General features: G+C 40.2%; 6 protein-coding genes and 3 long non-coding RNA genes across 14 annotated transcripts; 6 read left to right on the top strand and 3 right to left on the bottom strand.

Moving 5' to 3' along the window:
* The first annotated feature begins 14319 nt into the window (after positions 1–14319).
* LOC141757162 (nuclear receptor subfamily 5 group A member 2-like) lies at positions 14320–18417 on the top strand. The gene is made up of 6 exons (XM_074617459.1): positions 14320–14421; positions 14528–14669; positions 15505–16118; positions 16701–16820; positions 17004–17151; positions 17592–18417. Exons 1-6 carry the CDS (start codon positions 14320–14322, stop codon positions 17843–17845), a joined length of 1380 nt encoding a protein of 459 aa, XP_074473560.1. The 3' UTR covers positions 17846–18417.
* Positions 18418–20190: 1773 nt separating this feature from the next.
* Positions 20191–24779, top strand: psmb7 (proteasome 20S subunit beta 7). Its single transcript, XM_074618868.1, has 8 exons — positions 20191–20350; positions 21751–21844; positions 22071–22168; positions 22362–22502; positions 22677–22792; positions 22993–23051; positions 23153–23304; positions 24564–24779. The coding sequence occupies exons 1-8, from the start codon at positions 20289–20291 to the stop codon at positions 24673–24675; spliced, it is 834 nt and encodes a 277-aa protein (XP_074474969.1). The 5' UTR covers positions 20191–20288; the 3' UTR covers positions 24676–24779.
* Positions 24780–25345: 566 nt separating this feature from the next.
* Positions 25346–27359, top strand: LOC141757925 (uncharacterized). The gene is made up of 2 exons (XR_012591779.1): positions 25346–26906; positions 27191–27359. It is a non-coding gene; the product is annotated as an uncharacterized LOC141757925 (long non-coding RNA).
* nek6 (NIMA-related kinase 6) lies at positions 26232–44658 on the bottom strand. 5 transcript variants are annotated; one of them, XM_074618863.1, is made up of 11 exons: positions 44375–44657; positions 36012–36119; positions 35382–35482; positions 33772–33912; positions 33556–33618; positions 32994–33104; positions 32265–32373; positions 31556–31663; positions 31033–31127; positions 29286–29399; positions 26232–28593 (listed from the first exon to the last, which is right to left on the bottom strand). In XM_074618863.1, the coding sequence occupies exons 3-11, from the start codon at positions 35457–35459 to the stop codon at positions 28483–28485; spliced, it is 930 nt and encodes a 309-aa protein (XP_074474964.1). In that variant the 5' UTR covers positions 35460–35482; positions 36012–36119; positions 44375–44657; the 3' UTR covers positions 26232–28482. The 5 variants fall into 5 exon arrangements, with proteins under 5 accessions (XP_074474964.1, XP_074474966.1, XP_074474965.1 ...); XM_074618865.1 differs by lacking the exon at positions 44375–44657 and adding an exon at positions 40274–40467; XM_074618864.1 differs by lacking the exon at positions 44375–44657 and adding an exon at positions 40270–40467.
* Positions 44659–47286: 2628 nt separating this feature from the next.
* dennd1a (DENN/MADD domain containing 1A) lies at positions 47287–67088 on the top strand. Of its 2 annotated transcripts, XM_074618246.1 has the most exons (23): positions 47287–47473; positions 50465–50529; positions 51582–51625; positions 51940–51989; positions 52496–52615; positions 52928–52997; positions 53478–53558; positions 53747–53800; positions 54962–55072; positions 55973–56073; positions 56556–56601; positions 56752–56853; positions 56955–57080; positions 57424–57525; positions 57605–57692; positions 59157–59197; positions 59469–59540; positions 59634–59690; positions 59930–60082; positions 60693–60757; positions 61704–61841; positions 62155–62401; positions 62661–67088. In XM_074618246.1, exons 1-23 carry the CDS (start codon positions 47457–47459, stop codon positions 63726–63728), a joined length of 3018 nt encoding a protein of 1005 aa, XP_074474347.1. In that variant the 5' UTR covers positions 47287–47456; the 3' UTR covers positions 63729–67088. The 2 variants fall into 2 exon arrangements, with proteins under 2 accessions (XP_074474347.1, XP_074474348.1); XM_074618247.1 differs by lacking the exon at positions 61704–61841 and having other exon boundaries at positions 47288–47473.
* A 721-nt stretch (positions 67089–67809) lies between these two features.
* On the top strand, positions 67810–77249 carry LOC141757409 (uncharacterized). Its single transcript, XR_012591640.1, has 3 exons — positions 67810–68074; positions 76619–76679; positions 76790–77249. It is a non-coding gene; the product is annotated as an uncharacterized LOC141757409 (long non-coding RNA).
* crb2a (crumbs cell polarity complex component 2a) lies at positions 68427–88168 on the bottom strand. Its single transcript, XM_074617875.1, has 13 exons — positions 87860–88168; positions 78338–79030; positions 76430–76625; positions 75422–75561; positions 74968–75138; positions 74771–74884; positions 73728–74681; positions 73051–73625; positions 72663–72828; positions 70814–71684; positions 70570–70686; positions 70333–70459; positions 68427–70024 (listed from the first exon to the last, which is right to left on the bottom strand). Exons 1-13 carry the CDS (start codon positions 87924–87926, stop codon positions 69803–69805), a joined length of 4413 nt encoding a protein of 1470 aa, XP_074473976.1. The 5' UTR covers positions 87927–88168; the 3' UTR covers positions 68427–69802.
* Positions 88169–94860: 6692 nt separating this feature from the next.
* fbxw2 (F-box and WD repeat domain containing 2) lies at positions 94861–102168 on the top strand. Its single transcript, XM_074617396.1, has 8 exons — positions 94861–95176; positions 97281–97573; positions 97728–97950; positions 98337–98531; positions 98865–98998; positions 99214–99300; positions 99421–99590; positions 100139–102168. The coding sequence occupies exons 2-8, from the start codon at positions 97307–97309 to the stop codon at positions 100425–100427; spliced, it is 1365 nt and encodes a 454-aa protein (XP_074473497.1). The 5' UTR covers positions 94861–95176; positions 97281–97306; the 3' UTR covers positions 100428–102168.
* On the bottom strand, positions 100267–105650 carry LOC141757120 (uncharacterized). Its single transcript, XR_012591591.1, has 3 exons — positions 105550–105650; positions 105307–105360; positions 100267–100406 (listed from the first exon to the last, which is right to left on the bottom strand). It is a non-coding gene; the product is annotated as an uncharacterized LOC141757120 (long non-coding RNA).
* Positions 105651–110578: the final 4928 nt, after the last annotated feature.

Consider the following 110578-nt stretch of genomic DNA (forward strand, 5'->3'; position numbering starts at 1 on the left):
ATAGTTTTGGTGATGTATTTTTAGCCGACTACCAAGCTTTCCTGGTGTTGGTCTGTGAGCCAACTGATGTATATAATGTTCTAAATGTAATTACTGTTCTTCAGAAACAGCCAGTTTTGCATGTTAGAATGGACAGCGATTTATTTATTTCTCAGCAACGTGCTGGTATACAGTAAATCAAACAAATCTATTTAAAAAGACAATATGATCCCATTGTAAAGTACAAAAAAAAAAACTAATTCATTGATTATTTGATTCTGCTATTTATCATGGTATTTGTGTTGTTTTAATGAGTGTGTAAATTACTATTGTTTTGTTATTTATTTTTCCATTGAGATCATCTGGACATTATCAAGAGGGCATTTTTAATTTGCTATCTTACCAAAAGTGTCAGAACTTCAAATAAAAAATGCATTCTCTTGAGTTCTTGTCTTTTGTCGAATAACATGCACAACAATGACAGGAAAATTCAACTGAAAAGATATCTGTACGTACAAGAAATTTGAATAAAAAATACTCTATATTCCATGCTACAATATATCCACATAAAAGAGTTCATATGATATCTTAGTTATTATCTAGTTATTTTTCATTCTCCTACAAATGTCCGGCAACACGAGCAATCAGTGCAGCTGTGCAGGCCCTACCGTGCATAACCTGCAGGTACGTTTGTTATGTAAAATAGTAAGTTACGTAGTGCGTTAGTTAAGTATGTAAGTTATGTAACAAAACTAAGGTAAAATAACTCAATAATAATCAAAATTTTGACCTGATGATTTGGGGTAAATTAAAAGTCAGAGGATCACCAAAGTTATAACAATTTATCCTGAAGGAAACATGATTGCCTGTACCAAATTTTGTGCCAATCCATCTAATAAATGTTGACCGGTGGTGCTATTTGGAAAGTCAGAGGATCAACAAAGTCCTTAAGATAAATCCTCTTGGGACTATAAATATCAGGATTAAATTTCATGGCAATCCATCCAATAATTGTCGAAACGTTTTACTCGTAACCAAAAACCTCGTGGCTCATGTCTGGGGACCGCGAATGTCAGAAAAAAACTATTCATGCAATCAGTCCACTATTTGGTCCAGACTTTTCAAAGTGGTGGAATGACTGACTGGATGACAGTAATTATAATGCATTATAAAATAATTATAATGTATTACAAATATGTAAAATAATAGTGGAACATTTTAAATTGAGTGTGAGGGGTAATTTTGATTTACATTTTTGTCAGCCGGATGCAGAGAAGATGTATTGCTTGAGTATACCTCAGTGTGAACAGTTTGCTGGTAATGGCATACTTAATTGTTAATTTAGTCCGCAGTATGAAGTCCATACTGATTATTGAGTAGCTTCACCACCCAGATGTTGTAATAGCTGCTTGGGGGCAGACCAACAACAGAATCCTAGAGTAAAAAAAATCCTGATGTCTCAAATGTAATTTGAGGGAAGCTTCCCACAAGCTGTGATGTAATGAAATAATAAGCAGAAAAAGTAGAGGAAAGGGTATGGGAGAATGGCAGAGATAAATGATAAGGAGAGGCAAGAGAGTGAGAGAGTCCAAGAGTGAGAAAAGAAGAGAAGAGGAATTCACAGGAATCAGTAGGTGAGTTTTGCCTGAGGTGTGTAACATTGTGAGGTGTTAGGCAACACCTGGCCAACTCCTCCATCATCCTGACAGCAGATCAGCTCGACATTTGTGCTGCACCTCGTTTTCTCACAAACCTACACCGAGATCTATCTTGATAAGCAGCTGCTTCTCTCAGAACTGGTTGCTCTTTTCTTAGTCTTCTCTCTCTCGTCTATTGCCCTTGAGTACCTTGAAGGAGAAGTGATATCCATTACTCATCAGTCCCTTCTCCTTTCTCTTGCTCTCCTTTTTCTCCCCTAAGGCAACAAATAGATTGTTATACTGACCCTAACTAAACCTACGTAGGCTATAACACTATAGTAATCTAAATTAGTCATATGGTTCCAGGAGAGGCTGACTAGAACCACAACTGAAAGTAAACAAACACACAAAAAGTGTTTATTACGCATACAAATCCTTAAAGGAAAGTTCCAAATGTATATTAATCCTAGTGTATTTCCCACAAATGTGTGTTACGGCTGTATGTGTTTTCTGTGCTGTTGTCCTTTTTCCCTCTCCAGTAGCTCTGCCCAGGTGTGCTGCATTGCTCAACGAGGTTGGGAAGGAAGTGCTTAAAAGCTCCTGTGCCAGCAGCGGAAGGGAGAGGCCTGTGGTGTGGGGACTGCTGGTCTTGTTGCCTCTCAGCTTATGATTCCATATTGTCTCGTTCGTATTTCTTTGTTAATAAATCCTTTGCATTTGAGTGTTTTAAATGTGTCTTCTGTGGTTGATTTGGGTCAGTGTTGGAGTGTTGTTTGCCCAAGGGTGGAGCGTAACAAATGGGGGCTCGTCCGGGATCGAACATCCATGTGTGTAGAGTTTGTCTTTTTTTGTAAGATCATTTGTGGTTATTGTTGCTTGTTTAGTTGTGCTTTTGACTGGGTAACTGATTGACCAGCTTGGGATTTTGGTTTAGAGCACCCTGACTAGTTAGTCATCAGGCAGGTTTGAAGAGCCTGCCACTTTGTTATTTTGCCTTTCTTATTTTTGGTGGTAATCCTGAGTGGGGGTACGCTTCAGTGTATTGCAGTTGGCTACACCTTTGGTCTTGATTTGAGTGTTTTAAAGGTGTCTTCTGTGGTTGATTTGGGTCAGCATCAGGGACATCTCTCACAGGCTTCTGAAGGGACATTTTGAAGCTTGGATTTGGTTTACTGCTCATTGCCATCATTGTCATCTTCTTGAGTCAGAAAATTTGTGTCAAAGTTGAGTGAGTTGAGGCGAAAGCAGAATATGATAGACTGAAACATCTGTGTTTCTCTGTGTTTCTCATCAAAACCCACTGGATGTATCCTTGCAGGTTGGAGCATATTGGACAATAATGTTTAAAGTTTCACAAATTATAAATACCCAAAGCCCAGAGCAGTGGCTGCAGCATGAATTAGTTGCTGAAATTGTAACTAAAAATGTGGATAAACTAGCACAAGTGAGATTGACACATTGTTTTAGAGAATGCAGTCAGGCTCTTTTTGAAGTCTACCATTTTTTTGTACAGTTCAAAACAGAGAAGTAAAAGGAGTCTAACAAGAAAAGTCAATAGTGGCAGCCCTGGTTTTAAAGAGGGGATTGAAAATCATCAAACACGGAGAAAGTGCACAACTAGCAGCTAGTCATCTATCTCAGACACACACTCAATTAGTGTTTTTCTCCGAGGTAAAGAAAAGTATGATAGTAATGTGACTGAGGGCAACAGGTGACAGAGTTGAGCAGAAAGTGAGTTTGTTTCAAGATCTGTGGAGACCAAGGTGTCAGCCACTGATTCAGGGTCAGCCAATAGCATTGCCGCTTTAGACAGCCCAGTTTTCCTCAGGGTAGAGGGCCGTATCGTACCTGAGTGGCGGCTCGGCCAGATTGACTGCTCTGTTCGTTCACACCTGTTATGTCAGATTACCGCTGTGATAAGATGTAGAGAAACAGCACATTGTCAGAAGCTGACTCACAGCTCAGCGCAGCGGGCCTAGAGCGGAGCCCCGGGGGCCACGAGCGTCAGACGCTCACCATTTATCTCATATTTACATGAGAGCGCCAAGAATGTGGCATGTGTGAGGATTAGCATTCCTGTAAGTGAGATCAAATCTACAGATGTGTGAAGAGGCAAAGCCGCCTTCACTCATGTTTAACAATCAAATCTCACCTGCTCTTCACTTTAACTCACAGCCCTGTATGTTTGTTTAAAAACTCTTCAACATACACTTGATCTATTTCTAAGTTTCACATCCAACTACGATTTCATGTGCTCTAACAACTGAAAATGATATTTCGACACGTTGACACTTAGGACAGAATGAAGTACCGTACACTGAAAGAAACTATCAATCAAAAAAGTCTAAAATGTTACATCAAGGTAATGAAGGTTTGCTTTAAAATGATCCAGGGTTTTTTTAGTCAACTATAGAACCATTTCTATAATTTCTATTATAATTAAAGCTGCAAGCAGCGATTAACGAACGCACCTTCCCACACATCGGAGGTACTGGCGGGACGGCGGTGGACTTGACTCTGCTGAGTTCAATGACACCTCCCACAGGAGTCTACGACAAACGGTACATGAGTTATGAAAGGGGGCGGGGCTAATGTGTAGGGGGCGGGGAACACCGTCACTAGAAAAAGAGAATCTCCTTGCTGGGCGAAAATGGCACATTGAATTCAAAATGGCTAACTTCCTGTTGGGTTTTGGGTATACCTCCAAGAGGCGTTTTTGTGCGTCTCCACATGTTACATCTGCCTACCAAATTTCATACATGTAGGTAAAACCTGAACGAGGAGCTCAATTTTTCCAACACCCAAGCCCGAGACCCTTAAAATAATAACTTTTACACCACGTCTGATGGGTGTGCAAAGTTCAACAATTTTTCAAGCACCTTAAGGCCCTCAAAAATGCGATTCATTTTCATAAATAACACAACAATTTTGCTGTTGGTGCTCGGGCCCTAATGAAATGAAATGGCCATTATGAAAGGAGAACTCTATGTAGAAAGAAAGGGCTGGCAGTAGCAGCACTGTAGCAGCAACTCTGTCGGTGTGGACACCACACGCGTCCGAGACACAGCAGTAAGTGTTTCTTATTGGTTAAGTTGTGCTTAAACTCTTTTTTTATGTTATACAGGGTTGTTATAGATATCTTAAAACATTTTGAGAAATATCTAAAATACATGGTACTACTTCTTCTTATCAGGTATCTGATGAAAGCCCAGTGAAGAGTGCCGTGAGCATGTTTTGTCACCTTGGCCTTTGAATCACCTGAGAAATGCTTGCCGGTAACATCGAGGCCAAACGTTGTTGGGCGGCAGGTTTCATCGTGCAGAAAGCCACTGACATCTGTCTCACACTGTATCTTCCACCTGACTGAACGCAAACCATGAGCTGTCTTTGTGTGCTGCCGTATATACGCATCACTTTTTTATGATCAATTGTTTGGCAAGGAGGCGGCTGTTTGTCTTTCACCCAGCAGCTTGACGGGGCGGAACAAATTGAGTTATTCCACTCATGCTCACTCACAGCTCATACAGAGGAGGAAGGGATTTGTTGCATGTTGGGTAAATATTGTTGCCGTCTGTCAGTCATGAAACCAAGTTGAAGAGGTGGATGAACTACATGTACTGTTCAGTGACCCAGATACAGGATGTGCATCTGCCAGGTATAAGGTGTAAACTCCGAAACGGAAATCACACTGCAGGGATTACTGGATTCAAACCTGAGGTGTGAGGGTTTGCAGAAACTGTGTGGGCTGTGTAACCACTAACGTTAGCCACACCATGGCTGGCTTGTATTGATTGTGGCCACTCGTCTTTCATAGTTTTATTATTGGATAGTTTACATTACCTCTCCTGGGAAGTTCGACTCTCCCGCTCTTGACTTTCAGCTTTCTCTTGGCCTTTTACAAAGATGCGAGGAGACAAAGATGCGAGTAGAGGAGGCAAAGAGAGCAAGCAAGGATGTACAAACTGGGAAATGAGAAAGGCCTAGTTTCTCTATAGGTTCCATGTTGGAGAGGCGGTCGTGTTGCTCTGACTCTATCTGTTTGGCATGGAGAGGAGGTCGTGTTGCTCTGGCTCTATCTATTTGGCATGGAGAGGAGGTCGTGTTGCTCTGGCTCTATCTATTTGGCATGGAGAGGAGGTTGTGTTGCTCTGGCTCTATCTATTTGGCGTGGAGAGGAGATCGTGTTGCTCTGGCTCAATCTGTTTGGCGTGGAGAGGAGGTCGTGTTGCTCTGGCTCTATCTGTTTGGCGTGGAGAGGAGGTCGTATTGCTCTTGCTCTATCTATTTGGCGTGGAGAGGAGGTCGTGTTGCTCTGGCTCTATCTGTTTGGCGATGCCTGGAAGCTGGTTGACATCCTCCTGGATCCACCTTCTCACGTGTTCACATTATATGTATTATTTTTGTCATATAGAATGTCTATGTTGTATTTTCATCATGTTGTTACTCTGTACACACGACATCTATTGCACATCTGTCCATCCTGGAAGAGGGATCCCTCCTCTGTTGCTCTTCCTGAGGTTTCTTCCATTTTTCCTTATCCGATAAGAGGGTCGCACTGTAAAGGACAGAGGGTGTCGTATCCTGTACAGACTGTAAAGCCCCCTGAGGCAAATTTGTGATTTTGGGCTATACAAATAAAATTGACTTGACTTTCTTTCAGCCTGTGCCTCCACCTCTGGAGGCCAGCATTAGAGGCTGCGACTTCTCAAACTATAAAAACTCAGATATCTGCAGAAATCAGGAAGAAAACTCTCTTTTCATTTTAAATGACTTATATTGTGGCTGTGTATAGGAATGTTATTTTATAAAGCATACACTTCCGAAGCAAATAAATCTGTACTATATGAACCTAATATTATAAAGTATAAAGCTCATGGCCAGCCAGTAGGCTACAGGCCCCATTCTACAGTCTGTCATTGCATGAGGCCCCTGTGGCTCTGTTCGAGCCTGTAATATGAGTTGTTTCACCCGACTTATGACGCTGATTTGTTTATTGTTTTATAAAAAGGCTCCTTCTCTGCTGAGATCATTTGAAACTACGGAATCATTTTCGGTCTGAACTTGCACTGAAACCTAAGCTCCCACTGCCAGACATTATTCATTAATAACAGCAGCTCATGATGACATCAGCAGCACACAGGAAAAAGAACTCATAAACATTAAAGATGGCTGACACCTGTCTGCAGCTTCATTAGCAGCTTGCTGGAGTGCCAGGAGTGTATATGAGAGGCTTGTCCTTCTGTGACCTGCTGCATTCAGGTGAGTCTGAAAGACGTTTGTCACCAGCTGGCACTGACGCGCAGACTGGTGGTTTATACCATGTGAGCTGAAATTATGTTTCCACGCATTCCTTAGCAACCAGGTAAACATTTAGAGCACTAACTAATGCTGAAATATGAGAGCATCCATAATGAAAAACGGGGGTAGTTGAAAAAGATATGTAAGTTTGTATTACAGTAGACAATGGCAGGCTATTTTGTCCTGACTTGTTACGAATTTACATTTGCTTTTTTTTTTTATATGTTTATATTTAAGCCCTATATTTTCACTGTACTATTTTATGCCTTAGATTATCATTTTGCTTTTACTTTTACTGTGTGATTTACCCTTTTATATATATCTTGATACACCACCATAAACTGTAGAAGTGGACGTGACGTCTACCATTGGTTTGTGGACTATGGTTTTGAAGCCTCGAGTTCGGCATTTGGCCGTCTCCATCTTGGTTTCTTTTTGCAACCAGAAGTGACACGAGAAGGTGGAGCTAAAGCTGCATTACAGACAACTCGGAACTTGAATATTTTCAACATCCTAACTAGAAAAAGTACAACGGAACGCCACTCAAAGTCGGAGTTCCTACTTGTGAACTCGGGACAAATACATCTACCGACTTCACGAAGAAGTAGTTGTCTCACGTCACACATTGTAAAAGGAAGTGCGTTTTCCCATCATTCCGCATTCTGCATAAATAATTGTAATCCCAACACTGCCATAATATACATGTCCCAATATAACAACCAAAACTATAGTTTGGTTTCCAAGCATGGTATTAACAGAATATCCAGTGGCAGAACATTGGTAGTGAACATGTTTTAGAAATGTTCAATATTCTCTCTAATATGTGGAAGGACAATCCAATCTGCCTCATGTTGTTCATAATCAATCTTACTTTCTTGCAGTCATGAGAAAGTACAGATGTGTCGACAGATCAGTCAGGTACAGCACGTACTGTAAATTCTCCCTTCAATCACTGTTCAGGTGCGGCGGTAATGACAGCTTTTTAATGACATACAGTATTTACGTGCCGTGCTGCCTCATGAAGCTTTCCCAAAGACCTCAAAGGTGAACAAATAACCAAAGTAATTTCTCAATTGAGGCACTTGTGTCTCTTCTCGGTTGAATCCCAGGACGGTCACACGGTTCCAGAATGAAAATTGCTCCATGTATTGATTGGTTTATTATTAGGTGGGGAATAATACAGACCTCTAGAGAAATAAGGGTTTTCCAATAAACATAAAAGCTTGAAAAACTGAAACATGTGCACTGCAAAAAGACGGAACTTGTAACTGATAAAGTCCGCTTTGATATACCTACGAAACATATAAAACATACCTACTGTAATGTAGGTATGATGTAAATTTCAACAATGACTTTTTTTTTATCATCAGTACATCATTATGTTAGTAAAAACAAGAAGATTAAAGCCTAAATCGCTTTGGACTTCCTATATGGTTTGACCCCCAGGGAGCCGTGTTTGTCCTTTGGTTCAAAGTGGGTGTTTATTCATTACCATGAAATATTGTATGGATATTCATGGCCTCTGGAGAATGGCAACTAATGATTATTGTGACCCCGCGACCATTATTCTAGCACCACCATTACCCCAAAATGCCCCAAGTGTTTGGAATACACATTGAAAACAGATTGTTGCATCCAACGTGCTTCCTTCTTCAAGAAAAAATCAACCACTACAGTTTCTAGTACACAAGTTCTTCATGTCGCAAGCACAACTCAGAAAATGCTTCAACTGTGTATCGCCCTGTCGGGGGTTTCTTTCACAACAATGACCGGCTCGCTGTACATTATCCTTTACTTCAACAATTCAATCAAATAACTTAATTTACCCTGCCCTTATAAAGCCTATTTTTTCAACCCTATCACCAACCAAGTACCATGATATTGGACAGTTCTCCAAAATGCAATCACCGTTTCTAAAATCCTTTCCTTCTGCAATATAGATATTGTAATTTCCTATTAAAGGTTTTTAAATGTGCGATACGAGATTAGATCTCTACATTCAGCTAAATGTGCTTTTGGTACTGATTAAAGGCGAAGGTGAAAACATATTTGATTAAAAAAAATTTCATTGTGATCGATTCATCTTCTTTACTGTTTCATTCAGTGAAACAGTAAAGGGGGATTAGGAGGTTACTGTCATGGCTGCCACCTCTCTTCTACTCAATCCTGTACCCATGTGGTTTGTTGGATTCATGACAGAAAATTAACTTGTTTTTAACCATCAGCTTCGGCTTTCACACTGACTTGACACTTCATAAGGCCTGAACTATCACAGATCATCCGAGGTACTCTGACTCCAGACCAAAAAACACAACCCAGAGGCTACATAAACATAAGAACAAATGGTGAAAGTTGGATTGCACGGTGCTCTCTTCCATCTAAATACACATGGTTCATGTTTTCTCCGCTAAATCCCACTTAGGTGCTTCTCAAACAGAGTGCTGCAGTGTGGAAATCCCAAGTTAGATTCACAGGGAGATAGATGGGACCTTGTCCCCCAGACAAACTCAGCTTCTTATTAAAGCATTAAGGACATGTTCGCAGTGGATGCATATGCAGGCAAACCTGTGTGTGAAAAAGGAAATGCGTTTTCCAATCATTCCGTTATAGAAAAAAAACAGCTGCATATATAATTGTAATCCCAACACTGCCGTGATATACACGTCCCTATATAAACTTTGGACCCCGACTTTCCTGTGATAACAAACCAGGCCTCATCCTTCATACGTCTTTTATACGTACAGTGACTGTGCATGGGCTGAAGCAACAAGCTGAGATTCCTCCTGTCTTTACACGTGGATTACACACAAACCGAGGGATCTGGTGAGTAAGACAGGAATACAGATGAAAAGATGTGCTCATTCCAAACAGGTGGAAATACTTTATTTTTAATGAAAAGATGATTGGTTTGGGTTGTCTGTTCTGTATTTCTCTTACCCTAAGTCATATGTGACAGAATCCTAAAGTAAAAATGAAAAGTACTGAGTGGACTGAGTCACCTTTAGGAAACCAGTCCATAACTTCAAATATGGCCGTAAATGTGGCTAAACAATTGATAGACATTAAAAAGCTGTAATTTAATATTACATTAGTACCATGCAACCTACAAACGTAATTTGTCCCGGATTACTGTCGCAGTTTTCAACAGTTTTAAACACGTTGTTAATGTTGTAAATTGAAACAAAACTAGAATGGCACTCGGAGAGCGCAGACCTCCGCCAAGCTGCCCGAGTATGATGGCCCTCCCACTCCGTTCAGCTTGCGCCATCATCCACGTGTATTTTTGTTTAGGTTGAGATCAGCTGTACGTAGCGGAGCATCGTAAAACACTTCATTCAAACTGGACAGAAACAAAATAAAACTCACCTAAACCGTCGTCGTTACTCTTTCCAACAATCACCAAGTGTGCTTTGGTCGAACTCAACTGTAATTTCAGAGTTTAATGTGAAAGAACGCCGAATCTACAGTTGTTCCCAACCCCCCGCTCTCTCTCTGTCTCTCTCTCTCTGAAGGAAAGAGGCGGGGTCACTACGAAAATTGGCATCAACGACCGTCGCTCTTCCTGGGGGCTTGATTATACCACGTAACATAGAATCACGGTTGCTTGATATACTATGTCACCTGCACTATGCGTCGCTCATTGTACTACGCCCCTTGCTGCAACCTTCTGCGGACTATTTGTGATACGTCAAAGACAAACGTAATCCGCGACAAAATATGCTTCTCTCCAAACGTAATCGAGAATGCAGTTTAGTTGTATGGCAACATCACTTCTATGAGACAGGGCTGTACCATGCTGGTTGCAACAGCATACTTTCTGCTTACACTCCATGGTCAAACAGATGGAGGAGAGCATTCACCTTTGTCTATAGCCAGTGCAAGTAAAGAAAGCTTGGGTATACTTTGTGCAGGAACCCTGAGCAGCCTGGCTACCTCGGCTCCTGCCAGAAGTGCCTGCAGTCACCCTGAGCTCCTGGATCAAGCAAAGCTGCCCCATATCCCAGCAGATGCTCTGACCGCCTGTGAACTGCATCCAGATGCTCAAGCTCTCTGCTTTCCGATCAGGATCCACACTGGAAGGACCAAAAGTTCAAACATCGAACTGCTGCCTGCCTGATCTTCTTTGTATCTTCACTATTCCTGCTTTTATGAACCTCTCAGAAGTCCGACTATATGGGGTTAACAACACAAAAGAGTTGTTTTGATGTCTTGGGAACTTGTTGGTATTCATTGTTGGTTCAATTGAGTCAACTTAGTGCTGCTATCTCGCATGTCTGTAAACCATGTTTGCTTGGCACGGTGTTTAAGGGAGTGTTTGGAAATTTAGTCTGCAAAGTAAAAGTATGTAAATAATTTGCAGTTGGAAAAGCATTTGGACATCGCAAAGGGGTGTACAGATGGACATGAAAATCCAGCAACTGTCCTCACCAGAAAAATGACAGATTTGTTCAAATGCTTAAAGCCACCTATATGGTTACCTTTTTCTGACAAGTGACCTCAAATAGTGACAGCTGTCTCTTGGAAGTGGAAGTAGCTTGACTTTGTTTTAGCACCACAAAACCTCTTAGAAGTTAATTTTGTTAATGAAAATTGTGGCAAAATATATTCATCAACTGATAAAAACAAAACTGACTTTGTTAAACAACAACTGGGACTGAATCTTAAAAAAAAAGAGGTGGCTTTTCATTGGATTGCTGCATAGTTCTCTTGCCGGCCAAGTAAATTGGATAATCACTTGCTTAAGTTTGTTTAATGTGGAGTGTTATTATTGGAAAACAATTAACAACACAAAACAATGACAAATATTGTCCAGAAACCCTCACCGGTACTGCATTTAGTATAGAAAAATATGCTAAAATCATAACATGGCAAACTGCAGCCCAACAGGCAACAACAGCTGTCAGTGTGTCAGTGTGCTGACTTGACTAGGACTTGCCTCAAACTGCATGTGATTATCATATCCTAGTTGTTAAATATGTAATCACAACGTCCCTGGTTTCATTCCCCCTCACTCTGTCCCCATGTTTCCTGTATGTCTATCTACTGTCATGTAACAAAATGAAGGCTTTAAAACTGTGTTTAAAACTACAAAACATACAAAGGCAGCTTGTCTGGGGAGGCGGGAGAGGTTGTGGAAATCTAACATTTATGTAAAGGGAGACACCCCAGGTGAATAGGGTAAAAATATTAATTAATACATATCACCATGAAACTTCCCCAGTTGATTACCTTCATTAAGACAATTCTTTTTTGAATTACAAGTTTGCTGAAATTGTATTTTTAAATATGCAAATGATGCATTATCTTATCAAATATGAGCTAATTTGCATACATATCCAGAACAGAAATGTGAACATTGGATAAAGCCAGGTTCAAAATTCTTGTTTCATTTTATTGAGATATTAGAGTCAAAGGTTTTAACTGAGGGAATTTTGGATATATCTTTGTATCACTCCATAAATCAGAAAATACTGTCAACTAACATTAAAAAAAGCAATTTTTGCCATGTTTTTAGGAATAAAATGTTCCATAAATCAGGCTATGAATGATATATGAACAGACCCCTGTGTATAAACCTTCAAAATATAGTTAGGAATGAAACTGGAAAATTTGGTAGGCCTACATGTAAGTGCTACTGAAGTGGAGATTTCTGGCTCAGAGTAAGAAAAACTTAATTTTGAGCAGCCTTTAAAGATATAGACTGTAAAATTCCATACATTACATTTTGTATTACAAGTTTACTGAAATGTTATGCTTAATATGCAGTTAATGCACTATCTAATGCTACTGAATTTAGAAGAAATCTACAAACACAAATAGACAAAGTAGTAAAATAAACACCTAAATGTGTATTTTGGATGTTTTCTTTCCACTAGTCTGACAGAAGACATGTTATGGGAGCTAAATAGAATTGAAAAATCTTGAAAAATAATGTTTTTGCCTGGTGTGTCTCCCCTCACATAATCCACCAGTGTCTCAAATTAAAACTACAGCTGGACTGTTGTGGGCGTGTTTTGTAGTTTAATACAACAGTTCCATCTACTGGTCATAAAGATACTGCACCAAAAGCTGACAGCTGATGTCACATGATGTCACACATAACTCCAGTCTTCCTCTCCTCCTGTCTTTATGGTGTACTAGCAGAGATCTTAAGGTGTTGAATAGTTGTGACTTGAAAACTCTGGTTCCAAGATTAAGAATAAACTTCAGAAATCAGAAATAAACATTAATTCATTCATTCATTCATTGTAGTGAGACTATTTTTTTTAAACTTGACCTCTCTGTATAAAATGACCTGTGGTGACCTCTATGATAATCACAGCCTCATGAAACTTTACAGCCACAAACTACAGACCTAGAGCATTCAGAGGATGGATGGCTTTCCTAGGTAGATTGACAATAAGGGGGTTTCTGAGCAGTTTATACAACAGAAGTGCTCGCCATCTAATCGCCGAAGAATGCAATTCTTGCAGAAATCTCCAAATGTCAAAAGTTTTTGATACCAAATCACAGCATGAATTTTTCTATGGTGTTCCTCAAGGTCTTGGTGTCTTAATTTGGTATTTTGGAGGGATTATTGATCATTTGTTATCAATTAGTGGGAAAAAATGGTTTAATTGAGCACCAATTCTGTGTAACAAATGGTATCAACCCAAAAATTGCTGCAACAACTTATGAGACATAATAGAGCATGAGAATGACCATCATATACCTCAATCATAATGTTCTAAACCCTTATACACTTTTAAAGTTAATTTTAAATAATGAATTAATTCATGTTTATTTCTGATTTATAACTAGAACAACTTGACACACATCTTTCAGATGATGTACACCACTTCTATGAGACATCTACTGTTGACCTGCTATCTCCCCCTAAAGATCCCCTGTACCCCCCTAAAAAAGACAAAAGCCAGGTCTCAGAGGGCTATGAAGGTGTATTTAAACACAGAAACAGGTGAGTCAGTGATTAGACAGCGTGCTCATTGGCTGGAGCTTCAGACCGGGTCAGGATCAGGACCATGGAGAGAGTCCCTCCTCTCTCGAATGCTCGAATCACAGCTGTCCACTTCACATCTGCAGGTACGCAGCTGGAAGAATACTCAGCATTTACTCCAACTTTGATTTCAGTTTATTGAACACTCAACAGGTAGGTCAGCATGGTCATATAGTTTTATCAATTGCTTGTACTACTAGATAACTCGCTATTTTATTTTCCTTTTGTTCCAGCTTGTTTCTTATGAGTGCATTTCTTTTCCTGGATCATTTCAAATGTATTTATTGATTTTGCCATTCTCAATCAAAAGTGATGCTCTAAACATTCTTCAGTTCATAATGTGCATTAACTTCTCCTTTGGTTGCGGGTGGAAAGAAACAAGTCTAATGTTATCTTTATTCCAGGATGGAGTACAGCTCTGATGTGTTTTTGGAGGAGCTGTGTCCAGTGTGTGGAGATAAAGTCTCTGGGTACCACTACGGTCTGCTCACCTGTGAGAGCTGCAAGGTAGATGGAGTTGTTGCACTAGTATAGTTTTTTTTTTTTATGCCTATCCAACAGTTATTGTTATATTATACAATATAACTTCCTTCCTCTTCTTTAAAACTTGCAGGGTTTTTTCAAAAGAACAGTTCAGAACAACAAGAAGTACACTTGTGCAGAGAACCAGGAGTGTACAATAGATATAAGCCAGAGGAAACGGTGTCCATTCTGCAGATTTCACAAATGTCTTCGAGTTGGCATGCGATTGGAAGGTAAGGAGGGATTTTCATCCATCTCTGCATGCTGTGAATGGGAAATAAATTACTTTTTTAGCGGAGGTCTGCATAACTTTTCTTACATGCATATTACAAATATAAATAAATCTGCTTCACGCGGCCTAGAATGGCGATTTTAAAGCCTGCAGGAAAAGTAGGAATTAGGTTATTTCTACAGACTTCTGTTGTTTCTGTTAGTGGAGAGAAAACATCCAAAATACACATTTAGCTGTTAATTGTCTCCTAAATTTCTCCTAAATTCACCAAAATGTTAGCATTGGATAATGCCTCATTTTCATATTTAATCATAACATTTCAGAAAACTTGTAATACAGATAAATAATTGTTTTAATGTAAGTTATCAACTGGGGAAGTTTAATATCTGTTAACATTTGTTCCCTCTGTAAAAACCTTTGACTTCAATACATCAACAAAATCTGATAACAATGGGGATAAATTAAGGGGTAACACATTCACATTTATAGAAATAAATTATACTGTAAATACTTTTTCAATAGCCCAGTATATATTTAATAATTACAGGGGAATTATTTTGCAAAAAACTTTTTTTTGGAGCACAATTTTGAAATGAGGGTGTGCAGGAATTAGCTCATAAGCTCTACCTTCTTTTACCTAAAGAGAGAAGAAAGACAATCATGTAAATGTACCTGAATAGGTAAAACTACAATATCAGCTTTCCAAGAACAGAAAAAATGCCCAAAAGGAACAATAATTATAATCTAAAAAGGGGGTTGGGGGTGACCAGTGTGTGCACATCTCAGTGAAAACCAGCTTGAAAAACTGCTCTAAACAAATCAACTGTTCTCATCAGCTGTTCGTGCAGATCGGATGCGAGGCGGCAGGAACAAGTTTGGCCCCATGTACAAGCGTGATCGTGCCCTCAAGCAGCAGAGAAAAGCTTTGATTCAAGCCGGTGGATTCAGATTAGACGACGGTCCACCTCTGGGCTCCTCAACCCACCAGAGAGACATGACCTTTACTGGTGGCCTCCACCCAGTTCCCATCCTTCACAGCACCTCTCTACCCACAGCACAGAGCGATCGTATCAGCTACCAGCCTCCCACACTGTGTTCACTCCTGCCATCACCTGGTGCCACCCAGTACCAGTCCTTCTCAAACTGGACCATCAAGTCAGAGCACGCCAACAACTGCGCAAGTCCACCGGGCTCTGCTGACGAGCTATACTTAGGACCTTTCTCTCCACAAGGTCCCAGGATGCCTCCGCTGGTGATGGAGTTCTTGCGCTGCGATCCAGATGAGCTCCAGCTGCAGAATAAGATCACCGCTCGTCTCCTGCAGGAGCACGCGGCCTGGGAGAAGCACGGCAACCCCAGAACCTTCAGCCTGATGTGTCTCATGGCCGACCAGACGCTGTTCTCCATCGTAGAGTGGGCTCGCGCATCCATCTTCTTCAAACAACTTAAGGTAAGTATTGACTTTGGTTTATACGCATGCAAAGCCAACACAGTGTCACTCACAACTCGTCAAATACCGACGCTTAGTAATTGGCCCTACGCTTCAAAATAGGACGCTAGGTATCCCTCTAGCGTCAGTTTTGGACATGTCAGGGACGACGTGTCAGATTCCACTCGTTAAACATCAACGTTGACTTGGTTTCACACGGGACACGAACTGCGGTGTCCTGGGTGAAAGTGCATGTTTATTTGACCATCTCATACAGACGCTAAAGGTGCATAGACGCTAAAGGGTGCTTCAATCAAACGGTCAAACTAGGCAGCGCTGATCAAATATGAATCAATATTCTGTTTCTGTAATGCCTATTTCTCTCCTCAAATGTTTTCAGAAACATCTTGTAGTGCACTGTTTAGCTGTAAAATGAGAAAGTTTACCCTCGCTTTAAATAAATCTCTAATAAACTCAGAAAAATGAATAGTATGTCAAGCAGTTTGTCCGTGTGTTGTCCTTATAGTCTCCACCATTGTTTGCTGTGCTGTTTGGGGATGCTCCAATCGCTGAATGGTTTTAACTCTTTCTCTCTGCTCCAAGGTGAATGACCAGATGAAGTTGCTGCACAGCTGCTGGAGTGAACTGTTGCTCCTGGACATCATCTCCAGACAGGTCCTGTATGGCAAAGAGGGCAGCCTGCTCCTGGTCACCGGGCAGGAGGTAATTCATCGCCTAAAATATGTAACAACAAACAAAGTACACACTTCATTGCTAGCCAACCCCCCAAAAATATATATATATATATTTTAGAAAGGAGGTATGACACATGAATATGAAAGTTGTGCAGTACAGAAGGACATCCGTGACTGTTCCTGATGTCAGTACGTGTGCTCTTTGCATCAGATGGAGCTGTCCGACATAGCCTCTCATGCTGGTCTTTCCTTGGCCAGCCTGGTCCAGAGAGGACAGGAGCTGGTTGAGAAGCTCCACATCCTCAAGGTGGATCGCCAAGAGTTTGCCTGCATCAAGTTCCTCATCCTCTTTAACCCAGGTTAGTGACAACTGATGCTTTTTTTTATCTGTACAGCTTCATAATGGCAATGAAATGTCCCACAGATTTGTTGGATTCTTAGTGAATATTTCACAAGTGTGTTTTTCGCCAAAGTATCTTTCAATATAATGCAAACATCTGTACAATCATAGCCTGTTTGCAATGCAAGAGCGTTTCCAGGGGCGCAGGACTAATTCAAAGGACTGTACCTGTACCTTGAACTAGAGGAACCAGGGTCTAAATGTTGTTCCTCAGCCATAGTTCAAGGGGTCAAAAAGGTCCCTCCTCTGGGGGTAGTACTTTCCGCAGCCCAGTCGCCAGGAACAAATGTTGGCATTGTACGTTTCTGCAAACCACAAGTTACATTGAATGCCAACATTTTTGCATTTTTCATGTACTCCGTTCATTGGTTATTGCTTTCCCTTTGCCCCACTGACCAGATGTGAAACAGCTGGAGGAGCGTCAGTTCATAGAGAGCGTGCAGGAGCAGGTGGAGGGAGCCCTGCTGGAGTACACGCTGTGCACCTCTTCTCACCTTCTCGGACGCTTTGCTCATCTGCTGCTTTGTTTGTCCGAGTTGCGCTCTCTCAGCACCCTCGCTGAAGACTACCTGTACTGCAAACACCTGAGTGGTGAGGTGCCCTGCAAAAACCTGCTCATTGAGATGCTCCATGCCAAGCGCAGCTGGGCATGAAGACTCAGAGGCTCTGTGATTGTCTGATTATATGGATGCATTATGCTGTGATGAATGTTTAATAGAAGGAAATTATCCTTTTTTCTGTGCTTTCAGGCTGAATTTTAACAATGATATACTGTATACGGTTAAATAATATTGTAAATGGGAAAAATTTACTTTTATCTACTGAAACTGCTAATGAGCTGTTTGCCATTAAATGCAAGATGAGATGATATCAGATTGATATAATTTTAATCTCATTTTAATCTTATTAAAACCTATGGGGTATAGAGTAGAATTTCAGGTCTGTGGGTTTAAGCAATGCCTGGCCACAAAACTTGAGTTCTGCAGAGATGAAGAGGTCACTCATGCTGAAGTTAATAGGTGCGACATGAACACAAACTTTTGGAAAACCCTCTCACAATACATAACACATCCCATGAAGGAAGTGTACGATGAGAAAACAGACACACTTCCGGCAGGTTAAAGTCAGAGCACATCAAACCTTTGTTATCGGTCACTGAGATCCCACCGATTACACCTTCAACCACCTGTTTTTCCCCACTCTGCTTTAATAAAAGGCTTAATCAACATAATGCACTCATGTGGTTTTGGAAGCACACTATCTGATCTTGTCCACCTCACTGGAGCCCATTTCCTAGTCGGCCTTGACATCCAGCTGGCATCAAGTTGGCATCGGTCCTGGTCAAGGACAAAACATGGTAGTGTGATTAAAAACACGCTGTTACAGGCACAAGCACAAGCACATTTACCAGTACAGTTAAACTTCTTACAGAAAGTGAAAAATAAATAGTATTACTTCACTGAAGTAAATTAAGGGACTATCGAAATATACTTTTCGCTTCTCGGTGATTCAATGTTTGTGTTACAAAGTAATTGTAGGAGTAAATAATACAGGTAAGTTTATTACATCAAAACAGCCAAATTCAAATTAATTCAATACTTTAGGAAAATGTCATTGATGGCTTGGTTCATTTAAATCATTAGTTTTTTTGCTTTTGCTTTGTGGCTACACTTTAACATCATCATTGTGCTATGCTGGTACATTTTTTTTATTTATTTTACATACATGTGAATAAAAAGAAAGTTGACCTATGTGCTTTACGAATAGAACAAGGCACTAGCTGTCTTTTAGAGGACCTTCAGTACTACTGAAGGGCTGGTTCACCCAGATTTGAATCAAATTACATTTTTCTCAGTTCCCGGTAGTGGTATCTCTCTATGTAGATGTTATTTGTTATTTATATATATTTTTCAAATAATTATATTTAATTCCAATGTCATTTAAAGTTTTAGCCTGAACTACATCCAAATCCAAATGTTTTGCGGCTCCAGACAGATTTTTTTGTTTATTATGATGATTATGATTTATTTTTTTTGCCTAAAATGGCTCTTTTGATAGTAAAGGTTGCTGACCCCTGCCCTAGACCAGGGGTCAGCTACCTTTACTATCAAAAGAGCCATTTTAGTCAAAATTAAAAAACAAAATCTGTCCTGATCCGCAAAACATTTAAGCATTGTGATGAAGGTAACACAGTTTATAATCTAAGTATATAGTATATAAGTCTAATGCAGTGAGGGCAAAAGTGCAAATGTACTACGGAGTATTGGGACCACATTGATGGGAAAAACATCTGAGATTTACAGAATAAAGTCATAATATTACGAGAATAAAGTCATAACTTTACTAGAAAAAAAGTCGTAATATTACGAGAATAAAGTCATAACTTTACGAGAAAAAAAGTCGTAATATTACGAGAATAAAGTCATAACTTTACGAGAAAAAAAGTCGTAATATTACGAGAATAAAGTCATAACTTTACGAGAAAAAAAGTCGTAATATTACGAGAATATAGTCATAACTTTACGAGAAAAAAAGTCGTAATATTACGAGAATATAGTCATAACTTTACAAGAAAAAAGGAAAATAACTCGTAAAATTACTACTTTATAATATTGACTTTATTCTCATAATACCACTGTTCTCTTAAACTTATGACGTTTTTCTCATAATATTACGACTTTTTTTCTCGTTAACCTATGACTTTATTCTCGTAATATTATGACTTTATTCTCTAAATCTCAGATTTATTTTTTTCCTCATTGTGGCCCTAATACTCTGTCGTCCCGTCGTACCATAGACCTACAACAATGATAAATATAAATAAAAATGAAAATGTAAACAATAAACAGTTATTCATTTACATTTTAAAAACTCCACAGGGAGCCACTGGAGAGGAGCTAAAGAGCCGCATGTGGCTCCAGAGCCGCAGGTTATAGACCCCTGGACTAGTCCATATACTGTAGATCTCAGAGAGGAAAAACTGTGACGTCGATTCTATAGGAGGCAGTGATGCATTAAATCTGCCGGAAATAAGCAGTAGAAGAAGAAGACCCTCTTCCTCTACTTCCGGGAAACAGAAGCTACACAAGCACCAAAATGGCGACATTGGTAGCAAGACAGGCGCCGCTCGGAGGTTTCAGTTTCGAAAACTGCAAGAGGTGAGCGCCTTTAAACGGATGGAAACCACAGCAGAATAACTACATAACTCAGTTTAATGAGATGTTGCTCTTTCTATTATAATGAGTGTAGAATAAACGTGTCTTGATGCTGTTTCTCAGTGATGCTAGCTCATGTGCTAACTTGGCTTCCATACAATGACTCAGGCTTTTCTCCACCACGCCGGTTATCAACACTAATCTACACTTATCTTCTAAATATAAGAAGATGGATACATGTTTATGAGTTGTTAATTATATAACTTGTGTTTTACTAGTAGATTAACGTTATTAAACGTTATAATGTTAGTTAATAAAGCAAACTGGAGAGTAAACCACCACACAGAGGAGGCTCACTGGAGCTCCTCTCTGTGTGTTATGATTTATTATTAGCAAGTTAACTGTTCATGTTAATACAAATCTGGTTTAAGAGGGGACATAGTGTTGTGCACTATCTTGTATTTTACCCCCAGATGTTTCTTTTTTTTATGATCCATCTGTTGATTGTATTTTATTCTTTGCTGATTTATTTTTATTTTTTTATTTTTTGTAACCTTGTTTAGAAAAGTGCTATATAAAGTTTATTATTATATATATTCTAGTATTATTATATTAGCATAATATATATATATTATAATGATAATATTTATTATATATAGTGCACCAAATGATAACTATAGTTTCAATAAAATATAACTGACTCATCGATTAATATAAATTAAAGTTAGACATGTCAGAAAATAACCTTGAAAGCTCATACAATTAACATATGAGTCTTTAAGGTTTGTATTTTTTTTCATTACAGTATGTACTGTTGCATTTCATTTATGAAAAATTCAAATAAATGTTTACTGTTATTTTATAGAATTTCATATGTGAAAATTAGCTAAATTTAATATTAATAATATTATAATACTTTTTGTTCTGAACTGCAGACATCATAAAAACAAAACAGCACATCCTTCTGTAAAAAAAAGTGAACAGAAATGTTAGTTAACACTTCATTTTACAGGTCCACAAATTTCATGGTAATTAGGTGATAAATAGCAAGTAACCTATTTGTGCCAAATTACCCCAATATTAATTTTATTTATTATTATTATTATTATTATTTATTATTATAGAAAAATGTGCTTAAGATGACGTAGAAAAATATCATAAAAAAGTATTAGCACAAAATATCATAGAAAAATATGATTGGTGTCCGAGTCTTGTGATTTGTTTCTTCTGTATCTTTAACTGACACTCCCTTTCATACCACAGTATACCTTTAAACCGTTACAACCCTACTCAGGTTATTTACAGAGCTTTCATTAGGCTTGATGGCGTTTGTTTTGACAGTGATGCAGATATACAGCTGCTTTTTTCTTCTTCTTTTTTTTAAAAAAACATTTTGTTTTCAGAAATGCCCTTTTGGAAGGTGAAGCCAACAAAGTGGGATGCAGCTTGCCTGCTGCTCGGAAAACAGGAACTACCATCTGTGGTGTTGTCTTCAAGGTGAGTGACAGAAACCAGGCTGAAAATATAAAGTAAAGATCTTCACTTGACTTTGCACTACACATGTTGGCTGACTTGGTTTTCGGTTTTATGTCTTTTGTCAAACCAGGGGGTGTCAGCACATGGGCTAATTGTTAGAACTGTTTACTTTGCTGAAAAGCACTGAAGTAAGCAGCATGTGGGTTTACTGAGTCTAAATGATGATTTGTGTGTTGTCCCTGTGAAGGATGGCGTCATCCTCGGAGCTGACACCAGAGCCACTGAGGGCATGATAGTGGCAGACAAGAACTGCTCCAAGATCCACTACATCTCCCCCAACATTTAGTAAGTGACAGGAGCTGCACCTTTAAAATCTTACAGTTGTTTTCTCATGACTCGCTCCATGAATGTTCTAATGATACACATAGTGGCTTTGAGAAATCTTATTTTTGTAGATTTCTTATTCTTTTTAAGCTTCGTGTGATGAAGCTGAGGTGTTGTAAATTGTATAACTAACTGTGTAATTGTGTTTGTCCAGTTGTTGTGGAGCAGGAACAGCTGCAGACACAGAGATGACCACTAATATCATCTCCTCCAACCTGGAGCTGCACTCCCTCTCCACAGGCAGGCTGCCACGCGTGGCCACCGCCAACCGCATGCTCAAACAAATGCTCTTCAGGTACACTCCTCAAAATACAGTATATCATCATCACATAGTAGGTGTTCTGAGAAATCAACTGTTGATAGATCAAATATCCAGATAGCCAGGTTTGGTTAATCCAGTTCTACTTGCTTTGAGTTAGTGCTATGCACAGACATGTGAGTCAGTGTGCTGCTGTGTGTGTTGGTGCAGGTATCAGGGCTACATCGGAGCAGCTCTGGTGCTGGGCGGAGTGGACTGTAACGGTCCTCACCTGTACAGCATCTACCCTCACGGCTCCACTGACAAGCTGCCTTACGTCACCATGGGTCAGTCTCAAACACTAAACATACACACCACTGTTTCTACACGAGTCTCCGAAGCAAAATTGTGATTGTGATTAATAGGTTTTTGAGGGGTTTTTTCATCTACAATCTGACTTCCATAAAGTCTTCCAGAATAGCAATGTATGGTGACTGTGCTGATCACGCAGAGAACGTCAGCTCACTGCTTTTCTTCTTTTCTAAAGGCTCCGGGTCCCTGGCCGCCATGGCAGTGTTTGAGGACCGCTACAAGCCTGACATGGAGGTGAGTACACCACTCGCATGTAATCACACAATCCTGTAAGGAAACTTCCTGTCCAGCATGCTGGTTTTCAATTTGAGCATCAATGTTGTGTTTCTTCACAGGAGGAGGACGCCAAGCGGCTGGTGCGAGACGGCATCGCTGCAGGTATCTTTAATGACCTGGGCTCTGGCAGCAACATTGACCTGTGTGTCATCACCAAGGGCAAGCTGGACTACATCCGGCCCCATGATGAGGCCAACAAGAAGGGGGTCAGGTGAGAACTAAACCAGTGACGCTTCTGAAACAGTTTAATTTTCATCCTGCATGAATTCACCCACATTATTTTCCTTGAACATGTTTAACAACCTGGGTGTTTTGGTCATTACTTTTGTCAGGTAAATTACTTTTTTTTAAGGTGCTGAATTCAAAATTCAGAGCATATCTATGATTGAGGGATTGCCTCCGCACGGCTCTCAACATGGCAACAGCTGAGCCGGCGGCTCACAGCTAACGGCGCTAACAGCGAAAACAATGTTCTGACAAAAATGAATATATTGAAACACAGTCATACATTCCAAAGTGAGCAGATGACACACAGCAGCTTTCCACGAAACAATGAAACTTCAGTGTTTAAATCTATTTTCATGTTGCACACGGAGAAAGTGTATCATTGGTTCAGTGTTAACAGAACGCATCAAGTCCTCTCACATCACTACAGAGCATGTTGTACTCATGATCTGAAATCATTAACTTGCCATCACTTGATGAACTGGTGGATGACTTGTTGTCTTATTGCTTGTTCTGCCTGAAGAGTAAATGAGCTTGAAGCCTTGCAGCAGTGAGTACAGACAGAGAGTGCTGTGGTAGAGTGAACACTTAACACTCATCTCAGTTTGCTACTAACCAACTTTTTTTTTTATCTATCCACCCGGCGTGCTCAGTTTGACCTTGCTTAACTAATACAGATGTTTCGATGCCATTTTTTTCCTTCCTGATACCGATTCTGATACCTGAACTTGCGGCACCTGCCGAGTACCGATTCCATACTAGCGAATTAAAAAGTTATATAGTTTTTATTATTATTATTATTATTATTATTATTATTATTATTTAATAGCAGAATTAATACAGTAGAACTTGGCAACACTAGTGCCACCCCTCGAAACGGAAGCCTTACATACTGTACATATCGCCGTTTTACTTGTGTGATTTAGTGTATTATAATACCTATAGTTATAATGCGATCATAAGTTACTCTAAGTGGTATCAGATCGGTGCGTAGACTGGCGTACTCGCCGATATCCGATCCCGAACTTTGGGCAGTATCGGACGCATTTCCGATACTGGTATCGGAACAACTAATGAACTAACTAACAATAACTAATGTGCATGGCTGTGTGTGTTGGATAGTAGTCTAAAGCGGCATGCTGTGCTGATGAAGTCTCATGTCAGATAAACATGGCGACGACATGTTTAATGAAACTGTTCAGCTTTAATTGAAACTTCCATGTATGTAATTTTCCCCCGATGTAGAACTGGTGACTACAAGTACAAGCGAGGAACCACCGGTGTGCTGACGAAGCTGGTGACCCCGCTGAACCTGCAGGTTGTGGAGGAAAGTGTACAGACTATGGATACCTCCTAAATATACTTACAATGTGTACTTCTTGATGTAACTTACTACCCCTCAGAATTCCCAGCACAAACGACATGTTTTTCCATAATTTACAATAAAAGTGTTTGAGTTGATTTGTGTTTTGTTCACTACTATCTTAAAAGTTGTTGAGCGGAGTCAGTTTTAAAGGGATATAAAATAATAAAAGTACCCATGTCAAGACAGCCAAACAAAGTCATTTTTGATACATTTTAAGGTAAATATTGTGGTAATTCCAAAGAAATTTCAAATAGGTTACTTTCTAATTATCACCTAATTACCATGAAATTTGCGGACCTGCAAAATCAAGTGTTACCGGCTATCCTGGAAAGTTTGTAGCAGAAAGGGGGGAAAAAAGGAAAAAACACAGAACAGCCCTTTTCCACCCTGACAGAAAGAGAAGGTGAGGAGATAAATGAGACACACCTGTGAGCTGTGGGGAAGCTCACAGGTGTGATCATCTAACAAAAGCAGCATGAAGGACGACAGTGAGAGGAGTTGAATGAGGAGAAAATTTAAGTTGAATTCAGTTTTTGGTCATCTTTATACAACTAAAAGAAGTCAGTAACATATAAAAGTAAACTGAGTAGCAAAGGAGCCAAGAACTGGCTTGGACAACCAGGCACTGCTGGAGGTGTGCAGATCCCTGGAGCAGGTGGATTTGTGTTCAGCTTGGACCTGTTGGGACGCTACTGTGGTCTTCTTGCCTTTGTTGGGCCAGCAAGATAAGTCTTTTTTTTTTCTGACACCAAATCACAGTCTTTTTCAATGGTGTTCCTCAAGGTCTTTGTGTCTTAATGTGGTAATCTGGAGGGATTATTGATCATTTTTATCAATTTTTGAGTGGTAAAAAATGTTAAATTTAGCACCAAATCTGTGTAACAAATGGTATCCACCCAAAAATTGCTGCAACAACTTATAAGACATAATAGAGCATGGAGATGTCCATCATATACTTTAATCATAATGTTCTAAACCCTTAAACACTTTCACAATTTATTTTAAATAATGTTTATTTCTGATTTATGACTAGAACAACTTGACACACAGTGCTGAGCAGCATCTCAAATTAATCTTCAGGTTCTCAGCTTTCAGATGATGTACACCACTTCTATGTGACATCTACTGTTGACCTGCTATCTCCCCCTAAAGACCCCCTGTACCCCCCTAAAAAAAGACAAAAAGCAGGTCTATTGTGGGTCTCAGAGGGTTAACTTGTCACCCATCTGTAGCTTATATCAGAAAAATGTGTTCAGTCATTAATACATTTTTGCCACCAGGGGGTGTAGCCTGTCCACAGGATGGATGCTGAAGTTATTCCCCAATATTCAAATTAAGAGGCCTTTAAGGGAATGGCGTCAACTTCTTAATAAAAGCCCTGTGGATATTTGTGTGGTGACTCTACAGAGCTTCTCTCTGCACAATTCTCATTCACAATTTGAATAACACGGGTACAAGAATAATTTGTTAAAGGAGTTTCTTCTGCATCTATAATTTTAGAAACACTTCTTACTCCAAATGCAAAAGAGGAAGCACTGACTTCACAGTATTTTCACAGAGCTAGATTTAATGTCATGTTGCACAGAAAAGTACAATTGGTAAAAACATAATGGCACAATACTTTGAGTGAAAAGTCACAACTCAGCAAGAACAGTAGATGGAAGATGAAGATATAAGTTGTCTAAACATGACACCACTAAACGTTCCCCACATCCTGGGTATGTGATATTATATTAGCAGAGAATACAAATTGTCATTAACAAATGGATAAAAAATAATGTTCAGTTACTCTGTATGACTGTTCATTAAATACGCTCCTTAAGGACGTCTTTAAACATGGTACTATCCATCCAAATGACTTTCACAGCATCTAATTTCTTTCTCAGTTTCACAGTAACAATGGTCTATATTTACACATAGAAACACTTTGTACAACTCTTTGTGTGTGATGAATACATCTTTTCACCACAAGGTTGTCCTTTACTCAAATTCAAAAAGATGGTTTATGAAGGTTTTTTTTCCTTCTTAAATCCACTTTCAACACTGAACATTATATGCCGGCCGATTAGAGTGTTGTTAGGCTATTAAATAGGCATTATCGGTCGCTATAAGCCCCATAGATGTGGCTCAGTAGTTGCCTACGACACCCACTATTAGAAGAAGAGTAAGTCAGGCGCTGTAGTATAGACAGTGTGAAACTCCTAGAAACCCAGGAGACCAAAGTTGCATCCTGTTTGAAACCAACAATGTGTAGTTGATTTTTTTTGCCTAAACCTAAAGACGTTGTAGTTTTGTTGCCTAAACCTAAAGAAGTTTTTTTGTTCGTGTTCAAAACGTTACATTTCATTCAGTTTTACAACATGTTAGAATGGTTGCTTTTAAGTTTCACTTTTACAACGCAGTAGGCGTAGTAGGCCTCTAATGACCCACATCTATGGTGCTTATAGCGACTGATAACGCCTATTTAATGGCCTGATAACAGTTGAATCGGGTGCAGATGCAAAAGTATTTAGGCAACATAACAATCATTACAAATTCAAAAAATATAGTGAGTTAACTAACGAGCTAAAAGGATAGTCAGAGTCAGGCACACTTTGTATTAAAGAGTATTACATCCATTACAACTGGAAGCCGAGAGTGGCCGTGGTGGCTGCTGCTGATTTTCTTCGGCACGTTATCTAAAGATCACATCATGTTTACAACATGGGAAATCGAGTACACGATATGCTTGACGTCCAAGTGGTTAAGTCGTGAAGAACTAAGCAACGGCAATATTAACGTTACTGTCGGCGTCTAGAAGCCACAGAGGCTAACAATTTAGTAAGAGAGCAAGTGGGTAACATAATGCAGTCAAAAGTCATGAACTCGGAGCTTTCAGAAACTTTCCACTTACGAGGTCGTGAAGACCACATGAGGTATGGACTCATCTCGTAAACACGGTAAACACGACCCCATTTGAAGGCACCAAAAGCTCCACCAGAGACACAGAAGACGTTTATACAACTGTCTCCACCGGCTGGTTTGTACCACAACGTGGTGGTCAGACTATTTTGGGAAAACAGGCCTTAAAACGAGAAAAAATAGTTTTACAACCTGAAGATAATGAAATCTAGAAAAGTTCTAAACCACCACAGTCACTCTGGCTTCCAAGACCTTCCTCTGACAGAATGAAATAGACGTATTACATGTCACGTTTGTTAGGCTGATCTCCATCACGATAGACTCCCTGCAAGCTAACAGTTAGGCAAAGCTGCATTCTTTCAGAAATCGTTCCTGGACTTGCTAATACGTATTTATTAATTGTCCATTTAGACCCCTAAATTATGTACTTAAATTGACAATATAAAAGAAGAAAAATGGATTACAACGATAGATGAAAAATATTAAAATTCCCAATATGTACTGCACATGCTTTACCTGACGCACAGGGTATGAACTTGGAATGCAACCCCTGTGGAGGCATACAAAAGAAGCTTAAGAGAAACCTGTGCTCATAGTGAGACACAGCTCTCAGCTAAAGAAAAGGGCATACAATGCAGTCACCTCTCACATGAACAAGTGCGCTTTCATAAACTCCACTTTCCACGAGCGCTGCGCTCCACTAATGCACCTCTTCACATCCTCCGTGACAAGAAGAGAAGTGGAAGTGCGAGTCTTTCCACGGTTTCCTCCTGCCGAGACGAGGATAAGGCAAACACTTTTCTGTGATACCAGGCAGAGCTTACGTCTAGTGGTTTGAGGTCCTCAGACAGAGCAGAGGGGTCGGGGTGGGGGAGAGCTTGGAGTAGAAATGGCTGCTCAGGTGCTGGAGGTCCACATGTGCATCTGTTTGGCGATCTGCAGCACAAAGACAATGTCCGGCCGCCGGTCCGGGTCTCGGTTGATGCACATGCTAACCAGGTCCCGCAGCTGTGGAAAGGGGGTTTTAGTTTGAAGAATAAGGTTATTCTAAGTTTTTCTTATTGTCAACAAATCCTAGGGCTGCACGATTATGGCCAAAATGCTAATCGCGATTAATTTGATCAATATTGAGATAATTTATCACGATTATTCCTAGATTTTAGGGACAAATTATTTTAATTGCAAATTGTTGTGCTAAATTCCAACCGTCGAAAATTCTCAATGTTATTCTTTTACTTTATTATTGTCATCTATAGTGGTTATTTGCATAACAACATAAAATTAAAATGATTAGGAAATAAATCATTTTATTTTTATTAATAAAAAAAAAATCTTGGAATTAGTTTTAATTATATACTGTATTATAATATATATATCAATTCTGTAAAAACATTGCCTTCAAACAACTGTAGTTATCCAACTTTCTCATGAAAAACAAAATTTTACAAGATTACATTACATTTGAACGCATCATGATAGGGTTATAATCTACCATCGCCCGATACTCATTTTACTGAGTAGAGCTTGAACGCACCATAACAGGGCTGCATAGCGTGTAGCTCCGTTCGGCAGACGATATCGGTCACTGTGATTATTTAAAGCTGTCCACTTTGTGATCGGATCACCCAGGATGCATGTTAATACCAGGTCTGAACAGGGCCTATGATAAGGGCCTAACAGTCAGGTTTGTGTTGCTCTACCTTGTCAGAGTAATGGTCAGATGGGAGGGGAGGGTAATCACACTGCTCAATCTTCTGGCAGAGGGAGAGGAGGTTCATCTTGTCCCCATAAAACGGACTCTGCAGTGCTGCCATCTGGAGAAAGAGGAAGACAGGCTGAATGAGAGAGAGGAAGAAGTGCTGGTGTGGGTGTAGGCAGGGAACACTGGAAACGAAAATGATGCACCAAAAATACCAATAAAATATTGCTCTTGACTAACATCCAAGACATTAATGACTCAAAGGAACAGTGTGTAACATTTCGGGGGATCTATTGGAAGAAATGGAATATAATATTCATAACTAGTGTATAATCACCTGAAACTAAGAAACGTTGTGTTGTCGTTAGCTTAGAATGAGTCTTTCATATCTCTATAGAGAGCCTTTCTCGTTTTTACGCTACCTGAAGGTCACCGCAGTAGTATGACTCGCTCGTGAAACTGCGGTATCGTGAGCTGCAGAGTGCAAAACCGTGATACCGCCAGTCGCCGTCTGACTTCCGTTGCTCCTAAGGTGGTGTTATTATGGTCGGGGGCGGCTGTGACTCAGAGAGAGAGAGCAGTCACATGTTGAAGTGATTGGTTCCGATTCCGATTGGTGGACGAACCGCTCTACCTCTGAGCCACAGCCGCTCCAGCACCATATTACACTCAATTTGCACTTGCCCCCACTGTATTGCACAATAATAATAAACACTGTGGTTTGATTTGAGTTATATTTGCTGAGCACATGTTCCCCTAAAGAGAAACACATTAGAAATTGTGAGACAGTGTGAATGCCAGATGTTGAAAAGCTGACGCTACACTGTATTGGCTTGGAAAGTTGAATAATACCAATAATGTATGAAAGATGTGGAATATTTTAATGTTTGTTGAAAAAGCTGACGCTAAAATGTCAACACTACATGACACATTTTTATAATCAAATGTACTTGTGCAGGGGCAGTAAGTTGTGCAATTTTAAAAGTGAGAAAGTAAAAAAAGGGAAACAATGTTTAAAAAAAGCTGAGGAAAGAAGAGAGGGAGAAATGAAGAGTGAAGGAAGTGTCTGGTATCTCATGTGGTGGATGTGGTGATGCAGCCAGAGAATAAATGAGACTAACACATAATGCTGCTCATTCAGTCTCTGGCCTGTCAAAACCTCTCACATGCACAGAGAATACCCAGCACACAGGAAGACTGTGAAACCATTGTCTGTGGAGATGGCTGACTCAACAGCGCTCAGCATTCCAATGAAATACGAGGAAATGTGACTAAGAATAGGGGTTATTATGTCCACAGTGGTGGCAAGCATCTAGATGGAGAGATGCTGGGAAAGTAGCTAATTGGCTATTTGGACACACCTCTTATCTGCATTGCTAGCAACAGGGCCTAAAGGACAACATACAGTGTGAACATATAACATCAAAACACCCGCCCATGTTGTTGTTTTTATTGTAGACAGACACACTGAGAGCGTAGACACGGCGTCATGGGTAGATGTGCGTCGACCTCTGAGGATACGCAGCTGTTGTATCTCCCACAGTTTGTCAACTCTCCAGGAAAGCAGTGTTTTTATATCATTCTCTCCCCTATCATCACATCCAGGCGATCTTAACTATTGTTTTTGTTATGTCTGTGGCACATCCACTGTGTACTTTAGTAGGTGTCAAATGCCATGCAGAGGGAGGAAGTAATCATTTATCTGAGTCATTCATTCTCAATAAAGGTCAAAGTGTGTGGAAGCCTACCTCATACAGAAGACATCCCAGGGACCAGATATCAGACTTAAAGTTGTATCCGTTCTCGTGGATCCTCTCCGGTGACATGTAGTAAGGTGTCCCCACTGAGACGGAGACAGCAACAAACAAATAATCATTGCCTGATCACACTGATCATAGTATTGATCAGATTTGACATTAAACTAGTTTCAATTAGTTACTAAAAGCCCTAAAATATCATACAACTGAGCTGTATCCTATTGTTTTTGCATGAACAATGGACAATATTTGTCATTGTTTTGTGTTGTAAATTGATTTCAAATAATAAATATACACCTACATTTGCATAAAGCAAGCAGATTTGCCCACTACCATGTTGATAAGTGTATTAAATACTTCTTACTTAAATAATGTGTGATTAATTTGCAATTAATCATGAATAACTATGGACAATCATACGATTAATTGCGATTAAATATTTTAATCGGTTGACAGCCCTAGTATGTATGTTCTGCATACATGTCGTGTATATACAGTACTGTATGTGCTTTACCTAAGGAGTGTGCTGCCGTGGTTTTAGAGCTGAAGAAGCGGCCTAATCCCAGGTCACCCAGCTTTACCTCCCCTGTGGCTGTTATGAACACGTTGGCTGGCTTGATATCTGGTTCACACACACACACACACACACACATAGACACAGAGCTTATCAGAACATTGGAGGCTGTAGAGAAAGATGAAGACAGCTGTGGTCACAGTATGTTACCACACATATTCCTGTGTTTGAATATTGACTGTAGAATAACAACTAGAATCACTGCCTTGAGCTTGTATGCCTCCGTCAACCAGTCAGGTCGCAGTTTACATCCATGTCTGTCCAAAATGTAATTGTTTTATCCCGTTAAACTGACGGCATCATGTGTAAAATTGTTATAATTAGCAAATGACTTCTTGAGTTATGGCCAAAAACATGTTTTGTGCGGTCAGTGTTCTTGACCACCAAAATCTAATCAGTTCATCCCGGAGTACAAGTAGACGTTTGTGCTAAATTTGAAGAAATTCCCTCCAGGCATTCCTGAGATATCGCGACTCACGAGAACGGGTCGGGCGGACGGACAACCATCACCGGCGCAGAGGCATAATAAAAGTAAGAAAGTAAAATGATAAAACAGAGGTGAGAGGATGGTTTGGGTAAAGCAGAGGGATGGATGACAGGATTAAAGAAACAAATATGGACATGATGAAGTGTGTGAGTAGCTGTTTACCACGGTGCATTACTCTGCGTGAGTGCATGTGCTCCAGGGCGCTGCAAAGCTGCACAAAATATTTCCATATAGTCCTCTCTGGGATGAGACGCCTCTTCTTCTTGAAGTACTAAACAGATAGAAGGCGGGATCGTTAGTCCATAAAAAGTTGCAGTGCTTATCTGAAAGATGCTATGGGTAGCAAAGGATTGCTCTTATCTCACATTAATTGGATTACTATCTAAGAGGAGAACATTTTGGAGAAAATTCCCAGGTAATAGTGGGATCTCATTTTCTGGTATTCAACCCTATTATTTACATTCCATTATTCTGTAATTTCTCTATAACAGACCGTTGCTATGTATAACAGACCGTTGCTATGGGTGCAGCTCTGATGTTGGACTCTGGCGGACCGTTTTTGTGTCAAAATATTGATTTCTTCAGTAAGTAGCTGTGTAATAAAAGGGATAATGTACAGCTAGCGGGTCATTGTTGTGAAAGAATCCCCTTCAGGGCGATGAGAGACCCCTTCGCTTCGCGTCGGGGTGCAGCATCGCCCTGTCGGGGATTCTTTCACAACAATGACCCGCTAGCTGTACATTATCCCTTACGTAATCAACTTATCTAACAAGTATTTGTTTTTCTGAATGCAACATCTGTTGAGTTTAAGTCACATTTCTGCATCTGTCTACTTGTTTTAATCTGAGGTAAGCCAGTGAGTTTCAGAGGGCTACATAGCAGTTTCCTGACCTTTATCATCTGCGACAGATCTCCAGCATCCGCCAGCTCCAGAACAATATTCAGCTCGTTGTCTTCAATGAAGGAGTCGAGGTATTTGATTATATTTGGGTGATTCAGCTGCTGCAGTGGACAAACAGAAGAAAAATGGTTAACGCAAAATGTTGGCAACTGGCATGGTGATTATCACAGGGGTCCCTTGACCTCTGACCTCAACATATGTGAATGAAAATGGGTTCTACGGGTACCCACGAGTCCCCCTTTACAGACACGCCCACTTTATGATAATCACATGCAGTTAGGGGCAAAAACCATGCCATACCATTTCTGGTGTGTTCTTTATACTAAAACAGTTTAGCTAAAATTAATTTTAAAATGTCGCAATATATCGCAATATATTGAATCTTAACACCTGTATCATGATGCGTATCGTATCGCCACAATTCTTGCCAATTCATAGCCCTAGGACGTATGTAATGGTTTTGTCCTCATATTTTCCTCTAAACGATGCTGGAAAACCATTCAATCATGTCTGTGTCACTGACCCACTGTGGTTATGGTTGATCAACTTTACCTTTAGTAGATCTATCTCTTTGATGCAGTCCTGACGAGCCTTCGCATCCATCATCTCAAAGATCTGCAGTGACAAAGATTTAAGTAAATATGAATTTATTCTTTAATTTAAAAAAACAAAAACAAAAGCCTTTATTATTTTAGTCTTACACTGTAAAATGTTGGGTAGAATCTAACGTTAACGCTAACTCTGTTGATCCAGTAGGTTTGCTCGTACCTGGACTTTCTTGAGTGCAACCAGCTGTCCCTCCAGCAGGTACGTGGCTTTGTAGACCTCACTGAACTGGCCCCGACCAATCTTCTTCTCGATCTGGAAGTTTGCCAGAGTGCAGCAGTACTTATAGCTCGACACGTTTTTCTGTACAAGAAAACACCACATCAAAAGGTTTAACAATGGAGTGCATCATTAAGCGTAGTTGCATCTAATAAATCTTATTCTAGAAAAGGACTACTTGCTCAACTGTGGCTTTTAATTCATAGTTTGCATGCACAGATTTGTGGCAGACAGTGGCTCAGATTGCACAAATGATAGGGCTGTGATGTTGGATGTTACAAGGACTGTGATAAATGCAAATGCAGATCCCACTGTTCTGATTGCACCTCTAAAACTCACTAATTAACGAGTTGTGGTCGTGGCTGTACGGGGTGTTTATGTGCCAGACTATTTCTTGGCTGGGAGCAGTGACTTCCTGGACTCTCTGCTGAATGATGAGGATATTATTCCAGGAAATAACTGCACCAGGCCAAGAAATAGTCCAACATCCCGTTAAAACTTGCCATTTTTTTGCTTTTACTTCAGTTTTTGTAAGGATTAAGATTAGATGTAATATGTTAATAGGTTTCCCCCTGTTCCCATTCTTTATGCTAAACTAAGCTAAGCTATTGTGCTGCTGGTGTAGCTTTATATTTAGTGTACAGACATGAGAGTGGTGTCAATCTGAACATCTATTCTATCCAATATCTGTAACCGCTTATACTAACCAGGCTGAACATCTAACGTAGCATATTTACCCAAAATGTTTTAAGTCTTTATTATGTTGATCAGTGTAAACATTTTTTTTTTAAATTAAAAAATTAAAAGAGGTGAAAATTTCTAAAGGCACCCCTTTCCGGGGACTGCCCATTGTTCCAACGACCCGTTATTTCAACAACACAATAGTCCAAAAAATGCACCACTGGACCGTAAGCTCATTAGACCGACAGCCCGTTATTCCGAAAACAAACATCCATTGTCCCAAAGTCCCGTTATTCCGAAAATACACACTCTCACTGCACCGCCGTCTTAAAGCACGGGCTCAAGCCCCTGGTAAGCCCGTCCATCTAAAAGGGCCCACGATGCTCCCTTTTTTTTCCCCGGAGCATCGTGGGCCCCTTTATGTGGTCGGGCCTGGGGGCTTGAGCCCAGAAACAACGGGACTTCAGGACAATGGGTGTTTGTTTTCGGACTACTGGGTTGTCAGAATAACGGGCTGACGGAACAAAGACATGGCACCCTATTTCCGACTGTTTATGTCCATATAGTATATGATTGTAGTACGTAAGTAAATGTAAGCAATGAGCGCACCACCATTCAGCACAGTATATGCTAGCTTGTTAGCTTGTTCTTTCAGCTTTTATCAAAGTTTTAGCCATACATTTGGATCGTCAGAGTTTCAAAGAGAGGGGAAAGCTAACTGCAAGTATCAATTGTGTTGACAGACACTTTATGGAACTTATGATAGACACCAGATATTTGTTGTTTGTTTTAGAACAAGTAACATTTTGCTTTGTTTCTCTATCATAAGTACTTTGAACATGTCTAATAATATACTGGTTGAAATGCCCTACCTGATCCTCCTGACCAGGTATTTTGTAGAGATTGTTGTGGTTGTCTAAGGTGGGCTGGTTGTTGTTCTGTGCCTCCATGGTAGCATCACACCCTCCTACTCCTGTAGAAGATACAGGTTCATTTATTCTGCACATTTACAGTCACAGAGCACTTTACATAAGAGCATAAAAAAACTACAACTCAAGTGATAAGAGGCCGGTGAGAGATAAAGCATGAAAGCAAGGTGACTTGCTTGCCGGCTGCATGTGACCCACGTGAGTTATATTGTTTGAATTACAACAGGAGACACCAGTGATACCTCATTTGTTCTGTTGCTTAATGTATCATCAATGCCCACACTTTTTCTTACATAATTAATATTGTTTGCTTCACATATCTGTAATTCTTCCCTATTTGGAGGTTGGTTCTCCTCAGTTGCTGAGACATAACAAACACCGGCACCAACTGAATAAAACCTGATAGAATTAAATGAAACAGGCTCATAGATGGCAATCATGTTATTACATCTGTTATTATGACAATACAGTACATGTGCACATACGATTGTGTGTGTGTGGGTGTGCATGTGCGTGACTGAGCAGGCCACATCCTGGAATGCAGGATATTGGCCCTAAAAAGGGGGTCGGTACCTTAAACTGTGCCAGTGTCCTTCGTGAGTCTTTGCAGGCCTTTGCAGTTTCCTGACTCCGAGATCACAGTTCTCTTTGAGATTGTAAAGTTGAAGTCACCGATATTCGCTAAATAGTAAACAGAAAATAAATAATACGTTTCAATAATATATCAATTAGGGTTGTCAAAGTTAACGCGATAATGACGTGTTAACGCAAATTCGTCTCAACGGCACTAATTTCTTTAACACATTAATGCAACGCAAGGTTGTAGCTCAGTTTTAAAGCTAAAGTTAAATTACGTTCCAAACTTCAGACACGCCCACTTTATGATAATCACATGCAGTTTAGGGCAAGTCATAGTCAAGTCAGCACACTGACACCCTGACAGCTGCTGTTGCCTGTTGGGCTGCAGTTTGCCATGTTATGATTTAAGCATATTTTATTATGCTAAATGCAGTACCTGTGAGGGTTTCTGGACAATATGTATCAATGTTTTGTGTTGTTAATTGATTTACAATAATAAATATATACATGCATTTGCATAAAGCAGCATATTTATCCACTTCCATGTTGATAAGAGTATTAAATACTCGACAAATCTCCCTTTAAGGTACATTTTACAGATAGAAATGTCATTAATTAACAGCTTAAAGCTACGCCTGAACTAACTGCTAAGTCACAGAAGCACGAGTAGTACTAATCGCTCTTTTCTTCTGGGTGCCTGTGGTGATGACTCATGATGATAGAGGCCTTGCACTAGTTTTAACTGGAAATGAGATGGCCATTTCCAAACAAGTGTTTCACTGAAAGCAAGTAACAGAGTGAGCTGCTGAGTAGCTTTTCATATGACTAGCTGAGTCATCTGAGCGTGACCTCGAGCCTCCTCTCTGCAACTTATTCAAATAAAGACACACTAACACTTTGAGATGGCTCTGTAGCATTTCTGAAGAAACATCCAAGCCAAGTACTGAAATATGAATAACTTATTTTTTACCACAAATAGCTAAAAATGTCTCAGATATATCATGTTGAAACTTGCTCCCTGGCCTAAAACATTAGAAGCATTATTAACCCCCCCTCCTCCAATCTATGATGAGTCAGCTTTAAGCATTTAGCTGTGCGTGCATGTGCTAACTTGCGCTCGCTTTAACCTACTCCGCTCCACTAACCATTAAAATGTTAGCAATGCGTCTGCCGTGACTTAGATTACACCACAGGGACAGATCTGTGCTACATACACATGTCAGGCTGCTGTTAATGAAGGCTGTGCTGTTGTTGGCATTCAGGGCTAGAAAACCTCTCAACGTAGGACCCGTCTGACTTGCGCCCCGAAAAATGAATCGACTATCCTGTGTACAAAATGCCTCAGATTTACGATTTCTTTCTAATCCAGTGATTCAGTGAGCTTCCCTGATCTTATACTCGGCCAGAAAACGGTCAAATATATTTTAGAACAGGCTTCAGTTTTCAATCACTCCCTGCTGTGAACATAGTTTTAAAACCAGCCTGAGCAAGAAAGAGAAAGATCAACATGCGGGAATCCAAGCAAATTACGGTGCTGAAAAATGCTAGCTCCAAAAGCGAGTCAATCTCCGTAGACCCCCCCACCCCCGTGATAAAATGACCAACTTTAAAGCAGAAATAGACATGTTTACAACCTGGTATAGCTATTTTCCCTGAGGTATGTCTACACTCGCACACACAATGTCAGGACAGACGCTTTTTCAAAAATCTGGCTCTTATCCAATGGCTGTGAAGAAAGCACGTGGATCAAGTGCAGGTTAACCTTTCGCCGTCTTTGTTACGCTATGTCCAACGGAGAAAATTGCGCGTCACCGCTAAGTCACAAGCTATGCAGATTTAGAAACTACCACAGAGAAAAGGAAGAGCAGCTACAGCAAAGACTGTAACACTACTTATAAGTATTTCTAAGCCGGTGGAAGGCGATTCTCAGAGTTATATGTGAAATTTGCCAGTTATTTTTTCAATTTCACACAGGGGGAATACGACGTGAAGCGACACAGTTCATGTGAGTCTAACAAGAGACGTGCGGCTCAAAAAGAGATGTGCCGATCTATGGATGCATTCTGGCAAAGTGTCGAGATGTGACAAGATATGGGGTAGAATAGAAATGTTTATTATTTAAAGGCACGGTTGACAATGTTATCCAGTCTACACTATTTGTTATATTGGTTGAAATGGTCTTTACACCCCGACAGCGATCCATTACTTATGAGCTCTGAAAAAGCGCCAGAAAAGAGCCGTCATCTGTAGCTGCTGAAATCCTTTAAAAACGTCTACCAATCACTGCCTCGCGGTCCGCTTGGAAAGAACCAATCAGATGCCTCCCTGCCTCCCTGCTCGTTCTCTACCCTTGGTGTGCAACAGCCTGAACTCGGAGCGTGTCCCTGCAGCAAGATTACTGGAGAATGGAAGAGAAAACTCAGCCAAAAGCAGCACTACTTGTTCTGCTTACTTGTCATGAGATAGCGTTGTTGAGTTGAGGTCCTCTCTCCGCTCTGTGTCTGTGAAGTAGTTACAATGCGGCGGTGCTCGTGCATTTGTGTGGGGGGCGTTGCCTTGGAAGAAGCCCCGAGGGGAGGGGGTGGATTTAGACGGAGCTCCTGAGGCCATGTTACTTTCAAATTATGCTAGCTTTCCAACATCATCGACCCTATCTTTAAGTTAGATAGACATTGAATCAAAATTGTAGACTACCTCTCAGCCTGGGTCCCACATTGTCCCACACAAACATACTCTTTGTCCCACATTTGGTTTGTTGGGATCTAGTCACCCTAGACATGAGTCTGTGCTGCCTACTAACCCAGAGATTAGATGCCATGTTGATGCTGGGTCTGAACACGGCCTGAGAGGTTTTTCGTACATGTCCCACATCTGTCTTTCCAAATTCAGAATAATACCAGGAAAAGATGTATTCATTTACATATTCATTTCTGTTCACCCTGTTCTATTGATCCTAATTTGAAACACAATGTCAATGTGAAACCACACAGCTGTTTCCTCTTCCTGTCACAACTGCTCTGAGCCTCTCAAGAATGCTACACAAATTTCCAAAGAAATAGTAGAAGGGAGATTCTTCACATCACAAAGAGCCAGATCGAAAACTAATATTCGAAACTCTTAGTGTGAGTGTGAATATGTTCGGGCATATTGGTGTTAACGCTGTGATAGACTTGTAGCCAGTGCAGGGTGTGCCTTGCCTCTTGCCCAAAGCATGCTGGGATAGACTTCAGCTCCCTGCAGCGGACAGTTAGTCACGAGTCCACTGCAGTTAGAGAGATAACAACAACCACAAACAACATTCCAGTGCGTCAAACGAGCTTTAAGCGTTTTACTCGGAATCTATCAGCTAATGCAAAGAGTTCCCAGGTGTTTCTGTGGAAGCAACACAGACAGGACTGCCAGCCAACACAACAATAAGCACACAGTACTTGCCGACCCCCTGATTTTCCCGGGAGGCTCCCGTTTTTCATCGCCCTCTCCCAGTTTCCTCTCGGGGTCACAATTCTCCCATATTTCTCCCGATTTATGACAAATGTTAACACTTTTTTCCCCCTTTTTGTTATCTAAGCCTGTTTCTGGAACTGAACAGTGTGTATAATCTCTACCGTTTCAACCCGGACGACAACAGAGCCACACCAACTGTCGTTTCCCGGCCAAAGAGAGCAGTCTATGCTCGCGACAAAGCGCAGATTGAGCTCATGTTTAAGCTGCGCTCGCCACAGCATGCAGTGCCCAAAGTTGCGCTTTGCTCGATGCAGTGAAAAGACGTAGTGGTGCGGCACAAGCCGTTAGAAATAACGGGTTTCAGAGCGCAGTGGTGCCGTTGTCGCGTTGTGTCTGAAAGGACCTTCAGTGAGTGAGAGAAGGAGAGAGAAATTGAGAGAACTAAGAGAAAGAAGTACTCAAGCAGGAGTAAAAATAAATAAAAATGGATGCTTATTAGTTTATGCCAGAGATTCACACGGCAAGTTCAAACCAGAGGGGCGAATTATTCAGTTTTCTTTTCTGAGAATTAAAGGTAAAATCAAAAGTTGAACATAAAAATGCTGTTGCAGAGTTTTGAAATCCTCCCTTTTTTTCAAGGTCTCTAGGTTGGCAAGTATGACAATAAGAAACATTAAGTTCAACTGGGGAATAAATCAACTGGACAGAAAGAAATCTATTAAAATAGAAATAACAAGAAAATATGTTTAATTTACAGTTAGGGGTTATGTCACCAAGGTAACTATTATTACACACACACATTACTCACCCACCAGACAAAAGAGAGTGGGTGTTTTACTTTAGCTTCTTGCCTTCTGAGTTCGGTATTTGCCTACAAAACAGAGTCATGTGTTGTCCTATGACTGAAAACACCAGAAAGTCTCCACAGTAGATCTGCTCAGAGTTTCGTCCCTTTTTCAACCAAAACGAAATATGAAACTAGACGAACTAATATCAGGAACTAAAGATGGAACTTAAAGGTCCCTTTCCGTTCCCCGTGTTTCCACCACATTTGAAGAAACAGGAAGATTAGGCAAATTAGGGCGATGGTGGATTAAAATACAACGGTGGTGTTTGAAACGCAGTTTTTACACATCAGAGACAACACAGTCATCCTGCACTTGGTATTTACTGTTGCGTGACTTTGATGTTTGATGTAATGAGTGAATGAATGAAAAGGAGACATGCAAAGGTGTAAAAGGAGACTCCAGAACGCCTGTCTCCGCCTGTGCTGAGTGTTTGATGGTTATTTATATCAGCTTCAGAACAAAACCGCTATGAAACAGTCAAATAATAAAGTTTCACTCTTTAACTTGCTCACCCGCAGCTCACTCTCTCTGCTCTCTTTATGTCACTCTTTTTTTACAGTAGTCGGGAAGCCGACAACAAAACCTAATATTGTCTTTAACTAGGGCTGTCAATCGATTAAAATGTTTAATCGCATAATTGCCCGTAGTTAATCACAATTTATCACAAATTAATCGTTTTATCTGTTCAAAATGTACCTTAATGGAAGTGGGCAAATATGCTTGCTTTATGCAAATGTATGTATTTATTATTGTAAATCAATTAACAACACAAAACAACGACAAATATTGTCCAGAAACCCTCACCGGTACTGCATTTAGCATAGCAAATATGATCAAATCATAACATGGCAAACTGCAGCCCAACAGGCAACAACAGCTGTCAGTGTGTCAGTGTGCTGACTTGACTATGACTTGCCCCAAACTGCATGTGATTATCATAAAGTGGACATGTCTGTAAAGGGGAGACTCGTGGGTACCCATAGAACACATTTTCATTCACATATCTGGAGGTCAGAGACGTACGGTATATTTAAACACAACTAAGTTCCTTGTTCTCTGCACCAAAATATCTCTTTTGTTAGTCATCTCTCGGTCGTACGACTTCCTTTCTGATGGTTTCAGATCAGTTTTATATTACAACTTTTCTTTACTTCACGGATAATGACATTTAGGTCACCCTGTCAGGGCTTTACTTTATTCATTCTTCTATTTATTGTGTAGTTAATAGTACATTATCCTCCTTCCTGCACGGGAAATTATCAGAACTATTGATCATCTGACACAAAATATACCAATTATAGATTATAATAATTAAATAAAACATTGCCGTACATAAAGAGTTTGGACTTGTTTTTGGCATAAAAAACGTACTACACATAAACTCGCACGGGCGAGTAGCATGCTTGCACAAGCGTGAGTAGTAAAGGTGCATGTGTTTGGGAAGCAGTGAGCATACAACTGAATAAATGAGACTGAGATTATACTACACTAGTTGTGTGAGAGTTTGTAAATGCATGTTTTGAAATAGTTTTGCTGTTGTTAAACACGGCCCCCATTTACTTCAATTCATCAAGACGAGGAATTGATACACAAATGCTCATTTTGTGGGTGAAGTATTCCTTTAAGCTGTGTAGCTTGGCGTGCCTTCAGTCTGACACACATTCTTCTTTTTAAAAATGTTGAAAACGGATCATGACCACACAAGGCTGACTGCCACCTATTTAGCAGAGTGAAACAAAAACATATTTTTATATTTTCCTTTTATTGAAGTTGAGACATTTTAGGTTTTGAATTTAAATAAAAAGAGTCTCTATTATTAAACAGCCAAATGGAAGCCAAAGCCACTCCTACTAGCAAGCATGGCTGACGTTTGAAACAATGACTTAAAACAAATATGTGTCAGATTAACAAAACCCCCATCCAAAATCTAATGTTCATAAGCTGCCAAATATAACTGCATTCAAACTTTGGAGAAACTTCTTCCAAACCTCAAATAGTCAAGACGACAGAGAATAACGGTAGAGCGGCCTTGAAAGATATTCAGTGAGGACGTGTGAAGACATGGCTTCCTGCTGGGTGGATACAATCCAGCCCTCCACCAGCCAGGACACTGGCTCCCTGTCACAGCTGACACGTGACTAATTTTAGCCCGTTATTTGACCTTGGATGCCCAGGCATCCTCATAACTTCAACACCGCCGCCCACCCCACACCCGGCCTCTCACACCCCCCACGCTGCAGCCAGTGCTCACCCCCTGGTGACACTATTTCATGTAATGTCATTTATACCCACAAACACCCACAAACCACACACCATAAACACAGACATGAGGCTGCTTTCACAATGCATATAAAACGTGTCATGTTAGCAGACTGTCATGGCTGGAGGTCTAGGAGTTTGTGTCTGTGTAACACTCTTGTAAGTATGGAGGACCACAAGCGTCACGTAAATAGTAATAAAAAATGAAATTGATTAATAATTGTTATTTACAAATGTATTTATTAATCTATTAATAAATTGACTAAATTACAAAGTAATTAATTATTTGACATTTCAATCTGCAATAAAAATTATTATAAAAAGAATTTACAAATGAAGTATTAATCCTTCAATAAATAGTTCAAATTAAAAAGGGATTTACAAAAACACCATAAAACAGTCAACGAGTACATAATTTAGAAATACATTAATTCATTCATAAATAAATAATGGAATAAAAAATTCAGTACAAATACAGTGTTTAATCAGACATTTAAAAGGGCAACTTCTTTTTGCATTTCCCTTAATAATTCCATTATTTATTTATAAATGCATTAATTTATTTTTGTACTTATGACTGTTTTTTTTGTAAATCCCATTTTAATTTGAATTATTTATTGATGGATTAATATTTCATTTGTAAATTATTTTTATAATTCTTCTTTTTATTGCCCATTAAAATGCCAAATAATTAATTACTTTGTAATTTAGTCCATTTATTCATAGATTAATAAATACATTTGTGAACAATGAAATGCAATTTTGAGAAAAAATAACCTGCAGTTTATGGAGGACCATAAGAGTCACGTAAATAGTAATGAATATTTTGTAAATCCCATTTTAATTTGAACTATTTATTGATGGATTCATATTTCATTTGTAAATTATTATTATTTTTACATCCCAAATATTGAGTTTTTATTGATGCATATGAATTAATTTATTAATGCCATTTTTATTGAACAGTTAGTTATTAATCAATTAAATGCTTTATTACTATTTACGTGAAGCTTGTGGTCCTCCACAGCTATAAGCCAGCACTAGCTAGACTTGTAAAACTAGAAATGTTGCATTACATTGTATATGATCACATTTTACGCCAGAAGCTATATTCAATACCATATTTACTAACTTAAAAGTAAGTTAAAGAGGACCAAGTTGCATTGTAATTAAATAATAGTTGGATTACATTTATTGAAAACTTTTAAATGTCATTTTGAGAAAAAGAAATAACCTGCAGTTAGCAATGGTTTGCAATGGTTTCATGTTATGAAAGAATAGAAGACAATACATGAATATCTGAATATAGTTTGGGGCACCATCATAACTTCATTTATAAAGACAGCACAAGCATTAAATTGACTTGGCAGTGGCCACATGTAAATGAAAAAAAAATGTGACATTAAATTTAAATTCAGTCTCAAAGTTATGCAATTTTTTTTTTATTATTATAAATGTTTATTATAGTTTTCTGTCCTGACCTAGCAGCTGGTAGCCCACATACACTAGAGCTCTTTGTTTCACCCAGATAACAGTTAGCAGGAATCAATGCAGCTTCGTTTCCGTGCAGGAGGAGAAGCAGTAAATATCATTTCCATATGGCAGCTCGCAGCTAACCAAGCTCAATTTTGCAACTTTGCAGCTTACCAAACAGAGAAAACAGACTGTAACGTTACCCTTGAGAAGTGAAGGCGTTTTTATGCGACACAAGTCAACAAAGTTAGTTCATGCATGTTAATAAACTCTGCAGGATATAGTTTATAAACGCGTCACAGATGTACTGTAGGGTTGTAATGAGTCTCTTACCTGCAGAGGAGTCAATATAAAGTCTTGCTTAACTTGTTGCAACAGTTGCTAGAGAGTTGCATTGGTCCGTGTTGTTGTGCAGCTCCCCCTCACACCGACAGACAGACCTCTCTCTCTCTCTCTCTCTCTCTCTCTCTCTGTGGTTAGTGCCTCTGCTGCCACGCAGGCTGCTTTAATGGTGACTGCTATAACAACTTTACTGAATGAGACACTTCAAAGTATATATAACCTCAGCTAAATGGTGGCGAGGTTGTTGTGTGACAAGTGTTTGTTGAAAAAGTAGGTCAGACGTCACAGCTCTCTCTCTCTCTCTCTCTCTCTCTCTCTCTCTCTTCACTCAGCCCCCTTGCTTGCTTGCACATGTGGGATGGGGCCACTGTTAGATGATAGGCTATGTGATATATATGAGTGTATTTACACACGTGACAGAAAGTATAATAGAATTATTCGACGTTTTTGGCTTTGTTTCAGAAGGTCAGTCCAATTTTTTTTTTTTTTGCATATCCAGATTGATATCTATCATCACATGAAAGTAGTAGTAGTCATAAGCCCTGTTCAGACCTGGTATTAAAGGTCCTATATTGTAAAAAAAAAAAAAGAGATTTTCATGTCTTTTATATTATAAAGCAGGTTTAAAGGGACTGTTTGTAACTTTTTAAGCGTATAAATGTAACGGGTTAGCACACATGCGCGTTCGCATATGAGAATATCTAGTGAATGTAGAGTGGACGTTTGTGCAGAAATAAATGCTGCAGCTCCACCAGACCAACAGAGGTTTTCCGTGTCTTGTGAAGTGACAGGGCTCCTCCACGTGTTACGTTGTCGTCTCGTTACCGACCGGGTGTCGGTGTCTTCGGCTGCCGGGTGCGGTCGGGAGGCGATAACGTAACTCGTTGAGGAGCCCCGCTGCTGAAGCCTGCGCTGAGCAGGAAAAGCCAACACTAGGATCAGCATTGATTCACGGAGAGACCTTCGTGTGGTCTGCTAACATTACTGCCAAGCAGCTGAAATATAGAGTGATATTGTGGTTTTAGCTGACGTCTGTCGCCTCACTGTTTTGAGTGATGCTCGTTCATGTCTATGTAGCGCGAGCTCGACACTGACTTTCGTTGATTTCAAGGCCACAGGTGTCGCTGTTAAGCAGCATTTCTGAATCTTACAAATAGTCCCTTTAAGTGCTATATAAATACTGTTAAAACGATCAAAACGCTCAATATACGGAGAAATAAACACAGAACGATATTCAGAAATTGTGCGTTCGAAACAAGCCGTTAGGATTTCTGTCCATTTATGATGTCACAAATACACAATAGGCTTGTTCGAGATGAACTGCGCCTCGCCTGTAAAGTAGATGAGATCAGGCGGCAGCAGCAGGGGGCGGAGACAAAAAGCTGCGGTCAAGTCGGACACCTTTCAGCCGTTTCCAGCAGCCCTCACGGAATTTACAGGAAGTCACAGAAAAAGTTACTTCCTGTTAGATCCGATCTGTAGGCCAATTGTAGTTTGCAGACCACGTTGGAATTTATTTATTTCAATTTGTTTGTAAATATATGTGGAAATGTGCGTGTATCTGGCATTAGATTCTATCCTTTATTGTTTTTATGTCCACCTTGTAAAGCACATGATGAGCACTCGTTTTGATAAGTGTTATATATAGATAACCTTCGTTATTATAATAATTATTATTATTAACCATACAAGATGTGTTTGTTAAAGGGACTGTTTGTAAGAAGCAGAAATGCTTGTTAACAGCAACACCTGTGGCCATTAAGTCAACGAAAGTCAGCGTCGGGCTCGCGCTTGTGCTCGCTCTACATAGACATGAACGAGCATCGCTCAAAACGGTGAGGCGACACACGTCCGCTAAAACCGCAATATCACTCTATATTTCAGCTGCTTGGCAGTAATGTTAGCTGACCAGACAAAGGTCTCTCCATGAATCAATGCTGATCCTAGTGTTGGCTTTTCCTGCTTCAGCCTCCCGACCGCGGCCGGAGGGAGACACCGGCACCCGGTCAGAGACGATAACGTTTCTCGCTGCAGAGCCCTGTCACTTCACAAGACACGGAAAACCTCTGTTGGTCTGGAGGAGCTGCAGCATTTATTTCTGCACAAACGTCCATTCACTAGATATTCTCAGAGCTACGAAGTCTTCTGCAGTGTGTAGTGTGCACGCATGCACGTGAGAGTGGAGCGAGCTGAGTGAAGGCAAGCAGGCAGAGGAGCAGAGGAGCAGAGTACAGCAGAGACTCTGGCCCTGCGGACCAAAGCTACGGTCTCCCCTGCATCCTCCGACCACCGCTAACACTGTTTAACCGACTGGCTTCACTAGATATAACTTTGCGGTTTTGGTGCTTCTGGGTAGTTTGTGTTGGAGTTTTGGGTGAACAGCGTAGCCACATGCAAGCGTGCATGGGACACCGACCCAGGTGATTTATACGTGTAAGAAGTTACAAACGGTCCCTTTAAAATAAGTATTTTTTTTTTAAGCCATATCATTTTATGTATATAATATTTTGCTAAGATATTTAAATAAAGATATCAAATTAATTATGTAAATCTCATCTGCCAAAAAAATCTGGGATTGTTAAAAGTGATTAATATCTCCATCTTTTTAAAAAATGTTTTTAGAAGTTCTTCTGTAAATCAAACCAAAAAGAATTTGCGTGAAAACAATCTACAAACCACTAGTTTCCCCCTCAAAGTGCATTTATTAACAATTAAAATAATGGCAACTATATCGATCAAATCGGCCGATATTATGTTTTTATCACGCGACCCAAACGTCCTCTACGACACGTATTGTGGAAGCTGTAGTTTCTATCACCAGCTCGCTCCTTCACATACTTAACAGCTCCTCTGCTCTACAACTACAACTCCCATAGTGCAGCGCGACGCAGAACGTGATCTACGCGTTGTGTGTAGCGTAGTAGCCAGACAGAACCATGGCGTTGTACCACAGCTCTGTGTGACAGGTTAGCATCTGATAAACACAACAACACCTCCTCCAGGGTAAGGGACGCGGCTGCGCACTGTTATCCGGTACAGACAACCAACAGCGGGGTCGAGAAGAATAGAAAAGATGGGGTCCCGAATCAAGTAAGAATGTTTATTTATCTGCTGTGTTTATAACGGTTAACTGATAGTTAGCATCATGCTAGCTGTGTTACAGTGAGTCATTGAGAGGAAGATACATACAGAGACAGAGAGAGAGAGAGGCCTGACTTGTTGCGACACAATCTAAAAACACTGGTGCTGCTCCACTGAAACAAAGCATTTTTAAGTGTCTCTTATGTGTTTTGAGCTTCTACTAATCATTCACAGTATAATGCATGTGTAGCTTTGTAAACAGAGGTGTGTAGCAGTGAGCTGCTCTGTTTATGCAGCTGCAGCTAATGTAAACATAACGTTACCTGTGTTCCTAAACCGGACGCTAGTTTTCAGGACTATAAACAAGGGTTTGGGTTGTCCTCTATAGGGCTAATGTCACCCCTCGTGTAAATATTGTAGGGCTATGTGACAACCAACAACCAAATTAGGACATTTTGGTGGTGTATTTATGGGGAAGGAGCTGATGAGTTATTATAGTTTAATTGTAGGAACATTATTGTCTGTACTATTGTCTGTAAGAATATATATATATATATATATATTTATCCCCATGGGGGCAATTCATTTGTAGCATTCCTAGTCCATCCATTCATCCATCCATTCATCCATACAACAGACAACCAATAATTAGTTAAGTCAAAGGAAACATATTAAAGGCATGGGGCAGTTGGAGGGACAAGTTACAATAAGAACCATATAAATATATAGTATTATAGCAATAAAAGCCAACAAATAAGAAACAATATATAAGAACAATATATGTTAAAATTCCTCTAAATAACAGTCATTTGAAAATGGGTATGGTCTGTTCAGCAGCTTAACAGCAGAAGGGATAAAGGACTACTGTATTGATTCTCAAAAACACTTTGTATCACAACTCCAGACTAACTTTCGATCTCGGTTGCACTGGTGCGCTTTACGTTTTTTATTTAAAGGTCCCATATTTTAAAAAAACATGTTTTTTTTTAATTATAAAGCAGGTTTAAGTGCTAAATAAATACTGTGAAAGTATCGAAACGCTCAATCCACAGGGAAATATACCTAGTCTGTAATCAGAAACTCTGCATTTGAAACAAGCCGTCACAAATATACAATATTTAAACCCTTTACACAGATTTAAACGTAAACATTCTAAATGTGTTTCAGTTTATTTCCTGGTTGCAGTGTATGTGAATGTCATCAGCTGACGGGAAGTACACATGGACCAAAGCTGTTGCCTAGCAACGCAATTCTGTAAATTCCGCAAAATGCGCTAAAACGGAGCGTTTCAGACAGAGGGTAAATACAGGCATATTCAGGCAGACAGTTTCTACTAGAACTTGTAAACATGTTCTAGTAGAAACACAAAATACAAGTATGAACCTGAAAATGAGTACGATATGGGACCTTTAATACTGCTTGCATACTGATTTTTGTTAGGAAGTTAATCAGGCCTCTCTATTATCTATTTTATAATGCTGTGAAAACATCTCCTTCAAACAACTGCATTTATTCAAGTTTCTTGGCAAAAACTACACTTCTCAAGATTACATTTGAATGAATCATAACGTTAGCTCATTTCTCATTTTTTACTGGACAGAGACTGCATGCACCATAACGCCCCGTTAACTAGCTCTCATCCCTGGTTTCATCTATTGTTGGTGGTCAAACAAGCCGGCGTCTTATTCTCAAAACACCAGCATGCAAATTATTGGATTAACGTGAGATGTCCTCAGACCAAACGTTTCCTTGTATGCAGCTGACCTGTGTTGACTTAGAATTGCTTCAGTCAAATGCAACCCTAACAGGGCGGAACGGTAGCTTAGCTATCATTGAGGTTACAGAGGTCATGTCTTCTGTATTGTTTCTGGGAACAGTTTCTATTCTGTAATTACACACAGTGGTTAGAAGGCTGATTATTGTTTTGACAAAAGATATTTAAATGTGACTGTGACTCAATCTTTCTCCACCATAATATTTTGGGTGTAAGTGTCTTGGAGAGTGAAATAATATAATAATATAATATATATTATTATTATTATAGAATATATTTTTCTAAAAGTCTGGCTACAGCAAGTTTTATTGTCCACAGCATATTCATTAGATAAGTAAATGTTTCTCAAATTGAACCTCCATTCCTTACTGTTGGTCACAGTTAGATTACCCCAATTTTATTAAAAGGCAGCTTGGCTCACAGCAGTATTGCTCTGAAAGCAGCAGCCTCCTCCAGTTCACTACACCTTCTTTCTGATAGCTGTCAGTCTGGTGTAGACAGCTGAGCACAGTCTGTGGTGCTGAAAGGACAGCGGCAGGCCAGTCGCATGCAATGCTGGTACAAATCTTTATAATTAATTATTACACGGCTGTGTTGAATACTCGATTCTGATTGCTCAATCTCTGCGTTCTGCGGTCTGTAATTTCTGTGTAAGAGACCGTTGCTATGGGCGCAGCTCTGATGTCTGACTCTGGCGGACGTTTTTTGTGTCAAAATATTGATTTCTTAAGTAAGTAGCTGTGTAATAAGCGGGATAATGTACAGCTAGCGGGTCATTGTTGTGAAAGGATCCCTTTCAGGGCGATGAGAGACCCCTCCGCTTCGCCTCGGGGTGCAGCACCGTCCTGTCGGGGATTCTTTCACAACAATGACCGGCTCGCTGTACATTATCCCTTACATAAATACAAAATGAATGCAGCTTGCGGGCTTCAGAAAAAAAAACCTCTGCTACTGTATATGGCCTTTTCCATACAGCAGATAATGTTAAATTTGTCTACACCAAAAACTCTCAAACTCTTGAGAGGCCAGGTATGCTTTACACGGGAGGACATTTTCCAAGGACCCCCTCATAATTGTAACAGCTTGTTTCCTGTTAGTAAAGTCTGAAATAAACAAATTTTTTTTAAAGTTGAAGGCTACACTACATGATAAATATGCTTACTTTGCCTGAATTTTGTCCGTAACATGCAAAGAGCACAATGATAAGTTTTCATTCTCTGTTCCAGGGAGAGCCCTGAGTCCACTTTTGAGGTGTATTTGGAGGTCGCCCATCCAGGCACAAACAGCTCTGGTAAGTATCTGAAGGCTGGAGGTACAGCTAAAACTGCACTACATATGCGTCTTTTCTTAAGCAACAGAACTACAGAACTCTGTACTTAAGGGTAATGACCGAATTTTGTAGGTACTACCGATGTAAAACAAGATGTAACAGATAAATACATACTGTAGATATAAATTTAGTGAAGTTATTTATTATTAAAATAATGAATTGTACACCAGCAACTTGGCAAAAAATTCTTCAAATACACGTTGTAAAATGGTCGTAAGTCAAAGCGGTTGGGAAAAGCTGTTGTAGAGCTAAATGATAAATGTTGGCGGCTTTTTGCATCTGCAACATGTGACTAATTTCCTAGGTACTGAGGAAAGGGTTGTCGGCTATATTTCTGAGAACGTCTTCCTGTTGGAGTTTTGCGCCTGTCATCATTTCCTGTTCAGTCTTTAAGATGCCATATCCATCTCTACTGTGACACGCAAATCTTCTGTCTGACTTCCTCTGCTGTTTTTAAATGTGGAACCATTTGGTCTTGATTGTGTTTTGTTTCGGTCTGCTTCACAGAACAGCTTCACACATTCACTTAGGTCTTTTTATATACAACCGAAGACTCGTTTATAGATCAGTATTAATGAAAAGTATGCACAGGAGTTTTATGGTATGGTATGCATGATTGGAATTAGCTTGTAAACTGGCTACTTTGTGAAAAAATCAGGTCGTAGACGTCGTCTCTTAACTTTATTCTCTCGTCTCAAGTTGCTAATTGGACTGTAAACAACGAGCAGCGCATGGAAAAGGAAGTATTGTCCTGCATATCCGCTGGCTACACCAGCACCTACATGATAAATTAAGAGATTAAATACAACCCCTGCGCCTTACTCTGCGCCCAGATTACGCGCCGCTTAACTCGCAAAAGTATAGTCGGACACGCCTTAAATGTGCCATGCACTTCAGACCATGCGCTATAGAATGTTTAAATGGGGCCCATTGTCTTAAGTCAAAAAGAAATGTGCTCCATTAGTTCCTGTTCACATCTCCACAGTCATTTCATGTCCGTCCGTTTTTAACAGGGCCGGAGGTGCGAAGACAGTACCCTGAAGACTACACAGAGCAGGTTTGACTCACCCTCCTCCTCACAGTTATTCATTGGTTTCTTTTCCACCTGTAGTTCTTTCTTTGTTTCTTGTACTCATATGTTGTACACAGGCTTCATTTGTACCAATGCATGTACCATTGTTGTGTGTTTATTTATGTCTGAGACAGGAAGCTTGGGTAACGTGGAAATACAAGTGATTTCCACGTTTTTCTTTGGTTCCTCCACATCCCATCAGCCCCTCAAACATTTTTTTCACTTTAATGCTATGGAACATTATTATTACAGATTGATGATACTACTGTGCTCTATTATCTGTCATCTGGGTCTCACAGGAAACTCTTCAGACTGTGCCCAAGTTCTGCTTCCCCTTCAGCATGGACAGGTACACACACACACACACACACCCACACACACACACATACACACACGATTGTTTGTGTTACTTAGTATTTTTATGCCTCCGTGCCTGCGAAAGCCACGGCCAGAGGCTTTATATTCACGGGTTGTACGTCCGTATTGGCACAAACCACCACTTGGACTCAAGGATGAACTGATCAGAATTTGGTGGTCAGAGGTCAAAGGTCACTTAGACCTCACAAAACACGTTTTTGGTAACTCAAGAATTCATATGCTTATTATGACAATTTCATACAAATGTCTAAAAGGATAAAAAGATGAAGTGGTGACATTTTGGAAAGACATGGATGTAAACTACTTTACATCCATGTTTTATTACTTTTAATCTGAAGTTTTCGATTGATTTAATAGATGTACACTGTGTTCTTTTGTAGTTGTTTATAAAAGGACTTTTTGAATTATAATTGTCTGCCCCTCTCTCTCTCTCTCTCTCATTCTCTCTCTGCCGTCTGAACCTCTCCCACCCTGCAGTCTCACAGTCAACCAGGTCGGCCAGAACTTCACATTTGTGTTGACTGACATTAAGAGCAAACAGAGATTTGGCTTCTGTCGCCTCTCCTCAGGTGCCCACACCTGCTACTGCATTCTCAGGTGAGTTTGCCCCTGGCTTCAGGAGGTATTTGGTAGGTAGTCGAATACCTTTCTGCTATAGTACCAAATAGAAAAAGAGTTTTGTTAAAGGAAAGCACCTACAGTATTTAGCCTGATTTTTGTGTGCAATCTGGCCATCAGCTCTATGAATTTATTGGTATATATTTTAAATATTAAAAACAAAAAATCTATTAAAACAATAATTTGAAAATCAGGATGTTGACTATAAAAAACCTTTTACAGTACCAACATTCTCACTCACAAACTATGTAAAGCTCATCTTTAAAACATATTTAAAACATTGTTTTTCAGCTACCTGCCCTGGTTTGAAGTCTTCTACAAGCTGCTTAATATCGTCGCAGATTACACCATCAAAGGCCAGGTAAGTCCTGACAGGTGACTTGTCTTGTTATGGGGACATTGTGTTGTATCAGATTTCTCTACTTCAGTCAGGGATTTGTAGACTAGTGTCTTCACTGAAAGTGTGGCTGTATTTCAGCTCTCATCAGTATTTTGCTTTTGAGCTAAATTTAGAGCTGCGTTTCTTTTTAGCTGCAGTGTTCACCCAGATTTGTCACGTTTGCTTCAGATAATGAAGAATTAGGAAAATGGCAACAATAACAGACACTAATAAATGAGTTTACATGCAAACAGTTTCCTGTTATAGACTATAGCAGCATGTTAATGTCTCTTCTTCTCAAAAAGCTGTACGCCTTAGAAGGTCATTGTATGACTTTGCAGCAGTTATTCTGTGCAGTTTGTCTTCCAACTGACTCATTTGACTTTGGAGCTGTGTTTCTGTTTCTTGCATGAGGTCATGCATTTTTTAACTGGCCATTTCATGATCTTCTGAATGTTTCAGGAAAGCCAATGGCAAGAGTTCCTGGTGTCACTACATACGCTCCCCATCCCTGAGCCCGGGGTCCCTGTTCATCTCGGTGTGGTGAGTCTGACTTCACCACATCACATCAAGCTCAGTTTAAACTGGAAATACTGCTATCTGTTTTCCTCCCCAAAAAAATAATGTCACTGATAGTTGAATCACCCTGTTAACATATGAGACTTCAGTATTGAAGTCACACTGTCATGATTAAAAGTAGCACTGACACTCTTGTTTTCTGCTTTCTCCAGCATTCCTTCTTCACTGTGCCTGACACAAGGGAACTCCCCAGCATACCTGAGAATGTGAGTGTTCACATCCCAGTCAAACGTCAGTTCAAACTTCGCATAAACAAAAAAGAAAATCTCATCAAAACTGTCTTAGTTAGTCTCCACTGTTCCAACAATCACCAACTCTGGTGTGGTCAAAATAAACCCTTAACTCAGCGAGTTAGATGTGAAAATATGAAGGTTCTACATGCTGTTTTCCCCCTATTGTCTCTCTCTCTCTCTATTCTGAGACAGACCATTAAATTAGCAAAATAATAAGACAAAAAATGCCCCAAAAATCTTTTGTCTAGTACATTTTGTACTTTGGAACTGCAAATACATTATACATGCTTGCGTTATCAATGCGTAACGCAATGCTTGCGTAATATCCAGAATGAGGAAGAACTAGTGGAGCAGGCAAACAGCAGGAATCTCATATAGTATAATCCAGTGGTTCTCAAACGTTTCTGTCTTTCCTCCCCATGGAGGACGAAATATTTTCATCTTTTCAGTTGGTCTTGGTTTGGTTGTTTGGGCCACAGCAGGGTTTGACTGACAGCTTTCACACCAGTCCAAATGAACCCTGCAGTATTCTTTTAAGACCAAAATGTTGGGAGTTTATTTATGTGAAGCTAAATGTTGCTAGCTAAGACCTATACTATGACACATAGTGCAGGAGTATGAATGGATGTGAATGGGGGCAAGTAGCCTGTAGAAGGGGTAGTATAAATCTTTTGCTAACAGATACTGTATTATATATACAAATCTGTATGAACACTTACTTACAATATGTAGATTTTATCACCTGAGGCAAATTTGACACCGTGAAAATAAATAAATACATGATAAAATTAGATTAAATCTAAATGATGAAATACTGAGTCATGCATTTGATCAAGAAAGTTAGCATTTTTGGTGTAATAAATGGTAATAATGAGATAACAAGTCATACTTTTGGCCTACTATGCTGTAATTATGAGGTATGAGAACTCTTCTTCTAACTTGCAGCCTTCACCCGCCCAGATTGCAAATAAAATGCATTGCTGTTTAGCACTTGTCAGTTGAAATAGCCACTGGATACTAAGTTTGACTTGAACCAAAGTTTATACCATTCATACTAAATCATGGTCCACTGGTTTTTACCCTCACAACTAACTCCCATTTGTTTTTTTCTCTTATTGTGTTTGACCCTTGCAGAGAAACCTAACAGAGTACTTTGTAGCAGTAGATGTCAATAACATGCTTCATCTGTACGCTAGTATGCTTTATGAACGTCGAATCCTCATCTGCTGTAGCAAACTAAGCACTGTAAGTAGAGTCCACTTCCTGTTTCTTCTCTCTTCTACGGCTCTGGTCTCTTTTTAAAGGGGACATATCACTTTTTCAGTGCTTGTGCTCACACATCTGGTTATCTGGAGTGTCTACCAACCCACAAACTGTGAAATAAGACAACCCAGTCAGTTTTTTTTGTGGGCTGCCTAAATCAGAAAATATGTAATTCAACAAGCCAATCAGATTTGGATCCCCTTCCTGTGTAACATACATACCCAATGAGCATATGTCCCCTTTAAATCTTTCAGTAATGAGTTGGTCTGTTAGAGTTTACAAGACCAGCTTTTACCCTGTGACCTCTCTGAAAAGAGTTTACAAAATGTTTTCTTTTCGATGTGATTTTGATACTTTAGAATGAAATGTTTGAGGTGTTTTTTCTCCTGACCTTGAATGTACCAAACCCTGAATTTGAAATTGTATTCATGCAAAACAAATTACTGCCAAATTACCTCAATATTTACCTAAAAATGTATTGAAACTTACTTTATTATAAACATTTAATAATTATATTCCGCTATTTAGCTGGTAATTTATTTAATACATTAAATAATATAATAATATATTTAATCTATTAGCAAATAACTTCTTTGAAATTTCTTTAAAAAACTCCCTGAATCATGACATTAGCTACCAGGTTACATTTGTGTAGACAATAAGTCACACAACGGTGAGATTTGTGCCTGATCAGAAGTGTCTTCTATTAGTTTTCCACCTCTGATGAAGAGCAGCGCACAGCCGCTTCTCAAGCCTAAGGGCCCTATTTTAACCATTATATGCTATTTTAGCATAAATTGTATTTTAAACTGTCAGCTGTTTAAATAACTGCACAATGTGAAATCCCATATCATGTATTTTGATATCTGTCTTTGTCTACAGTTAACAGCTTGTGTCCATGGGTCTACAGCCATGTTATATCCAATGCACTGGCAACATGTTTACATTCCTGTCCTGCCTCAACATCTATTAGACTACTGCTGGTGAGTATGCTGGCTGTCATATACACTCCAAACCTCTTTTATAGATTTTTTACATGAACATTGTCACATTTTGGTCCACAAAATAAACCTCCTATATGCAAAATAATATTAATATAAAAAAATAATAATAAATAAATAAAAGACATAAATGAATGCATTTAAAAAATAGTATCTACAAAATCCTAATATACAAATAAAATACAAAAAAATAAAATAAATAAATAAATAAAATAAAAGACACAAATCAAATATATATTCCTACATTCATCTGCACCATGGTTTCAAACTTATTCTTTTTATATGTTTGATAAAGTTTTGTCTGCATGTTATGATAATGATTATGATGATGGTTGATGATGGTTTTTTATTAAGATTTTAGGTTATAAAGTGCTAAAGTATAGTCAATAACATTAACTTTAAAAAAAACCTACACCCAGCTATTATCTCAGGAATAAATGTATGAAACTGGCTCTTTTTTTCAGTGCCCCAATGCCCTACCTCATCGGAGTACATTCCAGCCTGATGGAGGTAGGTGTCTATAACTGCCACAAAGAATTACAGCGAACTTTTTTACCCTTCTTCCTCTGGTACTGACAGGTTTTAAAACTGCATAGCACCCACCTGTCTTTTACAAGCACTTTGTATCTTCAGTGGACTCTGTGTTTCCCTTGCTTGTAGAAAGTTCGAGGGATGGCTCTGGATGATGTGGTGGTCCTGAATGTGGACACAAACACCCTGGAAACACCCTTTGATGACCTCCAAACCCTGCCCAATGATGTGGTGAGGAACTACTGCACAGTACACAATTTGTTTTATGGACAGATAAATATGGACAGATAAAACTGTGTTCTAAAGGACTGTGACTTCATTTTCCCCCGCAGGTCTCATCTTTAAAGAGTCGTTTGAGGAAGGTTTCAACAACAACTGGGGACGGCGTGGCTCGAGCCTTCCTCAGGAGTCAGGCGGCTCTGTTCGGCAGCTACAGAAACGCTCTGCAGATCGAGCCGGTCAGTACGTACTGTAGACCAGAGACATGAAGGATAAAGGGAACAAAGAAAAAATGATAGAATTGATCCTTTCATGTGAGTTTGGGTATGATGGCACACCCAAGGTCACATGGGTATGCCCATATCCTTCAATATCGACGACAACAACATTTTTACAAGGTCAAAGACCAGAGGGGTGTACTACGAAGCGAGATTAGCGGGTTAGCGATGTATGTGGAGCCTAAAGTGACAGTTTCCAATGTCACGAAGGTCACGAAGGGCGACTGGACACTGAATATAAAATACTGAATGTGTTAGAGTTGTACAGGACTGTGACAGCTGGTGTGTTTTCCTGCATTTTCAGGGAGAGCCAATAACATTTAATGAGGAAACCTTTATGAACCATCGTTCCAGTGCCATGAGACAGTTCCTCCTGAATGCCATCCAGCTGCAGCTCTTCAAACAGGTACGCACATATACGCACACATCTGTATTCCACCCATCCTCTTACACTCACTCAATACATTTTGTGGTTCTACCTGCAGTTCATTGACGGCCGGTTGGACCTGTTGAACGCAGGAGAGGGTTTCAGTGACGACTTTGAGGAGGAGATCAGCATGGGCGAATATGCAGGTGAGTCCCTAGTGATGATGTGTTTGTGTGTCACTTATAAACTGGGTCCATAAGTGTGTTGTTGCGTTCGGCGTGAAAAATAACAGACCATGCAAAGCCCAGACACTTTTTGGCTGGACCGCAGAGGGCCACCCCTACAAACGCAAAAGTATGAGTGACGGAGTGAGTGACTGAGTGACTGAGTGATAAAGTTACATGGTCGGCCGAGTGTTGGAGTTTCCTCATTGGCTGTTTCTCTTTCAAAATGAAAAGGCGGGAACAGTCCTTTATTTACGTTTTCAGGGGATGAGTGATCGCCTCGCTTTCCAGCATTGGATGCTTGATTGGCTGCCATGCGACACAAGGCACTAGGCACTGAACGCTTTGCCTCGTATTCGTCCTTTGCTCGTGGGCTGCTGTGATCTGCTTTCAAACCGGAACCAACGTAGCGTTTCGTTTGGAAACTTTCCTCCCTTACATCACGAAAACAGTTCACCGAAATGTTTTTCTGAAAATATTTTATGCGAGAAATAAGCCATGCAGTTGCAGTTTATTTTGGATGGACAACTTTTTCTAGGGAGTTTCAAGAGGTGGCGGGTCGCAACGATCCCGGACGCCCCTGATTTGCATGAAGTTGCCTTGACCTCAACTTTATAGAAATGAGGTTCTCTCAAATCGCGCCGCCACGCTACCAGAATGCCTTGCACAGCTGCTTACATAGACATCGAATTGGAAGCATGGAAAGGACGGAGACTATCTAATGCACCATTACATTTAACATTATAGACATGACCACTAACTATCTGTGTATCAATTTAGCCACAAGTTCACAGACTGACCATACACGGTCCAGCCATATACTCGGCTTTGACCGAATCTTGTTTCTTTGTTCCCTTTCCTGTTTTGACTGTTGCTTTTGCTGGCTGTAGTAAATACAAGTCAAAAGTCTCGCCTGAAAACCATCATATCCACCACAGATATCAGATTAAAAAGACCATCAAACCTGATATTAACTTATCACTACAGTGGTATGAAGTTATTGATATTATTTGCATTCTTCACAAACGATCGTTGATTTTTACGCTTCTGAGCGGCCACTCTGACAACTTCTGTTTGATACCATATTGTTATAAATGAATACCGACACACTCTGTTCAGTCAACAAGACTGTTTTTATAATAATAATATCAGCTGATCCCTGAGCTGAATGGGAGGACTAATCGTTGTTTTGTCAGACTGCTGTAGAAGAAAGTCTGTCAGTCGTTCATGCTGTACGTCACATTATAAATCTGCTCCGATATTTAATCAACTGCAGTCATGAGGAGATCACAAGCAGCAGATGTCATTCTAACACAACACATTCCAACTTCTGGTCCAAACAGGAAGTTAAAAGACAAAACAATGGACTTTGAACACTTCCTTATTGCTGAAACAATATGTGTTGACCTTTTACGTTGACCTTTTATTGTTATAACCTCCCCACAGGCAGTGACAAGACCTACCACCAGTGGCTGTTCACTGTGAAGGTGAGCTAGTCTGAATGCTTCTACCTACACCAACAGCACACTACCCTAAAGAATACACTGCATGCTTTTTCTGGTATTTCTAAAGATATATGTAGTTAATTCCATTAAAAGTGTGGTTTTGCCTCTGTAATGGATGAAGCAGCCTCTAGGTGCTGCTAGCGAGCTTTAGACCTTTACTCATGTCCGCATACAGTTTGTCCATTTGCCTTCTGAGAGCAAATCGTCATAATTCGCTATCTCCTCTCAACATTGACTCAATGTTTTCTGACAGAAAGGAGGCGGGGCTATCATCAACACAGTGAAGACCAGGGCGAACCCTGCCATGAAGACCGCTTACAAGTTTGTAAGCACGTCTCTGGCTCCTGTTACACATTAGAAAATTAACTGTTAGCTAGAATGGCAATGATCTGACTTTGTTTTTATGTTTGTTTGACAGGCTAAGGATCATGCAAAAATGCGTATCAAGGAAGTCAAGAGCCGGCTTAAGCAGAAGGTATGTCGGGCTACACTGCTGAAAAGCCATTCTGGGTCAATTTTTGCTGTTCTTTCTGCTGGTTTGTAAATTTGAGAGTTTCAATCTTGGCTCCAGGAGCAAAGGTGATGACAGTTCTTGGTCTGTCCCTCACAAAAAAATACCTTAAACGCTAGCCTGACTTACCTTAACTGAGCAGCGCCATCACTCCTTTTCGCCTGTGTCAAACTCCACCTCCTTCTTCCCCCCCCCATCTACAGGAGCAGGCAGAAAACGGCTTCTCCACAGCAGGGTCAGCGGTCATCGATGACGACAACACAGCAGGCTTCCCCTCTTCCACCAGTGCAGTGAGGAGGGAGGGGGCGCTGCGAACCTTGGACGACCACAGGCCGATCACTGTGCATTTTGGACAGGTGGGCAGAAATATGGCAGGGCGGGGACGTGGTCTCTCTCTCTCTCTCTGCAGAAGTCTAGTTATCTCTCAGAACACTTGAATTACAATATGCTGAAATATTATTATGGTATTTCTGCCCAAATGATGCCAAAAAATTGTTGCCTACTGAAACTTTAAGCATTTTAAAGAACCTTAATATTCTCCATGAGCTGTGTGTAGCAGCCACTGCTGCAGCTCCACCTGCTGACTGTGTTGATAGGTGGGCCTTCCTCAATGTCACAAATTAATGAGCAGGATTGCTTTTTGGCAATACTGGATATTTATATTTCTGATTTTTTTTGCATCAACATGATGATTGATTTGTCAGTTTTTTAGTTAGTTAGGATTAGTTCAAAAATAGCATGATGGACTGACTTTATTTCTCTTGTAATTCTTTGCACTGCACCAATTGAACAGTTTCACATTGTCAACTGCACATTTTTTTACACAATTTAATTTTTTCTATTCCCATAAAATGTCTCTAAGTGTTGCTACAGTAGATAATCCCTGTGGGTCTCTCTGATGTGGACGTAGGTATGTCAAATTTAGTTGTGTTCCCTTTTTCTCATATTGTGTTTTCTCTTCTGCAGGCACGGCCACCAATGCTGTTGAAGAGACCGAGCAGCAATGTGAGTCTGGAAAGCAGCGTTGACCAGTAAGCCTACCTCCATTATATACATTATATATCCCACTGTCCATGATGCAATAAAGAAATATAATAACATATGTAGATTGCCAATGCATGTACTCAAGGTAGAGGGGTTAAAAACTGCAGATAGGAGAGCAAGAAATGTAACATTACAAGTCCATATAGAGTCCTAAAACCCGGAAAAGAGTTAGCATTTTAGCATTTCTGGTTCCCTCGTCTGGAAGTCAATGGATTTTTTTGAATGGGTTTCTGGTTAGATGTCTGAAATAAAGTCTCTGGAAAAGTTGTCTGTTGCTACTTTAGAGTGAGACAATACAAAATAAGAACATATGATAGAAAATATCTATGATACAGTACTATTATACGTGACGTAAATAATGTTTTAACCCATACCAACAAGAAAAAAAACACATCAGTAGATAATCGAATGCAAACTTGATTATTGAGGATTTTTATTATTTTCAGTTTGATATCTGACGAGCACCCTAAAGTTGAAATCACATATTCTCACTTATCAGAAGAAGGTTAAGTAAGTTTAAAATGCAGCTTGTATGTAAAGTGGCCAATATTAGAGTGACATTATTCACTACAGTTGAAGGATAATGGAGATGAGCAGCATTAACTGCACACAGAGATTCTTTTTTTTGGATTTCTTTCCTCAATTAAACCAATTTTTTTTCATTGGTTTGTTTGTCCGTGCCATTGTGTCTAATTTCCTTTTTCAGCTAGCTGCTTCCTTTGGGCTCATTCAAATGAAGTGTGCAGTAACATACTAATCCTAATGCACCGTATGTAAATACAAACTAAAGTTGAAACTCTTCAAATTACTAATCCTCAACCGTCCTTTTCTGAATTTTCCCTCTTCTTTTCTTTTTTTAACGGACTTCATTAACATATATGTGTAATCAGCTGTGAACTTCCTGTTTTCCTGTCTTCCTTCTTCTTGCCGTAGCTCTATCCGTCCTACTCGTCACTACACAGTCTTTCTCTCAGAGGATTCGTCCGGAGACGAGCTCCAGTACGACGATGACTCCATCTCTGGCTTTCCTGACAGCTTGCTCTTCTCCGTCCCTTTTGAGTGGTCGCCTCTGTACGCATCTCTCTGATTGCCTTTGCACTATTGACTCCTTTCTCATCTCTTTTCTTTGTCTTTCCTAATGGCATGTGTGTTCATGTGTTTTTAAAGCTTCACATGCAGGATAAAAATCCTGGGATTAGGTTTCGATTAGAGGGATAAGCATAAAATTATGATATAACTTGGAAAATGCACATAAAAATTTGTTAATGGAAACACAAGAATAAAAATGTAGGTGCATCTTTATTTGAGGTAAAATGTCAGTGGTTGGGTTGGGTACTGTGTAGCCATGAAGTGAATAACTACAAGTCAAACACTGTCCCTGCAGGCCACAACCGTACCGCTCCCTGAAGGAGGTTGAGATGATAGATGTGGACGATACTGGGTTTGGGGCAGAAAGTCACACTGCCCCTCCCAGCCCGGTTAATGAGAGGTTCTCCAACGTCAACCTGCTGGGCGACATCTTCGGCTGCCAGGACGAGCCTGACAGCCTACCAATGACCTTGGCTAAAAGTCTGGAGGACCTGAGGACTCCCAAAATCTCTGAGGAGCTGCAAGCAAAGTTCACCTACCAGGTCAGACGTCCAAATGCTCTGTAGCTAAAATTAAGTAACTTTAATGAAAATCAGTGCTGACGTGTGTGACGCATTAGCTATGTTTTGATATTGTACTGAATCCAGTGGGCCCCTGGAACGTAGGAAAAGGTAGGAAAAGGTAGGAAAAGGAAGGAAAGACGCATGAATTAGGAAATGGTTGTCAGTAATATAAGTTTTAGGCAGATTTACTGGGCTGGTATGGTCTTTTTAAAGTTTGAATTATTTCTTGTGTTTGCAGCGGATGGACCTGAGTCTGGGTGAACACTCGCGAACGCTTCCAGGCCTCAAGCTCCCCAACCCTTACAACAAGCTGTGGGGTATAGGTCAAGACGAAACAGCCTTGCCCGTTTGTGTGCCGCCCACCTGCGACAGACCTCCGCCTGTCCAGGTTGCCGTGAAGATGGACTCTCCGAGCCACGAAAGCTCCGACCCGGGCCCCGACACTTTGGACCCTTCCACCTCCGGCAACATCACCATCCCACGTCCCCACGGAAGGAAGACGCCCGAGCTCGGTTCTGTGCTGGCACCCCCCGCGGCCCAGTTGCGCTCTAAACCAGCGGGAGCCAGTGAAGGAGGGACTACTTCAGGGGGACAGGAGTTTCGGCAAGCCCTGGGCATGACCACAGATGGAGACCTGCTGAAGCCCATCAAGGCCTCTGAGGACAGTATAGATCTGATGAGTCTTCTAGACCCCCTTAACAGATCAGCACCCATCAATTCCACGTCATTGAGTGACGGGGTAGATATCGGCGTGTCGTCATCTTCCTGCAAACCAACACTACCACCCAGGCCTTACCCACAAGGCTTGCCTCCTTTCCCACTACATCCTCACGCATCACTCAACCCTTTTGCCCAGTCTCTGCAGCACACCTCCCCTCAAATGCGTTACTCACCTACTGTAAGTGGGAATCCTTTCAATATGGTCTACGGGCCTCCACCGGGCTCTTACTTACACACTCCGGCCCAGCCACAGTCCTTTTCTACACTACCGGGGCTCTCTTACAGACAGCATTCACCCGGCAGTTCAACTCTGCCACCCAACTACGGACTGCTCCAGTCAGCCTACTCCTCCTCCGTCACCTCCCTGCCTCACTTCTCTGCCAGCAATCACGCTCTTTCCAGTCTCGCGGACTCTACGTCTGTCCCCAGTACAGCCATGAACAAACTGGCAAAGCCACTTCATGTTGAGGGAGACAGCCAGAAGACTCAGGATCCTTTTGGGGATCTGCTGACTATGGCCAAGCCGGCTACACCCCAAAAAAAGAAGGTGGAGGACCTTCGGAGGAGGTGGGAAACATTTGACTAAAACCCTGTGAATATGTACTGATGTGCTCCTCTCTGTCACAACTCCCTCACAACTGTATCAGGACCTTCTATCGCATTTAATACTGCATCGGCGTTGATACACGCTACTCTGCTTATGCAACTCACAATCATGATAATAGCTTAAAATGAGTTAGTTAACATTAGCTTATTGGGCTTACATTATTTCCTCTGCAAGATAACATTAAAGTGGCAGTAGGCAGTATATTTTTGGCATCATTGGGCAAAAATTCCATAATAACCTTTCAGCATATTGTGATTCAAGTGTTCTGAGAGAAAACTAGACTTCTGCTCCTCCTCATGGCTCTGTTTTCAGGCTTTAAAAAATCTAATCAGTACACTACAAGATGATTCTGAAAACATTTGAGGTCAGAAATAGGCATTAACGTAACATAATATTGATTCATATTTGATCAGCGCGGCCGTGTTTGATCATTTGGTTGGAGTTCGCGAGTGATTGACAGCCGGCTCTCATAGACAGCAGCTGGACAGCAGACCTCACATCAGCTCTTACTGGTTGTTTTCCTCCGGTCTGTGAAATCTTGCAGATGCTGTTAGGAGCACCAGAGGTTACCTGTTTCATGCACTACTGTCACGATATAGCGACCGTTTTATAAAAATAACTTTTTTTAATCATGTTTGCTCCGATCTCTCCTACTTCAGCTTTAAACCCAACATTAAATTTCCTCACCGTCACATCCCTACCGCCCGCCCGAGCCCACGATATTTTCTAGTAAGGTCACCCGAACCCACCAGAACCAGGACTGAGCGGGGAAGACGGTTGCAGTAAAATGAGAGGTTTTCTAAAGGGAGTCTGGCAGCCGCAGATCTTTACGACACAAGGTGGCGGCGCTCATGGAAACACTACTGCTTTTGTCCGCAAGGGGCCGCCATCAAAATCAAAATGAAAGTTCCTTGTAGTAACTTTAAAGGTGCTTTGTTGACTGACTTCTTTATTTAAACGACGTGACATAATGAATGCTCTTGGACCAACAGTTTGTTTGGCTGCACTGTTGCTGACCCCAGTGGTCGATACATTTCACTTTGCCATTATAACCAATAAACACAAATTAACCAGAGCTGAGATCATAACTGTCAAATAAATAGCTTTAATTAGCAAAACACTATTTGTAAGTGGTACATTCACATATGTACTGTTTTTTTTATTGATTTATTACTTTTGTTTTTGACTACAATGATATGATTTTTCTTCTCCTCTTGTGTGTTGTGCATATGCAGTACATCAGAGACAATGACCCTTTTCAGACCTGGTATTAACACGCGTCCTCAGTGATCGGATCACAAGTGGGCAGCTCTAAATACAGGTGTGAATGCACTCAAGACGCATTGAGATCCGATCTTTCAGACCACATTCAGAGGTGGTCTGGGCCACATATGGCCACATTGAAGGAGCGCCTGTCAATTGACATCCCGCTGGGATCCACATGGTCTCTGTGCTCCTCATGTGAATACCACTGGTACAATAACTTTATATTTTGATGTTATAAAAATGTCAATAAAATGTACCCAAATTCATGAATATGTAGGATATTACTACAGACATTCCTGTAATATTACATCACAATGTCTGCTGTATTAGTCTCGTGTTTACTGCGTGTTTATTTGCATAAAGAGCGAGGAAGTGAGATCGGATCACAAGTGGTCACTCATGTGAAGACAATCTAATATCGGGTGTGAACAGACGTACCTAAAGCTGTCAACCTGTGATCCGATCACTGAGGAAGCGTGTTAATACCAGGTCTGAACAGGACCCATCATGTATCATTTACTGTGACAGAAGGTCCTGATCTAGTATGTAGGAATGTGGTGACACCCAACACACGCACACACACCTCCCTCCCCACTACCGTCAGCTCTGCTGCTGACCAATGACAAACAGGAGTGTGTGTCTGGTAAACAAATTTGCGAGTGAACACTTGGAACTCACCTGTACCTGTCTAAGGATCGCCTGAATCTGGATATTTTTTTTCATTTTTCCCGCCATTCTACCCAGGAAATCACACTCAAAGCCGGCCTTGCTTCAAGATATTCAGATGCCAACAGTTCTCAACTCACTCACTAACAAATCGCTTACAAAATTCTTTGCACAGCAGCCTCTCTTTCACCCGTCACCTGTCTTTACTGCCACCACGTTAGCGTAGCGCTGCTCAGTATAGATTTATAACTTTAGAACTAGCACGCAGTGTTTTTCCTGAAAGAGGATATATGTCACAATCACAACAGCATATGTCTTAATGATGTCAACTTAGCCAGTAGCTAGTCTGCTATAGTTGATCCTAATGGCATCATGGTACCGTAGCTGCAACGTGAGGTGCATCTCTATCATGCAGTTAGTTCACCCGTTGATATTTTTGGTAGCTTCCACGCACAGTATTATTGTTTTGTTGTTTTTTGGCCTTCATGATGAATCCCGTCTCACACTGACCTGTGAAAATGTGTTGCCTCCTACTGTTTTCTTTTTTTTAAAAAGAAACTTTTAAGAATAGCCTGTAAATGTCCCTAAAATGGTTTTAAACATTTCTGTCGAATTAAATATATATGTGGACTTTGAAACACTTTATTGTATATTCTGTTGTTTTAAAGGGTTCTTTTGCCAATTCCGCTGCTAATATATGCACTCTAATTTTCCTTCTGTTGTTTTTTTTTGCCTTTGACAATTATTATTTTGTGTTTGATGACAGTGATTGAGCTACTGAGTTACAGGCTGCTTACACATTGTGGTGTGGAGTACTGTGCGTAGAGAACAGATTTAATGCCTCTCACGATTTTGCCAACAGTTTCTATTTCAGCTGTTCCGACTTCTCCAACAGTGTGTCAGCCGATCTGCTGTGTTCATGTGTGGCCAAAAAGTCCTAAACGCTTCAAAGTGCTGTAGTGAGAGAGTGTGTGTGAGTGTGTGTGTGTGTGTGTGTATGTGTATGTGTGTACAGATGACACTTTATTTGTTCTCTGACTGATTAAAGACTGGTGACTAGTCTCCTATTGCACTTGCTTAAATACAAATATTTCATCATAACATGTCAGCTTCATTTGATTAAATTTCCACGACTGACTGAATTGTGCTGATCTACGCAGGACATATTCATCACCTTGTTACTTTTTTTTTTTTTTTTACCAATAATGTCCATGTCCATCTGTCTGTCTATTGGTGCAGATATCTTGTCCACTGCTTTATATTCCCATGACATTTAATATGGAAATGTATATGGTCCCTGAATGATTCCTGATTATTTGAACTTGTAAACCCCTGTTCTTTACGGAGGACGAAACCTGCCAAAATCAAAAATAAATAAATAAATAAATGACTCAATGAATAAATAAATAATGTCATTAGATGTAGCAATGCGCCGGGAAACGTGTCGCGGCACGTTTTGCAGCATCATCGCCCTGGAGGTTCCCCACTCTGAACGAGCTAAACCTTGGGGAGGAAACTGACTGTTGGTCTGAGCTCCAAACAGTTCATCTTCAGACGGTTGATCTGCAAACCTGTACCTGTACAAGGCAGCGGCAGGTGGAGCAGCAGCAAGACGATGACCCGCTGTATGATGGCCGATGACACACGTTGAGAGACCGCCCCTTCATTTGCATAATCAGGCAGAAATGCATAAAGAAATGGATAAAGAAAAGAATACAAAAGAAAAATAAGTTTTGGGAAATAAATAAGAGGTGAAATGCAAAGAGAAAATCATCTATAAATGAATATATAAATAAATGCATAAATAAATACACACTTTTAAACATAAATAAAAAATAAATAAAAATGAATGCATAAATAAGTACATTTGAAAATGAATACAAATAAATACATAAATAAATAACAAGGAAAATTAAACAGGAGTAAATAAGGGAATTAATACAATGATAAATAAAGAAGCAAATTAAAACAAATATCAATTTATGTCAAATTTGATCAATTAATGGCTACATTTGTTTTTAAAATTATTTTTGTGATAGTTAATGACATTTATTTATTTTTTCGTTAAATGTAAAATTTAAGAATCCATGTGTAAATTCATATCATTTGTCAGTTCCTGTCATGCCACTTCCTGTGTAGTCACTTCCTGTTTAGCTCTACCTGGTTCTGTAGAAAGCATGGCAGACATGTGCACGATCTGAATTCAGTCAGCTAGCCTCCACATTGAAGTGTCGTAGAGGCAATGCCGTACATTGATTAGAATTAGAAATGTGTCAGAGGAACCACATTTTGAAGATGGGTTGTGTGTGTGGGCCGGTCTGGAACAAAATGTCCCAGTTCAGTCATGTCTTTGGGCAGAGATGTACAGATGAACAAACCGGATCAAGCAAAAGGTAAGAAAAAAGTTCTATTCCTCTGTAGGGTCCTTTCCTTAATGTTGTCAGACACTTATAATAACAATCTGAGCCAAAAACAAACACTTTTAGTGGATGTAAACTGACGTTCTCCTTAAATACTGGACCAATTTAAAAAACTGTTCAGAGCGTATGACCCTTCAGAACCCATTTGACTTTATTGTTTATAATACATTGTGCACATCCTGGATTTTGTACATCAAAACAAAGAAAACAGTGACATAATGTGGAGCCGACTGCTACATATTTACTAAATAATTTCGTTAGTTTAAAAAAAACTAATACTGTGCATCATGTTGCAGTGATTTGCAGGATATTTCAGTTTTTCCCCCCCAAATTTACACTTTAGGATAGGTCTTTTTATGCCTTTTATTTTGGTGCAATATTTCAAACTTGCATCCTAAAAGTCTACATACTGTACATACTGAGGACTTCATATCATCCAACCTGGGTTTAATATATTCTTCATTCATTATAAACAAATGTTGCTACTGAAGAGGCCAAGACAGATATGAGCAGACACTCCCTTTGTGCACGCGACAGTAAAACAGTAAATCTCAAATCCAACAAAAACAGAGAATAAACATAAATATACAAACTGTACAGGCTTGACACACAGAGGTGCAGCTCTGGAAAAGTCACCGTGTGGAGTAAACTGGAAGAGGCTGCGTTCCTAACAGAAAACTAGACTCTGAGATCATTAACAAAATGAGAGCTCTTGAAATGAAAATAAAATTCTTCAAAAAGATATGCATCAGATGTTTTGCGTGTTTTTGTTTGGATTTTTGCCCCTCCAGTTTGTAATGGTTAATACCCTGCACAGCAGTCCTCGCCCTCTTTTGTTGCATCTTTTTTTCTAGTAAAGTTATGACTTTATTCTCGTAATATTATGACTTTTTTCTCATAAAGTTATGACTTTATTCTCGAAATATTACGACTTTTTTTCTCATAAAGTTATGACTTTATTCTCATAATATTACGACTTTTTTTTCTTGAAATAGTACGACTTTATTCTCATTAAATTACAACTTTTTTCTCGTAATATTATGACTTTATTTTCAAAATCTCAGGTATTTTTTCCCCTCAATGTGGCCCTTATACTCCATCATCCCCGTAGCACTCTATAGAGTCAGAGCTTTCTTAGAGCCAGCGTCTAGTGGCCAATAGAGGAACTGCAGCCTCACAGCTCTGTGTATTTGCCTGTGCTGGATGCTGCGAGGGCCCCTAACATCTAATGATAATGTTTTCCTAAGAATGCATCCCAGTCTCCAGCAGCACCACAGGTGTATCATCGATCCTTTGACTAAGGATACCCCAGAAGCCTTTTTCCACAGTTTGTGTGCTTGTAGCGCTTCACTGTGTCATGATTCTTGAAAGAAAGCCCTTTAATTGTGCTCTATAGTTGGGACTATAACAACAGGTTAAGGCCCTGCCATAGACAAACTACAGTGTGTAGAGTTCTACAATACAAGGACATGATGGGGCTGTTTCCTCAGTCGTCCTTTATCAGAAACACCAGTGACATACAGAGCAGCAGTACTGGGTCAGTACCTAGTCACCACCAGGAGGGGGCTGTATCCTCCAACATACGCCCTTCAGTTCAGCCCAGAGTATTCAGAGGATGGAAAAGTTTCTCAGTGAGTCCTGTGCACCTGCCTGCAGAGCTCAGATCACCTTGAACACCCTTCTTTCCTAAAGTCTTTGCGGTCAGATGAGTCTTTCCTCCGGTGGGACTTTGAGCATGCTGTCCATCTCCAGCCGAGCTCCAGCCACCTCCTGACTACTGGGGCTGTACGCGCCCTCCGACTGGCGCTTCTTCCTCGCCGTGAGCACCATGAAGGTCATGCCGATGATCATTATTAACACGCAGAAGCTGAGCAGCGGGATGGCTATCACCAGCAAGGGGATTCCTTGTTTATGGGCTTGTTTCTGCAAAAAGGCACAAGAGGGCAGAGATTGTGAGGAGGATGTGCTTCAGCTATCTGGAAACATAAACTACACGGATGTGGACCATGCTCAGCCACTTCAACATTTCATATATACAAATAAAATATGTTTTATTATTATGGCTGTCAATCGATTAAAGTATTTAATTGTGATTAATTGCATAATTGTCCATAGTTTATTGCAATTAATCCCAAACTAATCAAATTTTTTATCTCTTCAAAATGTACCTTAAAGGGAGATTTGTAAAAAATGTTATACTCTTATCAACATGAATAATGTAATAAACATACGTTGGTGCCACAGGTTGGACCGCTGTAGCCGGGCGGACATTCACAAACAAACATGTTGAATCGATCCAAACAGGAACCGCCATTTCGACAGGGGTTAGAATGACACTCATCAAGCTCCGATTCACACCTGCAAGACAGAAAGCACATGAAGGCACATTTGGAGAAGACTTTGTATTCTAAATCACAAGGTTTGTGAATTAACATAAAAAGAGTCAAATCTATCATGCGTGAGCTCACCTGCTGCCTGTAAAACCTGGCATACACGAACAGTTGGCTCCCCACAGCCCATCATTGCAGATACCATCATTTTCACACTGTACATCTTCACCACACTGTATTGGAGGATAGTCCCATCTGGTGGAAAAGAAGGTGTTAAACTTTGCTTCAATGAATGAATGTTGCTTTGTGTGGACACTGCATGCTAAAGCTACAGACACCACCGCTTCTTCAAACCAATAAACAGATGGATGAGTCTACTCACTGGCAGCGAGGGCCACTGTAGGCCTTGGGGCACGTACAGGTGTACATGTTGGGTCCATCATGACAGGTGCCTCCATGTTCACAGGCGTGATGCTCACACTCGTCTAGATCCTCATCGCAGAGTGTGCCAGCATATCCAGGGTTGCAACGGCACTCGAAACCAGCCAAGTAGTCCTTACAGCTTCCATGAACACAGGGCTGAGATGCACAGTCATCAGCGTCCGTCTCACACACTTCTCCCTCCCAACCCAAGTCACAGACGCAGCTGAATTTATTAAAAAGGTCTTCGCAAGTGGCTCCGTTTACACAGGGATCTGAAGCACAAACGGGGGCGCTGGTACAACCCAAATGAATCTTCGGTTTCCCAGCTAAGTGGAACTGAGACGGCTGCGGGGCTTTATAGTCATCCACAAAAGGAAGGTAGACTCCGCCGACCCTCACTGCACCCAAGCAGCCAGTGAAGCTCTCTGCGATAACCAACGTGGCCTCCTTCTGGTTGAGAAAGCGAAGGCTTCCTGTTCGCTCCGGCACGCTGCTGGCGTCTGTGATTCCATCCACAGTGATGACCCAGGGAGAAGCCTTGCTCTCCTTCTCAGCCATCGAGATGTTCACTCGATGCCAGTTCCCGTCAGCCACTCGACGAACTCCCGTAAACGTCAGCGTCTCGCCGCTGTTGCCGATGTGGATCTCCACCCGGACCGAAGAGTCCAGCAGACCCACCATCAGCAGGTCGGAGCCCCAGGAGGCCCTCAGGAGCACAGCGTTCTCTGAACGAGTCCGCACCTCCATGTATATGTTGGAGACGGGTTCAGCCAGGGAGCCTCCAGCACTGTAGTTCACAGGGTTGTTCTCAAACGTGGCATTGTTAACACCTAAGGGTCAACATGGAGAAATATTTGTGTTATTACTTTATTGTTTGGATTTCATTTATTTTAAGGAACAGTCTGACAATTTGGATTTGCATTTGTTTGTCATTTAACCACATATGCACCAACTTTTTCTCTCCCAATGCTGATACCACAGCTCAGGGTATCGGCTGACCCAGAGTACCAATCTGATACCAAATTAACTGGTTAATACCAGAAACCGGAAATATACTAAATTTCTCACCTCAAACTCAATTTCTTGCCTCAAATATTCTCAGAAGTGAATTTAATGATGACAAAAAACATACCGATGTTGCTACCGGGTAGCCTGCATTCGGAGCTGCCGTGGTTGAGTCGCCCTCCTTGGCCACGGCAGCTCCGAAGCTCCTGTTAGCATCATAGCTAGACTATCTACCGTCAGCGTTTAGGTTTAGAAGCCAGTAGCCAATAGAGGCAGAGTAGGGGCGGGTCTTCCCGAAAGATATAGCCTACTGGGTTTGGCCCGTCCGCACATACGCACAACGGATCAGGCAGCTGGGATGGATCAGGCACTGACACGTGTCACCTGGTTAAAAGTCCGGCATTTGTACTACGTCACTAACTCTTACGGTAGCATTTATACGTGAATGTTTATACATTGGAGTCAAAACACAATGCATGCCGTACAAATGACGTAAATCATTGTTCAATGTTCTTTTTGCAAACTAAATTTCTTCCACATTATCGTGGCATTCATTGGATGTAATCATTTTTAAATCATGGGAACACATTCAACCCTAAAGCATAGTACAAAATGTCAAACTCCTAATACTACTAAAAATACTTATTATATGCATTATGGCAAAAAAAATCTTAAAAAAACAAATAATTAAATCCTCAGGCAAATGCAAAAGGTTGTAGTGTATACATAAGGGTTCTGGTATTGCCCAAAAAATGACTAATTTCTGACTAGCCATAGTTATAAAATGATTAAAATGTTCTTACATTCATATCCATCATGAAGGTCCACACAATGGCCGCCATTGACACAAGGATCACTAACGCACCACACACGTGTTTCACAGGTCTTTCCGTAGTATTCCGCTGAACACGAACACGTAAAATCGTTGAATGTGATGGTGCATTCTCCTCCGTTTTGACAAGGCTTCATCTGGAGAGGGAAGCATTGAGATTAGATGTAACCAGACAGGGAACTCAGACAGCAAATCATCTTCAGTACAAGCTTTACAGTTAACTCTGTTAACTCTTGAACAGTCACTGTTAACAAGCAATTTCTGATTCTTACAGAGAGCCCATTTAACTACCAGTAGAACTACCTCACACTAGTTATTGTGACATTAGGAACTGAGCATGTTAAAGAACTATTTCCTACCTTGCAAGTATCATCACTGACGCAGGCCTTCATTACATTTTCGGCATCACTTGGTAAATACACTTCCTCCTCATCCGAGCTGTTCCAGGCATCCATGTCTAGATGCACCGAGTCCAAACGAAGGTCCTGCAGGCAACCTTTGTAATGGCCCCCCCACACGTCAGAGTCCCAGTGTCCTGGAAGCCCCCCCACATAGGCCTGATCCCCACTGTTGACATTCACTTCAGGGATCTCTCCTATGCCATAGCGAAGGCCGGCGTGCTCAAAGATCACCTGTCTGTGTTGGACTTCCACCTGTAGAAGTTGCTTCTCGCCAGTGGTCACAAATATGGGAGCTGTCAGTGGGGCACTGTTCGGCAGAGAGCTGACAAAAACCCTCCCCATCCCCAGGTAGACGGAGAAGTAGACCTCTCCACCGTCCTCCTCTGTGGGTCTCCTCAGCTGGAACAGCAGCCCGTCTGGCTTTAATGACCTCAGGAAGAAGGACACGTTGAAGTTGCTCTTGTGGCTCCTGCCTACATCGTAGACACTGAAACTCATTGTGTCCTCATTGCTGTATGTCCACGAAGGGAATTCTGGCAGGAGAGAATTGGAAATTTGGAAATATATGAAATCAGGACTTTTACTTGCAACACTGTGGTTTGACAAGATTTGTCAAAAGCTTTAAACGTGCTTACCTTCAGAGCAGCTCTCACTATGGAAAGGACGGTAGCAGTCGCACTGATAGCTGGTCCACAGGTCCACACAGCGTCCACGTCCATTGCAGGGGTCAGGCTTACACCATTCAGTCTTAATGCATCCCAGTTCGTGGCCTTGGTCCTCTGGAAGTGTTTGCGGTAAGATCGGCTTAGAGTCGATCATCAGATCTTCCATACATCCAATAAAGGCTGCACCACTTAGAGAGTACTCTAAAAGCTCCTCTGGCACTCCACCTACATAAACCTGTGAGAAGGCTTCAGAGGGCTGGAAAGTTGGTTCATCAGCACCGCCATCTGTAACTCTGCATCCGTCCCTGTCACAGCCGGGGCCTTTCAGAACCAAAACCAGGCCTTCGTTATCTACAAACACATGAGCATCCCGCCAGTCTCCATCACTAACCAAACCAGGAAATGTTACATCCAATTCAGACTCCTCAGAAAAGGCTTTTGCGTGAAGACCACTGTTCACAATCTCCAAGATGAGGTGATTGTCCACATCCCCTCTGTAGAAGAGCAACATATTGGGTAAAGTTGTCCGGAAGCGTAGCTGCACCCCAAAACCACGGTGGCCGCGGTGCTCAACCTCCCTCCGGGTCCTTTCTTCTAGAAAAACCTGGATGTGAATGAATCCAGGAGTGGAGAAGGAGAAGGTTGTTCTCGTGGAGCACTGCTCGTCGTAAAAGCCGTGAGGGCACAAGCACGTGTGCCCGTGTTCTCCGCCCTCCAGCCACGGGTGGCAGGTGGCTCCGTTCTGGCATTCGTGGCCCACACAGCCGTGGAGTTTCACATCGCAGTAATCGCCTCCCCAAGGAAGTTCACCTGTCTCCGACTCGGGACAGTGGCAAGTGTAGGAGGCCCTGCCGTCCTCACACCAGCCGCCGTTCTGACAGGGCTGGCTCTCACATTCGTCGATGTCCACTTCACACAGCTCACCTGGAGGGAGATGACACTGAGGGTCAGTTATGGTGGTGGCAGACTACTAGAGGATACCACAGCAGATTCCATTTATTACAAAGACTCACCTAGGAATCCAACAGAGCATGTGCAGGTGTAGCCATTGATCTTATCCTCACAAGTGCCTCCATTCTGGCAGGGCTCCGACTCACACTCATCGATGTTGACGGAGCAGTTCTCTCCTGTAATGTAAGAGAAATGAAACGACTGTCAGAAGGTTTGAGAGATTATGGCTGATTGATTGGTTTCTTTTAGTTTTACTGACCTGCAAACCCCGGCTGACACTGGCAGATATATCCAGCTGCATCTGCAAAACTGAGCTCCCAGTCCAGCTCCCAGTGAGACGGATCGGAGCGCTCGAAACACTCCCCGTCGTTCTCACAGGGCTGCTCGGCACACTCGTCTATATCTATCTCACAGTTTGGTCCTTCATAACCTGAAGAAAATAAATCAGAAGATGTAGTTTTATCTGTTATATTCACACTGAACACACATATGAAGTGTTCCATATGTGTCTTCTTAGATCAGTCACAAACTGTGATTCCTCACTTACATCGGAGAAGCATATTAATGAGCATATTAAAAGTAGCTTTCTTCCATCGTTCATCCATTTCTTACATTTTTTTTTATTTTTAAAACCAAACTGAGAATTTTGTTGCCTAAACCTAAAGTGACGCCACGGTACAGGAATGTCTGACGTTAAGCGTGTAGTTCAGTACCTGGCCAGCAGAGGCAGGTGTATCCGTTGACTCCCTCTAAACACGAGGAACCATGCTGACAGGGATCAGAGGCACACTCTGGGATGTCCACTTCACAGTAGTCACCCTCGAATCCTGTATCGCTGCAGTCACATTCATAGCTGCAAGAGACACAAATGAGTTTTTAATGTATACTGCAGGATAAAAAAAATGCCGACAATGAGCAAAGACTGAACAGGAAACCTCCATGTGGGGTTTCTTAAAGCACTAGTGGGACTTCTGTTTCTTCTGTTTCAACTCATATGCAGTGGAAGACATGAACATGCCATGAAATATTCTTGATTTCCATGACTGCAATGAGGATATATTTCAAAATACTGTCAAAAATTCAGTTTTTCAGATAAAATTCTGAAATTTACCACCTTACATCTACAGTGACTTCAAAATTGTATTATTTATTTGCAGGAACATTGGAGCTTTATTTAGCGAGAATATCCAGTAGCTGTGTACAGTACTGTTTACACTAAAACGTTTTGATGCTAATTCAAAAATCTGGCTGGATCGTTTGTGGAGGAAAGTCTGAAGATGCAACGGAGCAATTTTTGAGAAAAACAGAATGATGAACTTCCTAATTCCTGCCATATTGAAGCATATGAACATTTCCGCTGACTTGGGCCTACAGTTTGGGTGGAAGTTGCAAAGTGCTAGCACGTACGGCTGATTTGTTATCAACAAATTTTCAAAAATGTTCACTTTTCAAAGTTTTAAACTTTAGGCGTTTGCTGTAGCGCCACCAAACGACTGAGCCCACAAAACCATTTGATGAAGTTTAGCATGGGACTGGAAATATGTGCAAAGTTGGGTTTATTTTCATGCATGAGAAGGTAGATTTCCTAGGAAGAAGAAGAAAAAGGTGCAATACTAATAAGGGGGAACATCTGATGGAGCAGCACATGGCCACCAGAGCCCCACCCTGCACAAGCTGTCTTTCAAAATCTTTACTGAAAGCAGCTTGTTGTTTGGGCCTACCTGTTCACCATGTCGTGACAGACAGCTCCGTTCAGGCAGGGCTCGCTGGCGCACTCATCCACGTCAACCTCGCAGTCGATGCCGTCGAACCCGGGCAGACACTCGCAGGAGTACGTGGCGATCAGGTCTTGGCAGGTGGCTCCGTTGCGGCAGGGGCTGGACTCACACTCGTCTATTTCAAATTCACAGTTGACTCCTGGTGGAGGAAGAGGAGGAAGTCAGTGATGATGGAATGAAGTCATCATATCTGGTAAATCTATTGTTTAGAGTCAAATGATTTGTCACATTTTTATAAATCAACACAGCAACCACACTGATCTGCCCTAATGTCTTTATCAGTGCGTCTATTCTTGTCTCCAGATACCCGCGATGATTCTCCAAACAAACTGATAGAGTGACAGGGGAATGCAGCAGTGCTGATCTCACCCGACCCCTCACAGATAACACGAAGCTCCTCTGACACAGAGCAGGCTCGTGGAGAAAGAAAGGAGTGCAAGAAAAGCAAGATGGGAGTGTTTCCTCTCACTCTGCACGGAGACTTTATCTGAGCCGCAGATAAGACGCCTGACTAACAACATCTTACCGTGCACTTAAAATGCTCCTCGTGCCCAGTTTATCGGGAACAGACCAAACATTAACAGCTGATGGTGAGGAACAAGTAGTAGAAAAACAAATAAATGCTGTCAGCGAGCAGAAAGTCCGTGTCTCAGTTGCTGATGTGTTCTTTGAGGAGATGAGTAATGATGATGTAAAATTAAACATCTTCACTCACAGCTCGAGATACACACGCAGGAGGCTGAGCTTCTACCTCTGACCAATATGAAGTCTGAATTTTTAGTACCTGCAACTGTGCAGATTGTGTTTTTTCAGGTCAGGTTGGACCGTATCGGTACACATTTTGAAAGATTTATGTACATTTTAGTGCATGAAAAAAACTATGAGGATATATCATCACTCCCCGAGACGCCCCCGCAGCTAGACTGAGCAGTATGAAAGCTTCAGTAGGCAGAATATTTTTGGCATTATTGGGCAAAACTTCCATAATACCCTTTCAGCATATTGTAATTCAAGTGTTCTAAGAGACAAATATACTTCTGCACCTCCTCATGGCTCTGTTTTCAGGCTTTAGAAAAATCTAGCCCATGACAAGAGACTTTGGCCAATCACAGGTCCATACTTGCCAACCTTGAGACCTTAAAAAAAAGGGAGGATTTCAAAACCATGGTGGTCTGGGGGTCCTCCTTCAGAAAAATCTGAATTCCAGAGATTTTATTTCCTGCATTCTGTTGACTTTTGTCATAAATCGGGAGAAATACGGGAGAATTGTGACCCCCGGGAGGAAACCGGGAGAGGGCAATGAAAAACGGGAGTCTCCCGGGAAAATGGGGAGGGTTGGCAAGTATGCACAGGTCATTTCAGAGAGAGAGCGTCCGTATTGGCTGTGCTCCGGCTGGTGGGCGGTGCTTGGTATTTCCCATTTCCTATTTCCCTTTCTCATTTTACAGCTAAACAGTACACTACAAGATGTTTCTGGAGAGATATAGTCATTACAGTAACAGAATATTGATTCATATTTGATCAGCGCTGCCTAGTTTGATAGACAACTGCTCAGAGACGGCAGACTCCAGATTGGCTCTGATTGGTTGGTTTCCTACGGTCTGTGAAATCTTGCAGATGCCATTAGGAGCACCGGATTACCTGTCTCATGCACTACTGTCACGATATAGTGACCGTTTTATAAAAACTTTTTCATATTTGCTCCATTTCTACCCAATGCAGCTTTAAGACTTACATTGTGCACTGATTTAAAACAGTAGGTAACAGTTGTTTGTAATTTAAGTATTGTACTGTACATCCATGTGTGTTTGTGTGTTTGTGTGTGTGTGTGCGTGTGAATTTTGGATGTACCTTCGAAGCCCACCAGGCACTCACACTCATAGTGGTCCTTCTCATTGATGCAGGTGGCGTTGTTCTCACAGGGTCGTGAAGCACACTCGTTGATGTCGATTTCACAGTTGTAACCCTGAAAACCCGGCACACAGAAGCAGTGGAACTTTGCCACTCCGTCCATACAGATCGCTCCGTTCTGACAGGGCTCCGACGAACACTCGTTCACGTCTTCCTCGCACGTCTTCCCCTCGAACCCCGGCGCGCAGCGGCATTCGAAGCCCTCTCGTCGTAGTTCACAAATCCCGTTGTTCCTGCAGGGTTCGTCGATGCAGTCGGTCACGTGCGTCATGCAGTCCCATCCTCCGAACCCGGGAGGACATCTGCAGAAGTATCCGTTGAGCTGGTCTACGCACAGAGAGCGGGGTTCGGAGCACGGGTTGCTCTGACATTCGTCCACCTCTTCTGTGCAGTTATCACCTGTTAGTCCATCCGGGCAGATGCAGTGGTATTGTGCGGTGCCAGGGGTGCTGGTGCAGTCCTCACATGGAGCAAAGGAGCAGGCGTCATAGAGTTCATCACAGTTTTTGCCCATGTATCGGACCCCGTTTCTGGTGCAGATACAGGCGTAATCATCCATGGTGTCCACACAGGTAGCTTCATTCTGGCACGGTGCAGACAAACATTTGTCTGAAGTGGCGTTGCAGAAGATTCCTGAAAAACAAAGGAAATGTAATGCGAAGGATGAATTAATGCATGTTAAGAACATATCTACTACAGAGCAGTGTTTCCTCAAGGTGTCTCAAGAACACTTCATTTTACAGGTCCGCAAATTTCATGGTAATTAGGTGATAATTAGCAGGTAACCTATTTGAAATTTCTTTGGAATTACTGCCAAATTACCCCAATATTTACCTCAAAATTGATAAAAAATTACTTTATTATAAACATTATTTAATAATGTCTCCATTAGCAGCAACAAAGTGGAAGTGGATGACCGGAAATGACCCAGTCATCCATGATGATCCTGCTCATTTTAGGACCTGATGACCAAGTGTGACTGAAATAAATCACCTGCTTTGCTTTTAAACCTGTTACACTTATTCATTCTGACATTCCCTCTAATCTGCTCTCACTATCTTGGTACGAGAGTCCTGGCACTGATGTTCGGATGTAGACGTGTTAAATCCTGACACATACTGTACAGCTAAACTTCCGATCCGCCAAGGGGGTTACGCTTACGGTTTGGTTCATTCGTCTGTTTGTCAGCAGGATTACGGAGAAACTACAGGCCAGATTTTCATGGAACTTGGTGGAAGGGTGTAGCATGGGCCAAGGAAGAACCCATTAAATTGTGGATCTGAATCACGGGGTGGAGACATGCATTATTTTTGACTTTTGTTAACATTGGGAGATATGGCATGGCCTTGGCGGAGGTCTGCAATCTCCAAGTGCCCTTCTAGTTTTAGGTATTAATTCTTGACTCAAGCCACTCCAGCCTTTCCTGCAACTCCAGATCAGTTGATAATGATTGCGAAAAAACGTTCTAATGTCCAAGACATTGTCTGAACTAAAAGACAAAAGCTGTGTGTGTCAGTGTGCTGACTTGCCCCAAGACTGCATGTGATTATCATAAAGTGGGCATGTCTGTGAAGGGGAGACTCGTGGATACCCAGAGAACCCATTTTCATTCACATATCTTGAGGTCAGAGGTCAAGGGACCCCTTTGAAAATGGCCATGCCAGTTTTTCCTCGCCAAAATTTTTTCGCAAGTTTGGAGCGTTATTTAACCTCCTTCACGACAAGCTAGTATGACATGGTTGGTACGAATGGATTCCTCAGGTTTTTCTAGTTTCATGATACTTGTATCTTCTCTCTAGCTTTAAAACTGAGCTACAACCTAAAAATCACAAGTTGCGTTAATGCGTTAAAGGAATTAGTGGCATTAAAACAAATTTGGGTTAACGTGTTATTATTGCGTTAACTTTGACAGCCCTAATAAAAATGATTACAGTTTAAAATATAACATGCAGATGTAAGTGTGTCTTAATAAATCCAAAATAGCCAAAAAAAAGCCCCAGGTAGTGAGCATCAGCAGGCGTTCCAACACCTCATTTGTCTTATACCATAACCCATCACCCCATGATTGAAGTTTTTCTTTATTTTTGACATGCTCTTTATCAGCTGGGAACGCCTCGGGATCCCCCAGTCAGAGCTTGTTAATGTGGCACGGGAAAGGGGAGTTTGGGGTCCCCTGCTGGAGCTGTTGCCCCCGCGACCCGACCCCGGATAAGCGGATGAGTGAGTGAGTGAGTGGCAGCTGATCTCAGGTCAAAAGCTCCTGCAGGGGGATGCTGGTAGGTAGGACTAGGGGACCTACCCAGGAGCCCATTGTTTTATAATCTGGCCTAGAGGGGCCACTTGTGGGATTTTTATTGTTGTTTCACAACATGCAGGCACAAGTTTCACTGTTAATGAGCACAAAAGGCTGGTCCTTTTATTAGCAATAATTGTGTTTCTTGTCTCAATTAGCTTGTAGCCAGTGCAAATAATGACTGTACTGTGCATTATCCTCCATGAATAGCCACTCTCTCAGCCCAGGGGGACGTTCTTTATGTCACTGTGGAGTTACAATACATATGCTGTCTCCCCTCGCCAGCCAATGCCACAAGGTCTCTGGGGAATCAGTCCACATTCCTTTTATTAGGGCAATCTCAACACGCCGTCCAAAATCCCCCCTCCCCCCATCCACTATACGCCCAGCCTCCCAGCCCCCAACACTTTGATCAGTGTCCTGTTTGCAAATCCTCACTGAAGTGGAAGATATTAACAGTGAAGGGAGTTATGGAGGGGAAGAAGGAGGGGGCAGAGAGACACAGAGAATATTTAATGAGATAAACTAGTGGTGAGAAAGTCACTTTTATTAGTTGTTGCAAAAGTTTGGCCATCATTGGGCTTTTTGCAAGAACAAGAGAGAGATAAAATCTGATTATTTAACCTTTCAGAAACCCATAAATCTGTTTGGCACCTCTTACTGTATCATTACAGGCAGAAGAGATCAGATCGTGAGTGAGGATATATTAATACAAACACATGATTACAACTTCATAAAGACAAAGCTGAGTCAAAACCAAGACTAACATAAGTTGTATTCTCTCCCCGAGGATCAAGCTCAATGAGCAGGTGTCCAGTGTTTGTTATTTGAACTCAGCTATGTTATACACTAGCTCATTCAGGACAATCCATTTGGTTTAAAGGCCATGAAAACTACATTTTCTTAAAGGTGCTAAATACGGGATTGGTAGCATTTCTATTGCCTCTCAACGGCTCTCAACATGGTGGCTTGCAGCTAACGATGCTAACGGTGCTAACTCTGCAAACAATGGGGAAAGTGCTGACCGAGATAACAGTGTTAACCTGGGGGGAACCGGAAGGTGGGGTCTACGCTTTAGTGACAACGGGTTCACATCAATGAGCCGCACTCTTGCTGCAAGATCACAGGGTTTGTGCCAGGATTTGTCTGCTCTGAGGTTGTCAAAGTTACATTTGCACATGTATAATTAAAATCATAATAACACACTTACTGGATAATTGGAATTAGATTCCAGTGGTGGCTGCGGAGGATTGTTTCCAACACATGTGATCCAAACATTTATAATAAGAGTGTTGTAAAGTCCAAAAGTCAACATTTATTGGGAAAAGATAGATGTAATCATTTCCAAAATTAATCACACATTTTTTATCTGTTCAAAATGTAACTTAAATAGAGATTTGTTAAGTATTTAAGTTGGCAAATATGCTTGCTTTATGCAAATGCATGTACAGTATATATCTAATACTGGAAATCAATTAACAAAACAAAACAATGACCAATATTTTTTTCTTTCATTTAGCCTCCTTCGCGACAAGCAACAGCAATATAACAAGGTTGGTACCAATGGATTCCTCAGGTTCTCTTGCTTCACATGATGCCAGTATCTTCTCTCTAGCTTTAAAACTGACCTACAACCTAAAAATCGCAAGTTGCGTTAAAGAAATTAGTGGCGTTAAAACGAATTTGCGTAAACACGTTATTGCGTTGACTTTGACCAAAATAGCCCCTAAATGCCCCAGGCAGTGAGCATCAGCAGTCGTTCCAACACCTCATTTGTCCTATACCATAACCCATAACCCCATGATTGAACTTTTCTATACATTCCACATGCTCTTTGGCAGCTGGTCTCAGGTCTGCCCGGTAAATGCAGCTTTACAACCGTGGCCCAGTGTCACCCTTCTGAAGCAGAAGGTTGTTGTCATTACCAATCGTTGTCGATGTACATCTTCCCCTCAGTGTTAACTGTAGACACTAACCGTGTTTGAATTTAACAGATTACAGTGGGCTGTATAGGGGAGTGTTAGCTGCCCGCCTGCGGACTAGAAGAGTCCCAGGTGGCTGTCGAGGGTTTCAAGATTAGGCTCAAGTCTCCCTGATGTGAGAAGGAGACCAGGATAAACATGCTAATTGATTGAGGAGGTGATCCTTTGCTTGCTTGATAAGAAACTTAACATAAGTGCTGTTTGGTCAAACATTGGTCGAGAAACACCGTCCAATTATGTGTTATTAGGTAGGTTCACAATGTGAGTGTGCATATCTACAAGTTCAAATCCTGGTTTTCATTGATGTCCTTCCATCTTCAGCTTCAACCAGTTTCATTTATTCTGGTTTTAAAACAAATCCCGCTCCAACCTTTCGAAAAACCCGTCGGATTTTTAAGAGGTTCATTTAAAATCGCAAGATGCGTTAAAGAAATTTGTGTTAACGCTTTATTATCACGTCAACTTTGACAGCCCTAGTTTAAACAATATGTTTTAACCATTGTTATTAGAGCAAAAGGGGCGTCTGATGATGGAGATATCTTTGTATTGGTTTATTGTTAGCTTGTAAACTGGCTACTTGTGAAACAATCCGGTTTTACACGTCATCTCTCAACTCCAGTCTCGCATCTTACGTTGCTAATCAGACTTAATCAGACTTTAAACAATGAGCAGTGAATGGAAAAGAAAGTCTTGGCCCGGATATCCTCTGGCTACACCAGAGCCCCAGAAATATAGCGCCTTGCCCCCTGCAGAGGCTTAACGTCGTCAGACCGAGATTAAGGGTTAGGCAACTTAATTACTTGGTTAAGGTTAGGTAAAGATCACATTTACAGTGAATAAAAAAGCAAACATTAATTGCAGGTCTCTGATAGGAGGGTACATAAGGACACACTACTGAATGCAAATTGCTATGATACTGTATTTCTCATTAAAGTATAATGACGCTATAAAACTAGATAAAAATCAATGCAAATAAAAAATGTAATCTTAAAAAGCCTACATTTGACATTTAAAATACTGATTATTTTTTGTGATAATAACCAAATATTTTCTGGTTTTATATGTATTTAGATGTGTAATCATGTCTGTTGCTCATTCTCTCATTTTTGTCTCTTCTTCGTCACTGCTTCGGTTTTCACTGTTTCCCCCCGTTTTTATCCACGTCTTCACCTTCTCCTCCTCCACACCCCCCCACTTCTAATCTTCATCCTACTTTTTCTCCCCCTCTTTCACCCGAACAGGTTTGATGGCCTGCCTGACCTCCAGAGCCTTTCCATGTTGTAATCCCTCTGGCCTCTTTGGGCCAATCCCCTTGCTCCTCTAATCTCCGGTAGGCAGGATACCTGCACAGATTACAGCTTCAATCCACCCTCTAGCATGTGTCCACTATCTGTCACCATATTGACTCTCACATACTCTTCTCACATACTCCTTATTATCAGGCTTCTTCAATAAGTCTCTTAAGACTCTCCAGTTAATCCAGAAAGTTGCAGCACGTGTACTGACAAGAACTAGGAAAAGGGATGATATTTCTCTTTTTCTATTAGCTTCTCTGCAATGGCTCCCTGTTAAATCCAGAATAGAATTTAAAATCATCCTCCTCACCTACAAAGCCCTAAACGGTCAGGCAACAATATATCTTAAAGAGCTCAGAGTACCCTATTACCCAACACTGCCCAACATTTAAGAGTAGGCTTAAGACTTTCCTCTTTGATGACGCTCGTAGTTAGGGCTGGCCCAAAGCTGGCTCAGGCTGCCTTGGACCAGCCCCTAGTTATGCAGCTGTAGGCCTAGACTGCCGGGGGGACTTCCTATGACACACTGATGGTACGTGTCCACGCGAGGGATCGCCTCGCTTCCCAGCATTGGACGCTTGATGGGTTGCCACTAGACACAAGGCACCTAATTGGACGAACGCTTTCCTTCCATGGGCTGCTGCTCCCAGCTTTCAAACCGGAAAAAATATGGCAGCTTGTTTGGAAACTTTCTTCTCTTATTTCATGATAATAGTTCCCCGAAATGTGTTTCTGAAAACATTTTATGCGAGAAATAAGCCATGCAGTTGTGGCTGAATGTGTCTTTAGTTTAAAGGTTTCTCAGGAGTTTCCAAAAACGGAAAGTAGTGTTGGACGCCTGTGTTTTGCATAAAGTAGCCTAGACCTCAACTTTGTGCAAATGACGAGCAGCCAACGTGACGGTCACGCCACGCTACCAGAATGCATTGCACGGCTGCTTACATAGACAATGAATGGGAAGCGTGGAAAGGACGGAGCCTAAGGACACGTACCCTGAGCTCCTCTCTCCTTCTTTCTCTCTCCATCTGTATGCATTCATGTCCCATTCATGCATGTTACTTGATTTCTTCCCTGGAGTCTTTGTGCTTTCTCGTCTTGCATGGCTCTGCACAAGGTTTCTACCCGTTTTTTCTCGCCACTGTTGCACCTAGTGCATGCTCATGGGGGATCTCTTGTTGGGTCTCTAAATTATAGAGTACGATCTAGACCTGCTCATTCCTGTAGCACTCTATGTAGGAGAAATCTACAGATGCAGATAGACAAAGTAGTAAATCACCTAATATGTTCCATGTTATGGAAGCAAAATAGCCAAAAATCGCAAAATTGACCAGTGCTTGAAAAAACCTTGAATCCAGATTTAAACTGGAGCACAAACCCAGACACACACACGCAGTGTCACATACAACATTACGACTTGTCCATCATTCAAGGTAATCCACGAAATACCCACACAAGGTTGATCCTGACTGTTCAGACACCTACAGTATCAGACGTGACACAGAGGACACAGATCAGACAGTGGGGACAGATGTCTCATTCACCTGACACAGCTCTGGTTAATACTGTCACACCCGGAGTGTTTAAGACGCATGCCATATACTCCTCTCTCTCCTCTGGTTTCCTGTCTGCCTCTCTACCATCAACTGGTGAGAAAGCTCCTAAACTGTTTTAAAAAGCAGCATTGTTATCATCTTCTTTTGAGGTCCACCGCTCAGCTACTGCGTTCCACAAACAGAGCGTTCTGTCTGTCACTCTCAATGATATCATCCTTTAAACTGCAATAATCTGTCTTTTGTCTCTGACCTCCCTCTGAGTCAGATTAGCAGCTAATCTAGTTTTCATTTCTGTAAATGAAATGACGAGCATGAAGCAGATAGAAAGCAGAGCTTGTCTACACTTTGCTGTAATAAAAGAGGCACTGGGTTCTATAAATACGAGCATCAACAACTGGCTTCAGGCTCTGGAGTTCATTAAATTACACTGTTAAATATGACTGTGCATGCGAGCTCATATCATCATATTTCATCACTGGATCATGCAGCCCAGTCGCACAGCAGTTTATGAAATTATCACAGAATTAATGCATTTATTTGTGTAAATAGACACAAATTTCAAATTTTTTTCATGATGGTCAGCACAAAATCAATTTGTATGTAATCCACATAATTGGGAGCGGTGAACGCCTTGTAGGGAGGAAGAGCGCTGTTTGTGTCCCGTGTGAAACCACAAGTCAAAGTTGGTTTATAAGTCAAGTAACTTCTGTATAAGTTATGGCACTTCCGGTGTTATTAAAAACACAAACTGCAGCCAAGTAGAAACTAAGTAGTTTGTTGCCTAAACCTAACCAAGGTTTATTTTGAAAAGACTGGAGTGGAAATTGACACGTGCGTCACGAATCAAATAGATTAAACTGCCGTGAGACTGTGTTGGATGTATGATGTGCCTCAAGGGTCGCGATAAAAGAATGAATGTTTCAAAGATTTTGTCCAAACAGACCATATCAAATAAAAGATTCATCTGATGTGTAATTGCAAATTAGTGCAGTTTATTGTTCTCATCACCCAAAGATCCCCATCAGCCTACATCTCGCTTTTTCAACGATGAAACAATCCAAAATCAAGTGTTTTAGCTTTCATACTGCACAACCCTTTCCCTTATTGCTCTTATCCTTCTCCTCCACCTCCTTTAAACCAGTTTAATTTCATTTATTAAAGTAACATTATCAAGAAACCTGCACGTTTACTTTCACCTTTACATGAGTCGTACTAGTGAACCAAGAGCAGGATCTGCTTTACTATATTTGGTTTGGATGATGAGCATCACCTGCTTTTCCATCTTTCTCTGTCACAAATCAATTTAATACGTATCATCATATAATAAATTGTGATATATTGAGATTTTTTAAATCTAATTTTAGGAAAAGTGTCATAGTATAACGAACACACCACCATAGGCATTAAATCTGAGTAAATATTTCTGAACAGTGAGCCCTGAGTCATATTATAGAGATGAGTTTTCTGTCTGATGTTTCTTTGGCATTCAAAAATCAAACTCGATGGAACATTACTTAAACAAAAAAACCAACAAAATGTAAACTCTCTGGCCCTTTTGTGACCTCATTCTGCTCCTCCATTCATGCGCAGACAGATATGAATGAGATTCTCATCACTGTTTGCTCTGTTTTGAGTGTGCATGACTGAGAGCACTGCCTCCGATTCTGAACCAGTCATGTGTCAAATCTGATAGAAAGCTAGAGCTAGTAGAAAAAACAAAACTGAAATAAATGTAGCCTACAAACATCTTCTTCAATCAACGATCGAATCATGAACCGGCTGCCAATGTTTGAGACTCCAGGGAAGATATTTGTCCACAAAACATCACGCAGCGTCAGTAATTACAGTAATTATCCTCTGCATGCTCGAGGATCATCAGTATTGTGAAAATCCACTGGATACTAGCCAAACCTCTCATCATTGTTGTAAGTAACAAAGGACGAACCACCCCCAACTTGTCTCCATCTATTTGAGTCTCCTATAATATAGTGGGAGCATAAAACAGTCCAATAAGCACCTCCCAAAACCATCTTGTGCACCGTTGATAGAGCAGCACCTCTGAGAGGGACAATCCTGAGGCCAGTCAACCAGTGAATGATAAAACGCCAGCACTAATATGTATTCTGTTGCTTGCAGTATGTGAGGTAGAATAGTTCCTGTGGATATCTACATCCTTGTAATAACTCTTTCTGTGTAACCTGTTGCTTTCACAGGAGAAAAGGGATTAAACACTAACTTCAAACAACATGTAACCACACAGAAATCTCCCCTCAGTACTTTAACATTCAATTACAATTACACAGAAATGATCATACACTTCAAAACTGAACTGTACTCACCCCATTTGAACATCATCATCGTCAGCAGTAGTGTCTTTAGATTCAGATGAACTTTCCCCAGCTCCATGGTAAAGCCACTAGGTGATATTTAGGAGGAAAAGGATGAAGTGAGAAGTCCCTAATGTGGTGACATGCTGCTGTGTGGTGGAGACGCTCCTCACTGTGTTGCTGTTGCCCTGTGTTTAGAGGCTGGCATGTTACACACTGCCCATGCTTGGCTACTAATGAGTGCAGCACCGGACTCAAACAGACAGCCCTCCTCCCTGCTCTGCACTCACAGAGTGTAATCAGCCATGAGAGCAGAGAGACGACAGGAAAACATGAGCTGGATTAACACCTGCTAATACGCATGCTCATTCCCTGAGCTCCTATTGAAAAGGAAGGTTACTCTCTCTATGACGCCCATGTCTAGAAGGCATTATAAATATTAGGGCTGTCAATCGATTGAAACATTTAATCGAGATTAATTTTGATCTGTTCAAAATGTACCATAAAGGGGAGACTCGTGGGTACCCATGGACCCATTTTCATTCACATATCTTGAGGTCAGAGGTCAAGGGACCCCTTTGAAAATGGTCATGCCAGTTTTTCCTTGCCAAAATTAAGCAGAACTTTGTAACATAATTTAGCCTCCTTTGCGACAAGCTAGCATGACATGATTGGTACCAATGGATTGTGGTTTCATATGATGCCAATATCTTTCCTCTAGCTTTAAAACCTGCTACAACCTAAAAATCAGAAGTTGCGTTAATACGTCAAAGAAATTAGTGGCGTTAAAACAAATTTGCATTAACATCTTTTCGTGTTAACTTTAACCGCCCTACTTATAAATATACTTATAATACACTGTATAACACTGTATAATCATAATTATAAGCACTCATAAATGTTCATAATGCTTTATAACAATAATTATAACACATTTTTTTGTGGACAAAAGCAATGTGTAAAACCCCCAAATAAAACATGAATCTTTTTATCAGAACTGATATAAACAAATAAATAACTTGTCAGATAGAAACAACAAAAACACATATAATATGCAGTTACTGTACTAGACTATCTGTGTGTTGGTGCAACAGCACATCAGTTCCTTGGGTGGTGAATATTTACCTCAACATTTATCAAAAATTACTTTATTATAAACATTGTTTAATAATTATATTCTGCTATTTCCCAATAGCTTATCATTTATTTAATACATTTAATAATATAATAATACATGTAATTTATTAGCAAATAACTTCTTTGAAATTTCTTTAAAAAAATCCCTGAATCATGACATTAGCTACCAGGTTACATTTGTGTAGACAATAAGTCACACAATGGTGAGATTTGTACCTGATCAGAAGTGTCTTCTATTAGTTTTCCACCTCCGATGAAGAGCAGCGCACAGCCGCTTCTCAAGCTTAAGGGCCCTATTTTAACCATTATATGCTATTTTAGCATAGAATTATTAAATAATGTTTATAATAAGGTAATTTTAGATACATTTTGAGGTAAATATTGGGGTAATTCGGCAGGACTTCCAAAGAAATTTCAAATAAGTTACTTGCTAGTTATCACCTAATTACCATGAAATTTGCGGACCTGTAAAATTAAGTGTTACTGCAGTCAGAGCAAAACAATACATCAGCTGTCAACAGTTTTCAAAAAAAGTTAAGTTTAAGTTAAGTTTTCTGCACTCACCAATGTCGACAGATTTGGATGGCAAATCGTCATTATATTCACACATCCTCCTTTAACTGATGGCACGTTGGCCTAAATCCACCGGTCGTCCGGTGTGAACCAATCAGCCTCCGGCCTCGTGTTAACCCGTGCAGTCCAGTGAATCCAGGCCAGGTTTTAGACACTGTCTCATTAGTGTCTTCAGCAGCTTTAGTGGCTCCTTTGTAGCATGGAGCTTAGCAGTCAGACATCCATCACTTAGCCTGTTAGGGACTTGTTACCCTCCACCCCTCCCTAAACACCAGCTGTGCCTGACACCCCACGGCCTACCAGACAGATTTGCACCCATGAACTTTGCGTCACCTACAGTGAACTGGCACATGATTCGGATATTGTGCATTCGGGAACACTCAAACTCTTGACGGCCATTCAGCCTGAAAATGGCACTAGGTTAAAAACCACAAGGGTCTCTGTTGGTGTGTTGCTTCAGGGATCAGTGAGAAGATGAAACACAAAAAGTGAAGTTTGTGTAATGCTGTAGATCCATGACACCAGAACGCTGCTCAGCAGCTTATAGTAATATGAGACTGGATCTTACAACTCTGGAAAGTTGTTATCAACAATCATTGTATCCTCTGTATCAGTGATCATGAGGAAAACAGTACGGTGTTCATGTTAAAGTTATCTGCCAGGAATGTGTGCTTGCACATATTTGATTGGCCTACTCAGTGTGTTGCATTTTGATCTCACACTTTTTTATTGATTATTATTATTAAATTTTTATTTTTTTGCTGCGTTTATTACATAAGTATTAACTGTTAATATTGTAGCACTTTCATCCCCACCCTTTGGCCCACCGAAAAAAATACATTACTGGTATTTATTATTATTACTTATTTTTTTATTTATTTTTTCCCCCTAATCTCATGTAACTTAACCCATGGCAAAGTAAGCTTTTAAGTGTATGTATGTCTGAGAAGTGTGCGTGTCTGTGAAGCCAAAGACAAATTTCCATGCAAGTGGACAATAAAGATGTCTTTTCTATATGATGGCCATCCTCATGCTCTTTTATGTCTCATAAATTGTTGCAGCAGTTCTTGGGTTGAACCATTTGTTACACAGATTTGGTGCTAAATTTAACCATTTTTTTACCACTCGAGAACTGATAAAAATTATCATTAATCCCTCCAGCATACCACATTAAGACACCAAGACCTTGAGGAACACCATAGAAAAAGCCATGCTGTGATTTGGTATCAAAAACTTTTGGACATTTGGAGATTTCTGAAAGAATTGCATTTTTCGGCATTTGGATGGCGAGCACTCCTGATGTGTAAACTGCTCAGAAACCCCCTTATTGTCAATCTAGCCAGGAAAGCCATCCATCCTCTGAATAATTGGATCCACAAGAGTCTCAGCTTTACAGTGATACCCAATTTATGTAATTCCAAGACTGTTTAGGGACCCCAGTATGCAGAAATATTCAAATATATCATTTCAGAATAGGCGAAAATAAAACATTTATACTGCATGAAAAAAACTGCATGTGATTATCATAAAGTGGGCATGTCTGTAAAGGGGAGACTCGTGGGTACCCATAGAACCCATTTTCATCCACATATCTTGAGGTCAGAGGTCAAGGGAGCCCTTTGAAAATGGCCATGCCAGTTTTTCCTCGATAAAATTTAGCCCAACTTTGGAGCGTTATTTAGCATTACCTTCCCGACATGGTAGCATGACAAGGTTGGAAGCAATTCTTTAGGTTTTCTAGTTTCATATGATATCTGTAGCTTGAACCTACTAGAGCCTCCGAAAGACAGTAAAGTCAGTCGTCTAAGAGGGTTAGAGTGTCTCTGTAACTCACACCCAGATGACGGTGCAAAAACTTAACCCCACATGACCTGTCCCATGAAGACAAGTTAAGCTAGTACATGATACAACCATAGACGGCCCACAGCCCTACAGGTTCATCCCTGCAGATGTGCTTTATCACTGACCAACTTCCAGTTAAGTGATCAAATGTACCGGAATTCCATCAAATGAACACATTAAGTCAAACTGAAACCTTTCGTCGGATGTTCTTCCAGTTAATAAAATCAAATGAATGCAAGCTGTGCAAAAATACAGAATGATAAATGTTAAACACAGAGGGAATAGACTACTGCAGCAGATCTGCTGTTCTGTCCTTGAGAGCTTCCTAATCAGTAACAGATACTGACGGAGCGGTAAACCACAACAGGAGTGAGTAATATAAATAACAAGTGTTTTTTAACGGCATCCATTAGTCATCCATTATGTCAAGTGAAACACAACGCTCCTTGCAACTTTGAGGTCATAAGCTATGTCACCCGGATCAATCTACTTTTTGGTGTCAGCGTTCTGAACAAGTTTCCTGTTTAACATGAAGAGCTGATCAGGACATGACACTCTGTGCCAGGACAGCACAGACATGACTTATGACTGTGTAAGACTCATGTTTTTTCCTACTTCAGTGGACAAACTGACCCCCTAAATCTAATCATAGTTCAATGATGAATCATGCAGTGTTTAGGTGTGACTTCCAGCTTTTCAACTTCTGAACTTTAAACTATGAGTTATAGATAGGATGAACTCAACTGTATGGCCTCTCTTTAAATGTACTCAGAAACTGTTATTGTTGCATATCAGGAATTTGAAAAATTCCACAACAGCCACCGTGTTTTTCCAGTTTTAAAACCAGAAGCAAAGTTGTATTCATTCACTCAGGTGGTAAATAGGGGCCCATCAGCCCATAGCAGCTTAACCTTCTGAGACCCGTGGTGATCCCGACCGACTTTTTCTGTCTTTCAGAGGCTGTACCAGGCTCAGATTTAGAGCTAGAGAAAGGCACTGGAATCATAAGAAACTAGAAAAACCTAAGGAATCCAAATACCAAATGTCATTCTAGTTTGTCAGGAAGGAGGCTAAATAACGCTCCAAAGTTAGGTTAAATTTTGGCAAGGGAAAAACTGACATGGCCAATTTCAGAGGGGTTCCTTGACCCCTGACCTTAAAGGTCCCATATCGTAAAAGATGAGATTTTCAGGTCTTTTATATTATAAAGCAGGTTTATAAATACTGTTAAACTATCAAAACGCTCAATATACGGAGAAATACACACAGCCAGTATTCAGAAATTGTGCGTTTGAAACAAGCCGTTAGGATTTCTGTCCATTTGTGATGTCACAAATATACATTATTTAGAACATTATGCGGTTTTAAACCTAAACATTCTATATCTGTCCCAGTTTATTTCCTGTTGGAGTGTATGTAAATAACATCAGCTGACAGGAAGTAAACATGGACCCAAACTGTTGCCTAGCAACGAAATTCTGTTGCAATTCCGTTGAATTGCGCTAAATCGGAGCGTTTCAGACAGAGGGTGAATACAGGTATATTCAGGCAGACAGTATGAGGAAAATAAAGTTGTTTTTTTAACATTACAGCATGTAAACATATTCTAGTAGAAACACAAAATACAAGTATGAAATTGAAAATGAGCACGATATGGGACCTTTAAGATACGTGAATGAAATGGGTTCTCTGGGTACCCACGAGTCTCCCCTTTACAGACATGCCCACTCTATGATAATCACATGCAGTTTGGGGCAAAAGCCATGCAGTTGTTTGCAAGACCCCCTGTACCCCTCTAAAAAAAGACATGTCTATGTGGTTCTCAGAGGATTAATCTGACCGTTGGTATCGGAAGGGTTCCTGTTGATGTCTGAGTGAAGGAGGGAACTGTCAATCATCTATTATACCGCACAGCTTATCGGAATGACTTTTGGCCCAAAAAGAATGCCAACTGCAGCCCAGTGAGAAGGTGAAAGTTGTTGAGATTGCTTCGCCAGGTTGTAGATCCTTGACACAAAGAGGTGTTGGGAAGGTTGCCAGAGCGGTTACCCACTTCACTGGAATTCCAGTGTTGGCCATTAGATTTGGACACAAGCCCAGAAATGTGAATTCTTCGGGAAACAAAAGATTTAGTTCAAAGAATACCTAACCGGGCCTAAGCCTTGGCATCATATAAAGCTTCAGGAGATGAATATGAAACTCCTAACATTTCTGGTGCAAGGGCGCTGGAACTGATGTACTGTGTGACAAACTATTCAGATTATAGTTTAAATCAGTCTAATCTGTAAGGTTCAGTTTGAATTGTGGAAAATGTTGCTCTTGGATTTTGATAAAAACATGTAGAGGTGTGGAGTTTAAAAGGCATGTGGGCGTTTACCAGGCAGGAAGGGTCTAGTGAAAAAACACTATTAGGTTACATTGTCGGAGTGTTTTTATGCCTCCACACCAGCGACAGCCGTGGCCGGAGGCATTACGTTTACGTGTTGTCCATCCATCCGTCCCATTGTCCGTGTATTTATGCTGTTGTTACTATGGCTATGGCACACGAAAGACAATAGTTATTATTAATTTACTGTTAAAATTAAAATGATTTCAGCTGAAATTACTTTGTTGTCCTCTTTTTATATTGGCCCATTTTACCTGAACATTGTGTCGTAGCTCAAAAGGGAACCTGCTGATATATAGCGGATGACCCCAAGAGCTACTATGGAAGAGTTCAGTCTTATTGTTTATTTATTTATTTATTTATTTATTTATTTATTTATTTATGCATTTATTTATGCATTTATTTATGCATTTATTTATGCATTTATCTATTTATGCATTTATTTATTTATGCATTTCTTTTTTTGTTCCTTTAATTATTTTCTACCCTCTTTTATTTTTGTTATTATATAATTTTTTATAATTTAAGTTATCTTTCCTATCCAATTGTGCCTAGTATGTTAGACGTATTGAGTTTAGATTACAATGCCTTAATGTTTGTAAATGAATTATCTTCAATAAAAAAAAAAAAAATAAAAAAAAAAAAATATATATATATATTTATATATATATATTTATATATATATTTATATATATAAATAAATATATAAATAAATACATATAAATATAAATATATAACATATATAGCGGAACCACTGAGAGAGCCAGGCGGAAGCGCACATATTTCACACCGGTCCATATTGTGCGCGACACCGGAAGCTAGTACTTGATGATATATAGCTTCGAAGCCCGCAGCTTTGTCTTACAGACATGAAGAGAAAAATACCAAGGCAACTGTCAGCTACAAAACAAACATAAAATCATATATATGTGTAGCAAATACATATAGTAGTGATACTTTACTCAATATGTTGAATATGTCGACTTCTTGCGCATTATTGCCAGAAAGACAGTTTGCTAAATACTCTGACTGCGCTCCTGTAAGAGAAAACTGAGGGTGAAATTAACCCTGCCTTACACAGATAGCGTTTCCATTATCGTTTTCATGCTGTCAGAGCAGAAGCTGCTGTCTTTCTACACACTACTACAACCTACAAACCCCCTGCTTTGGATACGAAACGACTCCTTTAGAAACACTATGTAATTCTCTATTAGCAGAATGAAGTCTTCTCATCATGGTGGTTCGCTTTGGTTCGCTACGAGGCGAGTTTGACTGAGACAATCCTCTTCAACTTGCTCTGCTGACAGGTTAGCTTGTTAGCTTCCGACCTGCTAACTTCCACAGCTATGTGAACTCACTACAGACAGACAAGAAACTCCTGCAACTCTCAGGTTGGTGCTCATTAACGAGTTTAAATGTGACTTTATTTACCAGCAGCAGCAGATAAGTGTTCATTTGGCTGCTTGGATGTTAACCATATGCTATTAAACTGTAGTAGTAGTGTTACTTAGCTAACATAACTAGCCAGGTGAGCTAACTTAAGACTTACAGTTACCTGTAAAAGTGATTTACCTGACATCATTGGCAGCAGTTTACTAAACCAGTATATGTATTATACAACAAGTCTTCACACATATTCCCTCTGGCTTATGAAACTGTGTGATAAAGGTACATTACTTAGCTGAAGGTTAATGAATGCTTATGTTGTTTCACCAGTTGTGTATTAAATTGCAATTAAATGTAACAGAGGAAAAACACCAGTATCCAGTACATGTTTGGCAATTAACAGATGATATTAATGATATTCAAAATTGTTATTTATCAAATGTATGTCATCATCGAATCCACTAATTATGACTTAGGATGTTGGTGTTTTGCTTTCTGTAAATAGTTGTCATTCAAGGTGGTTCACATACTGATAGAACTGATACTTAACTACAGTTGCAAAATATTTATCCACTGAAGTAGTCAATACTTCTTGCATAACATAACTAGCCAGGTAAGCTAACTTAAGACTGAATGCATTATCAGATACAGTTGCCTGTAAAAGTGATTTACCTGACATGATTGGCAGCAGTTTACTAAATTTATTGATGTTATTTTATCACAAAACCATAAGTCATTATATCTATTATACAACAAGTCTTCACACATGTTCTCTCTGGCTGCATTTCTGGCTTATGAAACTCTTACATATTGGTCAGTGTGATAAATCCATAAAGCCATAATAAGTACAATACTTAGCTAAAGGTTAATGAATGCTTATTTTGTTTCACCAGTTGTGTATTAAATTGCAATTAAATGTAACAGAGGAAAAACACCAGCATCCAGCAAATGTTTGTCTATTTGACTTGATAGATGATTTATTTATGAGATTTCTGTGATGGTCAAATCCATTAATTATGACTTTTGCAATCTTCATTTTCACATTATGATGTTGGTGTTTTGCTTTCTGTAAATAGTTCAATAACTCAAGGTGGTTCACATACTGATAGTACTCATGGAGCTGCTGCTTAACTACAGTTGCAAGATATTTGCCCACTGAAATAGTCAATACTTCTTGCAACATATTGCATATATATATTATTCATTGTTATGTAATGAAACTGGCATTTAAACAACACATTTACAAACTTACAGACAAGTTTTGTTTTTTGTTTCATCTCCTTAGACTGAATGCACAAGCAGGTACAGTTACCTGTAAAAGTAAATTACCTGACATGATTGGCAGCAGTTTACTTCACATTTACAAGCATTAGGGGTAAGCCCACCACCTCCGGGCACTGGTACAGAACACTGAGGTGCAACAGGGCTCGCTTTGGGAAAAGCCTGATACCTGCAGTCATAACCGCCTTAAACAACAGACGTCGCTGAATAGGCCTGAGTGTGTACTGCTGTCTGTCATTTTCTGTTGTTGTCACTGTTATATTGCTGTTACTGTGTTACTTTGTGCTGTTGTATGTATTGGTGTCCGACAAGTACAGTGCTGTGAAAAAGAATTTCCCCTTGTGGGACAATAAAGTCTAAAGTCAAAGTCAAGCCCTTATATCATGTAACCTAAAAGCTAGACTTGGTAATCTTCTTCAAAAACATTTTTTTGTTATATTTGTTGAAATGTCCATTACATCCTGACAACAGCAATACATAAATCAAATGCTCAAAAAAATGCATCAAAAAAATCTGGTATCTGTGGCTGTCGCAGGAGTGTAATAAGCCCATCCAATCTTTTCATTCAGCCCGAATATTCTTAATATAATATTTCTTAATATAAGGAAAACCTATCTGCCATGGTGGCAGGTGACCTGAAATCTTGACCTGCCACAGCCAACATTTACCCTGTTATTTGGCAGGTGGCAGGTGCTAATTTCATTCCCCGCCCTCAAGTTATCCCAAACACATTATGTATCAGATTCCTACTCAGTGGCTGCTGGAGATACTCGTGTCATCTTGTGTATGAATGATGTGCTGACGTCAGGCTCTGCATTGTTCTTGTAGGTGTTGCAGGTCGCTCTCATGTGCCCATGGAGAAAGCAGCCTTTGAGGGGTGGCTGGAAACAGTCTCGACCTCTTTCCTTACTCTGAATGACCAGCAGCGCAACCAGTCCCTGGACCACCTCATTTCTTTAAGTGGTGCTGTCCAACTCCGTCATCTGTCTAATGGACTGGAGACACTGCTCAAGCGTGACTTCCTGCGCCTCCTTCCCCTGGAGCTGGGCTTTTACCTGCTCCACTGGCTGGATCCTGAGACCCTGCTCACCTGCTGCCTCGTCTGCAAAGGGTGGAATAAGGTGAATATCGTGCTTCCTGACACCTGGTAATGCAGTCATGGGGTGCTTTAATAATCATTTGTCTTAAAAAGATTCTGTTTTAAATTACTTGTCATTCACCGTTGTAAGTGTTTAAAGTGTTCAAACATTCCAACAAGCGTTCGTCTCATTGCAGGTGATCAACTCGTGTACGGAGGTGTGGCAGGGTGTGTGTCGGGAGCTGGGCTGGAGGATCGATGAGTCCATTCAGGAAGCGCCACACTGGAAGGGGGTCTACCTGAAGGCTAAACTACGTATGGTGCAGCTGCAGGATCAGGATGCCTTTGAGACATCGTCCCTCATTGGCCACAGTGCTCGAGTATACGCCCTCTACTATAAGGACGGCCTCCTCTGCACAGGTACTGTACATTCTGGTTTATTTCCAGTTACGCAAATGCTGGGTTAAAATCAGCCTCGGGTTATATAGAGTCTTGGAAACTATGACCATAGGTTTGAATCAACACAAGATGATAACATATGCATCCCTCGAACACTTTGTCAATCTGCTTGGACCACGATCATTGCTGCTTGTAGCTATATACTTATTTTGCTGTGTTCGTGGGCGTCAGCTAAGTGCCTTTACCACAAAATTTTAAGTCCTGAAAATGTAAAGGAATGTCAGCTAATACACACTGAGCTGAGCGTAGGTTTGACAAACGTCCCCGTGTCGGTCTGGATGGGATGTTATAGAGGCGTGTCAGTCAGAGCTCGCAGCAATAACACAGATGTCCTCTTGTTTTTTCAGGATCTGATGACCTCTCTGCCAAGTTATGGGACGTGCGCACCGGGCAGTGCATTTACGGAATTCAGACACACACCTGCGCCGCGGTGAAATTTGATGAGCAGAAGCTGGTGACTGGGTCCTTTGACAACACCATTGCATGCTGGGAGTGGAGCACAGGAGCTAAAATCCAGCAGTTCCGCGGCCACACAGGAGCAGGTTGGTTTACATGTTCAGCAAATATTTGTTCTGGGCTATTCAGTGTAATAAGCAGAAGCAGGCACAACTTTATTTAAAAAGCACGTTTCATTGCAGTGTACAGTGTTCAAGTATGTTTAAAAAAAACTTCTGTAAACTGGAAAAGCAGAATTTGTGGGTGTGTGATGCAACTTCTAAATGTGCAATCGATTTTGTTTTTGTAAACAACCATTTCCCAATATTTGAAATACATAAATTCGTTTGACATGATGACCTTTTGATGAGTATTCCTTTTTCTGCAACTGATTTTTAAAAAGCCATTTGAGCCTGGAAACATTTTGTTTCTCTTCTCAGTCTTCAGTGTGGACTACCACGATGAGCTGGACGTGCTGGTCAGCGGCTCTGCAGACTTCTCCGTGAAGGTTTGGGCTTTGTCTGCTGGCGCCTGTCTCAACACTCTGACTGGACACACCGAGTGGGTCACCAAGGTCAGCTCATCCAACCTCGTCAAGCTTTAATTTAAGGAAATTAGTTTTATGTTATTCATGCATAAATTAATTGACCCATTGTACACATTTTTTTTAGCGTAATGTCATAAAATATGACGACAGACATTCAAAGCTTCATTCGAACTGACACAATCGGAGTTCAACCATGAAATGCTTGCGGTGTTTTGAAATCTTGTGTTGTTATCTCCCATCAGGTGCTTCTACAGAAAAGTGAAGTAGAATCTATGATGCACAGTCCTGGTGATCTGATCCTCTTAAGTGTTGACAAGTATGAAATTAAGGTAAGGCTCCTCGTCTCCAGACATTTCTTGTGTTTTCACTTGGAGAGTAAAGAAATGTTTATCATTGTGTTGGTGGCATTCTCATGTGTAAGTAAAGTAAACACTGTGTTCCCTCTGCAGGTCTGGCCTTTAGGGAGAGAAATCAACTGCAAGTGTTTGAAGACGCTGTCGGTGTCGGAGGACCGCAGCATCAGCCTTCAGCCTCGCCTGCAGTTTGACGGACGCTACATCGTCTGCAGCTCTGACCTCGGGGTTTATCAGTGGGACTTTGCCAGCTTTGACGTTCTCAGGTAAAACAGTACACATGACAAAACACGCTCTGTAGCAAAAAAGTACGTAACTAATAAATTAAAACAGCATAACAATATAACCAGACACTATTATTTATGATGATAATTAATAACAAATATAGAATACAAAATAGTTTGACAAGTGACAAAGGATTTTTTGTAATAACAATTTAATATAGCCTTTTCTCCTTAGCCAATGTCTCACACAGCACCTTATTTAATACATAAAAATGATATTGAAAACTATACATGCAATACTTTGGCAGAAAAAGGGAAGATTCACAATCATTTTTCAATGTAACATAAGATTTTTTTTTATTACTAATTAATAATTATGGCATCACAAAAAACAGTGAGACCACAAAATATATTAATTTGTGACCTTTTATTACCTTTATTAATTTAACAGCACTTGAGTTGTAACATTTGAGTACTATGGGGTGAAAAGACTGAAATTCCAAATTTTTCATCAATTTCGCCATTGTTATAAGACGACATGATCACACTCCTTCCAGTGCTCTTAATCCAGCTTGTTTTCATCTTCCCAGGGTGATAAAAACCCAGGACCCAGCGAACCTGTCTCTGCTCAGCTACGGCGAGGTGTTTGCGCTCCTTTTCGACAACCACTTCCTGTATGTGATGGACCTGAGGACAGAGAACATCTCGGGCCGCTGGCCTCTACCGGCCTACAGAAAATCCAAACGAGGATCCAGCTTCCTGGCCGGTGTGACGTCCTGGCTCAACGGCCTGGACGGGGACAATGACTCTGGACTGGTGTTCGCCACCAGCATGCCCGACCATAGCATTCACTTAGTACTGTGGAAGGAGAATGGATAGAAGCAAACAAGGACTCCAATCCCCCCCCACCCTTCCCCCTCCAAGACTGCTAGGATATGAGCCGCCATCATTTGTGCTCTGGAATATATGAACCGTAACAGCCAACATAGACCATGCATGGACCAAAGCATTTTGTTTTTATCCGTTTCGTCCTCAGCATACAGTCCTCCTCCTCCTCTAGACACAAACCTGAACATTCACAGTTGGAAAATGGACGGCAAACTAAGAAAGATGATGAAGCTATTACCGACGTGCTCCACTCAACACTCGCTCCGGATTTCTGCGGAAACTCGTAAACCTCTCGTCGGTCTTCTGATCTTGGACAAAGGAATTTGTTTTGAAAGCCAAGATACATCAGCGACAACTAAAAAAAGGTTCCAAAATAAACAATAGAAAATTCTCCTGTAATAAATTTTAACGTTGAAGTGTAAATGTTTTTTGGCAAATTTGCTCTTTGATCGGTTTAGCATTGTGCAGTGAGATTATTTGTAGCCAACCTATAATCCATAGTCTTGTAATTGGGTGCCAATTTTGGACTCTAACCCTTTTCTTATCAGGATAAGTCAAATGTGCTTTAGCTAGAACATGGCCAACGCCGAGCCGGTCACTGAGCAGATTTGCCGAAACATTGTTTTCATTGAAGAAAAGCTGCGTTGCCTTAAACACAGTTGCTGTAAATAATGGAGAACATTTCCTTTGACATCAGTTTTTTATGACCTCAAGGGAGATATTCCTCAACGTTGTTACAGATCATCCCCAGGGAAAGTTGTATACTGAATCCTGTGTTCATGAGAAGTGGTTTGGTACATTGTCGTGTACCACGTAAAAAACATTGTGAGGTTTCATGTAATTCAACTTGAATATGCTTTTTCTGAGGGACGTCTGGTTTAAGTGTCAGCTTGAGAAAATGTGATGTGCCTTTTTCAGTTCATTAGATGTAACAAAACTAGAATTCCTTGATAACTCCGGCACACTGCAGTAAGGCGATGACTGCATTGTAAATCTTACTTTTATGTTTTTCATATTTACTGTGCTCTAACAGTCTAAGATGTCTGTAATTTTATAGTTATGTACCTGACATGACTCGCTCAGTGAATTGCTTTTATGAATCATTGACTGTGTAAAAACATCAGGTTTATTTTTCTAAAAGGCCTCAATGCATTGCGAGAGCTGAGGAAGTGACTTGGCAAAGCAGTTGGTTTTCTGTGCAAAATGACTATTTTAGGCTTCAAACAAAGATTTGAATGGATGATTTTTTTCCCTGGCATAACAAGAGAAACTAAAACAGTTCCTCGTTCTGTGCGTCAGTTTAAACATCATCTCTCAATTTGGTTTTCTGCTTCTTCAAAACACAACTTTGACTATCAGTTAATGCTTTTTCCCCCCAGAGGTTTCATTGATGTCTTCCTTTGCATTCGGCAGGCCACAGGTAACAACACAAATTGAAGTGTATTCATGTGCACCAAACCTCATTTATGACAGATTAGTTTTTCTTGTATACAGACTATAACCTGTTTCTCACATGGATACTTGTACACAGGAGATGTACAGACTGTTCGTGGGTTAGGTTTTTCAAATCTAATTAAAACACCACCAATATATTGTATTCTGTACTGTTGTCTGACAATTGCACCACATTATATCCTCCCGGCAGCACTCAGTTAAAACTGAACATACAGTAATATGATTTGTATATAAAGTGAGAAATTAAAATGGGCCATTTGAAATGGTGACATAAAAAGTTTTTGTTGATGTATCAGAGTTAATTGTATTCACAGTTAATTGCGTTCAAGCACCACACAGTGTTATTATTTCACAAAAATCTTCTATTGCACTGTCATAGCTCTTTGGTCACCAACCTACAATCAGCTTCAATATTGCAGTCCTTCGAATAAATAAAAGTAGCAAATGCAACCTAGTTGTGTCTGTGTATTTGGTCACGCCACCGTTTTAAAACATGAGTCAGCATGTTCCTGATGAATCATGTTTTCAGCCACGCTAGCAGCAGCTTTAAGGATGTGCAACGTGGGTCCAAATACCGTAATGTGTGTCCTAATGCTAATTAACAAATGTTAGCACGACACAGTACAACCTCGCATGGCTGTAAATTTTCTTGTTAAAACATATCCGTTATAAGACTCTGGACCTTTGGTCTGCTGCCTGACTTATCTGAGGAAAAGATGAAGCAGGCAATAAAAAATATTTGGGGGTATTTTCAGTTTTCTTTAATCCATGGCAAACCGATGTGGTAACACTTTCTATGACGCCTATGTCTATAATGCATTATAAACATGCTTATAATACATTATAATCTGGTTATAGTATGTCAAAATATAGGATGTCGGGCGCCTGGTTAGCTCAGTTGGTAGAGCGGGCGCCCATATAACAAGGCTCAGTCCTAACCGCGGTGGCCCGGGTTCAAATCCAGCCTGTGGCCCTTTCCGCATGTCATCCACTCTCTCTCTCCCCCTTTCCAAGACTCTAGCCACTGTCCTGTCAATAAAAAAAAAAATGCTAAAAATGCCCCCAAAAAATAACTTAAAAAAAATAAATAAATAGTATGTCGAAAAAAAAGTAATAAAGTCAGTATAGTATGTCAAAATAAGGGATTAAAACAGTCATAGTATAATAGTATGTTGAAAAAATGAAACAAAGTTATATCATGTCGAATAAAGTGATAAAAAGGTTATATAGTATGTCAAAAAAAAGTCATATTAACGGTATACTATACTATGACTTTCTTTTATAACTTTCTTCGACATACTATACTATGACTTTTTTTTTCAATGACATTTTTTCGACATACTACAATATGACTTTTCATGAAATTTTTAAACATACATAATGACTATTTTTTCGACATATGACTTTCATGAAATTTTTCGACATACATAATTGTGACTGTTTTTCATGACATTTTTCGACATACTATACTATGACTTTTTTTTTATGAAATTCTTTCGACAATATGACTTTTTTTCATGGTGAAATTATTTGACATACTATACTATGACTTTTTTTCATGAACTTTTTCAACTTACATAATTATTACTTTTTTTCACGAAATTTGTCAACTTACATAATTATTACTTTTTTTCACGAAATTTGTCAACTTGCATAATTAAGACTTTTTCATGAAATTTGTCAATTTACATAATTATGACTTTTTTCACGAAATTTGTCAACTTACATAATTATGACTTTTTTTACGAAATTTGTCAACTTATATAATGACTTTTTTCATGAAATTTGACACCTTACATTATGACTTTTTTCATGAAATTTGTCAACTTACATAATTATGACTTTTTTCACGAAATTTGTCAACTTACATAATTCTGACTTTTTTCACGAAATTTGTCAACTTACATAATTCTGACTTTTTTCACGAAATTTGTCAACTTACATAATTATGACTTTTTTCACGAAATTTGTCAACTTACATAATTATGACTTTTTTTCATGAAATTTGTCAACTTACATAATTATGACTTTTTTCACGAAATTTGTCAACTTACATAATTCTGACTTTTTTTACGAAATTTGTCAACTTACATAATGACTTTTTTCATGAAATTTGACACCTTACATAATTATGACTTTTTTCACGAAATTTGTCAACTTACATAATTATGACTTTTTTTCATGAAATTTGTCAATTTACATAATTATGACTTTTTCATGAAATTTTTCAATTTACATAATTAGGACTTTTTTTCTGTGAAATTTTTCAACTTACATAATTCTGACTTTTTTCACGAAATTTGTCAACTTACATAATTCTGACTTTTTTCGGTGAAATTTGTCAACTTACATAATTATGACTTTTTTTCACGAAATTTGTCAACTTACATAATGACTTTTTTTCATGACATTTTTCAACTTACATTATGACTTTTTTCACGAAATTTGTCAACTTCCATAATGACTATTTTTCAACTTACATAATTATGACTTTTTTCACGAAATTTGTCAACTTACATAATTCTGACTTTTCACAAAATTTGTCAACTTAAATAATTATGACTTTTTCATGAAATTTTTCAACTTACATAATTATGACTTTTTTCACGAAATTTGTCAACTTACATAATTATGACTTTTTTTCACGAAATTTGTCAACTTACATAATTCTGACTTTTTTCACGAAATTTGTCAACTTACATAATTCTGACTTTTTTTCACGAAATTTGTCAACTTACATAATTCTGACTTTTTTTCACGAAATTTGTCAACTTACATAATTCTGACTTTTTCATGAAATTTTTCAACTTACATAATTATGACTTTTTTCACGAAATTTGTCAACTTACATAATTATGACTTTTTTCATGAAATTTTTCAACTTAGTGGTAGTATAGTTTGTCAAAAACAGTAGTAAAAAAAGTCGTAGTATAGTATGTCGAAAAAAGTGTTAAAAATAATTAATTATATACTATTATTAAAAAAGTCCTTTTATAGTATGTCGAAAAAAGTAATTAAAAAGTCATTATAATTTGTCAAAAAAAGTGATAAAAAAGTGATAGTATAGTGCGCATAGAAGTGGAAAAAAAGTCATAGTATAGTATGTTGAAAAAAGTGGTAAAAAAGTTGAAAAAAAAAAGATTTAATAATCTATGCCTAAATTAGATTATTATTGCCTTGTTTGGGAGTATTAATTGCCTGGACCATAGCACTTCTAGCTGGTATGCACATTAAAACACCAGGATCCAAGAGCCATTTAACTATTTATTCAGAGAGGATAATGGGTGGAGGTTAAAGGATGGATAATGGCTGACGATATTGATGATTTTTCTGCACAATAAACAAACAAAATCAATATATTGTCATGTTTACCACAATTACTAATCATAAAGAAGGGGTACATAAATTATCTTACGTTATTAATGCATCGACTTCTTGATGAAATGCTTTCACATTCTCCATCCGGAACCTAATTTTAACAAAATCAAGTCAATACAAATTAATCAAATATACACTCACTTTCTTCTAAAATTAACAGATTGCCTTACTTACTAGGTCAGACTTTAGCTCACAGGTAAGTGGCCTAGATCACACAGCTCCAAAACAATCCCATGATCATGAAAACAAATTGTCAAAAAATCATTGTGAACAAACTTACTGGGGTGGCAACATGGTGTCAAACAGAAGGGATTTGTACAAACAATTTGCTGGTGTGGCAGCATGGTCTGAGACAAAATGGATCTGAACAGAACACACCCAGCCTTATATAACCTCCCCTTCTATAGACTCCTCCTCCTGATGATGAAGAGGAATATACCCCCACTACCTGGGCTCACAGGATTGACTGCAGGCTTGAGATTTTGAACTAAGTCAAGTGATAAAAAAAAGTCATAATATAATATGTCGTAAAAAGTCATATTATAGTATGTCGAAAAAAGTGATAAAAAGTCAAAGTATAATATGTCGAAAAAAGTTATAATGTAGTGTGTCATAAAAAGTGATAAAAAGGTCATATTATAGCATGTCGGAAAAAAGTGACAAAATAGTCATAGTATAATATGTCGAAAAAAGTCATAGTGTAGTATGTCATAAAAAGTGATAAAACAAGTCATAGTATAGTAAATTGAAAAAATGCATAAATTAGTGTATGTTGAAAAAAGTGATAAAAAAGTGATAGTTTTGTATGTTGAAAAAAGTGAGTTTTATTGCTACTATTATACTTGGGCTATGCATCTTCTATAGTAGGCCTATAATAACCCAATAATATTCACACTGGAACATAATAGGGTTAATGTGGTGCGTTATATGTATATATATATATATAATGTATATGGTGTTAACAGTTAATAGTGCTTTCCTGTCTCAATAGTGTAGTGGTCTGTTTACAACGACTGCAGTACAGATGCATTACAGAAGCATCATCAAGTCAGCACCTTTCTGTACATACATTTTTATTCCCAATTCAATGTCCGAAGCTGAAAAATACAGAAACACATAGCAATGCCGTGGTAAGAAATAACTGCAAAATAATCACAGACAGATAATCCCAACCCAGTGGTCATCTTTTTCACAGTTACAATACTAGAAAGTTTGGGCACAAAAATACATGCAATGTCCCATTGAACACAACCCACTCTTCCTCAGTGGAACTGGATACAAAACAGAAATATGTTTAGATCCGACATATACAAATGTCAAAACAACTGAAAGAAAGGAGTAAAGCAATACTTGCTGAAATAAACTGGAATGTGATGTAATCATGTACAAATTGATGCTAGCGTACACTATACAGTATTTGGATCAAATACATTTGGTTCGTAGAAAAAACACTGCTGCTGATGAGGGAGCGTATTCTAACTGTGGGATCTAAACTAACGACGGCTGCAATTTGGAAAGCTCACTGACACGCTGACATGTTGATGGAATGTTTATAATTATTTGGGGAAACAAATAATACACATAGCATATAGCTACAGTTCACTTGAATAACGTAGCAGGCAGACTGCTGTTCGAATTAAGCACATGAACAGTATGTCAGATACTACGAAGTAAGGTCAGCAGTAGACTGAACCACAACAATGGCAGAAAGCTTTAAAGAGAAATGAAAAGAGCTTGCCGCCTTTTTCTGGTATTATTTTAATATTTAATATATTCTTAATGCGGAGTGTCATCATGTTGTTTTTTCAGAAGATATCAAGAAGATATTCTGGCATTGGCCAGGGTTGATTTGGCCCTGATCTACACCCTAGTTGATACACTTTTTAATGCCTCATTAGGGTTGGCTGATATGACAATAAATAAACATACGTTCTGAAATCTGAACTTAACATTCCGGAATTGTAACGTAACACGTTCTAAAATCCGAACTAATCATTCCGGAATTAACATATTTATTTATGTAAAACAGATTATATAAATGTGTCAACTGTCTGAGATGTTGCCATACTATTTCTCCCTTTAATGACCCCAAAATAAAAACAACAACATATTTGTCCTCTTACCTATAGTGCTACTTATCACTCTAGATTGTTTTGGTGTGAGTTGCCGAGTGTTGTCGATATCGGCCGCAGAGATGTCTGCCTTCCCTCCAATATAATGGAACTACATGGGACTTGGCTTGTGGCGCTCAAAGCCCCAAAAAATATATTTGAAAAACTACACCCGTCAACCGTATCACTACCTCCAATCACATACACCCGTTCGCCCACTGAGATTTGCATAAACGTAGCCAGCCAATCAGGACGTGTCTACCGATTATGTGTAGTATATAAGGCGGCGTCCAGCGCTGCCTGACATCCATTTCATTTGTTGTCCTCGTTTTCAGCTATATGTTTATTTATATCTCCCTGAAAATAGTTCTTGGAACTGTAAGTACAAGAGAGCAACTTATAACCGGAGTCAAATCCCTTGTGTCCACATACTGGGTCAATAAGGCTGATTCTGATTAATGAGCAGCAGAGTGGTGCTACGCATGCTTTCCCCTGGGTTTCGCCTCTCAGGTTACACACAGCCTGCAGCAGCACCTGCAGAGTACTCAGGGATGAAAAATGTACTGTCATCCTCTCTGCGTGGTTTTTGGTTAAAACAAAGTTGAATCTATATTTTTAGTATCAGTATCAGGTCTCTATTTAGGAAATTGTATAATAGAACTTACTGTATGGGAAGCATGATAACAATTTCATCAGAATTTTCATATGCTCTTTTCTTTACTTTCCCACTTCTGAAACAGAAGGCTGTATTCAAAACTGCATACTGTACTAGTAGTATGTACGGATTTGGCCAAAATGTAGCATGTAATATGTATGTAGTATGTAGTATGTGAACAAAAGCAAAATCCCCAGTATGCATCAGACCAGTCTACCTCGCCTACTGTATCCCACGAGGCACAGTTTTGGAACGGTACAGGCTACGGTCACAACAACAACAGACAAAAACAACTCATTTTTTTAAACATTTTCGAAACTATTTCATCACTAAATTCACTTCTGAAAGTTTTTGAGGCGAGAAAAGAACTGTGTAAATTTTGAATATTGACAGTTTTACAATATTAGACGGGAAATTGAACATTTGCTCCAACGTTTTCTGAGTTTACGAGCTCCACAAACTGCCGTGACAGCTAACTGTAGCGCCTGCCGGGGTCGCTACCTCGCCAGCCGGGCGGTCACGCTCACAGACCGTTATGAGCTGGCTGGAGGGGCTTTTATTTCCTTGTTGACGGATAGTTTGTTGAAATACCACAACACAAATGTCCATTATAAGTTAATGGGAACCTGTGTTTATCGGCCTTTTTAGAGTTGAAAAGCTCCACAATCGCCCACGGGGGTAGCTCGCTCACCAGCCAGTCAGTGATGCTCACAGAGCGCCTATAGAGCAGCAGAGTGGCGAGGGAAGAAGTGAGAGAACGAGCAGCCTCTGACGGGCAGAGAGACAACATGACCCTTTTTAACATTTCTCTAATATCTGTAGGGAGATCAGTCCACTGTTTAGTTGCTGTAACTGAAAAAGCAGTTTGAGTAAATTTTGTTGAGCAATGATTTATATTTCCCGTCTCTCCTCGTTGATGATCCTGTTTGTCTCACTTCACTATGAGCTGTTAGAATAAATAGTTTAAACCTGCAGTATCTTATAAAGTAAACAAACATGAGTTTGTCCTGTGCTTTAAGAGCTGGTTTTAAGGCTAAATCCTGGTCTAGCATACTGCAAAATACATCGCTTTAACCATTTCATAGTACTGAGGAACGCAGTATGCAGTATGTACTGTATATTGTATACGGCGTTCGTCAGTAGTATGTAGTATGCAGTTTCGAATACAGCCTAAATCTTCACCCTTGGATGTACACATCCTTAAATTAAAACTGTCCGGAGTTGAACCTCATGGTCACTGTTTCAGTACAAAGCCAAATGTCACCATGTTAATACCTTCTGACTGTATATACTGTATGTCTATATACTGGACATGCACAGATGAAATGAATACTGAATGTGACTCTGGTGAAGACATTAAACAAGCGTAGGTTATTACTTCAACATGTTCAACTGTTTCTTTAATTTCTACTGTACGTATTTACTCAAGTTTTACCCTTCAAAGAGCACGTGGAATAAAAAAAAACAAAGTTGAATATACTGTACAGCAACAGCAGAGTGACATGAAAGCAACACGTTTGTTTTCAATCAATGTTAGAAACACCTTTGTTCAGCTGAACTGCAATAATAAAACAGTACAATACTAAATACTGAACAGAAACACAGGCTCAGTCATTCACAGGTGATGAGTGTTAAGAGTGGACATTTTACTGTCTATTTATGGGGGAATACAGAATATTCCCTAGTGGTTAGAGGAAGATTATAGCCATATTTCTGTTACAAAAAGAAGAAATATGCTCTGGTCTTTATTAAAAGGACCATACTAGTGTGTTCAGACGTTTTCACCCAAGGCAGCCATTTATCTCCATCGATTTGAAAGTCAATTAGCAAACCCTTGAAACTTGCTTGAGTTGTGTAAACCATTAAACCAGTAATTCTCAAAGTGGGGTCTTTGGCAATCTGTCAGGGGGTTCGCGAAATACATTGCTATACATGCTGTGTCATTAAAAAGTGCACATCTATAGATGGGGACCATTTGCGCCAATAAAACCAAGCACATTGTGTCCAATAATCCCACCCACGTCACCTTTGGGCCAATAAAAACTCTGAAATGATTGTGACACAAAGCAATAAGTTCATTGTTTTTAAGTTGAAGCACTGAAAGTCAGCTTTAGACTGGTAAATTTAAATGTCTGGATTTATTAGGACTATGCCAGTCTTGCTACTGTTCATTTTCTGGAAGCTTTTAAGATCCATTAGTTGAAATGGAGGCTATAAATGCTGTCAAGTTGAGTCCAAATGCAGTTTGAATAAAATCACGCTCTGTTTAAAAGGTATATAATTGGTTTTAAGATTCAATAGCATTGCAAATTTCCCCTCTGTGGGACTAATAAAGGATTATCTCATCTTATCTCAACATGATTCAAATTGAAATGTGTTTCTTTTTATCGCTATGAAACAAGTCAGTTGAAAAGTTTTAGAATACAAATAGCGCCTATGGCATCCAAGAGTACAAATGGTAGTAATCATTATGCTTAATCCTTGTTACGATTCAGAGGGGGTCCTTGGAAAATGTTCTCCCCTGCAGTGGGTCCCAATTATAC

This window comes from Sebastes fasciatus, chromosome 19 (genome assembly GCF_043250625.1).
Source record: "Sebastes fasciatus isolate fSebFas1 chromosome 19, fSebFas1.pri, whole genome shotgun sequence".
NCBI lineage: Eukaryota > Metazoa > Chordata > Actinopteri > Perciformes > Sebastidae > Sebastes > Sebastes fasciatus.

Bases quoted from the DNA above. Each gene is read 5' to 3' on its own strand.
- LOC141757162 (XM_074617459.1), top strand. From the start codon at position 14,320: ATGGAGTACAGCTCTGATGTGTTTTTGGAGGAGCTGTGTCCAGTGTGT. The intron at 14,422-14,527 runs GTAGATGGAGTT...TAAAACTTGCAG, and splicing joins TCACCTGTGAGAGCTGCAAG to GGTTTTTTCAAAAGAACAGT. The intron at 16,119-16,700 runs GTAAGTATTGAC...CTCTGCTCCAAG, and splicing joins TCTTCTTCAAACAACTTAAG to GTGAATGACCAGATGAAGTT.
- psmb7 (XM_074618868.1), top strand. From the start codon at position 20,289: ATGGCGACATTGGTAGCAAGACAGGCGCCGCTCGGAGGTTTCAGTTTC. The intron at 23,052-23,152 runs GTGAGTACACCA...GTTTCTTCACAG, and splicing joins GCTACAAGCCTGACATGGAG to GAGGAGGACGCCAAGCGGCT. The intron at 23,305-24,563 runs GTGAGAACTAAA...CCCCCGATGTAG, and splicing joins GCCAACAAGAAGGGGGTCAG to AACTGGTGACTACAAGTACA.
- nek6 (XM_074618867.1), bottom strand. From the start codon at position 35,459: ATGGAGGCACAGAACAACAACCAGCCCACCTTAGACAACCACAACAAT. The intron at 33,105-33,555 runs GTAAAGTTGATC...TGTCCACTGCAG, and splicing joins AAGAGATAGATCTACTAAAG to CAGCTGAATCACCCAAATAT. The intron at 28,594-29,285 runs GTAGAGCAACAC...CCCTTTCCACAG, and splicing joins CTGACCATTACTCTGACAAG to CTGCGGGACCTGGTTAGCAT.
- dennd1a (XM_074618246.1), top strand. The intron at 56,854-56,954 runs GTGAGGAACTAC...TTTCCCCCGCAG, and splicing joins AAACCCTGCCCAATGATGTG to GTCTCATCTTTAAAGAGTCG. The intron at 60,758-61,703 runs GTAAGCCTACCT...TTCTTGCCGTAG, and splicing joins CTGGAAAGCAGCGTTGACCA to CTCTATCCGTCCTACTCGTC.
- crb2a (XM_074617875.1), bottom strand. From the start codon at position 87,926: ATGGAGCTGGGGAAAGTTCATCTGAATCTAAAGACACTACTGCTGACG. The intron at 74,885-74,967 runs GTCAGTAAAACT...CTTACATTACAG, and splicing joins GTGTCAGCCGGGGTTTGCAG to GAGAGAACTGCTCCGTCAAC. The intron at 70,687-70,813 runs GTGAGTAGACTC...CTTTTCCACCAG, and splicing joins TACAGTGGCCCTCGCTGCCA to ATGGGACTATCCTCCAATAC.
- fbxw2 (XM_074617396.1), top strand. From the start codon at position 97,307: ATGGAGAAAGCAGCCTTTGAGGGGTGGCTGGAAACAGTCTCGACCTCT. The intron at 97,951-98,336 runs GTACTGTACATT...TTGTTTTTTCAG, and splicing joins GGACGGCCTCCTCTGCACAG to GATCTGATGACCTCTCTGCC. The intron at 99,591-100,138 runs GTAAAACAGTAC...TCATCTTCCCAG, and splicing joins GCCAGCTTTGACGTTCTCAG to GGTGATAAAAACCCAGGACC.